The following is a 144,179-nucleotide window of genomic DNA, read 5'->3' as shown; positions in this document are numbered from 1 at the left end:
GGAAAGCTATTATTTTAACAAAGGAACTTTCTTATCTCTTTATTCCCTTTTCTGGCAATACTAAATACACAATAGTGGTGAATATCTATAGCTCGGCTGTAGGATTGAAGGTGGAGTTTCGTTCTGGGTTAGTCCAGTGGTGGGATTCAACATGTTTATACTACTGGTTCTGTGGGCGGGGCTTGGTGGGCGAGGCTTGGTGGGTGTGGCAGGGGAAGGATACTGTAAAATCTCCATTCCCTTTCCACTCCAGGTGAAGGTTACTGCAAAATCCCCTTTTCCTCCCGATCAGCTGGGACTCGGGAGGCAGAGAATAGATGGGGGCGGGGCTAGTCAGAGGTGGTATTCACCGGTTCTCTAAACTACTCAAAATACCGGTTTTCCAGAACTGGTCAGAATCTGCTGAATACCACCTCTCGGTTAGTCATGTAATTAATTGTCACGAATGGTTTGTACTGTAAGAATATGGATGCTGTTTGTGCATTCATATTTCCTAACGTAGCCTTTAGAAATCCTTAACTCGAATTTCATCTTACCAACATTCAGAAGAGGTCCTTTTATATTAGCGCAAGCAAAGCACCTCTTCTTGAAGTGTTAAGTTGTTGCATCCATTGGAAGGCTTCATGATGTTTTGAAAGCTGTCCTTAGCTACAGTATCTGTGCATGGTATGTGAGTTTCACAAACCACAGATAGCTAAGGACAGCTTTCAAACCCCCCATATGAGGGGAGTTGTGCGCGCATGCATGGGGGTTGCGCACGCTTGTGCAGGTGGGCGGAGCGCATTGAATTGTGGGTGTGGGCATGCGCACACGTGCAATAGCATGCACACACACACAATTTTGGCACGCCTTTACAAAAAGGTTCGCCATTACTGGCCTAGTACTTCATTATATGTGAAAAATACAGTTAGTCCTCAACTTACAACAGTTTGTTTAGTGACCGTTCAAAGTTACAGTGGCACTGAAAAAATGTGATTTAGGACCATTTTTCACAGTTACGACCTTTGCAGCATCTCCATGATCATGTGATCAAAATTCAGATACTTGGCAACAGGTTCATATTTATGACTATTGCTGTGTCCCCGAGTCATGGGATCCCCTTTTGCAACCTTCTGACAAGCAAAGTCAATGGGGAAGCCAGATTCATTTAACAACTGGATTACTAACTAACCAACTGCAGTGATTAACTTAACTGTGGCAAAAAAGGTCATAAAATAGGGCAAAACTCACTTAACAAATGTCTCACTTAACAACATAAATTTGGGACTTAATTGTGGTTGTAAGTCGATGTAGTTGATTCTAGTGCAGGAATAATTTGTCTTGAATAAGGGAAGATAAAGTCAAACCCTCCAAGTAATCATGAGAAAATCTAATTAACATTGTCACTTTTCTCCTAATTTACTGCTAGAATTACTTTCTTGCGGAAAGTACTCTAGCATACTGAGATCTACAAATGTCCGGTTAACCTACTTTGGCATGAGCTAAAATACTCAATGGGTATTCAGAGGGGCAGCCAGTTTTTAATGTCAGAGTAAGGGAGAAATTAATTGATTGAACTGCACTTAATGACTTCTGTATTCAAAGAACTGAAGTATTATTCTTCAAATAATGGACAGAAATGAAATACAGCAGAAACTTTACCCATGCTTCACTTTTTAGCATTGCATGATGCAGATGAAAAACGGCAAAAGAGAAAAAGTTAACAGGTCCCCTGAGCTAGTATTTAATTTTCAGCTGTGGTGCAGGGGGAAAAGGCTATATATAAATACAATTCACCCACAAAAGAAAAAAAGATAACTGTAGGAGTCAGTCTTTTAAGTTAAATGATAGCTCTAATTTTATGTATTCCCTTCAGATCATGCATTTAAGTCTAATCTCATGAAGCATCAGGTTTGCATCTTTGCAGAGAGAAGTAAATGAAGCTGAGGAACAGCAATTTCTGTTTGTCCCTGACTATAGAGAAGGATCTACAGTATAAGCCAATCGATTTTGTGGCAATGTGCATTTGGAAGAGAGGATTTTTTAAATCTCAAAGTAGTAGTTTACAGTTGCATTTCAAAACATTGTTTTATCGAGTTGGGGAAAAATATTGTTCTGCATATAGAAGAAACCCAGATTTGTTGATGTTTTTGACCAACTGTAGAATTTCCTGTACACCTTCCTTCCTTTTGGTCCAATCACAAAAGTGAAAACAGAATATGGCACCTGCCTTTTTCCAATGCATGCTTTATTTTTATTTAAATCCTGTGAAACAGCACAATAGTTTAGTTTAACTTAGTTTAGTTTTAGTTTTAGCTTTATTTATATGCCGCCCTTTTCCCTGAGGGGACTCAGGGCGGCTCACAATCCAGGGGGAGGGAAGTACAAGACAAAGTACACACATAAAAACAATACATCGTTAAAAAACGCAACAGTCATACTATTCGGGTGGGGTTGAAGTCTTTAACCCGAGGCTTGTCGGGACAGCCAGGTTTTAAGGGCTATGCGGAAGGTCTGGAGGGTGGTGAGGGTACGAATCTCCACGGGGAGTTCGTTCCACAGGGTCGGAGCAGCCACCGAGAAGGCTCTCCTCCGGGTAGTTGCCAGTCGACATTGACCGGCTGATGGAATTCGGAGGAGGCTTAATCTATGGGATATTATTGGCCTAGTGGAGGTAATTGGCAGTAGGCGGTCTCTCACAATAGGCGCGTCTTTCTCCTTTCCGAGAGGTGGGACACGAGAATAGAATAGAATATCAGTCATGTGTGGCTGCCGCAACATAATTCACCTTTATCACAACACTACAAAAAGTTGCCTTTTTAGCCCTTGCAGTAAAAAGCCAAAAATAAGTAGTTGGGATTTCCTCTGAAAGCAGCAAAACGATTGGCAGAACGAAGTATCTTCCCCACAAAGAACATAATTAACCAATGAAATGCCTAATTGCAAAATTAGCTGACATATAATGGTTGTTTCTGTACTATTGGCAGAGTTAAAGCAGCATGTTCTGGGTATCATGTGTTCCGATGCTAGCCTTCCCAGAGACGTTTAGTTAGTCATTGTGGGAAATCGGAAGCTAGATTATGTGTGGCCAACAATCTTATGGCGGGTCACTTGAGGTGAAGGGAAAGCAATGATCTAATGGTGATGGGAGGCAGCAATCTAGAGCTGGATTCACTTGCAGGGGGGGGGGAGTAGTGGGACTTTCTCCTGGCAACCCTGTTCAAAATCTCTGCTCCTCTGCTGCTAATGGGAATACGGGCAATGTAATAATTTTGAACAGAGGCGGTGGGGTGGAGGACTTTTCTGATGTGATGGAGCTAAGTGGAAACATCTGTACTTTGAACTTCTATCGCGCTATGATTTTTGCTAGAACTGTGCTGTAAAGACTACAGCCTTATCATTTTGAATGGAGTGAGGATGAGGGGAGTTTACATAGGAAATGTTTGTAAAAAAAAATCATGGATGGAATTTCTGGTTACATGGGGACATGAATTTCTTTTTATGGAAGTTACTGGAAAACTATTTTTTTAAAGACATCAGCTTAGAAGAGACGTAAGACTCTTAACATAGTATTGCAGGAGAAAATGTCTCTTCTTATTTCTTTTTTGTTCCTAAGGATTTGTGTTTTTCAGGTTAGGCATAGAATTTGGATCACATAATCCACAGCAGTTTAGGTAGCTGTGTTAGAAAATTTATATGTTCCCTGACTCATTTTCTCTACTACTTTTGGAAACGTTGGTTTTCATTTCCTTAATACTATTCCTGATGTTCTGTCTCACTTTGCCTAATGGCCTTGGTTCTACTGCAGGCAAATGTGGGGTTGTGAAAAATAATTGGAAACAGAGTGTATAAAAAGAAAGTTACTGGTAGTTCTCAAGAAAGGACCATTTGGACAGCCACTGTTCCAAGTTACGATTGCATTGAATAAATAGTGGATACAACCTGTCCTCCACCTTCCAGCCATCCCAGCACCCCCTAAGGTTGCGGGATCACAGTCTGGTTGCTTGGCAACCCATTCATTCTTACACCGGCTTGCAATCACATAATCACCTTTTGCAACTCATTCTGCCGGCTTCATCAGAAAGTCAATGAGGAGCCAGCAGGGAAGGTCGCAAATCACTGGGCTTAGTTTCCTTATCCCATGCCTATATCTCCAACCCCTTTGTGCTCTCACCAACAACTTGTGCATGCTCCATGATCTCACATATCCTCCCTAACCCTCTCTGACTCATACTGGGTCTTTCATGTACACCCCTCATGCACTGTGCACCTATGGTCACATCTCTTGCACCCCTTTGCTCTCTTCCCAGCAGTAGCCACTTTACCTGCCTGAAAACCTGGGACTTGCAACTTCCTGCTGGCTTTCTACAGACTTTGTTGTAGGAAGTCAACAGGAACTTGCCTTGCCTAATGTTCATGGACCTTAAGAAAGGCTGAGCAAAGAATTGAGGCCTTTGAACTATGGTGCTGGAGAAGACGCCTGTGAATCCCTTGGACTGCAAGGCGATCAAACCAGTCAGTCCTAGAGGAGATCAACCCTGACTGCTGTTTAGGAGGCCAGATCCTGAAGATGAAACTCAAATACTTTGGCCATCTATGAGAAGGAAGGACTCACTGGAGAAGAGCCTAATGCTGGGAAAGATGGAGGGCAAAAGAAGAAGGGGACGACTGGGTGGAGTCACTGCAGCAGTAGGCGTGAGCTTAAATGGACTCCACAGGATGGTAGAGGACAGGAAGGCCTGGAGAAACTTTGTTCATGGGGTCGCGATGGGTCAGACATGACTTCTCAACTAACAACAACAACCATGTTCATGGGATTCAATTAATGGCAGCAACTGGGCCAGCAGGAATTGCTGTCCCTTATTATTCGGGTGTGCTTTATGACTGCATCACTTAGTGGTGAAAATTCCAGTCCTAATTTTTGTTGTAAAGGCAAAAGCTATCTGTATTGTGGCATGAGGTGCTACTAGTTCCTATTTTATTACTAATATAAGAGAATTTGTGAGCTATCAACAGCTGCTTTTTTCTTTGCTGTTACCCCTAAATGTGGTGGATACATTCCTTAACTACTCCCTGTGTTTCTGCTTTCTCCAGGTTCCTGGTTCAGTTCAGGCAGGACAAAGTGTGTGTAAAATTTGTACGAAGCAACCAGAAAAATGGCAACATCCCCACTTGCAAGCGAAAAAACAACAGACTTCTTGAAGTTGCAGTACCATAGTCGTACACATCCATATCTTTACATGGACTCAGTTCCTGCAGTGGTGCAATTTTATCCATGGGAGGGAATTTTGTGGAATGGCGAAGAGCATTCTGGCAGTGGCAAAGAGCTTTTTGGAAAACTGTCACTAAAAGATGCAAGTAATCTTTTCAAGGCACACATTTTTAATTTTCATATGATAACTTTTTGGTTGATATATACACTTTTTGGCTTCCGACAGTATAATATGAACAGCCTTTTTTTTTCCTAATTCCTTTGTTGTTGTTTTAATTTCTTAATGCTACATGTTACAAACCCTCAGGCTTTTATGGCCATTCTTGATCTTAAATTAGGACCCTGCCCTACCAGCTGCTTAGGTTGTTGGAATAGCTGGATGGTGATCCCTGTGTTGTCTTTCTTCTTCTTGGGAGAGTCGAGGTGGCGCAGTGGTTAGGGTGCAGTACTGCAGACCACTTCAGCTGACTGTTATCTGCAGTTCAGCGGTTCTAATCTCACCGGCTCAAGGTTGACTCAGCCTTCCATCCTTCCGAGGTGGGTGAAATGAGGACCCAGACTGTGGGGGCGATATGCTGACTCTGTAAACCGCTTAGAGAGGGCTGAAAGCCCTATGAAGCGGTATATAAGTCTAACTGCTATTGCTATTGCTATTTCTTCCATGGTAAAACTGAGTCCAAAGCATTAATCAAAAAGAAACATAGGAGCAGCTGACAGATTCTGAGACTGAAAGCTATATTGTTAATTGCAAACAGCATTAAGCCATATGTAAAATGACCTTTAAATGGAACATAGGCCAGGAAACACTAATTCTGCAAAGCAGAACATACGTGTGATCATATATGCAATACGTCTGCATATATACTTTTTTTTTTTTTGCAGTGGAAAAAAGTCAATGGTACTGCATTTTCTAATTGAGAACTTTTAATGACTTCACAAGAGGAAGCAGTAACAATAACCATGTAGTTCAAGACATGGTTTTTATTTTGTGTGCTTCCTCCTATTCCCACTTTTAATATAACTTTTAACTATAATTCCAAAACATGCCATTGTCTGCATGGGAAAACAGAGGGTAAGTAATTTAAACTTGTTGAATGAAGGGTGCGAATACATGTTGTACCATGTGCAATAAAACATTCATACAACTTGTCAAAATTATTTATAATAATATCTGTCGGTAATAAAAATGGTTGGGACAGGCTGGGTGTTTATTGTTATAAGGGCTGACATTAGCTTCACAGTATGCTAAGTTTGTTCTCTGGATCTACACTACAGTTATCACTTTGAAGAAAATAATCATTTGGGCGGGACAAATATACATGTTGATGTTAATGATAAACAATTGTAATATTTGTGCTATTTGGTACTCTTGTCATAACCATATTTTTTATATTTCAACTGGTTTTATATACGTTGGTGTGCCTGATATGTAAAGTGTGCACAGAAGCATTTTACAATCGAACTGCCTTCTAAACTTTCCAAGGAACCAGTTGCATCGTAAAGAATTGTATGAGCCAGGAGACTTAGCCAAAAATATTGATTTTTGGGATGTTTCAGTAGACATTAGCTAAAGGGGATGACTGAATGTGTTTTGTATCGTTCGTGTAAGAATGATTTTAGATCTGTTGTATTCTCAGTCTGGTTAAGAATTTGCCTTCAAGGAGAGATTGCTACCAAGAAGTGTGATGCTAAACAGCCCAAGTTTAAATAAAAAGAAGCTTTGAAGCAATTATTATTTGTGATTTTTCACTTATAATATTTATCAAATATCAGATATATAGGTAAGAATGCAGGATTAAGTTTCTCCTTATGTGAAAATGGCTTTTACTGATGGAATGAAATTGGACAAGACTCTGAGAGGCATCTTGGAGTCCTAGTGGACAATCACTTAAATATGAGCCAGCCGTGTGCTGCAGCTGCCAAAAAAGCCAACACAGACCAAGGCTGCATTAACAGAGGGATAGAATCAAGATCATGTGAAGTGTTAGTGCTAGCCTTGGTAAAACCACACTTGGAATACTTCATCCAGCTTTGGTCCCCCCCAATATAAAAAGGCTGTTGAGACTCTAGAAAGAGTGCAGAGAAGAGCAACCAAGAAGTTTAGGAGACTGGAGGCTAAAACAGATAAATAATAGTTGCTGGAATTGGGTATGTCTAGTTTAATGAAAAGAAGGATTAGGAGTGACATGATAGAAGTGTTCAAATATCTCAGGAGTTGCCACAAAGAAGAGGATGTCAACCCATTCTCCAAAGCAACTGAAGGTAGGACAAGAAGCAATGGATGGAAACTAATCAAGGAGACAAGCACTCTAGACATAAGGAGATATTTCCCGACAGTTAGAACAATCAATGGAATGACATCCTTCCAGAAGTTGTGAACCCTCCAAACCTGGGTATTTTAAAGAGGAAATTGGACAACTATCTGCCTGAAATAGTATAGCATTTTCTGCCTGAGCAGGAGGTTTGGACTAGGAGACATCCAAGGTCCAACTCTTATTCTGTTACTCTATTAAAACATTTGCTTACAATATTGGTTGAAATTAGTGCCTTTCAGATGTTCTTAACTATCATCTGGCTTCCCTAGATTGAACTGTGACAAAATTGATAGGTGTTACAACTCACCATCTGAAAAATAAAAATCTTCCATATTCTGAATTAGGATTAGAGCTGAATTTAGACATTTACAGATGCAACGTACATAATTTTACTCAAAGGCACATGGAAATTATCTTTGAAGCAAAAATGATTCGTTTCATTGCTATTGTGATAATTATCCAGACTTTCTCTCTGAGATCTGTTTGTTCACCTACTCACCTATACAATACTGTTCCATTTCTCTCTCTCTCTGAATGTGTGTGCATGCGCGCGGGCACACGCACATAAAGGGAGAGAGACTTATGTAAAGGAAGCATTTATCTTTCCACGTCAGTCATTTAGCTGTATTCAGAGCATATCATCCACTGGTCAAATTCCATGCACTATGTAGGTAGTTCAAAAACCCTGAAAATTTTAGCTTTTGTCATACAATTATGCGATAAAAGAGGCAGTAGGTTTCTGCTGTGGTGGGGAGAATAGTGCCTGCATCTCTTGAAATGTGTTGCCTTTTCCCCATGTGTCCCATCTACTTACAGTATATTGATGGTTTTGAAAAAGATAAATGAAGACATTTATAGGCCAGCAGAGAGAGATGCGAGAGAGGTATGAGAATTTTCCCCCCCACTAGACTCTAGATCAATGCTTGCTGCAGTGAGAAAGTAAAATAAATGTTCTTCGCGACGGGAGCTGGAAAAGCTTTGTTCCTTTAACCCCACAGCATTGGAAGCTAATCAGCTGAAAAGCCAAAGGGGGGAAAAGAGCAATTAGCTTAATGTGCCTGAAGCTGTAGCAGCTGAGACTGTATGTAAGGCCTGGTGAGAAAGCAAGTCCAGTTGTGGTGAGCAGCACATTGGCTGGGGTCTGCTCGTAGCTGGCGCAGAGAATAGCAATAGGAATAGCAGTTAGACTTATATACCGCTTCATAGGGCTTTCAGCCCTCTCTAAGCGCTTTACAGAGTCAGCATATCGCCCCCACAGTCTGGGTCCTCATTTCACCCACCTCGGAAGGATGGAAGGCTGAGTCAACCTTGAGCTGGTGAGATTAGAACCGCCGAACTGCAGATAACAGTCAGCTGCAGTGGCCTGCAATACTGCACCCTAACCACTGCGCCACCTCGGCTCTTCAAAGAGAAGGTGTAGGGTACCAAGAGCTATGATGCCAGGCAGCAGTACCAGCTCCTAGGTAGGCTGATGTGGGTTCCCAGGAGCAGCGCAGGGTGAGATGATGGTCAGAAGTCCCAGACTTGCCATAGGTCCTCCAGATCTTGTTAATCATAGTAAGGCTCATAGAAGAGCTACAGGGGCCTCCATAGATGATCAGGAGAGGAGGAGAAGGCAGCAAAGGCCTGGGCTCCATAGAAGGCAGGTTGGGAAAGGGTTGGGAAAGGCCAGCATACCTGCGAGACCGCCTACTGCCACATTCCTCCCAACGGCCGGTGAGATCCCACAGGGTGGGCCTCCAGATACCGTCAGCCAGACAATGTCGGCTGGCGGCTCCCCGGAGGAGAGCCTTCTCTGTGGCTGTTCCGAGCCTTTGGAATGAGCTACCCCCAGAAATCCGGACCTTACCCACTCTCATGGCCTTCAGAAAAGCTGTTAAAACCTGGCTATTCTGGCAGGCCTGGGGCTGTTGACCTCATTGTTGAGGTCCAGCCCCGATCATAACGAATGTATGTGTGTTGTTTTTAACCTGTTTTTATTTTCATTTTTTATTATTTCTTTTTTTCTTTCGTTGTAAGCCACCCGGAGTCCTCCGGGATTGGGCGGCCTATAAATTGTATAAATTAAATAAATAAATAAATAAATAATTTAGATCACCATCTTGTAAGCATATGGTTAGTGAAATGCCAGATTCATGGGATTTACCACCCTATGGCCGTGATGGCAAACCTATGGACACGCGTGCCAGAGGTGGCACATAGAGTCTTCTGTGAGCATACGTGCCGTTGTCAGCTGCTCTTCCAGTTTTGCCAGCCAGCTGATCTTTGTGTGTGCTGAAACGCCGGGAACCCAAAACCAGATGGGCGGCGTGCACATGCACACTTGCCAGCTGGTCTTTGGGCTTCTGACACTCCGGCGCATGTGCAAGTTCCAACTTGGTCACTCAGTGCTGACTCCGGTTTGCCATCGCTGCCCTATGGCAAATGACTATGCTACTTCCTAAGTCAAACTTGTAACAGCCAGGACAGAAATTAATATGAAGTGAATTAATTACCACAGCTTAAATAAACTGCTAGATTTGAAAAAGAGCCAGCGTACCTGCGAGACCGCCTACTGCCACATACCTCCCAGCGGCCGGTAAGATCCCACAGATTGGTCCTCCTTCAGATGCCGTCAGCCAGACAATGTCGGCTGGCGGCTCCCCGGAGGAGAGCCTTCTCTGTGGCTGCTCCGACCCTTTGGAATGAGCTACCCCCAGAGATCCGGACCTTACCCACTCTCATGGCCTTCAGGAAAGCTGTTAAAACCTGGCTATTCCAGCAGGCCTGGGGCTGTTGACCTCACTGTTGAGGTCCAGCCTCAATCAGAACGAATAGCAGTAATAGCAGTAGACTTATATACCGCTTCATAGGCCTTTCAGGCCTCTCTAAGCGGTTTACAGAGAGTCAGCATATTGCCCCCAACAACAATCTGGGTCCTCATTTTACCCACCTCGGAAGGATGGAAGGCTGAGTCAACCCTGAGCCGGTGAGATTTGAACCGCTGACCTGCTGATCTAGCAGTAGCCTGCAGTGCTGCATTTAACCACTGCGCCACCTTGGCTCTGCGTGTTGTGAATTCTAAACTATTTTTTTCTTTTTCTTTTCTTTTTTCTCCCTTCTTTGTAAGGCGCCCAGAGTCCTTCGGGATTGGGCGGCCTATAAATTTAATAAATAATAATAATAATAAAATAATAATAATAAATACTTCCTAAGTCAAACTTGTAACAGCCAGGACAAAAATCAGTATGAAGTGAATTAATTACCACAGCTTAAATAAACTGCTAGGTTTATTTCGCCTGGTTGGACTATACAAAGACTATTTTTTTCAAGGCTTGGAAGACAAAATATGAGTGGGCGAAAGGACTTTAAAAAAAAAAAAAAAGCACCATGCAAGGCACACTGACATCCATATCCTAGTTCCTGAACGACATTTCCAATCAAGTTTTCAAACTACACATGAACATATCTCAGTGTTACTGTGGGAATTGATAAAGGTACACATAGCAATAATTTCTGAACAGATGTGGGTGGGTGTGTAGGAAAGGTTGAAGGGTTTACATTGTACCGTACTCGCGAATCAAACCCGCTCACAATATACGCAGAGGCTCTTTGGCTTGTGGGATGAAGAGTAATAATAGAACAGCCTTTCATCTCAGTCCTTCTTACTCAGCAGCACCATTTGCCATAAAGAAACTACTGAAGTAGGGAAAGGAAAGATAGTGTTCTTCCTTCACTTTCCACCCACTTGACCAACTCCTAAACAATCTGGCTGCCCTTAGTGGAATTCCTGTGAATGCCAAAAGGATTGGCCCGTGTAATTAGTAGATTTACTTAAGTAACATTCCACTAGGTCTCTCTACAACAGTGTTTCTCAACCTTGGCGACTTTAAGTCCTGTGGACTTCAACTCCCAGAATCCCCCAGCCAGCTATGCTGGCTGGGGGATTCTGGGAGTTGAAGTCCACAGGACTTAAAGTCGCCAAGGTTGAGAAACAGCTCTGCTGGCTGGGGGATTCTGGGAGTTGAAGTCCACAGGACTTAAGAGTCACCAAGGTTGAGAAACACTGCTCTACAAGATTCATGGAGAGAAGCTGATAATCCACGGTGGCTCAGACTTTCTGCTTGTTGTCCCATCCATGGAATGCTTAAAGACTGGGAAAAAGAATGGATCTCGGGGATCCATGGGAACCCACTCACATCCTCTCCTTCATAGTTAATGTGCCGCAAGAGACCAGTGCCTCCATGCTCTCTTTTTTTTTGCTGACCTCAGCTAGCCTCTGCGGCTCTTGAGGGAGAAGTGAGTAAGCTTGTTTCTGGCAGCTGCCAAGGCAAATGCTGTAAATCGGCTGCAATTTGCTCAATCCGTTTCAGTGGGTGGCTTGGGGTAGCCCAGTGAGCTTTTGTGAGATTTGGCCAGAAGAAAAAGAGGCCTCCTAATGGGAAGGGAGATTTTGCACATTCCTGCAGGAAGGACTGGCAATCTCTCTTTTCCCACAGCTCCTCATCAATTGTGGTGGGAAGTCCAGTGTGTTTTCTATGGATTAGAAATCCTGCAATAAATTCTGACATGTAATTCTAAAATGCTGCTTTATGCTTTAGCCATCTGACTTTCATTATAGGGGACATGCCACTTGGCTCACTGTTTTTAATTTTCCATTTCCGTTTTTAAGAGCTGGCCTGATGGGTATATTGGGGATGGAGATCCTATCAAAACGCCTACTGCTTCTGTTGAGGCACTCAAATAATGCAGTTTTGAGGTGCTGTAATTCCCATTTATGGGGGAAGGAATGCAACACAACCACAGGTCATGGCTATCCAGCATGTTTTGCCAGATTGCTTCTGCTCTGGCTGAAAAAAAAAATACATGAAGGCAAAGAAGCCTGCAACCTTGATACAATACAAAACAAAAATGACATAGTTCTACACATTTAGATGCAGACTTAAGATTTACTGTCTGTGCAGTGAATTTGGCAGACAACAAAAGTTTGGATGTTTTCTGTAACACCAGCTTTGGCAGAAACGACAGCTGCCAAACGTTTCCTGTAGCACCTAAAAGTCTGTCTATTTTTGTTTTGGGGAATTGTGCTGACTTACAACTTTTGGCAGATGAAGGATTAGTAAAGTATGCTGGGTGGTACAGCTCAGCAGCTCCATCCGTGGCTCAGATTCTGAATATATCCACATGGCAGTCTAAATTGGTGAGCTCAGAAAATAGGCTGGGGCTCCCCAAAAGTTATAATTATCCTGAGCAGACAATTTTTAAAGAGAATATCCCCTTGGAAGAATGAACTAAGTCAGAAATAACATTAGTCACTCTTCTAAGAAAACTGGGTGAGGGGGAAGATAATTGCCCTGTTAACATTCAAGCAGAATTTCTCAAACTGAAAAGGAAGACTGGGACATTGCTGATATTGTTCCCTTAAGCAGAGGGTCAAAAGGGCAGTCTCTATTGTAGTTACAGACTTTGGAAGGAAATCCTCCAAGAATTACATTCATAGATTTCTCCCTTTAGATTGTTGAAAGAAATGTCCTTCTGGGTTCAGCTCCAAGTGGGGAAGAAGACACTGGAGACATGGAGGCTGCTTGGAAAGATGGTTTATTGTTGGACATGGCTTGAGCCCTGTACAGAAAATGTGATCACATGTTTCAATGTTGGTGAAGAAGAGAGAAGGGCTGAGGAAGGGGCTTGCTAGGCTTTTTATACCCTGTTTAGTTCCACCTCTCTGTTTCCTGTTCCTGTGTAAGAAATGTATTCTGATTGGTTGTCAGACTCCCATGGTGCCATGCAGAGGGCTACTCTCTAGGCTGTGATGAGTTCTCAGATGCCTTGTGGTCAGTTGAGTATATTATCATGCCTTTCTGTAGCTGCTGGTGAAGTCTTTATTATGTAAAGTGGGCTAGCCTGGCCATCTCAATGGCCCATTAACTGGGGATGGGCAGAAAGCTACAGGCAACTATTCTGTCTTTTAAAACATGTTTCTTTCTTTTCACATCCAGAGAAACATTCTGCCTTTTCAATATTTCCTAGGATATTTCATTTTTCTGGGAGAGGGCTGGATGATAACTTCCCACAAGATGTTACCTGTCTCTCTCCTCAATCCCGACTCATTCCCAAGTGTCATAGCCACAACTTGGAGACTTGAAGTTGGATTGTGACAGTTCTGAAGCTTTCATGATATCCCATGAACTTTTCGTATTTAAAAGGCTACAAGCCCATAAACAGGAGGAGAGAAGACTATGCCATCGCTCTTCTTTAGCCGGTATTGCTCTTATTTCCTCTTTATCGCTCCAATGACCCCAAGTGCAAAATAAATCAATGTTTGTATTCCCCAAGCAGCCACTACCCGTACCCCACCACCATTTGGAGACTAATAACCTTGAATAAAATGATTACACCAAGCACAAAAGGGACAGACAAAGAGGTGACAATAACAATATATTATGGAATGATTTCAAGTTCTTATTCTTGCTCTCTTATATTTCCCAAAAGACAATTTTCTCTCCAAGTGGAATGAGAGACCGTTCGAAGAATCACAGAGCTATTCTTTTTTTTTTTTAATCAGTTTTAATGAGAATGTGATTATTGAAAGTCGGTTTCTGAAGCTTTTTGAGAGCTCAACCACTTTGAGAGGGACAGATTTAGGTCGGTGATAAAATGTATTTTTCCCATACAAGTCAGTGTTCATCAAGTCCTGAATGGGCTACAATTCAATAGTGGGATAGGTTAAATAATGCTTTCTGTTGGGGACATTATTAACAAATGGTTGGGAATCCTACAACATAATAGAATGGAACAAAACCTCCATTTTTCATGGATTAGAGGAAAGCTGCTTTCTTATCAAAGCCGAGTGTTACCACCACAGCCTGTTCAATTGTCCAGTGTGACAAATATGAAGCAAATGTGAATCAACTATGAGGTCAGAACCAAAGAATGAACTGCTGCTCTCTGTTCCTTAACATCCCTGGAAAATATATCCCTTTGCTCCAGATGTTCAGCATCTCCAGTGGAGAAATGTGCGGGGTTGAATTTTTGTTTGAAATAGATTGTTGATAGTCTCCTGAGACAGTTTGTGACAAACTGTGTCATAAAAATGTTAAAAATAGCAGGACTATTCATTGCTAAAGCAAAAGTTCCCACAATTCAGCTGTCTGGGAAAATTGCTGAACTTTCTTTTGACACAGTGTGCTGGTTCTCTGCTCTCGCAGGCCCTACCCATCCTCCGTTGCTTGTTTATGTACACATTTTTAAGCCTCTTCAAATCCTGGCCTGTTTGACTACTCCAGGGATATTAACAATCCTATATTTTCAGTATAACTAAAGGTAAAGGTAAAAGTTCCCTTCGCACATATGTGCTAGTGGTTCCCGACTCTAGGGGGCAGTGTTCATCTCCATTTCAAAACCAAAGAGCCAGCGATGTCCGAAGACGTCTCTGTGGTCATGTGGCCGGCATGACTAAATGCCGAAGGCACACAGAACGCTGTTAACCTTCCCACCAAAGGTGGTTCCTATTTTTTCTACTTGCATTTTTACATGCTTTCGAACTGCTAGGTTGGAAGAAGCTGGGACAAGTAAGGGGAGCTCACTCCATTATGCAGCACTAGGGACTCGAACCACCGAATTGCTGACCTTTTGGATCAACAAGCTCAGCGTCTTAGCCAATGAACCACTGCGTCCCTCTCAGTATAGCTATATATGCACAAATGAACAGTGCTTAATTGAGGACTCTATTTAAAATCAGATAATTACCATTAGCCAATATTTTCTGAAATCCTTTTGCAAGGTACTCTGAAAGAATTGCTCCACATTTTTATCCTCCCGCTTTCGATTTTAGAATAGCAGACAAACTTTTGGCATGAAAAAGGCTGAAATCCAGTTCACATTCCAGATCTCCCATCTCTGTGAGAAGAGGATGCAAGGAACTGTATTGTTGAGGTGATTTGGCCAAGAGAATACGAAGTGATATATTCAGAGGTGGGTTCCTGCCAGTTCGCACCTATTCGGTAGAACCGGGTCAAATCTACCGAACCGGTTAGAAGAGGTTCCACCAGTGGACCCGGAAAGCAGGCCACACCTACAGAAGAGGTTCCAAACTTTTTTGAAACCCACCACTGGTCCTTGGATATGATTATTCTACACTATCATGCTCATATTTATAAAACTCAGTGCCTCTGTGAAAGGTAAGGATGACTACTGCATTTGTGGTGCAATCAGAACATTGTGTGTGTTGAAGTTGTTTTAATGCAAACCAAAGATCCCTTTTAAAAAACAAGTTTACATCATATTCTTATGCATGCCAGTGCTGTGTGTGAGGTAATTTAAGGTGGTTCTGACAAGTGTCATCGGCATCTTCATATCCGGTCACATGGGCAGCAAGCCACTCCCATCCGGTCACATGGGTGGCAAGCCACTCCCACAAAGGAGGCCACACCCACAGAGTAGGTTCGAACGATTTTTGAAACCCACCACTGGATATATTAGTGAAAAATTGCACCAAAGTCTCTTTTATTTCAAGAAAGGAGATGAGAGAATGGGTCAAAAAGGAAATTGGTGGAAAAGGCAGAAGATTCAGGCCTATCCAAAATATTTGAAAATATGTAACTTGATCCCAATAGGAGATCTAAAAATCTAGCACCGAATCTAAGAAGTCATCTGCATGTTAACGAACAATATCAGAGACTATATCCGTGAAAGGTTTCTTCAGAAAAAGAAAAAAATGGTCTAAATGAGAGCACGAGCATCCAGATAAAATAATCCCACATATTAATACTAAATTAATAAGTATATTTAAAGTAGGAAAACAATTATGGATTGTTTAGACTGTTGGAGCAGTTAAAAGACAACTACAAATAAATCAGATGAATTCCTGTTTATATTTTAGGAAGGAAGTCTGAGGAGATAGATGGAAAATGATAAGATATTAAATCTGAGGCAAAACTGAAACACTGAAAAGTATTTGAGTCTATGTTGCATCCAATCCAACTGAATGCTTTAAACGAAATCAAATGCAAAATTGCCAATCTTTTGATCAGTAGTTATAGACAAATATACAGGACTCTAAGAAAAACTGGTAACAAGGTACAGTATGTAGGAAATTACAAGTAGCTGAATTCAATGTATTTTTGTGAAATGGATAGAAAACATAAAATTATCAGGCAGCCGAAGGAAAGTCTTGAAGAAAAATCAGCATGGGAAAAAAAGTCCCGTCCTATTAAGCCTTTAAAATTTGTTGAGAACATGAAGAAATCTGGAGGTGGAAGAACCACAATAAGATAAAGGTAAAGGTTCCCCTCGCACATATGTGCTAGTCGTTCGCGACTCTCGGGGGCGGTGCTCATCTCTGTTTAAAAGCCAAAGAGCCGGTGCATGGAACGCTGTTACCTTCCCACCAAAGGTGGTTCCTATTTTTCTACTTGCATTTTTACATGCTTTTGAACTGCTAGGTTGGCAGAAGGTGGGACAAGTAATGGGAGCTCACTCCGTTACACGGCATTACACAGCACTAGGGATTTGAACCACCGAGCTGCCAACCTTTCTTTTTCTTTTTGCATTTTTAAAAATTTTCTCTGTGTGTGTGTGTGTGTATACAAACTGCCAACCTTTCTGATAAACAAACTCGGGTCTTAGCCACTGAGCTACCGGATCCCTATTTGCTACATGAGTTGGATCTGAACTCCCAGGGTTTTGCTAGGTTAGGTGAAATGTCCTGGAAGCAAGTGAACTTTATCCCCTGTCCCCCAAATTAAAAGAAAATGTCCTTTGGACCTTGGATAAATGAAAGGATATGTTATTGCATCTGTTTTGTGTTCTCTACACAATCTGTTTCTCTGAGCAAAAACAGGCATTCAGGCTGAAGAAGCCAGTTTTGTAGTTGTAGGGGGATTTAAATCACTATTGCTGACCCTCTATTTATAATGTAGCTTGTAGTTCCAGGCACATTATTTACGACTTATTATCTTGCAGATTCTTGTTAGTCTCCCGCACTCCTCTGGAAGTACATTTGTGGCATGATTTTATACATTTTAACCTTCAGCTGACATTAGCTGCAGTTACTGCAGTTTTTGCTCTCAATGTGCTGAAACATTGATAACATAAAAGCATCATTAATCCAAGAGCAAAGCAATAAAATACACTCTATTAAATCAAAGCCCACTTACAGAAACGCTGACCTCTCCATACCTTATGCAAATTAAGCAAACGTTTCTATATTTGCTGAGCACCAATGCATTCCTCTGATATTTTGGACACATAATCATTTATCTTTTCATTTCATTAAGATAATATACAACCTTTTGTACAGGTTATCACATAGCGTGCATCTTACCTCCTATTCTTCACTACAGCAACCTTGTGAGATGGCTTTATTGAGAAAGGCTGGCCCAAAATTACCCAGGGATTTCAGATCAAGAATAGAATAGAACGTGACCCGACAAAAGGGCGAACAACAAAACCGTGCCCGACTATACCGCGTCGCTAAAACCGCGACGTCAGCGCGGCGACAACAGCACGGAGATAACAGCGCGGTGACAGAAGGGCGATTTAAGGGCGATTTAAGTTAAGGTTAGGGTTAGGGTTAGGGTAAGGGTTTGGTTTAGGGTTAGGTTTAGCGTTAGCGTTAGCGTTAGCGTTAGCGTTATGTTTAGGGTTAGGTTTAGTGTTACGTATAGCGTTAAGTTTAGGGTTAGGTTTAGGTTTAGAGTTAGGTTTAGTTTTACAGTGCGCTTCTGTTGCTGCGCTGTTGTCGGCGTGATTCACCGCTCATTCGTCGGAGCGCTTTAGAACATGTGGTTTTGTCACCGCGGTTTAGTCGGGCGCGGTTTTGTCGTTCGTCCTTTTGTCGGTGAACCGAATAGAATAGAATAGAATAGAATAACAGAGTTGGAAGGGACTTTTTTTCTACCTCAAGCACAAAGTTCAGAAGCAGTCTCCATGTAAAAACAAAAGTACTTGTATTCTTTTCTTTCACCAAAATACTAAATTTAATCATTTCCTAATATGATTTGATTGCTTATTTGTATCCTATGACTATCAGTAAGTAGATTCGGGTTAATATACCCCAACTCAGAGTGACAATTCATAATCCAGATGGATGCCAGTGATGTAGCGGTAGCGGCAGTGCTACTGCAAAAGAATAAAGAAGGGCACCTCTTGCCGTGCTCTTACGTCTCCAAAAAGCTCACCGCTACTGAAAGGAGGTGGGCCATTTGGGAGAAAAAAGCGTATGCGGTCAGGTGGACCCTACTCACTTGGAGACATTTCCTGGAAGGGGGGGGGATGTACCGTTCGAGGTCTGGATCAGCCATAAAAACCTCAAACCTCTCAAAAGCCTATCGAAGACTGTCCCCAAAGCAAGTTCGCTGGGTATAATACTTTCAAAGGTTCAAATTCGAACCAAAGCACATCCCTGCAGGGAAGAACTTGTTGGCAGATGCCTTGTCAAGAAAACCGCAGTACGACAGTAAGAAGGAAGAAGTGGTTCACCCCATCCTTTCTTCTTCCCACCAAAAGGCGGCCCAGGTTGTCACCCAAAGCCAGGATAAGTTGATGGCAGTGATGAAATCGGTGCTGCCAGCAGACCCGCGGCTCAATAATAACAAGGACATCCTGACGCTGAAAGATGGCTTAGCCTGGAAGGGATCCAAGCTGTACGTTCCCGCAAGCTTGAGGCTGGAAGTTCTACAGCGAAGCCATGATGCGAAACTAGGTGGCCACTTTGGATTCCTAAAAACACTCCACCTCGCCAGGTGCCAATTTTGGTGGCCAAAAATGAAATAGGAAGTGAAAGATTACGTAAAGAGCTGTGCCACTTGCGCAACCATGAAAATTCGGCCAGGGAAGTCCCCTGGACTACTACAATGGGTGGCCAGCCCTAGCCGACCATGGGAAGAGATCGCAATGGACTTCATCATCGAACTCCCAGACAGCAGAGGGAATAAAGTAATCTGGACAGTTATTGATTTGTTTTCCAAGCAAGCCCATTTCATTGCTTGCTCAGGATTACCATCTGCAAAGAAGTCAGTGAAAATGTTTGTCAAACACATTTACCGCCTGCGCGGAGTGCCCAGGAGGATCATTTTGCACCGCGGAGTTCAGTTCACCACCAAGGTCTGGAGAGAGTACCTGAAGTCTATTGGGTCCACACAAGGACTGAGCTCAGCATTTCATCCGAGCATGAATGGAGCAGCGGAAATGCGATAGTGGAACAATACATCCGGTGTTATGTGGACTATCAACAAGACAACTGGTCGGACTTGCTACTTGCTACAACGCGGTCCACAGCAGCACTGGATTAACTCCTTTCCAAATTACCAGTGGCATGGAATTTGTTCCCATGCCTGAGCTGCCTAGGGAACCTTCCTCTTCTATGTCTCTGACTGAATGGATGGACACTCTAAAGAAAGGGTGGGAAAATACAAAAAAAGCTCTAGCAGAAGCAGCAGAAGCACACCTGAAGCAAGCTGATGAACACAGCTCGCTCCAACCCCCCCCTTTTGTGTTGTGGACAAAGTTTTCTTATCTACCAAATATGTAAGATTAAGAATGCCTAGCAAGAAATTTGGCCCAACATTTCTAGGTCCATTCCCAATAGTGAAGATAATTAACCCAGTTACAGTTCAACTCAGTCTACTCAGAATTCTAGAGAAAATTTACCCAGTATTTCATTGTAGCTTGTTGAAGCCAGTAATTGGGTCCAGCATAAGACCGTCCACCCAGCCTCCCACTTCTCCTCTAGTGACAAAAGGGGAAACACATTATGAGATGAAAAAAAATCTTAGGCTCTAGGCTGTATAGGGGTCGCTTACAATATTTAGTGCATTGGAAGCGGTACCCTTTGTCCGAAGCTACTTGGGTGAAAAGATGGAACCTAAAAGCTGATAAGTTAGTAAAACAATTCCATGATATGTTTTCCGATAAGCCAAAGGGTCCCCCTGTTGGGGGGGGGGTCAATTCTGTTATGTTAACCCCTGCATTATTCTTTTTCCAGGAAGTAGTTTTCTTCTGAGGAGAGGCCGCCTGTCAGGCCTGCAGCCATGTTCCTTTTGGATCCTTGGCCTGCCACACTTCTATTCTACTATTCTGTTTCTATAGTGAGGAAATGGGAGGGGGGATAGTACAGAGTAGAATGTTATGTAGTCAAAATAAAATTCCTTTCTAGAGTGCCAAGGTCATCCTTTGTCTTGATACCTCTGCACCTGACCGGAACTGGGTGGGTGGAACTGCCAGCAATGGCAGTGGAAGATTGGGCCATGTGATGGACTTGTGGGTGTGTGGGCAAGATCATGAACTTTAACTTTGGGGGGAGGGATATGGCAGAAGTTTCAGATTTGGGGTCCCCCCAGATGTGCCAGCATGGCTCTCTTAATAAATTGGAACTTTGAGCAGGAAGTTGCCTTGGACTCTGATTTAATTTTGGATGTTATCTGGAACACTGACAGTTGTACCTTATGATTCTTGACCAATGTATCTTGTCTTTTATGTACACTGAGAGAGACATGCACCAAAGACAAATTCCTTGCGTGTCCAGTCACATTTGGCCAATAAAGAATTATATTCTATTCTGTTCTATTCTAGTGGGAATTGAAGTGTCCTTCCATTTTTGTGTACACAATAGTGTTGCTGCTTTCAACATACAGTATATAGGGTCAAAGTTCTAAATTTTTTCTCCAAGTCTTTTTCCATTAGACCCAAAAATGAAAGGAAGGGAAGTTTGGCAAATAATTTGAAAGCATTCTTTATCTCAGAGCTTTTAAATCCGATCACTTTTATATTACCCCTGTCCCTGTTTCCTTCCTTTTTTTGAAGGCTACTGTGAAAGGGCATCGCAGATTTAAAAGAAATCCAGCAAGCAACATTTTGGGTACTGCTAAGCATCCCTTGACCGTATCATATCTTCTACCTGGGAAAACCAAAGACAATCTAAATTCCCCTGAAAGGAGGAATGCAGGGCGTATTTAGAAAACCTTCAAGTAGGTAGAAGAAGCAGGGAGCAAAGGCAGATGGGCCATTTTATATGAACTGATTCCCCTAAGAAAATGGGCCTTGTATATTTAAAAAAGCTCAAAGAGAGCTTTAACATGGATTTTCAAAAGCTGCTTGTTTACAGGGAAGAGTGTGTTTTATTTGTTTTCTGCTTGTTCGGCTCACCCACTCCAACGATCTCATCGCATCAGCCAGCAAGATTTCAAGATTACTATTTCTGTGGGAAGGAAAAGGCAGTGGGTTATCAAGCCTTGTGTGTCCCCTTGTCCGTTTAACCCCAGCTGCTTTCCCAAGCTCTTGGAGGGGAACATTAATCACATCCCCCATCTTCCCTTCTCTTTGTTGAAAGAAATGTCCTTCTGGGTTCAGCTCCAAGTGGGGGAAAAGACACTGGAGACATGGAGGCTGCTTGGAAAGATGGTTTATTGTTGGACTGGACCACATGGCTTGAGCCCTGACCAGAAAAGGTGATCACATGCTTCAATGTTGGTGGAGAAGAAGAGAAGGGCTGAGGGAGGGGCTTGCTAGGCTTTTTATAACCTGTTTAGTCCCACCTCTCTGTTTCCCGTTCCTGTGTAAGAAATGTATTCTGATTGGTTGTCAGACTCCCATGGTGCCATGCAGGGGGCTACTCTCTAGGCTGATGAGTCCAGGTATAGATGAGTTCTCAGATGCCATGTAGAGAGTTGAGTAATATCCCTTCCCCCTACAGCTGCAGCAGAGAAGTCTTTATTATGTAAAGTGCGCTAGCCTGGCCTTCTTAATGGCCCATTAACTGGGATGGGCCGAAAGCTACAGGCAATTATTCTGTCTTTTTAACCTGTTTCTTTCTTTTCACTTCCAGAGAAATATTCTGCCTTTTCAATATTTCCTAGGATATTTCATTTTTCTGGGAGAGGGCTGGATGATAACTTCCCACATCTTCCCAACAGATGGACATTGATGGGGTCAAGCAGCTTAACAGCTCTTCTCTGCTCACGAACTTCTCGTTTCCTTTCCAAGGTTAAAACGAAGGATGGGCAAATGTACAACTCCAAATAAACATTTTTCAATTAGTTGCGTTACTGTTAACAAAAAGAAAGTCATAAATGCAGCTCTAAGCAAAAGTGGCTTTGCTCAATTAACCTTGTATCAATGATTATGTACATTCTTTAATCTTTCCAATTAGCAAATGCGAATATATTCTGAATTCTCTTGGTCGTCCATCTGGTAACAGCAGTAGGGGCTGTTTTAACAGTGTAACAGGCTGTTTGAGATGCAGGAGGAAATGCTTCCTTTTTTCCAGTGCCCGGGCTGACCGTTTCCTTCACATTCTGTACATATGTTAAAGTGATTCTACTGTGTAAAAGCATATTCAAAAGTGGAGGACTTTGCTGCTGTGAAAGGAACTAATTTTTCTTAATTGCTAAAAGGACTGCAACTACAGCATTTTTCCAGGATCAACCATAAACAGGGTATGCCATTTAATGGGGTGAAAATTAATTTTTTTTCAGTGAGGGGGTTCTAAAAATATGTGGTTTTACACCAAGAATTCGAATTTATTTTTGCAATTGCACAGTGTTTGGCTTGGTATGGTAAATCCACATCTGATCATACCTGTATATGCCACAAATACTGTTAATTTTATCTTCTCAAAATTAGACCTTGTGCTACAAAAAGTTTTTTTCCCCCTGCATGAATCTTATCTAGCTAAGCAAAAAATAATCCATGCAATCATAAACTATCACCAGAAAGCAAAGATCTGAGTTACAAAAATGTTTAAGCGAGTTTTATCAAGTCTTGCTCTGATTCATTCTTCGACATCAGCCACCGACTTGCTTCTTGGCCTCTGATATATCACATTTCTCATGTGTCTAAGCTCTGCTTGTTGCCTCTGTGACCTGTTTCGCACATCTCTCTATTGACTGGGCATGAGAGGGTCACGGTGATACTTGCATTGATTCATCAATGAACTTCTTTATTTCCACTGTAGTCAGTTTGCACATCAAAGATGGCTGATATATACCTTCAGACCAGTCAATCAGCTCCAGTAGAGTGGGTGCTCTGGCTTAACTTCTTCTCAGTGTATGGCATGGCACCACCTTCACAGCCAGTATTAACATTTGTAGAATCTACTCTGGCCTTCAAGCTTTTGTCAATGCCTTTCTTCTTCATGAAATACACCAGATTATCTGCCATCACTTGAGCAGGTTCTTCTGTTTTTGAGCTTGGAGTGAAGTGATAAAGATATCTTTCACCCGGCTCACTGCGCACAGAATAATGTTCTTTGATGCTACTCGGGAATTGCTGGTCTGAATTGTCTGCTGGGGAATTGCTGGTCTGAAAAGTTATGATATTTATGTAGTTATTTACCAAGCATATCTAAATGGTATTAAAGTAATCAAAACATCTTTACAATTCCCAAGTCATATCACAACATTTGAGCACCCCTAACGTTTGGACATGGTGGCTCAGTGGTTGAGATGCTGAGCTTGTCGATCAGAAGGTTGGCAGTTCAGCGGTTCGAATCCCTAGCACTGCGTAATGGAGTGAGCCAGGGGCAGGTTCCGGAAGGCACTACTCCTGGCTTGCTCATGTGTGTGCTGTGTGCACATGCTTGATGCACGCTGTGCATGTGCAATGCAATTAAAATTGTTCTGCGCATGCACAGAAGTGAAAAAAAAAGATAGAACTGGTTCAGGGGCATGGCAGGTTGCTGCTGGTTCCAGCGACCCAGGCCGCCATACTACTACCGGTTCGGCCAAACCGGTCCAAACCGGTAGGAACCCACCACTGGAGTGAGCGCCCGTTACTTGGGGAGGGGCTTGGACTAGAAGACCTCTAAGCTCCCTTCCTGGTCTATGATTCTAAACATGGCTTTTGGATTATTTTTAATATTTGTAAGCCACCTGTAAAGCTTCAGAATGGTTAAAAAAAATATTAAAGGAAATAAGGACATTGTATTTATACCATTATCTTTCCCATTTAGGATTTAGTGCATTCCTATGAGACCACAACTGAGAATCAGGAGGAGTTACAAATAGTCACCTGATCATAGATTTCTTCTCAGCTCTGCATTTGTCACCTCCAATGAGAAATAATGGTGGCAGAACCATTGTCTCTGCTTATTTGCAATTCAATTAGTCTTGAGAGCAATGACTTCTAGAAAAGACATTTTGATTGGATGCCTTTTAATTGTCATGGTAACAGCCAATTAGAAGGACTTACTGTTGAGGTAGGAAGCATCTCTTGAGCAAATGTCTATGATGATTCTCCCTCATTCAGGTCATAGTTGTATCAAAAGTGGTTTAAATTTTGAAAAGGCAACTGGACTGATTTTTTTGAGGAAAAACAAGACTTTTTGCTTCCTATCATAGAAGCTTCATCCGTTGTATTGGATGCTGTGGGAGATGGAAGGACAGTTATTGACAGTTGAGATTAGTTGGTGGGAGGGGGTTCTGACAGGATGGTGGGGGAGGATGGAAAGATTGTTTTCTTTGCAGTCAACTGGTCTTAACACTATCTGAGAGTCGTTGTGGTTACTTGGGGTTTTATCTGAGACTTCAGTGTCACCTGAATCAGAGGTGTGAAATATTCTTGGAATAGTCAAAAGGACTGCATTGTAAATTGGGGATAGGTGATGTTTTATCCTTCCTCCTCTGTGAGAGAGGGCTGCTTAATGTTAACATAAATGGCCTCTTTTACCCCTCTTTCAAACCATTGGCTCCTCTCTATCCAAAATATGAACTTTGCTGTCTTCAAGAGAGAGACCCTTATCATTCAAAGGCAGATTGACTGCTGGATCTTGATGGGTTAGATCTCCTATGTTGTCTCATGCACTTGTAAAGTGGTTGCTTTATTTCACCAATGTACAGATTTGGACACTTCTCGTTGTGCAAATGATGAGCCGAGGTGGCGCAGTGGTTAGAGTGCAGCACTGCAGGCTACTTCAGCTGACTGCAGTTCTGCAGTTCGGCTGTTCAAATCTCACCGGCTCAAGGTTGACTCAGCCTTCCATCTTTCCGAGGTGGGTAAAATGAGGACCCGGATTGTTGGGGGCAATATGCTGACTCTGTAAACCACTTAGAGAGGGCTGAAAGCCCTATGAAGCGGTATATAAGTCTAACTGCTATTGCTATTGCTATTGCTATGTTGTATTGCATATACCACATTGCTCAGTTTGTGTTTAGGTGTTTTAACTTTGGGGTGGACAAGTTTCTGCCTTAATGTATTCTTGGGCTTAAAATGTACAAGTGTGTGATGCTGGTTGAAAAATCCTCCTGAGCTTTTCAGATATTCCAGCAACATCTGGAATGAGTAACGTGAGTAACTATGGAAGGGAAGAAGTTAGGCCATACTAGGATTAAGAGTTTAGAGGAAAATGTTGATCCTCCTGCTTTATTTACACCTTTCTTTGGAGAATGGATAGCTGAAGAACATCAGCCCAGAAGAAGTAGCCTTACTCTAAGACAATTTGGATGTATTGAGATGTGAAGTGGTCCCATTATTAACTTTGTCATGCTCACTTGCTCTCTGAAATAGAGTGAAATACAATGAAACTATTTTCTTGTCTATCAGGAACAAATACACTGGACAATTTATAAATAAAGAAAAATAAAGGCATCTCTGCAATGCAAAGCTTGTGATAGGAAGCAGAGGGGGGATGTTACTCAATGTAGAATCACTCTGCAATATGTTCTTTTGTGGAATTCCAATTGCACAATCCCTTTGGACTCCGGAGCTTTGATATGGATTGGAAATGCAAATTTGGAAAACACTAAAACTAAAGAGGGATATTTTAAGGATACATCTAGGACAGGGGTGTCAAACTGGTGGCTCACAGGTCACATGCCTCACACACAGGCCACGTTGACCCCAGCTCTGCACAGGAGAAAAACATCATATGTCATGTGACGGCAACATGACGCCGCGAGTTTGAAATCCGTGATCCAGGAGAAAAAAAGTGGAATTTAGAGAATTCACAAAAGTTGGTTTCCAACAGCACCACATCAGAGGTGGGTTCCTAACGGTTCGGCCCAGTTCGGCCGAACCGGTAGTGTTATGTGGTCTGTGTCGCTGGAACCAGCAGCGACCCAGGTCTGCCATCCCGCCAAACCGGTTCCCTGGTCGCCTCCGTCGCCATCTTGTATTTGGGTTCTGCGCATGCGTAGAACAATTTTAATTGAACTGCGCATGCGCGCGCATGAGCAAAGCGCGCACAAGAGCGAACCAGCAGTAAAGCCAGACAGAACTCACCCCTGCACCCCATGTTATGTTTTGCTTTTCTGCCAACACCATCTAGCAATTTCTCTCTCGCCAATCAACAGAGTGAGCCCTATAGCTACCTGTAAGCTTGGGACTACAATTTTGGTAAGCCAACATTTAGAGTCTTGAACCATAGTTCATTAAAAATATGAGAAAAGAAACATTAAGGGCTTGAGGAAACAGAAAGATTCCTTTGTAGGGTTTCCCCACCTAGAAAATTCTAGCATTTGTCTGAATCACCGGCAGTGTTCCTGGGGCTGTGGAATTACACCAAGTTGTAAGCCATAGACAAGAAACTAAGCCCTGCTAAATATTCATACTCTTTATTTCTGCGTAAATATTGATTGCAAAACGGTTCGAATGATTTTTTCCTTTACAAGGCCTGAATGAATATTTGATTATCTAATCAATTTTCTAAAGATTCAATTCATATGGAGAAACAATTGCAGTAGTCACTTAAAAGGTATTGTTATGAGCAGGCAGCATAAAGTGTAACTCTTCTCTTCAAAAATGATTTGCTGCAGTGATGAAGCCCTGCGCACAGCTCCTCCCTAGCCAATGGAGAAAGCCTGGTTATAAAACTAAGCTTTGTCAATCATCTGGCATAGATGCCTGTGGGATGCTAAACACTTCCTGGGAAAAGGACACAAGACCATTATGTTTCTTATATTATGACTTTTGATCAGCTAGTGGGATTGCCTTTTGCCAAAAACTCTAGTAGGGAGACTTAATTAGGATTGTGAGTGCATGTTGTGGAAGCAGAGCCATAATTAAGTTATGGGTAAAAAAATTGCTTTACAATAGGAGCATAAAAGACTATAGGAAGGGCTTCATAGATAACAAAAAGGAGAAAGCTCCAGCACAAACTTGCCAGCAGTGGTGGGATTCAATTTTTTTTTTTTACTACTGGTTCTCTGGGCATGGCTTGGTGGGAGTGACTTGGTGGGTATGGCAGAGAAAGGATACTGTAAAATCCCCATTTCCTCCTGATCAGCTGGGACTCGGGAGGCAGAGAATAGATGGGGGCGGGGCCAGCCAGAGGTGGTATTTACCGTTTCTCTGAACTATTCAAAATCACTACTGATTCTCCAGAATTGATCAGGACCTATTGAATACCACTGCTGGGTGCCAGCACAGAAAAAGGTCCACATAGCAAGATGAAACTTCAGCAGTGCCCCAGGCACCAAACATCCTTGGATGGCCTGACCCTCTGAGTTTGTGATCAACATTTCAGACTAAAGATCTAGACTGGGTAGACCAGTGTTTCTCAACCTTGGCAACTTGAAGATGTCTGGACCTCAACTTCCAGAATTCCCCAGCCAGCATTCGCTGGCTGGGGAATTCTGGGAGTTGAAGTCCAGACATCTTCAAATTGCCAAGGTTGAGAAACACTGGGGTAGACTATAGAAGAAAAAGCTTAAAGCTCCCTACAGTATTCGCACAAAAGAATCTGGCTTTTGGGACTAGTGGAGATACGTGGTTTGAGAGGACTGATATCCAGTGCTCAGGCCCAGTCATCTTGAAACTCTTGTCCTTCTCCCTTATTATTTTTGCTCTTCAATACTTTTTCACACCTTATAAAATACCACATCAAAGTTTCGACGTGAAGCATGCCCACAGCAAAAACGAGAACTCCTCCTAATTTTAGGAGGGGTGCACTTTATGATTTGCTTGCTTGGAAACACAGGTTTGATAAAGTCAAAATGTATATTTTGAGCTGTAGGTTTAAAAATGCCTTACAAGTGGATCAAAACTCGCAAGTCGGGCCTGCAATCATTAAGCCTCTGCTTCATTGCTACAATGATCAGTGGAACATTTTGCTCACCCGGCTGGCAAATGCTCATATAATTATGATTGTTTACTCATTTATATAATCCTGAGGTGGTTTTACTCTCCCCACTGCTAGCAGCCGAAGGGGATGAGTGTTGGTGAAGGGATTCCAGAACTTTGGCAGGATAAGAAGAGGGATTCTTCCCTTAGGTCAGTGTTTCTCAACCTTGGTGACTTTAAGTCCCGTGGACTTCAACTCCCAGAATTCCCCCTCTGGGAGTTGAAGTCCACGGGATTTAAAGTCGCCAAGGTTGAGAAACAGCTCTGCTGGCTGGGGGATTCTGGGAGTTGAAGTCCACAGGACTTAAAAGTCACCAAGGTTGAGAAACAGCTCTGCTGACTGGGGGATTCTGTGAGTTGAAGTCCACAGGACTTAAAGTCGCCAAGGTTGAGAAACAGCTCTGCTGGCTGGGGGATTCTGAGAGTTGAAGTCCACAGGACTTAAAGTCGCCAAGGTTGAGAAACAGCTCTGCTGGCTGGGGGATTCTGGGAGTTGAAGTCCACAGGACTTAAAGTCGCCAAGGTTGAGAAACAGCTCTGCTGGCTGGGGGATTCTGTGAGTTGAAGTCCACAGGACTTAAAGTCGCCAAGGTTGAGAAACAGCTCTGCTGGCTGGGGGATTCTGGGAGTTGAAGTCCACAGGACTTAAAGTCGCCAAGGTTGAGAAACAGCTCTGCTGGCTGGGGGATTCTGGGAGTTGAAGTCCACAGGACTTAAAGTCGCCAAGGTTGAGAAACACTGCCTTAGGTACTGGAAGAAAATAGGTATTAAGCAATAGCTACAAGAAAAAAGAATTGTAGAGGTGGAGACCTATTTTGTGGGTGGTCTGTGGAACCTTTTCTCTCCATAGTTCACTTTAAGAGGGGCTGCCAACGTGAGGCATTCTCCCTCTGCCAAGAGGCAAGTGTTACATTGAACAAAAATATCTTATTGGCTGCAACCAGTTCTGACCAATATATTTCCAGTTCTTTGAAACAGGTTGTTGAGTGTCTTATTTGAAAAACCTCTTCACTGCATTAAATTATTCTAGGAGGAAAAACGCCAACGTATATTAAAACAAATTTTCAAAAGGGGTCTTAAACAGAGGTGTCAAACTCAAGGCCTGCGGGCTGGATCCAGCCTGCGAGGTACTTAGATCTGGACCACGGAGCTGCCCTGCAAGAAAGTGAAGAACTGGCCCGCAGTGTCTTTGCCAGCAAAAATGGAGCCGGGGGGGGGGGGGACATGTGGCCTTCACAGGCCCTGTTTTTGGCCTGGATGGCCTCCTGCAGCCCTCTGCCAGCAAAAACCATGCCCCCAGCGCGAGTGATGTTGAGCTGACCACGCCCACCTCGCCTCCAAGGTCAAACACAACCTGGCTCTCAATGAAATCGAGTTTGACACCCCTGGTCTAAAATAACCATCAGTGTTGGAGTCTAATATATTGCAGGAAGTAGATAACTCTAAAAATAAGGTTCCATAATGGAGAAGAGAGCCAGTTTGGTATAGTGGCTAAAGATCAGGCTAAAAAACAGGAGAGTTCTAATCGTAGCTTGGATTACCCAGATGGGTAACTTTGGGCCAATTTGCCAACTCTATGAAGGAGGAAAGAGAAAACTACTTCTGAAAAACCTTGTCAAGAAAAGTGCAAGGAAGCTTCCCATAGTCAACAGCGATCTGAAGGCATCCAGTTAAATAAAATTATTGGTGGGGGGAGGGATATCTTCTTTTTTGTTGTCAAAATTAGAACCCCTATCTGAAAACTTAAAGGGGTAGATGAGTGTGAGGGGGTGGTGGGGAAGGCTGGATGTAAATGACAGTGATTCAAAGGTGAAATTCTTGTAAGGTGCCTGGAATCGCTGAGAATGAGCATAGGCAGCCATATAAATTTTATCAAATAAATAAAGAATAAATTGCTGTTGGCTATAAGATAATAGAATATTAAAATTATATTTCTCATTAAAAGATATTGTCAGAAAGAAATACAATCAAACTGCATTCAAATGAGCCCAAGCAATTGTTTTAGCTGCCTCTCTATTAGGGAGGCCATGAAGAAGATAGATAGATGGATGGATGGATGGATGGATGGATGGATGGATGGATGGATAGAAAGATAGCAAGCAAACCCTTGCAAATTAAAAAAAATACAATTACTTAAAATTAATGCATGCTGTACCAGGTTTAAACTACTCTGTGATTGCTTCAGTAGAGGCTGGTTAGTCACCAAAGATGAGGAGGAGGCCCATGTGCATTTCAACATCGCTAAATATACCTCTGGTTGTACCTCAGCTGTTTACTTGACCTTACCTCCAACAAGGAGGTGAGTAAGTGTTACCAGCTCTATGTATCTTGAAACATTGGTGACAGCTTATGGGGGAAATTCTGTGTTGATACTAATATAGTTTATGGCAAATTCAGATTTATAGTAGTACCTCGGTACTCATCGTTAATTGGTTCCAGATGGTGTGATGAGGACCAAAAATGATGAATATCAAACAAATTTCCCCCCACAAGGAATAATGTAATGAGTCACAAGGCAGCCGACACTGACAAGTTCTAGCTTGTGTGTTGAGTACAAACAAATGATGAGTATCAGGATAAAATGTTTGCATCAAAATGCGTTGAGTACCAGACTCGATGAGTTTCAAAGCAATTGAGTACTAAGGTACCACTGTATTTTCTCATGGACCAGGGGCAAGATGAAGGCAATAACATGGGGAAAATTTGGGGAGCAATTTGGGGTTGGAATATGATTTCCCCATACTAAGGGGGATAGGACCACAAGTTTAATAAAGTGAAACATTCTGCACTCTTAGCCACTTGTTTTAATATAGAAGTGCAAATATAGACTTCTTGGCTAAGTCTTGGCTGTCTTGTTCTAAGTTTTGTTTTTGGGTTATTTTTTTTTATACAAAGCTTAGGTTTATAGTCTACATTTATATATTCTTTAAGTCCCATAGAATTTACCAGAAATAATGATAGAGATATATAGCTATGAGCATAGACTTGTCACTTTGGCTCATTAAAAAATACCAGTGCAATCTTAATCTCACAATAATTACTTTAAGTTAGTTGATCTTAAGAGAGTTTTAACAGTACCAAAGTTATTGAAAACTACAAGCCTGTACTTGATAGGAATATCCTATTTTAACCAGGTGACACCCATGTGGAGTTCTTCCCTCCTCCAATACACTCATACATGTTACAGTAGATGCTTAAATGATCTCTTTTAAGAATCTGATTATAATATGGGAGGGTTAATTTATTTGACTTCTGAGAGACGTTAACGGGCAGCAAGCAAGCTTTGAAGAGCCGAGGTGGCACAGTGGTTAGAGTTCAGTACTGCAGTCCACTTCAGCTGACTGTTATCTGCAGTTCAGCGGTTCAAATATCAGCGGCTCAAGGTTGACTCAGCCTTCCATCCTTCCGAGGTGGGTGAAATGAGGACCCAGACTGTGGGGGCAATATGCTGACTCTGTAAACCGCTTAGAGAGGGCTGAAAGCCCTATGAAGCGGTATATAAGTCTAACTGCTATTGCTATTGCTATTGAAACTAAACTGAGATCCGAAAAAGAGATCCAACAAGACCCATCATTTCAGCATCTTGTGAATCTCTTAGAAGGATCTCCCTAAAAATAAGAGAATTTAAGGATGTCTATGCTCAATAAGCCAACATTCTTATTTATGTCTAATTAAAGGGGAAGAAACCCAGGGGGCAAAGGACTAAAAGCACATAGAAGTCAACAGATGGAAGCTTCAGGGTTTATTTGTGAATTAGACTTCAAACAACATCATGTTGTGGTAAGTCTCATTGCCTCACCTACGCATTGGCAAGTGTAGATTCTGTGATGATGTCCAAATCTTTTGGCAAGGATCATAGTTTTTTTCTTTTGGTCTGCCACAGGTTGCACTGATGCCCATTTGGGGTGTTCCAAACACTACTTCACTGCCCCTTCTACTATCATGGAAGTCCTTGAATTCAGCCTCCTTCAACTTCATATTGTCGTGTCAAAGCCTTTCTCCCGCAATCCCGAATGGTTATCTGAATGTTGGAGGAGGGTCCTTCCCTCTTTTTGTAACCCCAGCTGGGCTCTGGAGCTCCACCCTTGTCAACAGTGTTTTAGCATTGGTTCAACAACAGCTGAAGGAGACCAAAGCTTCAGTAGCGTTCAGTAAGTCCTAGGTCAGAGTTATTTGGAAGAGGGTTCTTTGTTTAAGGTTCCTCCTTTCAGCCAGGTGTTTTTGGCCACCTGCCCTACTCCAGGTCGGGAAGCTGGACTAAACTGAAGCAATTGGGCAATGAGGGATTTGCAGGGTTCCGGTAAGGGAGGGAGACCCTCGGGATAGAACACCCCCTTCTTTTGGCGTCGGGGCATACTGTGGATGTGGCTGTCATCAAAGGGCATGCATCCAGTAACCATCACATACAGTACTACTCCCAGACTCCACACATCATACTTCTTGGGATCATAGGGAATGCCCAGCAGCACTTCCGGGGAGGCGTAGGCAGCAGAGCCGCAGTATGTGGTGCTCAGGTCTGGATACCCACGTGACTCCCTGCCAAAGCCGAAGTCAGTCAGCTTTGCTCGACGCCCATCTGCCGTGAGGAGTACATTTTCACATTTAAGGTCCCGATGCACCAAATTTCGGTCATGCAAGTAACGTACCGCGCTCACGACTTGGAGGAAGATGTCTCGAGCTTCCGGAATGCAGGGTAGCTTCCCCAGTTGTTGCACCAGTTGTAATAAGTCAGTGGAAGCGGCTTCCATCACAATGTAAAGTTTCCCGTTGCAAACCTCAATGAATTCAAAAACACGTACAATGTTGGGATGACGAATTGCCCGTAGGATGGACAGCTCTCGTGGGAGAAACTTGTGTACAAAGTCAGGGGGCGCCCGGCGTCGATCTACTACTTTGATGGCTAGAGGGCCTTTGTATTTGGCTGAGGTGGCTACCCTTACTTTTGAATAGCTGCCCTCCCCCAGCGTTTGGCCCAGCTTGTAGCCAAGCTCATTTAGCCATCTGTCCCCTCCAGAACTCTTCGACATGGTGCAGGATGCCTTGGAGAGCTCTGCTGGGTGTGCCGGGGACTTAGATATTAAAGCAAGGATTGAAGGCTTTAACCCATTGTGTGTGCTTGATGTTGCTCTTCGCCCCCTCCCATGTTCACTCTGAGGGCTTAAGGCAGGAGTGTTGTACTGCTTGCCCATGTATTGTGATGTGCTGCAGGTGTCATGGCCTCATTCCTTATTGAGGTTGCCAAGGCTGGTATATCTGTTTCTTCATTTCTTTTCCCCCATAGGAACGTGCATAAAAGTAAGGGATTATTACAATTAGAATAGGTTTTATTATTATTATTTTTAAAAACACCACCCACAGAAAATAGAACCTGGGCTAGAGTGCTCACAGAGAATAGCACGGCATGGATGAATGCATGGATATTTATTTAAACACAGACTAGTGGGGAAATCTCTGCCCCAAAGAGCTGCTAACGGAAGGAGTAGGTCCTCCTAGCTTAGCATAAAGACACCCCTCTAGCTATTTGTTGAAGCCATGAGTACACCACCACATTCTACCATGGCCCTCCTCTCCTCTTTTCTTGTTCTGCTTCAAAGTGGTGTTTTTCAGCATCTGCCAACTTAAAGTGTGTTCAGCTATCAGACTGTACTGAATCATTCCAAGGTAAGTTAGAGTGGCTGGCCCAGCGCCAGAGGTGGTATTCAGCCGTTCTCTCTGGTTCAGGTGAACGGTAGTGGCGGCTGTGGGAGACTCCGCCCACCAGCCCTGACGTAATGTGTGAGCACTGCACATGCACAGGTGCGAAATAAACGAGAGTGCTCTCTCTCACACACACAGTTGCGAACCGGTAGGGAAGGTAAGTGAATCCCACCACTGCCCAGTGCTATATTCCTTTATTTCCGATGCTCAAAGTCCTGATTTTTCCTGTTGAAAAATCCTCCTGAGCTTTTCAGATATTCCAGCAACATCTGGAATGAGTAACTTGAGTAACTATGGAAGGGAAGAAGTTAGTTGTGAACCGGTAGGGAAGGTAAGTGAATCCCACCACTGCCCAGTGCTATTGGTCCCTTGAGGCTACTGCAGGCACACCCCTGGTCATTGATTCTCAGGGCCATTTGTCTTTTGGCAGCAGGAGATCAGAGCTCTCTCCCTATGCTCAAGACCCTTTCCTCTCCTCTTGCCATTCAGTGTGTGGCAGCAGAAGTGGGGAGAAAAAGGGGGGGGGGGAAGCCAATCTTTTGTGTACCAGCTCTTCTGCCTGCAGAATTTGCTAATCCTTTATACTCTTTGTGGTTTTTTTTCCCCCCAGGACTTCCTTCTTGGAAACAAACTTAGGAAAACTACTTAATTGCAACAGCTCAAGGAAGTGTGAAACGTATAGCGAGAAAGATATGACAAGTTGTGTAGCGAGAAGGATATGACAAGTTATGCAAGAAGATGTTAAGGAGCACATAATAAGGTTATTCACACCCTAGATGTTAAGGTTACCATAATAACCTTTACCTTGATGAGTATTTCGCATGATTAATTTGAATCGTATCATTTGATACAACTGCTAACTTCTTCCATGGAAATAATTTAAAGAACTGGATTTTCTTTTTTAACTGGATTCTACTGAGCTTCTGGAAATTGTGAGCTAACCGTCAAATGATTTTGCTGCAGCCAGATGACTGCTTTCTCTCTGGGTTCTTTCTTACGTCCTCAGAATTTCCCTAAATCCAATGCTGTAGATCAGGAGTGCCAAGCTCATGTTGTCCCGGCAGCGTCACGTGACGTATCATGATTCCCCCTCCTTTGCTAGACTGGACGTGGGCGTGGCCAGTGCGTGACACATCCGGCTTGCAGGCCGCGAGTTTGACAGCCCTGTTGTAGATTGTTTTGCTACTTTGCTGGATTTCCTAAATTCTTTTGCATGTTTGGAGTTGTGCTTTTTAAATGACTGTCTTCCAGGTGCCAGGTCTGTAATTCCTTAGAACCTTTTTCCCCTTCTCTGTGAAGCATCTAGAGGAAGAAAGATGTCTTTATATTCTTATTCTTTATTCCTCCGGATTATCCTTACTTTTTATTCCCTATCTCTGCTGGATAATGACCGTGTGAATGCCTGAGATCCTCCAGCTATCCTTTTTAAGTCTGAAGACTTAATGTCCCATTTACTGGCAGATTTAATTATGTTAACAATGTCCTAATTCTACTCCAATACATAGGCGTCTCTTTAGCTCTCCCTCTCCATACTTTCTACAAATATCAGCAGCACTTCTGTAGTCTATTGAAATGATCTGTTTCCCGTAGGGAGTTTCCACAACTGATCCTTCTTCCCAACTTCTTTATTTAGCTTCGAAATTTAACACCATGAGGACAACAGTGATTGATCATCTTAAACGTTTAGTTTATAGCAATGCAATATAGACATGTCTGTTGTAACTCAGCAGATGTCTTCTGTGAGTCTTTTCAGGATGCAAGGTCAACGATGCAGCTGGGGCTCGTTAGTGGGGTTCTGGTGATAAAAGAATGGATAGTGCCACGCCCTGGTTGCAGAAGTCAACGTTCGTTCCTTGGTTCGTTCAACATTGATTGATCATCAGTCGTGGTTTATGTAGGATACACTTAGATAAGTGCTTTGTTTTTCTGTAACCTTGATTCGTAGAGACTTTGGAAGAAGTGCTTTGCTTTCATTTTGTTCAACTTCTGTTGCCGTAAGAAAGATTTGTTTTTCATGCCGTTATCTTCAGGCAGAGACTGTAATTAGGTTTATTTTGGGCTCGCAGCCAGTCTGAGCCGAGAACTGATAATGAGAGTTCCTTTTAAGTTTGTCTGCTTGCCGTTTGTTATCGAGCTGAGAAGGGGGGACAGAACACATGTCTATGTTTGGAATGCTATGAATATTAGAATAGTTCTGGGGGTGGGGGTGGGGAAATAAAAATATTTTGACCTTATTTACATGTATGTAGTAAGGACTAGACTGTAGGTCTATCAAACTGGCAGCCTGTGGGCTGGATGCTTCACGCACAGACCATGTCCACCCCGGTTCCACAAAGGCAAAAAATGTCACAATACATCACGATCCGGCCTGTGACACAATTGACTTTGACAACCATGGACTAGAGAAATAGATGGGCTGGTGGCCCGGAGAACTTTGTATAATTATTTGTTTTATGTAAGGTCAGCTAAAGGTTTTGGACACTGCAGCATGAACAGAAGTTTTCAATAACAACACAGGAGTAATACTGTTGTACTGCATTAGTGGAGAAACAGAATGAGATTTCTGCTATTGGAGATGTCCTATAAAAATTGTTCTGCACGCCGATATGTTGCACATTTGGGACTTTCTTTGAATGGGAGATGGAGTTGTGGTGGATTCTTATATTTCCAGAGTTAGGCTGTGTGCCTTGGCCAAGAGCCAAGGTGGCGCAGTGGTTAAAATGCAGCACTGCAGGCTACTGCTAGATCAGCAGGTCAGCGGTTCAAATCTCACCGGCTCAGGGTTGACTCAGCCTTCCATCCTTCCGAGGTGGGTAAAATGAGGACCCAGATTGTTGGGGGCAATATGCTGACTCTCTGTAAACCGCTTAGAGAGGCCTGAAAGGCCTATGAAGCGGTATATAAGTCTACTGCTACTGCTATCTGCAGGAGGTGAAGCCTTGGAAAGATTACTTTCATTTTTATTACATGGTTTTGTTGCAAAATCCAGCCCCTCACACATCAAAATCAGGTGAACATGCCAATGGGTTGCATTGATGCTGGAATTCAATAATGGTTTGGATTAAAGTTGACAAGTTCTGTCCAGAAAAGTTAAATGCTGCTGCTAAGGGATGTTTTGCTTATCACGAATGGTGTTGTGTGCCCCCGTTAAGAAAAAAAATAATCTTTGGTTGGAAATTTTGCTAGAGTGGCTCTTCACCCCTTGGAGTGTAATGAAGTTATTATCAGCTCTATCAGCAGTGAGTCACTAGAACTGACATTCAAAATATCTTCCAGAACAGTGAAATAATCATTGGCTTGTGAACAACCCACCCTGACCACCAAGGCTGAGTGGTAAATAGGAAATGCTATATAACAAAGCTTTCTAGAGCCGAGGTGGGGCAGTGGTTAGGGTGCAGTGCTGAAGGCCACTACAGCTGACTGTTATCTGCAGTTCAGCGGTTCTAATCTCACTGGCTCAAGGTTAACTCAGCCTTCCATCCTTCCGAGGTAGGTGAAATGAGGACCCAGACTGTGGGGGCGATATGCTGACTCTGTAAACCGCTCAGAGAGGGCTGAGAGCCCGATGAAGCGGTATATAAGTCTAACTGCTATTGCTATTGCTAGTGAGGTAGGTCTTTGCTTTAGCAATAGCATTCATGCTTTTTCAGGTACTTGGTATGATTACATCTTAGAAAATGCAGTAACCCACAAATATTTTGTGGATTCTTCTCAAGAATATTATTATCATTGTTGTTGTTGTTATTGTTATTTGGTTAATCTTTTGTGAGATTCACAGCCTTTGGAGCTGGTTGGTAGCTTAACAGCTCAAGTCCTATTACTACTACTACTACTACTACTACTACTACTACTACTACTACTACTACTACTGCAGGGGTGAAATCCAGCAGGTTCTGACAGATTCTGGAGAACTGGTAGCGGAAACTTTGAGTAGGTCGAAGAACCAGCAAATGCCACCTCTGGCTGGCCCTAGAGTGGGATAAGATAAGATAAGATAAGATACTTTATTTGTATGCCGCCCTTTTCCCTGGGGGGACTCAGGGCGTCTCACAGTTCAGGGGGAGGGGAGGACAAACCAAGTTACATATAAGACAATATATCATTAAAAGCACAACATTCATACTCATACGGGCAGGGTTAAGGTCTTTAGCCCCAGGCCTGTCGGGACAGCCAGGTTTTAAGGGCTATGCGGAAGGTCTGGAGGGTGGTGAGGGTACGAATCTCCACGGGGAGTTCATTCCATAGGGTCGGAGCTGCCACAGAGAAGGCCCTCCTCCGCGTGGTTGCCAGTCAACATTGACTGGCTGATGGAACTCGGAGGAGGCCTAATCTGTGGGATCTAATTGGGATGGGAATGGAGATTTTGGAGTATCCTTCCCCTGCCATGCCCACCAAACCACACCCACTAAGCCATGCCCACAGTAGTAAAAAAATTGAATTTCACCACTGCGTTGATTGCAATCATTTTTCCAACATTCAATCTGGCCATTTGGCTAACAAGGACTTTCTTGGTCTACTAGGGCTCTAACCTATCTAGCCAGGATTGGACAAAACTATTCCTGCCAAATTGTTAGACTGACCTTCCCTGATCTCTCAGACCCACCAAATTGATCCCCTCATTCTGATACAGCATACTTAACTTAGGGATTGCTGCTGAACCAGAAGGGTTGATTAGAACTTTCTTCCTAACGGCGAAGGAAGAAAATGGAGAAGATTAGCAGATTAACAGAGTTGGAAGAGACCTTGTAGGTGTTCTGGTCCAATCCCCCCACCCACCCAAGCAGGAGACCCTACACCATTTCTGACAAATGGCAGTCCAGTCTCTTCTTGAAAGCTTCCCGTAATGAAGCTCCCACAAATCCTGAAGGCAAGCTATTCCATTGGTTAATTGTTCTCCCTGTCAGAAAATTTTCCCTTATTTCCGATGCTGAAAGTCCTGCCTAGCCTCCAGCCCTCTGCAGGCCAGACCCACAGAGACTTTCCGTTCAACAGACTCCTAGAGTTTCTATTGAAGTGGTTTAGTCATAAATGCTTTCTGCAGGGGCAGTCATCCAGTTTCCTGGCTTCAGTAAATGATGGGATCTGAGGGGGATGGTTTGGTAGGGAAAGACTGAAACGTGGAAGGAACAGTAAGCTAAATTCACTAAAGCTGATAATTAAAACCAAAAGCGAAGAAAAGGAGGAAAAAAAGAAGAATTCATATGCCAAGGTAGAAGACTTGAGCTAAAAACTGCAGAGGAGAAAATCTATTATTAGCAATAGCAATAGCAATAGCAGTTAGACTTATATACCGCTTCATAGGGCTTTCAGCCCTCTCTAAGCGGTTTACAGAGTCAGCATATCGCCCCCACAGTCTGGGTCCTCATTTCATCCACCTCGGAAGGATGGAAGGCTGAGTCAACCTTGAGCCGGTGAGATTAGAACCGCTGAACTGCAGATAACAGTCAGCTGAAGTGGCCTGCAGTACTGCACCCTAATCACTGCGCCACCTCGGCTCTATTATTATTAAGCACCACAGAAAACTTATCAATGAGACAGGTATTGAAAGCCATTTACATCTGTAGGCAAATTATCAATGTGAGTTTCTTGTCATGAATCATAGTTACCAATGGAAACTTCAAAGGAGCTTGAATGTGCATGTTTCAGTTTGATCACACTACTGAGAAGGCAGAATTTGCCCAATTGAGGAATTTCCCCTTGTTTTCACGAAGGTCAGAATTCCTGTTCCTTAGTCTTATTTTTTTTTTCATTTAAGAAATGTAGAAAATGCTTTTCTTCCACATCAGGGAGGCATATGTGTTGTGGTCCGGCAGGAGCCGTTGGAGCTGCCACCAGACTCCGACAGCGAGGGGTCTTATGAACGGGCCCTAGAGGATGCGGAGGACCCTGGACAGGGTTCCGAATCTGAGCAGGGCGCAGAGAGACTAGTTGGTTACCAGGTGACGCCTGAGCCTTGGATCAGTGTGGAGGAGACAAGAGAGAATGATCAAGAAACCCCCTGTGAGTTGTTCCGGGATGCACGCCGGCGAAGGGCTACTCGGCATCAAGAACAACTATGTAATTACAGGAGGTGATTACGTTCAGCTGATGCTCATTAGCAATAGCAGTTAGACTTATATACCGCTTCATAGGGCTTTCAGCCCTCTCTAAGCGATTTACAGAGTCAGCATATGGCTCCCACAGTCTGGGTCCTCATTTCACCCACCTTGGAAGGATGGAAGGCTGAGTCAACCTTCAGCCGGTGAGATTAGAACCGCTGAACTGCAGCTAACAGTCAGCTGAAGTGCCCTGCAGTACTGCACCCTAACCACTGCGCCACCTCGGCTCTATAGGATTAAGATCCTGTCCTGATTATAAAAGAGACTGCTTGTGCCACGCCCTTCTGCAGAAGTCAATGTTAAGGACTAACAAGAAACAAACTTGGCGGGCTGGATTGCTGCCAGAGTTTGTTTGCATTGCTGCCAAGTTTTGTAGGACTTGCTGCCAGAGTGCTTATCTCTTTGTTTATGTGGCTTCCCGCCAACAAGAGTCTGGACTGATTAAAAAACATTCTCATTTATGTTGGTTTCGGCATTCGTTCCTGGATGGAGAAGGGGGGGTTAGAACACATATGTATGTGGAGTATAGATCGAGAAGTATATAGTCTGTATGTCCTGAGACATAGAATGTAAAACAAACAGAATAGGCAAGTCATAGCAATAGTACTTAGACTTATATACCGCTTCATAGTGCTTTTACAGCCCTCTCTAAGCGGTTTACAGAGTCAGCATATTCTCCCCAACAATCTGGGTCCTCATTTTACTGACCTCGGAAAGATGGAAAGTTGAGTCAACCTTGAGCCTGGTGAGATTCGTTCTGTCAAACTGCAGCTAGCAGTCAGCTGAAGTAGCCTGCAGTACTGCACTCTAACCACTCGGCTCACAATAAAATATTGTGATATACAAAGATAGCAATTAAAGTCTATGGATTTTATTAGGGAAAAAAAATGATACAAATTTGCAGCTTCAGCAGAAAATAATACAATATTGAGTGACTCAGTCCTAATCTTACCATCGCTTTGCAGCTGCCTCTTAAACCAAAGGCTTATTAAATGATCGTTCATCATATTATTTTTACCTTTCAGTTTGCAATAACCATGGATTAGTTTCACCAGTGACAGTTTTAAACCACCTTGATTCTTTTCTCTCTTTAGCTATGTAAAATCTGCATCCGTGTGTGTGCGTAAATATTTAAAAGCTTAAACTAAAATGACTCCAACTTATCCCAAGGCTGTTATTTAACCTAAGTCCTAACCCTCTATAGCTCATCTCAACCTGAAAAAGTCATCATCTGGGGTTCATTTCATTTCATTTCATTTCATTTTATTATATTTATATGCCGCCCTTTTCTCCCGAGGGGACTCAGGGCGGCTAACAAATCAAATCAGGGAAGGGGGGGTACAGACAAAAAATAAAAAACGAAACATAACAATACATAATTTAAAACGCACAACAGTCATACCATTCGAAACGGGGGCAGCAGCTCTTTAGCCCCAGGCCTGTTGGAACAGCCAGGTTTTAACGGCTTTGCGGAAGGCCTGGAGGGTGGTGAGGGTTCGAATCTCCACGGGGAGTTCGTTCCAAAGGGTCAGAGCAGCCACAGAGAAGGCTCTCCTCCGGGTAGTCGCCAGTCGACACTGGCCGGCGGATGGAATTCGGAGGAGGCCTAATCTGTGGGATCTAATCGGTCTAGTGGAGGTGATTGGCAGCAGGCAGTCTCTCAAGTACCCAGGTCCAATACCATGAAGGGCTTTATAAGTGACGACTAGCGCCTTGAAGCGTATCCGGAGACCAATAGGCAGCCAGTGCAGCTCGCGGAGGATAGGTGTAACGTGGGTGTACCGAGGCGCACCCACAATCGCTCGTGCGGCTGCATTCTGGACAAGCTGAAGTCTCCGAATGCTCTTCAAGGGCTGCCCCATGTAGAGCATGTTGAAGCATTGCAGATTTAATATAACCGATGCCACCCTTTCCTTATGCATTTTGGTGGAAATCCAGCAATTTGACATGCTCCATGTTAGAAAAGATTGGATTGGAGCGACCATGCATTGACCTTGCTCAGCCTTTGAACGTGGCGTTCTACTGACTAAGCTGCTTTCCTGTTTTCACCACAGTGGTGCTAATACCACCCATGAATCACTGAATGAGAACCGTCTCATCCAAGCTGTGCTGGGAAAGAATCTTTAGGGCCGTGATTATATGCTGACACACATTTCTGCCGCTGCTTTGGGATGCACAAAAACCCTAATCCTGTGGGATTTCCCCTATCAGGCAAATATGAGAAAACATCCCCTGTATTGGGCTGAAGGTAGGGGAGAAATGCCATGTTCTTCCAAGACTTTGAAATGGTACGAGATCCTTCCTGAGGTGAAAGCAACTAGTGGGAAAATGAGGGAATATGAGAGAGTATGGAAAGAGTTAAACTTTAACTTTATCTGTGCTCTCTTTTAATATGTTGTATTGTTTCCATATTGGAATACTGTTTGTCTTTCCCCCCCTCCCTTTTTGAATTGTGAGCCGCCCTGAGTCCCCCCAGGGAAAAGGGCGGCATACAAATAAAGGAAATTCAAAATTCAATTCAAATCTTCTACAGCTGCCATATTTACCACTGCATTTTGAGAGTAGAGTAGAGTGGCATGGCGTCGCGTGGCATGGCGTGGTGTGGCGTGGCGTAGCATAGCATAGCATAGCATAGCATAGCATAGCATAGCATAGCATAGCATAGAACAGAATAGCATAGAATGGAAAAACTTTATTGTCACTTTAAATGTATACTAATCAGCGCAGTGGCACAGTGGTTAGAGTGCAGCACTGCAGGCTACTTCAGCTGACTGCAGTTTTGCAGTTCGGCTGTTCAAATCTCACCGGCTCAAGGTTGACTCAGCCTTCCATCCTTCCGAGGTGGGTAAAATGGGGACCCGGATTGTTGTTGGGGGCAACATGCTGACTCTGTAAACAGCTTAGAGAGGGCTGAAAGCCCTATGAAGCGGTATATAAGTCTAACTGCTATTGCTATTGCTATTGCTATTAAAATGAAATTTCATTGCACACAGCTCTCAAAGGCCACTGCCTCCAATATACACTACATAAACATGACAGAACAAACAAACAAACCAACAAACACAAAATTATGGATATACCCACATATATTATATGACACAGAGAAACAGCACAGCATAATTCGGATGTATACAGTACATGCACAGGGCGAGAAAAACAAATCTTGTGAGTTTACCAGATGGATGCCATAGGGAACAAAGCTGTTACAGAATGTTAGTCCTGCTAGAAATACTTTGAGACGACAGAAACAGACCAGAATGTGGGTGTGTAAAAAAATCATAAATTATTCTGCCAAATTAATTTGTCAACAGTCTCATGCCATGTTGTAAAACCAAGCTCTTAGTACTTGCCTGTGTTCTTGAATGTTGTTCAGTGGTTCCGTTCTTTGCCACTTTTGAAATATGTCGGTTGTATGATGAACAGGGGGATAGGGGATAGGGGTGAAAATATATTTTCTTAATTATCGATGATTTCTTTCCAAAGTAAGAGGACCAAGAGGAATACCAAGAAGAGTATAAAGAAAATAGGGTGGACTTGACTTTTTTGTTGTGTGTCTTTTGTTGTGCTGTATCCTGGCAGCTCAAAATTAGGAGGTCTTTGCTTTGCTTTGCTTTCTTATCAAGTGTTCTTAATTCTCTTAGCATAACAATGAACCAATGCATCTGTTTGGGAATTTTAGAGGGGAGCAGGAATTGGCTTGTTTGGACTCAGAAGCTAAGCAGGACTGGGCATGGGGAATATTTGGATGGGAGGATATCTGGGAAACCAGGGGTAATTAGCTAGGTAGGAAAGTAGAAGTTGTTGGCAACCTGCTTCCATATTTGTACCAAAAATCTACATATCCGTGGAATCACCAAGAGTCAAGGTCAACCAAAGGAGATTTGACTTCTGCCCTGCTTCCATTTTTTGGTACGCACAGTCAGAATAAATATCTTGCCACATTCTAACAATTGTGAAAGATTAGTTGCTGATCCAGCAAAGGCAATAAGCAGTGAATAACTTAGTTATTTGTCAAAGAATGTTATCTGTTTACTTTTAGTTCTCTGAAACCAGGTGATATTCATCCCCAAGGATCATGATCTCAATAGCATTTTAAAAAAAAATCTCACTGATTTGGGATTATAGCCATAATCAAGTTAAACAGACATTTTAGTTAGCAATAGCAATAGCAGTTAGACTTATATACCGCTTCATAGGGCTTTCAGCCCTCTCTAAGCGATTTACAGAGTCAGCATATCGCCCCCACAGTCTGGGTCTTCATTTCACCCACCTCGGAAGGATGGAAGGCTGAGTCAACCTTGAGCCGGTGAGATTTGAACCACTGAACTGCAGATAGCAGTCAGCTGAAGTGGCCTGCAGTACTGCACTCTACCCACTGCACCACCTTGGCTAGTTGAGATCCATGGAACCTAAAGAGGTGTTGTGGGCCTGAATCATACACTTAAAACTTCTTAGCTTGTTTAGGCAAGTTTATGGCCGGCTATTCCCACGTTCCACAGCAGAAAAAAATATTTGCAACAATAGTGGGTTAGGAGGAAGATGAGAAGGTAAATGATGAAATGTATATTGCAATGTTTCGCAGCCCCTTTATTTGGATATTGTGTCCAAATGTCATAACCACGTATATAAGGTTGGTGCTTGTATCACAAAGTCACAATACACATCGTGTCATTTTGACAAAATCTCATTGTAGGAGATGACCAGGCTGAGCCCGAGGGAGGCGTCAAATGCGTCATCAGTCATGAGTCTCTTGGCATCCCCAAGAAATCTTAAGTCCAGTCCATCTTGAATTCCTTTCTATTCTTAACTCCCGCTAATTTCCCTTGACTCTTAGCAGTTCAAACCCTTGTAAAGAATAGCTGATGCTTACTATAAATCTTTATGCTCATTTGAAACACCTGGATCGCCTGATTTCCCTGGTGCTGACACTCATGTTGCTATAGACAAGCTGGATCAGGATCAGGCCTGCCAACAAACTATTGTTCCATTTCTAGTAGATAACAAATGCACATGGACATTGTTGCAAATAACGCAAAATTAATTAGTTTTCAATCTCAATCTAATCCACACAGATAAAGGGTTGCATTTGACCCCTCTAGGCTACATGGATACATCAATGCACTTTTTTGCCTTTCTTGTGCCCATATATTTTTTAACTTTACGGTTTAGCCTACATTTCTGGAATCGCCTCTGTTCTCCTTTCTAAAGCCTAATCAGTCCTGCCAAGGTAGGGTAGCTAGCTGCTGATACCTGCAAAATTGGCATTCGATCAAAATGGCAAGTTTTTATACAATGACCTATGCGACTTCGTTATTCTTCCCTTGCAGAAAATAACTGTGGTATCATTAAAAAAAGATAACATTAAGCATCAGCCTGCATATAGGTTGCCTGTTCACATCTGGCTGGCCACTATTAGGATCTAAATAGACACTGTCCAGAGGTGTTCCTCTTGTGTTCTTAGGTTGATATGTAAATTAGCAGACTATATCTCTAAGGCAGGGCTGTCAAACTCTCAGCCCATAGGCCAGATGCGTCACATGCTGACCACACCCGCGCCTGGTTTAGGGGGGGGGAGTTGTGATTTGTCACGTGATGCCACCGTGACGGCGGGCGTTTGATACCCCTGCTCAGGGGTGGGTTTCAACCGGTTCGCGGCGGTCCCTGCGAACCGGTTGGTCGGCGAACCCGGAAGTAAGTAACGTCCAGGAACGGCGAAGGGCGCGCCCGCCCGCCCGCACTCCTTACCCGGTTTTGATGAGTTCTGCGCTTCCATGCATGCGCAGGACGCATACAGCGCCTGCGCGATCCTCCAGGAGCAGCTGGAGCATCACACAGACGCTAGTACGCATGCGTGCACCGTGCGCGTGCACGAGGACGCCGCTGGCCCCTGCTCTAAGGTCTTGATTACCCAGGCTGACAGAGGGAGCCAAAGGTCTTTAAAGAAGAAAATGAATGGAATGAGTACAGTGGTGGGATTCACTTACCGTTGCTACCAGTTCATAAATATGAGTGCGCTCGCACCCATGCTCGTTACATTCTCACACGCCACCTTCTGCATATGTGCACTGTCTTCTGCGCATGCACAGAAGGTTGCACATTGTCGGGGTGAGGGGGCGGAGCCCCCAGCAGCCGGCACTACAGGTTCGCCCAAACCAGTAAGAACCGGCAGTTATACCACCACTGAATGAGTGGAATTATTTTGCAGTTCAGTAAAGTTTTCCTACCTGATTGCCTTGGGGAGTTCACATTTGCCATAAGTAATACATCTCATGATGACTCTGTGATCTCATTGTAGATCTTCATCAGCAGGGAAGCATTTCCCTTTTTTCCCCTACAGCACTATAGGAGGGGAGGTCAAAAGGCTTTTAAGTGTCTGCAGAAGCCCTTTGGCATAGCAGCAGGGATTTGCTGATTTATATGACTAGATTGAAACTGGGAGGTAAGGAAAATTCCCTTACGTGTGTAGCAGATGAAAGAAAATTGCCCTTAATTCCAACAAGGCTAATATAATCCAAAGCTCGTCACCCTTTAACTGCACGTGACTCAGAAATAGGCCCTGCAAATGAGAGTTTTAAAAAAAGTGGGCATATATTGATTGGTCATTGTGTGGCAGAACAAGATGCTGAAACTGAAGATGTTCAGAAGAAGAGGCTGGGAAGCATTTTGGTTTTGGAACAGAGTCGGTATAATTCCACTCCATGATGAGAATGTCCCACTGGATGAAGCGAACAGTGAGAATTCCATTCTTTAAATTCACTGTTCAGATTAATCAAATGTTTCCCAGGAGTTTGTCTTGCATTGGCTTCTGTTTCACTGACAGGCAGAGCAATGTTATTTTGTAAGGAATCTCAGAAGACACTCAATGTGCCTTTCAGCACAATGACTTGGGCTGAAAAAGATGCTAGAAGAGTTTTGCATTTTATAACTTAGCTGCAACTCTGAATTTTATTTTTTTAGGCTTGCTGCTTAGAATTCCGAGTTCCTCTTTTTTAAAAGGCATTTTCTTTACAAAAATGCAAAGTTGAAGACATGTAGCAATAACCTCTTTATTAGTATAACTTTCTCCAGTGGATTTCAAAAACCATCAAGTGTAATAATAAATTAACAAGTCTTCCCCAATATGGTCCCTACCCAGCGGTAAAATATTTGTTTTGCTACTGGTTCTGTGGGCATGGCTTGGCGGTGGGGGTGTCATGTGACCGGGTGGGCATGGCCAACTTTTCCCCACTTTTTAAAGCATTTTTTTTCTTGCTGGTTTGGGTGAATTTTTATGGTTCCACCACAAAACCGTGGTCGACTAAAGCGCGCTCGACAAAACCGCGTACCTGACGTCATCACAGCGCAACGAAAAAAGCATGCTGTGAGCTGTAAAGCTAAAATTAACGCGTAAACCTAAACCTAACCCCCCCAAACCTAACCTTAAACCTAACCCTAAACCTAACCCTTAACCTAACGCTAAACCTAACGCTAACGCTAACCCTTAACCTAACCCTAACCCTAACCCTAACGCTTAACGTAACCCTAAACCTAACCCTAACCCTAAACCTAACCCTTACCTTTATGTGAATCGGCTTGCTTTAAAAGCGCTTTTTAAAGCGCCCTTTTTTCTCCGTGGTTGTTGTTGTCACGCTGCTGCTGATGTCAGTGATGCGCTTTAATCGGGCGCGCTTTAGTGGACCGCGGTTTTGTCGTGCCATGAATTTTTACTACTAGTTACGGCGAATATGTAGTAAAAAAAGCTTTAAAAAATGGGGGAAAAGATTCCATGACAATCAGCTATTCTGCATGCTTGCCGGAACCTTCCCACTCTCCCTACCCCGTTTTAAAGCATTTTAACTACCTATTCAACGGAACTGGTAGTAAAAATGCTTTAAAAGTGGGGGGGGGGGGGGAAAGGTTCTGATCGCGCAGCACAGCTGAATATCACGGAACCTTTTTTTAAAAAAAACTTTTTAAAGTTTATTTTTGCTACCGGTTCAGGCGAACCTTAGCATTTTTTGCTACTGGTTCTAGCAAACTGGTCAGAACTGGTAGCATTTCACCCCTGCCCCTGACTGAGTTGGACTTCATTTTCCATCATCCTCAACCTATGTGACAGTCAGTCCATTCCTTTGGAAATCACTGTTCCTAATTTCCAAAAGCTCAGTATATTTTTTAAAAAGAGCATAAACTATGTACATTGAACCAGCAGTACATTGAACACGTACCTGGTTTTGGTACATATACCAAATATAGGCTCATGTAGTTAAAAAAATAAAATAAACACCAAACTCTTTTCAGTTCTTCTTAATCCCCTTTTTCCTTACTCTGTCTTCTAGAAATCATTGCCAGTTTTACTGGAAACAATTTTGTACGGTGTTCTTCAATGGCTTAAAGAGAGATTAATATTGTTGTTGTTACTTGCAAGCATCTGGAACTTCCATTAAAAATAAATGGAATTATTTCTGGATAAACAAGGTAAAACTTATGCTGTAACTCTGCAGTACTCCTGCTTGGTAGCATCCAAGGCCATTAGGCAAGCAGCATCTGGGGCCCTTTTTATGTTAGCTACATATTACAGCAGGATTCAGTGTTATGAGCTGAACCCAAAGAGCTATATTTCCACATACTATAAATGGAAATTTAGGTGTCAAGAAATTGAACATTGTATTGAGTTTTAAGAATGAAGCTCTAGCAAATATTAATGGTCAAAATGTGGTACTGTAGCCCACAGGATACCCACTGTGACAAAAGCCTCAAAACCTGGCATTAAGTGAGATCATGTGAAGACAATGTTACTGATTTTGGAAACTGACATGGCTTATTTTTGGTGGTTTTCTAGGTTTTCTAGGCATACCATATGTTTCATTTTTTTATGTGAAGTTCATGGACATCTAATTAACCTGTTGTGGTAGGCTGGCATTTAAACTTGGATACTGCAGTACTTACAGGATCTGAATACTGAAATATTTTTTTGAATTTATCAAATTTGTATTAAAAGAATCTTTAGCCATTCATTTGCTGCCATCTGGTGTTCAAATGTAAGAATTTCATACTTACATCGTACTACTACCCGTGTATGGAGTGAAATCTACAGTAATTGCTAATAATGAATGCAATTTGAACACAAGGTGATAAATTGTGGATTTCTTAGAAAAGTTGCACTGGAAATACCACAAGCAGCACATTTCTGAGGTTCATAGTTTTTCCTGCCCTTAAAGAATCGACTCAAATTTCCTTACTGTACCATTTTTAAAAGCAAAATAATTCTATCAATATCTGACGAAACATGGAAGAGTTGGAGGTAGAAAATAGCCTTTGCTTATTACTACGTCACATTTCATATTGATATATTTCAAATTTACCAACTTCATCACTGACAAACAAAAACATTTTTAGGAGAAGAAATGCTTTTTCTTTCCCCCCTCAAATTTCAAAGCTTTCTGCTTGCCCCTTCCCCCCGCCCAAAAAAATATTATTTTTTCTGCACTGGTTTCATATTTTTATTTTTAAAAAGCTGCAGCAGCAAAATGCCTAGTGTTTTTTGCACGGTTTTATATACAGAAATACATAGAATAATAGACCTGAGGTAGGATCTAGATAATTCAGAAGAGAAATGTTCTGTATTATTGGATATGTTTTTTTGTTGTTGGATGCTTCCATTGGGACAACTCTAACCACTAACATGCAAAAGACACCAAGATCAATTCTCCCTTTAATGCATTTTCAATGCTTAGGGGGTGATGAAAGAAATGTCCTTCTTGGTTCGGCTCCAAGTGGGGAAAAAAACACTGGAGACACGGAGGCTGCTCGGAAAGATGGTTTATTGTTGGACAGGGCCACATGGCTTGAGCCCTGAACAGAAAAGGTGATCACATGCTTCAATGTTGGTGGAGAAGAAGAGAAGGGCTGAGGGAGGGGCTTGCTAGGCTTTTTATACCCTGTTTAGTCCCACCTCTCTGTTTCCTGTTCCTGTGTAAGAAGTGTATTCTGATTGGTTGTCAGACTCCCATAAGGCCATGCAGGGGCAACTCTCTGGGCTGTGTTTTGAATCCAGGTATGGATGAGTTCTCAGATGCCATGTGGTCAGTTGAGTAAAGGGCCAATATTATCATGCTTTCCTGTAGCTGCTGGTGAAGTCTTTATTATGTAAAGTGGACTAGCTTGGCCGTCTTAATGGCCCATTAACAGTGGGGATGGGCAGGAAGCTACAGGCAACTATTCTGTCTTTTAAAACATGTTTCTTTTCACATCCAGAGAAATATTCTGCCTTTTCAATATTTCCTAGGATATTTCATTTTTCTGGGAGTGGGGTGGATGATAACTTCCCACAGGGGGAAAAAGAAATGGGAAATAAAAATATGGTGAGAAAATGTAAACCTGCAGCCTTCCTATAAACATCTCTAAACAATACAGGACAATTAAAACAAAACTTCTTTGACCTTATATTTTAGTAGTTGTATTCTCTCTCTGTGGTGTCTAAAAAAGAATGTGGTGGCTGAGAACTAAGTTTGGCTGTCTTGTGGTTTCTGCAATGCAATAGGAATATTTTTATGGAAGCCCTTATCAGCTACCTCTTTCTGATGAGTTGTAGCTGTCCTAAATTGACCTCTGCATTTCAGAGACATAGAGGAAACAAATACATACATAAATAATTATTGGTGGCCCCAGTCCTGAAATGACATAGTTCTTTGTGGCTGTTGTTAATGCAATTATGTGCTTAAAATTATGCTTTAATATTTTATCATAGGTCATTTTGAAAGCTTTGTCCGAAATGGTTATAGATTATTGGTAGTCCTCGACTTACAGCAGTTCATTTAGAGACTCTTACAGCGGCGCTGAAAAACGTGGCTTATGACCAATTTTCACACTTATGACTGTTGAAACATTTCCATGATCACAGGATTTACAGTCAGATGTTTGACAGCTGACTCACATTTATCATATTCCCGGGGTCACGAGATCCCCTTTTTGTGACCTTCTGACAAGCAAAGTTAATGGGGGAGTCAGATTCATTTAACAACCGTGTTACTATTTTAAGAACTGCAGTGATTCACTTAACTGTGAAGAGAAACGTCGTAAAATGGGGCAAAATTCAATTAACAAATTTCTCACTTAGCAACATAACTGTTGGGCTCAAATGGACATTTATTGTCAGCAAGGTCAGAAGCCAATTCAGAATGTATCTCTTCTCTTCAGGCATCAGGAAGAGCCGAGGTGGCGCAGTGGTTAGGGTGCAGTACTGCAGGCCACTTCAGCTGACTGTTATCTGCAGTTCAGCGGTTCAAATCTCACCGGCTCAAGGTTGACTCAGCCTTCCATCCTTCCGAGGTGGGTGAAATGAGGACCCAGACTGTGGGGGCGATATGCTGACTCTGTAAACTGCTTGGAGAGGGCTGAAAGCCCTATGAAGCGGTATATAAGTCTAACTGCTATTGCTATTGCTATGAACTAATAATACTTTCAAAGAGATCCAAAAGAAAAATTTGTAGACCGAAGGACCAAAATTTCTAAAGGCCCCAAGAGCTCCATCAAATGACTGACAGGTTCTTATTAACCGCTGGAAAAAACTCAGAAGGAGGCAAGTAAAAATCTTAATATCTCTGGCTTATCGGCAAGAAAACTTTGACAACTAAATTGAAATTAATAAAAAGGGAGCTTTGATCAAATCAAGCTGGGTATTTGCTGGAGCGTTATTATCTTCTACTGGTTTGTAAGTATGATTTCATTAAAAGAGAACTTGTTGCCTTTTTGATTAAACATTTCCCACCGTCATTTGTTTCCTTGCAATATTTGTGATGAAAATTCAGAATGCACCGCCATCGTCTCTGAGACAGTATTTGCATGTGGAATATTATGTAAGCAAAACAGCACCCTCGTGTAAAAGAAGGAAATATCGGCAAACGTGAGTGAACTCTACAGGCAGTCCTTGACTTACGATCACAAATGAGCCCAAAATTTCTGTCGCTAAGTAAGATCAGTGAGTTTTGCCCCATTTTACGACCATTCTTGCCACAGTTGTTAAGTGGATCACTGCTGTTGTTAATAACCCAGTTGTTAAATGAATCCGGCTTCCCCATTGACTTGTCAGAAGATTGCAAAAGGGGATCCCATGACTCTGGGACACTGCAACCGTCATAAGTATGAGCCAGTTGGTAAGCATCCAAAATTCAATCAGGTCACTATAGGGATTCTGCAATGGTTGTAGGGATGATTTTCCCCCCAATTCTGTTTTAACTTCAAATGGTCACTAAATAGTTGATTGTAAGTCAAGGATTACCTGTACATAGATTATTCATGTACTTGAGAGACCGCCTGCTGCCAATTACCTCCCACAGACCCATTAGATCTCACAGGGTTGGCCTCCTCCGGGTGCCATCTACCAGCCAATGCCATCTGGCTATTACCCGGGGAAGGGCCTTCTCTGTGGCAGCTCCGGCCCTCTGGAATGAACTCCCCGCAGGGATTCGGACCCTCACCTCTCTCCAGGCCTTCCGAAAAGCCGTCAAAACCTGGCTTTGCCGGTAGGCCTGGGGGTGATGAGTTCCCTCCCCTCTCGACTTGTATGGTTGTGCGACTGTTGCCTATTTTTATTATTTGTATTTCGTTTTTATGTTCCCCCTTTCCCCCTTTTGAATTGTTCGCCGCCCTGAGTCCTCCCGGAGAAGGGCGGCATACAAATAATAAAATTCTATTCTATTCTATTCAAGTACAAAAATTCCGCAGAAAAGGCAAAATTAAACCCCAAATAGGCTGGGTCTCTTACTACACATGGAATTCTAGACGTCTGTTGGGCAAGGAGAGAAAATCAGGAAAGAGGAGAGTGAATGGAACAGAATATTGTTAAAGGGATATGATCTGGTTGCCTTGAAGCCTCAAGAGGAGAATTCCAAATTTTGTTCCTGCTTGTGAAATTCCTGACGTGTAGCATGTACTGTCCTCGGATTCACAGCTCCCTTCCAAAGGATACTGAGAGGCTGCTTGTGACTCCTAGACTGCTATTTTTGTATTTTTGTTTATCGTATCTTCAGATTAACAAAACACAGTTCCTATTGTCATATAATTGAACCAAAATAAACCATATTCCGTCTTGACACAATGGCTTACTTCATGCAATATGCTAATAACAGTGATCGGGTTACCACATTCAGCTCACTCTTAGAGAAGAAAATGGAGGGCCTTATCTGGGAGCTAGCAATAGCAATAGCAATAGCAGTTAGACTTATATACCGCTTCATAGGGCTTTCAGCCCTCTCTAAGCGGTTTACAGAGTCAGCATATTGCCCCCAACAACAATCCGGGTCCTCATTTTACCCACCTCGGAAGGATGGAAGGCTGAGTCAACCCTGAGCCGGTGGGATTTGAACAGCCGAACTGCAGAACTGCAGTCAGCTGAAGTAGCCTGCAGTGCTGCATTTAACCACTGCGCCACCTCGGAGCTGAACAGGATTTCTCCTACCCAAATCAAGAATTGTGTCACTACCTAGAAATTGTGCCCAGTCAAAATATAGGGAAAGAGCAACTTTTTGTACTACAAAAGCAAACCTTATACTATTTACTTTAACAGTGTAGTGGTAGTCCTTGACTTACAACAGTTCCTTCTGTGACTGTTCAAAGTTACAACGGCACTGGAAAAAGTCACTTATGACCATTTATCACACTAACGACTATTGTAGCTTCCCCAGGGTCCCATGATCAACATTTGGATGCTTGGCAAGTGATTCATATTTATGATGGTTGCAGTGCCCCAGGGTAACATATGATCTCCTTTTGCAACCTTCTGAGGAGCAAAATCAATGGAGAAGCCAAATTCACTTAGCAACCATGTTATTAACTTAACAACTGCAGTGATTCACTTCATAACTGTGGCAAGAAAGGTCATAAAACGGGACAAAATTCACTTAACAAATGTTTCACTTAGCCACATAAATTTTGGGTTCAATTGTGGTCATAGCAATAGCAATAGCAGTTAGACTTATATACCGCTTCATAGGGCTTTCAGCCCTCTCTAAGCGGTTTACAGAGTCAGCATATCGCCCCCACAGTCTGAGTCCTCATTTCACCCACCTCGGAAGGATGGAAGGCTGAGTCAACCTTGAGCCGGTGAGATTTGAACTGCCGAACTGCAGCTAACAGTCAGCTGAAGTGGCTGCAGTACTGCACTCTAACCACTGCGCCACCTCGGCTCCTAGGTCAAGGATTACCTGTGGTATGCTTTGGGAGAGAAACCAGACAAAATAAAGATTTTAGGGGAAAAAATCATAGCAGTTCATATTCAGATTTTTTTTTTGTCCTCCAAATACACCACCTGTGGGCTACAATTCCTTAAAGGCCTTGCTAAGATAGAGGCACTGAGTTCCACTCTCTTCACTACTCTGGGCTCAGGGCATCGTACCCAAAGCTGGCCAGATCGTGACCCATCAAAACTGCGCTCGACTAAGCCACGCCCGATTAAACCGCGTCGCTGACGTCATCAACAGGGCAACAACAACCAGCGCGGAGAAAGAAGGGCGCTGTAAATAGCTCTTTGAAAGCAAGCCGATTCAACTTAAGGTAAGGATTAGGTTTAGGATTAGGATTAGGGTTAGGGTTAGGGTTAGGTTAAGGGTTAGGGTTAGGTTTAGGGTTGGGTTAAGGGTTAGGATTAGGTTTAGGTTTAGGTTAAGGGTTAGGGTTAGGTTTAGGGTTAGGTTAAGGGTTAGGTTTAGGGTTAGGTTTAGGGTTAGGTTTAGGGTTAGGTTAAGGGTTAGGTTTAGGGTTAGGTTTAGGATTAGGTTTAGGGGGGTTAGGTTTAGGTTTAGGGGTTAATTTTAGGTTTAGTGTTTACAGCGTGCTTGTGTCTCCACGCTGTTGTCGCCCTGTTGATGACATCAGCTACGCGGTTTAGTCGAGCGCGGTTTAGTCAAACGTGGTTTTGTGGTGAAACCGGCCAGATGACCTCAGCCTATGAGACAGGGGCAAAAGCAACAGTAACCCCATCATTCTCCTTTTCTCATGCCCAGCAATAAACCACGATTTCAAATTATGACTCTGTTTGGAAAGCCAAAAACTGCAGCCTGAAATGACCGCTTCACATATAGGTTACCTCACATAGATAAACAAGAGTTGAAGACTTTATGAAAATAGGTATCTTGGCCTACAATTTATCTTAAGATGATTATATAGTGGTACAGTTGGGTGTTCTCATTTCTCCAGCCAAGCTGCGTGACTTCTTGCACACCAAGGTCTGTCATCATTTATCTTTATGTCCCTTTTGTTTGAGTTAATGTGCATATTTGTATGGCATTTACATGCAGAATTTCATTTTAAAAAAAGGACGTCTGAAATATTTGCAGGAGCCGAATGACACAGCTGATCAGTGTGGGGATTTTAAAAAAAAAACACCCGATAAACTTTGCATAGGGAAAGATAACTAAATCTCCATTTGTGCTAAGTATAAATTTGCTTACAGATGTAAATATTTGAAAAACTTAACAAAGCTTTACACAAAAGGCTGGTCGGCATTAATGCAGAACTTAGAATAGCTGCTGGTCAGTTGCCAAGGGTACAGTCTGTAAATAACCGAAACATTCCTTCCCATCATTCTTATTCAAGGTCAAATCAAAGATCACAAGTAATCTGCAATACTACGGAGCAAAGGTCATAGGAAGGAATTTAAAAAGCAAGCTAAAGTGATCTACTTACTTTGGAAAATGTAAGTGGAAACAGTTTTATCTTCGTATCTAAACTTCACGGTTTTTACCCGGAGAAGAACTTATAAAGCCAAATAAGGAAAATGTGTTTTCAATTCTTGTATGAATCTCTTGAATGCCAGAGACATGGGACATCTGCCGCATGTGACAGGTGGGTTTAATCAACCATTCCTCTGTTCTAGGGAAACCTGGAAATTTTGGGACAAGCAGACAGAACAGGCTGGTGTCTTACGCTGACTGCTGCTTTCCCATAAAATCTGAAATGTTCCCCTAGTCCAGAACGCGGCCACGCGAGCGATCGTGGGTGCACCTCGGTACACCCACATAACACCTATCCTCCGCGAGCTGCGCTGGCTACCTGTCGATCTCCGGGTGCGCTTCAAGGTGCTACTTACCACCCATAAAGCCCTTCATGGTAGTGGATCTGGATACTTGAGAGACCGCCTTCTGCCAATTACCTCCTCGCGACCCATTAGATCTCATAGATTAGGCCTCCTCCGAGTTCCATCTGCCAGTCAGTGTCGACTGGCAACTACGCGGAGGAGAGCCTTCTCGGTAGTAGCTCCGACCCTTTGGAACGATCTCCCCGTGGAGATTCGTACCCTCACCACCCTCCAGACCTTCCGCACAGCCCTCAAGACCTGGCTATCCCGTCAGGCCTGGGGTTAAAGAATGTAACTCACCCCCACCCGAATGGTATGAATGTTGTGCTTTATTTTTAATTATGTATTGCTTTTATGTACTATTGTTTGTATCCCCCTCCCCATGAGTTGTGAGCCGCCCTGAGTCCCCCCAGGGAAAAGGGCGGCCTATAAATAAATTTTCAAATACTCAAAATACTCAAAATAATGCTTGGTGGGATTCATTTCTTTTAGGCAGTTAGAACTTTTGCCTACTGCTCAGTGACATTACTTTTATTTTTAGGAGACTACTGGGGAAAGGGGCATGCAACATATAAGAAAATCAAGCTGGGGAATTTTGGGTAGGGATTGTGGAAGGAGGGGCTGAAATTGGGTTGTGATATTGACAGGACAGTTAGGAAAGTGTAAAGGAAAATGTGCATTGATCCTAGTTCCCCCCCCCCCATGAGGTTATCTTGCAGGAAAGGATACATTTTTTATTCAAAACGGAAAAATTACAATCTATAAAGAGTTGCAGACCAAACACTGGCCCCTCAAAACCTTTAGGCAAACAGGAGTTGCAAACTAGAGATGGACTGTTCTTTGTTGATTAAAAATATGATTTCTTCTCTAGCGCTTCTTTTTTCCCCCCGTATACTTTTTTATTTTCCATTTTCATAACATACAATCACATGTATACTATACATAGCCAGTATCTTATAGTATTAAATAGTAATTACATCAGTTCCTCTTGTCATCAACGTCCAAAAAGATAAAATCCATTATTAGCTCTTCTGCTCTCCATACACCTCTTTCTTCTACCTCTCTCCTACCTCCTTTCTTCCCTCCATCATCCTTTCCTACTCTACTTCCCCTTCCTTTCTCCTTCTCTTCTCTCTACATTCCACTCCTCCTTATCCTCCTCATCTTCCCCCCTTACCCTCTCTCCTATCCCTCTCTTCCCATCTTTCTTCTCCCTTCTGTTTCCCACTCTTCCTCTCATTGGTGTATTTCCGCTTCCATATCAATATACTTAACAGCGCTTCTTATTGCTCTGACAATTGTGAAGTGCACATTTTGTAGTCAATTTGATATGTACCTATCAAGTAACCCCTGATTTTGTTCTCGGATATCTTCAGACAAGAACTTGTGCTTCTGTTAAACTGGCATGTAATTGCCATAATGATGCAGTAATGATACCGATAGTACAGATATAAATAATAATTTTTTTTTATTTCTTTGTGGGATTTTCATGTAGAATCTTCAAGGCAGAGTAGAAATCAACGAGATATTACACCTGAAATAAAAGAGAAGTAAAAACAGAGGGCTAATAGAAGAATCAAAATGTGTAAAGCCATTGAAAAGCAAATTAAAATGCTCTGTTAAAGGTCTGAGAAAGTAGGGTGAATTCATTCATTCATTCATTCACTCATTCGTACGTTTGTTCGTTCGTTCCTTCATTCAGATTTAATGGCCAGTAGTGGTGGGATTCAACCAGTCCTCATGTACTTGGGAGAACCGGTTGTTAACTTTTCAAGCAGTTCGGAGAACCGGTTGTTGAAAGAAATCTCAATTTGTTTTTTTCCACTTTACAGGGTTAATCCTGTAAGGAAGGCAGGAAGGAAACATTCTGGAGTTGTTTCTAGCCTAATCTTTATTGTCCTGCTTACAGAAACTGCCTCTCCGGTTAACCCTTATTACATTGTAACAGCTAAGGTGAAGTGCCCATTGACGTGAATGACATTGAGCTGGCCACACCCACCCATTCACATGACCACCGAGTCATACCTACCCAGCTGGTCATTAGGGCAGAGAACCGGTTGTTAAATTATTTGCATCCCACCATTGATAGCCACCCATCTTATCCTCAGGGTAACTCTGTAATTTAGCTTACCTATCATATACCAGGACAGCCAACTTCATGCAGTGATATAAAGCATCAGACTAGAAACCAGGAGGCCATGAGTTCTAACTCCAGCTGGGTGACTTTGAACCAGTGGTGGGTTTCAAAAATTGTTCGAAACTACTCTGTGGGTGTGGCCTCCTTTGTGGGAGTGGCTTGCCACCCATGTGACCGGATGGGAGTGGCTTGCCACCTATGTGACCGGATATGAAGATGCCGAAGACACTTGTCAGAACCACCTTAAATTACCTCACACACAGCACTGGCATCCAGAAGAATAGGATGTAAACCTGTTTTTTAAAAGGCATCTTTGGTTTGCGTTAAAACAACTTCAACACACGCAATGTTCTGATTGCACCACAAATGCAGTAGTCATCCTTACCTTTCACAGAGGCACTGAGTTTTATAAATATGAGCATGATAGTGTAGAATAATCATATCCAAGGACCAGTGGTGGGTTTCAAAAAATTTGGGAACCTCTTCTGTAGGTGTGGCCTGCTTTCCGGGTCCACTGGTGGAACCTCTTCTAACCGGTTGGGTAGATTTGACGAACCGGTTCTACCGAATAGGTGTGAACTGGTAGGAACCCACCTCTGCTTTGAACCTATCAATCACTCTTAGTTCTAGGAAGAAGGCAAACAATTTCTGAAAATCTTGTCAAGAAAACTGCAGGCTGTAGGCCAGGTAATTGCCAGAGGCCAAGAATGACTAAAGAAACAAACAAATAAATAAAACACATAGGATATTTATCTGGGATCAATCCTATTCATTATTCTTTCTGATGTTCATATATTTATTGAGCAAGATTTTTAGGTCAACTTATGTACAGGGTTCTGGGCAGTTTGCAGAGATTTTTTTTTTTAAAAAAAAAGCACCACCTCATACGTTTAAAATTGCCTATGCAATATCCTTGGCAATATTACCTCAAAGGTGCCCAGTATTTGAGAGCAAAAGCAGAGAACAAAAATGTAACCTTTCTCCAAATTCTTACGATGTATTTCCTTTCCTTTCCTCAAATCCTCTCCCATTCTACAATCAGACGTTTGCGTGGCCCTGCCAGGTAATCTTTCAGGCAATCTTCCCTCATTTTAGAGGATGAAATCTGTCTTAGGACGGCAGCAAGCAGATCTTCCCTGTATTTTTTCCTGTCCAAAATGTTCACATTAGAGTGGATAAAATAAGACCTGAATTATTTTGCTAGAAGGAACACTGAAATTACCAGGGAAATGATAAATGCACAAACAGATGACGCTACCAGCTCAATAATACAACATTTGTAGGAACGTTGGCAAGTTCAGCACACTGAGAAATCAACTCTTCACTCATGTGCTACATTTCTTTTCTGTTATTGGCGATAAATGGTAAGGCACCTACAAATTCACTGCCAGTAATGTAATAAAATATGGCTTCTAACAGTGCTATACAAAGTGAATACAAGCTTTTGTCCAACTCATTAGCTTCAGAAGGTGGCAGTATCTGGCTGATCTTGCCTAAATTCAGAAGCCGAGCAGGCCTGAGCCTCTATGGGAGATCAGGAATCGCCAGACTGGAAAAATCTGTTCAGTTGAAAAACGTATATAGAAAGGGCAGGGAAAATAAACTGAATTAAATTATCTTCTGTACTGACATCCAGGATACTACAGGGATGTCACCAGTAGATTTTTTTTTACCTTTACAACTCATTTTTTTTAAAAAAAGAGATCAAATTGCAGCTTCTTACAGTCCATTATTTCCTCTTTAATAGCAATAGCACTCAGACTTATATACCGCTTCACAGTGCTTTACAGTGCTCTCTAAGTGGTTTTACAGAGTCAGCCTCTTGCCCCCAACAATCTGGGTGCCTATCTTACCAACCTTGGAAGGATGGAAGGATGAATCAACCTTGAGATGGCCAGAATCAAACTTCTGGCAGACGGCAGAATTAGCCTACCATACTGCATTCTAACCACTGCACCACCACAGCTCTTTAAACCTGCAAATTTAGCTAGCCTTTACATTTACACAGCACTATATATAGTCAGAGCTGGTAATATTTTCAGTCATTTGGATGTTGTCAGGGTATCCTATATATGTTAGTTTGCAAACCCTTTCCCCATTTTTTAATGTCCAAAACATCCTGGCAATTTTTTTAGATGTAAAGCATCAAAAAAAACCAAACCCCCCAAATTTGGGGATCTGTATATGGTATCTTACAACACTATGGTGCTCCTGGAAAGTGCATTATACTAGTTCCTGCCTTCTACTAACACTATTTATAGATTCATAATTAAAAGACAAAATGTATAAAAGATTGAAGTAAACCAGAGGTGGTATTCAGCCAGTTCTGACAGGTTCTGGAGAACCGGTAGTGGAAATTTTGAGTAGTTTGGAGAACTGGCAAATAGGCTGGCCCTGCTCCCACTGCTTCCCAGCCGCCCATCTGATCTTCTTTTGTTGCCCTGAACAGGAAAATGGAGCTGAAAGGCAGGTTAGTGGGATGCGGAGGGAATGGGGATTTTGCAGTATCCTTCCCCTGCCATGCCCACAAAGCCACGCCCACAAAGTCACATCACACCGACAAAGCCACACCCACAGAACTGGTAATAAAAAATTTGAATCCCACCACTGAAGTAAACCAACCCTAATCTGAACCAGTAGTTTTCAGTAGCAATAGCAATAGCAATAGCAGTTAGACATATACCGCTTCATAGGGCTTTCAGCCCTCTCTAAGCGGTTTACAGAGTCAGCATATCGCCCCCACAGTCTGGGTCCTCATTTCACCCACCTCGGAAGGATGGAAGGCTGAGTCAACCTTGAGCCGGTGAGATTAGAACCGCTGAACTGCAGATAACAGTCAGCTGAAGTGACCTGCAGTACTGCACCCTAACCACTGCGCCACCTCGGCTCTTTAAGTTGGATTGACCCAACTTCGCTTGGGAATTCTGGGAGTTGAAGTCCACACACGTTAATGTTGTTGAGGTTGAGAAATACTGATTTAGATGGAGGTTTATGCAATGGGGTATTACCATACATACGCTATTGGCAGCATCTGCAGAAAACATAAGCGGGTTGTACAAATCTCAGCACTGACTTATAAATAACAAATGGCCATACTGAGTAGCATGCAATTCTTCCTGCACTTTGAAATTAAAATGAGACCCTTCCAGGCTGGGCTCCTTTGTGGGGCTTATGGGGGCATGGAAGCATTGTGATGTGAGAAGGGAGGCATTGACCCTAGAAGTCATAACTTGGGCTGGCTCTAGACATTTTGACACCCTAAGCAAAGTCATATTCTGGTGTCCCCAATAGTTTGGCTCACCTTCTGGTTTTGTTAGGAATTTCGAAAAGATTCAGAGTTTCTTGTTTCTTTTGAGTTTTTGAGCTACACTTACGATTTTCAGCCGAGCCATTTTTTTTTTCCTTTTCTCAAAACATTTTTATCCTATTTACCCAGTATACAATTTCAATTCCATTGGAACTCATTATTGTCACACGGCAACAATTCTGCAAAATTATATTTAACACTTGATCGGGTGTGTTTAACACTTGACAGTGTGGTGTTACTGCTTTTCACTTTTGTAATTGTGATTTTGGAAGACTCTTCAGTTTTGGTGCCCCCTAAAATTTGGCAACCCTAAGATCTACTTGGCCTTAGTTTAGAGCTGGCCCTGGTCATAACCCTACACCAGGAAAGTTAGTAGAGGCAGATGCTAATATTCTTGGATATAGTACGGCAACCATCTTGATTTAAACATGAATATTGCATGTAACCACTTGCTGATGCTTCTTTTGCTCATAATCCTATACAAATACATCTGGGTAAAGCAATTGCAAACAAATCCTTTAGTTTATTGCACAGAAGGGCAAGATGTCATCAAAGTACTGCTTTCATTTAAATCTGTTTTAACATGGTCCAATGTATAAAGAGAGAACAAAGCTATCAAAATGCTACACTATACTGACTCCAAATGCCAAGAGCTGGCATTCAGTATTTTACATGTGAGACAAAATTGACAGGTGTAATATTTCTTGACAAGAGTGTAAAATATGCCTCTGAAAGTCAGTCCCTTTTTTGAGGTAGAACCTTTATGCCACTTTCTCCCAAGCAAGACCAGAAATGCCTTCAGAAAGCAGGAATGTGATATGATTTGAGGAGGAAGAGAAACTGCCCAGCCTACAAAATGTTTTCTTGTGTTCCAATGGCAGTAAAAGTATCCTGGACAGTAACAGCATCTTCTCATATATTGCAAAAATCAAATAGGTAGGAATATTTGTAAAAAAAAAAAAAGTCTCTCGCTCCTCCTTGAGCAACAAGACTCAAAACCTTGAGATTATTTTGGATAAAGGAACATGGGAGGGGTCTCTTTTTGTATTGTTTTGTATTAGAATCATGAAGATTTCTTCGTGACCCGTCAAAACCGTGCTCGACTAAGCCGCACCCGATTAAACCGTGTCACTGACGTCATCAACAGCGCAACAACAGCCAGCGCGGAGAAAGAAGGGCGCTTTAAATAGCGCTTTGAAAGCAAGCCGATTCAACTTAAGGTAAGGGTTAGGTTAAGGGTTAGGTTTAGCGTTAGGTTTAGTGTTAGGTTTAGGGTTAGGTTAAGGGTTAGGGTTAGGTTTAGGGTTAGGTTTAGGGTTAGGTTAAGGGTTAGGTTTAGGGTTAGGTTTAGGGTTAGGTTAAGGGTTAGGTTTAGGTTTAGGTTTAGGTTTAGGTTTAGGGTTAGGATTAGGATTAGGATTAGGATTAGGATTAGGATTAGGATTAGGTTTAGGGGGGTTAGGTTTAGGTTTAGGGGTTAATTTTAGGTTTAGGGTTTACAGTGTGCTTCTGTCTCCGCGCTGTTGTCGCCCTGCTGATGATGTCAGCTACGCGGTTTAGTCAGACGCGGTTTAGTCGAGCGCGGTTTTGTGGTGGAACCGATTTCTTTCTTCAGAAGGCATCGTCATGATGGCATTGCACTATCTGCTGCCCCTGATTGCATGCCTGTTTTTGTTGGTTGCGGTAAATATCAGTTTCCTTTTGCCCCAGCAACCAATATTTCTGGCAGCTCCCTTAGTTGCTATTTTTGAAATTTGGGGCAATTGCATTTATTTCCGTGAAGGCTTCATTTTCTTTGAACATAAATACTGACTCCTAATGCTGGGGTTTGTAGATATGGCAATAAAGGTGTCTGGATGGGGTAGAGTTCAAGGATTGTCCATGGTGCTCATCTCAAAATATCTGAATCACCCCATGTGCGTTCTTGACTACGTTTAAACATTTGCTCTGCTTTGCTATTTAGCAAAGCATCACTAAAAACAATCCCTTTTTTAGAACGGCTTTTAAAAATGCCTCTTGTTGACTGTTATCAACACAAGTCAGACAGATGCATTAAAAAAAAATCAAAGATAGGTGGGGAAAAGAACTTAGTTACTTGGCACCTATATTGCAAAACCACATTTAACATTCAAGTATGAAGTAAACAGATATGCTAGTCATGTTTTTTTTAAAGAAGACAGAAAAAATGTGTGTCAGTCACAACAGATAAAAAAGGCAAACAAATATTTTAGTGTATTTATTGACAGCTAAAACATAACAGATAGGATGAGCTTTGCTTTCATTTCTTTAAGGTAACTCAGTGAGGACTGTCATTTTTCCTTAAAAGCAGTACAAAGACAGATCAAAAAAATTAGATTTCTTTACGGTTCTCCAAAAAGTCAAATAGCTGCAAAATTGAATTTAAAGCATTTAGCAGAGACAGAGGAATAAATGTTTAGATGTTTTTTTAAAAATAGTTTTTAGCTAAAGGATGGCATTTCAAAGATGTTGGCAATTTTTTAATTATCCCAAGGTATTTTCTGTGACAGAGGAATATACCCAATCTCTTTGAAACAGCATGTGCATGTTTCCACAGATTTAATAGGCATTTGAATTAGAGCAACCACAGGATATGTGTCAATAATTAACCTGCTTGCACATTTCTTCTAAGCTGTGCTACAAATTATTTTCGGATGCTATTTTAATGAATCTTTTCCCAGTCAATTGTTTCGAAGGATGTTTTGCAACCTGCATTGAGAAGTGGAAGGTGGTTGGACTGAACTGTTTTTTAGGGGGAAAAATGGGGGAAATAGATTCAAGTTATGATAAATAGAAGGCAGGCTTATATTAGTTTGGTTCGATTGTCCAGGAGCTTCAGGAGGTTCTTACTAATTGTGGAAGCCTTTCTTGATGGCCTGCGAGTTTTTGCTGCACGGTTGAAAGTGATGCCTGAAGGAAATGGAGGAAATGAACAAAAGAGACGGAGCAGTTTCAGATGAAACCAGTTAAAATCTGAATACAGCCTTCAAGTTTGAAGTTCATTGTATGGGAAATTGCTGCAAGATTATGCTGCTTGCCGATCTGTTCTAGCAGTCTATTTGCTTTGCCTATAGCTTTTGTTATATGCAGGCTTATTTGCAAATAAAATGAATTACAAAACAGATAAGCAGATGTTTCATGCTGAATCGAATGGAATAAAATAACAGAGTTGGAAGGGACATTGGAGATCTCCTAGTCCAATCCTTTGCTCAGGCAAGAAACCCTACATAATTTCACACAAATGGTTGTCCAATCTCTTAAAAACTTCCAGTGTTGGAACATTCACAACTTCTAGAGGCAAGCTGTTCCATGGTTAATTGTTCTAACTGTTGGGAAATTTCTCCTCAGCTCTAAGTTGTTTCTCTCCTTGATTAGTTTCCACCCATTGCTTCTTGTTCTACCCTCAGGTGCCTTGGAGAATAGTTTGACTCCCTCTTCTTTGTGGCAACCCCTGAGGTATTGGAACACTGCTATCATGTCTCCCCTAGTCCTTCTTTTCATTAAACTAGACATACCCAGTTCCTGCAACCGTTCTTTATATGTTTTAGCTTCCAGTTCCCTAATCATTTTTGATGCTCTTCTCTGCATTCTTTCTAGAGTCTAACATTTTTTTTTACATTGTGGTGACCAAAACTGGATGCAATATTATGCATTAACTTTCATTGAAAGGAAACCAAATTGTTTGTCTTTGCTAGTATGCCCTCTCCAGGTAACTGACTCTTTGAAGAGGCCAGCCAGCCAGCATAGTACGAATGTTTGAGAAAACTCAAGAATTTCTTAAAAAATTGAAATTTAAGCTTTTGCAGGCAGGGTCTTTATCTTCTGCAAATCTCCAAAATGTATATATATATGGGTGAGCCAGTTCCTGTTGAATTCTTTGAAATAACTACTGAAAATTAATAGCACTGTGGAGGAATCTTTGTGGTTTCCTCAGAACCGAGTTTTTCTTTCGATTTTTGAATGTAAACTTGACAATTCTGTGAACTACCGCATAGCCACAGTTTTGTTCCAAGGGGCAGATGAAGTAGGAACTCTGCTTTCAGACTTCTGCAACCTAAAACAACTTTTGGGATTCTCTCTCTTCCCTCACCTTAAATTCTAGGAGAGAGATTTTTTTGTCTCCAGTGCATGTGGGGAAAATAATTCAACACTTTCTCCTCAGTGTAATGCTAATTGTGACTCCCTCTCCAACTCAATTACAATTTAAAAAAGAAATAAGCATATGTAAACGTTATGTTATTTGGAAAAGGGAAGGTTTAGGGGATTAGTGTGAAGTACTGGAGAATGGAAATAGTTTAAAAATCAGGAAGTAGCTAGAGAACTTTTGCAGCTGAGAACTTTTGCAGCTGTGCAACAAGGCTATTTACTAAGGCTGTACATAGCTTTCCGACAAGGCAATTTGCAAAGCAGAAAAAAAAAACATGAAATATCTGAAACAGCACAATAAATGCTATAAAGTGCTATTGTTAAAATAACCAAGTTGAGAGGACAAGCATCCCTAATCCTGGCACAGCACCATGCTCCACAAGCAGGGACAAGTAAGACGTTCATTAAATTGGCTGGCTTATAAGTGCGATAAGCAAGGTGTTTTTCTTATTTATACAGTACTATTAAGGCATGCCACCAGCAATGTCTGTCACCTTCTATCAACTGTAGGAAAATATTTTCCAATTTGTGTATATATTATTACTCTGCTCCCTAATGCTTCCTTCATGAAATGTATGTATCAAGAGACAGCCAGTTAAGACTGGGACAGCATTATTTATTTATTTATTAGACTTACATACCGCTTCATAGGGCTTTCAGCCCTCTCTAAGCGGTTTACAATTTTTTTTAGCAAATTGAGTCAGCAACTTGCCCCCACAGTCCGGGTCCTCATTTCACCCACCTCGGAAGGATGGAAGGCTGAGTCGACCTTGAGCCGGTGAGATTTGAACCGCTGAACTGCAGATCATAGTCAGCTAAAGTGGCCTGCAATACTGCACCCTAACCACTGCGCCACCTCGGCTCTTATTACACAGAGATTCATGCAATTCTGTCGAGCACCCCAATTAGAGCTCAAATCTGCCCCAAAGTAGTTCTAAAGCCAATGGGAAAACACGAAACAAGACTACATTCTTGTATTCATGCTGCAATGGTCCAATTAACATCCACTAAAATATTGTCTCCACTCTTAATCCAAGTCTAAAAAAAAGATCTCTATTGCTTTGGAATTCATTGCCTAAAGAGGACAGGATACTTCTTGAAACAATTAATTTTCAGAAATTTGGAAACAGTTTGCAGAACTTCCATTGCCCATCACTAAATGCTTCAATTTTAGCAGAGTTTTAATTAATTTGAAGACAAAATACAAGTAAACCTTCAGAAATCTGGCTAACATATTGCAGTTGATACATTTATCTATCCATCCATCCATCCAATCTATTGTTGGAAGAAATGTCCTTCTGGGTTTGCCTCCAAGTGGGGAAAAAGACGCTGGAGACACGGAGGCTGCTTGGAAAGATGGTTTTAATGGTGGACAGGACCACATGGCTTGAGTCCTGTACAGGAAAGGTGATCATATGCTTCAATGTTGGTGGAGAAGAGAAGAGAAGGGAGGAATGAGATGCTGAGTCCCTGGATTTATGCCTTCTCTGGCCTTTGATCTTGTGCTTGTATTCTGATTGGTTGTCAGACTCCCATGGGGCCATGCAGGGGCAACTCTCTAGGCTGCATTTTGAATCCAGGTTTGGTTGAGTTCTCAGATGCCATGTGGTGAGTTGGGTAAAGTGCCAATATTATCATGCCTTAATCCCATTACCCTGGAGCTGAAGGGGAGAACTCTTTATTATGTAAAGTGCACTAGCTCAGGCTTTAATGGCTCATTGACAAAGAGGGATGGGGAGGAAGTTGCAGGAAGCTATTCTGTCTTTTAAAACATGTTTCTTTCTTTTCACATTCAGAGAAATATTCTGCCTTTTCAATATTTCCTAGGATATTTCATTTTTCTGGGAGAGGGCTGGGTGATAACTTCCTACACTATCTATCATTATTTATCCTTAAAATAATGCCTAAGCAGGGGGTTGGGCTAGAAGACCTCCAGGGTCCCTTCCAACTCTCTATTCTATTCCATTCCATTCCATTCCATCTGTACGTGGCTTCTGTGACCTTCATCACTTACAAGAAATTCACCCCAAGAAAGAAGGTGGAATATTAACGCTTCACTGTAAGTTTTCATTTGCTAAGATGTATGGAATTAGGCCTGGTAGTTACAGTAAAATATATATTTCTCTCTTCTTAAGACTATTTTTTACTTTGCTCATTCATTCTGTGTTGCAATTCAGTTGTCTCATGGGTGAGCTACCTTTTCTATACAGTTTCAAGGTAACTTCTAATCTGGTAGCTTCCTAGGCCCAATTCCCTAAACTCATTTTGTAAAATCATGGGAACAAAACTGAATAAATAAACCGAGACAAAAATAAATATGTGTTAGGAGGTTGTTGGAAAAAGCTTCAAATAATCGTTCACTTTTCCATAGGGGCTTTTCAAAAACCAGAAATAAGTGTTGTTGTTTTTTACTTCTGCCATTTAAACAGGCGCAGCAATGTGCAAAGTTGCTTAACAACAAACGTTACTAATATTAAGCATCATTCCCAATGCTTCATGACAGCCAAAAATAATTAGCATTACAGGACAAACAAATGGAAAATTGCAGTTGATTAAAATTATAATTAAAGTTCAGAAATAACATTCTGATATCGTAGACATCTCCACAGACTCTTTGAAGAATGTATTAAATGAAAGCAATCATTTCCACATAATGCCGGGATTTACAAGCACTACACAATGGGAATGCAAAATATTTAACTGGAGACTGGATGGAACTTGAAGAGTGTTTTCATTTTAGAATTCAGGGAGTGTAACATTATTAAGAGCAAAAGTCCATTCCCCATCAGGCATTAGGCTAGGTAATGAGAAAGGTAACGTTAATGCATGTTTGGGAATAGTTATGCTAAACAGAGGCTCTGAAAAAGAAGATTTGCCAAGGAGAATTTAGAGCAGAACTGATCTTGATTGCATCATAATATATGATTAAAATGATTAAAATAAAAGAGCTTGATATGCAATGTGGAGCAACATACTCCCATAATCCATTGAGACGGGGGGGGGGGAAGGGAGCTAAGTTCCAATTTAGTTTTCAGCAGGAATGGATGGCTATAATACATCTGTTGTATTTGACAGTGTATACAACAATAAAAAAGATAAATACACAAAACTGTGGTGGCTTAGCAGGCACTGTTGGAGCTGCCACCAGACTCCGACAGCGAGGGGCCCTATGAGTCGGCTCTGGAGGATTTGGAGGACCCTGGACAGGGTTCCGACTCCGAGCAGGGCGGAGACGAGGGAGAGTGATCCAGAAGCCAGCAGTAAGTTGTTCCTGGATGCACGGCATCGAAGAGCTACTCGGCGTCAGGAACAATTACGCAATTACAGAAGGTAATTGTGCTCAGCTGGTGGTCATTAGGCTCCTCTCCAGACTATAAAAAAGACTGCTTGTGCACACACCCCTCTTGCAGAAGTCAACACATTGACTAAAGAGAACTGTTGTAACTAACTTGGCAGGCTGGATTGCTGCCAAGGTTTGTCTGAGTTGCTGCCAAGGTCCTTATCTATTTGTTTGCTTGGCTTTCAGCCACCGAGATTTTGGTCTTGCTATTAAAGTACATTCTAGTTAAGCTTGTCTCGGCTTTCGTTACTGGACGGAGGAGGGGGTCAGAACACAAAACTAATATGATAATGAAGAAAAATAAAAAAGGCAAAGAGTGATAAAATCCAGAAGTGAAAGTAATTCCGCAATCCAGCCTAAACTGTAGTAGTGTAATTAAAAAAAAAGTCCAATAGAAGCAATTCACAGAATGACCAGAAAGAACAAGCAATTCCTCAGTCCTGGCTTGTTTAGAGTGAGAGGTGACTCTCTGAGTCCTCCAGCTGTGCAAATTGCTTCAGGAAAGGCAGAGTTCATTTTGCTCCGGAAACTTTAGAAAATTTGTAGGTACTTTGCTTCCTGCTCTGTGGCAAGAATGGCTGTGCTGTTAAGGCAGTGGTCCCTTGCTCTTTACTTCTTCAATTTCTCCACCTTTGCATGCCAAGTGATTTACCTTTCTCATGCAATTGGGAATCTGATAGGATTTGCTCTACAATGAATTTATTACCTTATCTTAGACAGAGTTGGGGAAAAAAAGGAAACTGTTGGAGAGACTTCAGATATATCCATTGTCTTGTTACAATCTACCAGAGATGGTATTCTGCCGGTTCACACCGGTTTGCCCGAACCGGTAGTGGAAATTGCGATTGGCCCTGCCCACCCACCCCGGCTCTATGGCATCCCAATTAGGCCCCTTTTTTTAGCCAAAGCGCATGCGTGGAAGGTTGAGTGCATGCACTCACATTTGCAAACTGGTAGAGAAGGTAAGTGAATACCACTCCTGCACATGATGCCAAAGAGAAACAAAAACCTTCAAAGATCCATAAAAAACCGATAGTGGCAGCTGCGGGAGGCTCCGCCCACCCGCCCCGACATAATGAAGGTGGTGCGCATGTGCAGATGTGGTGCGTGCGAGCACTCACATTTGCAAACTGGTAGGGAAGTTAAGTGAATCCCACCGCTGCTGGACAGGTCTCATCAGAGGATCCAGTGTCTCTCCCATAAATTAATGGCGAGACGTAATTTACAGAAACCCATACATAGTCAACAAGGACTGCACTAAATGTTGGAGTTCTTTAACATCTGGTGATAAATGGACTGCAGGCCTCAGGGCCGTTGGCTGAGCAACTAAGGTCAGCAGCTGCAGGATTATTGGAAGAAAATTTGTTTACTGATCACAAAGATACAAAGATTGAAAACTAAGAAATAATAATAGGTTATTAAAAATCAAGTCCAACAAAAACAAGATATCTGAAATAACTGTAGCAAAAGAACACAAATAGTAATAAAAATAGGTGCCTTGGATGCAATCCCAAAACATCTGGAGCACCCTTTGAATGCCATCAGCATTGACCAAAATCACAATCAGTCAATTTGCAAAAGGCAGCTTTACTTGGAACAACTTATATCCTGCAACTATACCTTTATTATTATTTACTTTATGTCCCAGTTTTATTTTTTTATAAAAACTCAAGGCAATGAACATATCTCATACTTCCTCCTCCTCGTATTTTTTTCCACAACAACCCTGTGAGGTGGGTTGGACAGAAACTTTCATTGCCTAAAGCAAAATGAGAACTTTTTCTAATTTAAACTCTCCCACTTTCTAGCCTGGTGACCTAACCACTAGACCAGTGGTGGGTTTCAAAAATTGTTCGAACCTACTCTGTGAGTGTGGCCTCATTTGTGGGAGTGGCTTGCCGCCCATGTGACCGGATGGGAGTGGCTTGCCACCCATGTGACAGGATATGAAGATGCCGACGACACTTGTCAGAACCACCTTAAATTACCTCTCACACAGCACTGGCATGCATAAGAATATGATGTAAACTTGTTTTTTAAAAGGCATCTTTGGTTTGCGTTAAAACAACTTCAACACACGCAATGTTCTGATTGCACCACAAATGCAGTAGTCATCCTTACCTTTCACAGAGGCACTGAGTTTTATAAATATGAGCATGATAGTGTAGAATAATCATATCCAAGGACCAGTGGTGGGTTTCAAAAAATTTTGGAACCTCTTCTGTAGGTGTGGCCTGCTTTCCGGGTCCACTGGTGGAATCTCTTCTAACCGGTTCGGTAGATTTGACGAACCGGTTCCACCGAATAGGTGCGAACTGGTAGGAACCCATCTCTACACTAGACCAAACTGCCTCTCTTAACACCACCAAACAACTTCTGCCTATATCCCTAGGTCCTTGGGAAGGACTTGATAGGTGGCTAAAAATGCCACGCAGTCTAAATATCTGGCTGATTTTGTGATAAACAATAATAATATATTTTTTCTCTTATGAGACTATTATAGCTCTTCTAAAGGAGTTGCCTGTAGAAGTATTCAGTAGCAGCATAAATATTAAGCAAGTTTATACTGTGTATTAAATAGATGCAACACACATCTATGATATAGCATACCTGGACTCTCCTCAATTATTACCTGATCGACAGCTGTAACTTAATGCTGTTTCAACTGTTTTGATCCCTTACGTTGTGAGAAAGACTGTGCAAGCTTCCTTTCTCCTTCCTTTTTCTTTGTATGTTGCTTTTTCTTTTAAATTGCAAGCTTCAGCCAAATCTTATTGTGTTTCATTGCTGGAAGAATGTTAGTGAAAGGATAGGCAGAAATGTTATGTTATATAAATGTTATAAATAAATTAAATCCTACAAGGAGTGAACAAATCCTACAAATGGAATTTATTTGTCCAAAAGCAGACCACACACATAGAAGAGCGCTGTATCTCTCTCTCTCACTCTCTGTTTCACACATATACACAACTGTATGCACATCCCATCCTCTGGAAGCAATGATTGATGGCTAGAATCCCTCTAGACACATTTAAAGAAGCCAAGCCTACTTCCACCTTTTTCACCTTCCTAGGGAGGACAGAACAATTTAAACTCTACTGGGATGCAATGCCTAGAAAGTACACCTCATTTTGCAGAACTTCTCTAGGACTTCTTGATCACAGATGTTGGAAAGGATAGTCAGGGAAGGTGTTTGCATGAGAGAAAGTAGACGGAAGAGAACCAACTAATTCCCAATGAAGCCGAGGTCTTTGGGACACTGAAGCTAAACTCCTCAGAGTTAATCATCTGTGTCCGTTTATTCAATTTTGAAGTCCACACAGCACACGTCCCATGCGCCCCCATCCCCAGCTGACGAAATCTGATAAAGGAGTTGTCCCTTATCTATTTGTGTGGGTATTATAGGCATCTATGCTGTCGAAATCTGAAAGGGCCGCAGTGATGGAGACTCTGATTTTGGAAAGTCTTTCTAGAATGCGAAGTATTAGTTTACTTCCTCTTTACCCCCTTCAACTATATGGATGAGGCCAATTACCAGGAGGGTTTAATCGGGTTAATTGGCTCAGTTTTTGTGATACATGAAACTTTAATGCACACTGCCCTCTCCTGCATGAGCCTGTTTTCATGGAACCTGAAAATGATTTAAAAGGAAGAAGAAGGGAAGGGAAGGGTAGAGGAGAGGAAGGGGAAGGAGAGAAGGGAAAGGAGAGGAGGAAAGAAGGAAGGAGAGAAGAAAGAGAAGAAAGGGGGGAAGGAAGGAGGGAAGGAAGGAGAGAAGAAAGGAAGGAAAGGGAGGAGGAAGTGAAGGAGGGAAGGAAGGAGGGAGGGAAGCAAGGAGGGAAGGAAGGAGGGAAGGAAGGAGAGAAGGAGAGAAGAAAGGAGGGAAGGAAGGAGAGAAGGAGAGAAGGAAGGAGGGAAGGAAGGAAGGAGAGAAGGAAGGGGGGAAGGAAGGAGGGAAGGAAGGAGGGAAGGAAGGAGAGAAGGAAGGAGGGAAGGAAGGAAGGAGGGAAGGAAGGAGGGAAGAAAGGAAGGAGAGAAGGAGAGAAGAAAGGAGGGAAGGAAGGAAGGAAGGAAGGAAGGAAGAAGAAGTAGGATTGTTGTAAAATAAGATGGGTTTATGGGATGGTAAGAAAGCAACTTCAATTATATTGTCAACTGTAGGGGAGAAAAATTGTTACAAATACATATTATCAATAACAGTTATGAGATCATATAATTGTGAATGTATATATGAGAAATATTTTTTTTTTAAAAAGAAAATGATTTAAAAGAAGACAATTCATTTCCTTCCCTCTCCTGTGCAGAACTTCTACAGGCTCTTAGCTCTTAACTTATATACCATCCCATAGTGCTTTATAGGACTCTCTGAGTACTTTACAACATCAGCATACTGCCTGCAACAATCTGGGTCCTCATTTTACTGACCTCAGAAGGATGGAAGGCTGAGTCAACCTTGAGCTGGTCAGGATAAAACTCCTGACTGTGGGCAGAGTTAGCCTGCAATACTGCATTCTAACCACTATACCGCCATGGCTTTTCTTGACCATTTCTCGTAATCTCTGCGTGAAAACCTTCGCCCAGCCTTGCTTGCTGATGTGGAGCTATGCTAGGAAGAGTTTCAAAGGGAAAGGACCCCCTCCAGAAAGGACTGTTCTGTTTTTCCCATCAGCATGCCCACTAGCTAAATAAACACGACAGAAGTGAAACGGATACAGGTATTCAACCCTTTAACTGCTTAGATGGAATAATTAAGTTCAGCATTTCTGAATCAGCAGAAGGAAACACAATTGTGGATTGTCTTCCAATTGCTTCTGATGGTTCAGAGAGTGAAAGTAGTGAGCCTAAGGACTAGACATGGCAGGCCAAAAGGAGTCTGAGACCCAACTTGTCTGGGTAACAAACCACAGGTGCCTTCTTCTCCACTTAGGGAAAGAGAAAGGAGACACACAGACAGGAGAAAAAAGGTTTAAGAGTTGAACACTGACTGATATACAGTAGATGCTGTGATAAACCTTATTTATCAAGAGTTGCATTCTTGAATCACTGCTTATGAGACTTTCAGTTCCAGTATGGACTGATGATGATTATATTAAAGAAGCCCAAGCCTCCAATGATCAGACTTTAAAGGGAATTAGGCACAGGTAAACTTTATGTCCATGAAACTTCTTATTGTCTGCAGAAATATGGAGAAGTATTTAGCAACATGCTAGGTTTATTTCAGTACAGTAAATAAGAACGTATTCTAAATGGGTTGAGCACAATAACCAGCACAACTGAAATAACAAAGAAGCATTTCTTCTCTGAGGAAGTCTGTACAAATGAAGAAAACCCCCTCTGGTTCTACTCAGAATTTTCTTGATCAGCCACAACCTTCTAAACCAATTAGTGTTCTGACAGTGTAGTTAATTTTTACATGCCATGTAAATATTAAGGATGTGAGAAGTGCTTAATCTATGTACTAAGATTAGTCATTATTAATACTGAATTTCCAAATTTCAAAGGTATCTACTGTTTGACTTGAAAACTAAACAAGATTCGAAGTGTCACTGAGTCTTCCAATTCTGGTACTCTAAAGGCCATAATTTGGGTTTCAATGTAATTCAGGATTGTAACAGATATGGGTTGCTTCCCTAACCCCATAATCTCTACATGAGTGTAGGGAGTCAGCACCCACCCCTCTCCTAGACAAATTAAATATTTTAGGAAATGTTAAAAGGAACAGAATACTTCCCCTAAAATGGAGGCAGAAACTCAGGGCCCCCACCTGTGTCAATGGGCCATTAAGGCCTGAGCCAGTCTATTCTACATAACAAAGATCCACCTCCTTCAGGAACAGCCATAATAGAAATCTCAAAGCCCTTTCATTACATCATCACCCAGCAAGGCTCAACCAAGCCTGGGAGTCAGGACAGCCTACAGAGTTGCCCCTGCATGGCCCCATGGGATTCTGACAACCAATCAGAATACAAGCTCAAATTCAAAAGCCCAGATTGGGCGTAAAACTAGGGCACTCTCAGCATTTCTTCCCTTTTTGGCCTGGACTTCAAACCATGTGATCCTGTCCACCATCAAACCATCTTTCCAAGCAGTCTCCATGTTTCCAGTGTCTTTTCCCCCTCTTGGACATTTCTGTCCCAGACGGACATTTCTTCCAACATGAGGAAATGTTATGTGGAGAAAATACAGCTGATACCCCCTAGGGCTTCTCTGTAAATAAACAAAAAAGCACATCTCCAGGTTCAAATGTTACAACATCTGGTTATTTCTAACCTGAAAATGGCTGTGTTTGAAAAAACGTTGTCAATATAACAGGAAACAGGAATTTTTTAAAAAAGAGTTGGAGATCGTATATTCCTGCTGGAATTGGGTTGTTGTTGTTAAGGATTTCAGTCAGTCATACATTCAGGAGAGTTTTGAAAAGATCAGACAAGTAAACGGGAAAGATTTCTGATGACTGGTCTGTGTGGAATTACATATAAAGCAGGCACATGGTTTCGTTTTCCTGTCAATGCCCTGGCCAATAGCGTCCTCAGTTAAATTAGAATGATTAATGGTTGCTAGATTAGATAATACTGTAAGCAGATATTTTCTTTGATTTGATTCTGCAAGAATGTGATTAGTCAGGTGGCGGGGCTAAAATAGATTGAAAGATTTTTTTTAACTTGAATATTTACATACATTTATCCAATTCAACTTTCTGAATGTATGCATAAATCGCAATGGAACTCTATGTTGACATACAGATTTTCCGAAATCTTGCAATGTAGTTTAAAAATGAGTAAACTACTGTGTTATGTTAGAGACGAATTGTTTGCAAATTATGCAGACACAGCATAGAACATACAGTGGACCCTAAGCTTAACAGATCTTGTTGCAATGGACTTGAAATGAATCAACTCTTTGAGGTGATTTATACCACTTGGATAATTACAGCATGACACAAATGATGTGATTTCATCATGCACGATGATGCCCTTATTCAAAGGATGCAGGTGGATGCAAATGAAGTAACTGACAAAAATGAGCATTAGTTCAAATTCATGTCGGGAGTAAATTTGTAGATGCCAGAACAGGTCTTCAACTGGAAAAATGAGAAATGGGATGGTAAGGTTGCGTTGGGCACTTTCCTTCAATAAAGGCTGAAGCAATATTATCTTTCGAAGCTGCTTGGCAGAGCAACCTAGTCTCTCTCTCTCTCTCTCTTTTTAAAAGTACACCAAAATTGCTGCACAGCTTCACTTTTCAAAACTCCAAGGAATCTTCTGCAAGCTCTTCTAGTACTTGCAAAGCTGGAAGAGGTGAAGCAATAGCAACAGCAGTTAGACTTATATACCGCTTCATAGGGCTTTCAGCCCTCTCTAAGCGGTTTACAGAGTCAGCATATCGCCCCCAACAATAAATGAAGCAACAGTAAATGAATCTCATTTGCATAACTCTCAGTGCTGCTAACTGAACCAAATCAAAGCAGGTCCATTTTGTAGGCTGTACCCTCATCCAGAGATGCTTTTGAACCTATTGACATAAAAAACACGTACTAGCTTCATTTCCCTTTTTGAAAATATAATATTCATCCATTATTTAGAATTTTTTTAACTAGATTATCCTAAATTTGTTTTAGGGAATATGCTATAATTTTATTTTAGCCAATAGAAGCCAAACGGGGCAATCTTTTGCAACAAGACAAATAAATATTCTATCACCCTTTCTTTAAATGGTATAAAATCTTTCTCCAAGTTGGATTCTTTTCTTGGGGAGCTGCGTCTGTTGATTCAGAAGAAGAATTCAACAATGAAGGCGAAAGCTATGATTATCCCTAAAATTAGTTCCCTGATTCTAAAATCTTCTTGGTTTTCTTTCCCTGCTTCTCTGTTTTGCTAACATCTTGCCTGATGAAAAAAGACAAAACATTTTGCATAATGAAAATGAGAACTCAAAACATTTGACCACTATTTTATGGCATCTTGGTTGGCCTAATAAAGATATGGCACTACTATTAGTTTATTATGTTCATCAGTATGGTCTCGTATGAAGAGTTTCACAAAACAGAGATGTAAGCCAAAATAGGAGGATGAAGGAATATTACTAGGCATGCTCGCCGTCTTGAGTTGTTTATAAAAATAATAAAGATGAAATTAAACAAACAAACAAACAAATACAGTCTAATTACTGCCTGTAGGTGGCATTGCTCATCAGTGTACACCATACTGAATTGGAATACTTTTGCACTTGTTTTATGCTGCATAGCATAACCCTATGCTGCATATTTGTTTGGGAATGCTTTTATCTTGCCTTAGTCTTTTTATACTGTAATCTAAACTAAACTAGTTATAAATGCATGACTTTCAATTCAGTAGCATTTACTCCTAAATAATTGAGGATTAGTTCACAGTCTATGAATTCCTGAATTTCTGGGAAAATGTATTTTGACATACTGTACAATAATTGTGTATTGTCACTGGCAGTTCCAAAACATTCTATGGTTTTGTTTAAATACATTATCACCTTTATTTGTAAATAGAGCTATAAATATGATATGAGAGCCAATTTGGTGTAGGAATTAAAGCATGAGGCTAGAAACTGGGAGACTGAGTTCTAGTCCTGCCTTAGGCACAAAGCCTAACATTGGGCCAGTCACTTTATCTCAGCCCTGGGAAGCAGGCAAAGGCAAACAACTTTTTAAAAACCTTGCCCCCCCCAAAAATTCAGGGACTTGTCTAGGCAGTTGCCAGGAGTCAACACTGACTCAAAGGCATAAATTTAAATACATCCCAATTAAACTTGTATCCAAGAATTAATCCCATTTCCTGTGGATTAAAAGTTCTGCAATGATCTCAAATTAACATTTTTGTTGTCTGACTGGGGCATTCTTGGAGTTGAAATCCAGGCATCTTAAAGTTGCCATGGTTGAGGTAAGGTGTACAGATTTGAATTTCTGGAAGAAAATCCAAAGATAAATAATTAAAGAGAAATAAATCAAAATCCTACAAAGTACAAAGTATTATGGAGAAATAAAATGGAATCATGATGATGGGTTCCAGACCCTTCATTATGTTCCACGTGCTTCCAGAATGGTTGCAATAAATGTTGAAAAGCTGTGTAGGTGCTTCCATGTTTTTTAAAATGTTGGAAATGAGAGCACCAACATGATTCCACGTTGCAAGAAGTGCTCAAGTTCCTCAAAGCAATGATTTCCATCAAAGAATATTGAGAGCATGTATTCTGAGGAAAGGGTTGTGTTGGCTGTAAAGAATTTGATTACTTAAAACATCCAGTTGGTTCTTAACACTGATTTAAGCTTCTTTTTGTTTCATATTAGTGGGATTTACCTTAATGTAAGTTAAATGTGCATTTTACTAAGTTGTTGCATTTGGAGACAAAGTTTTTAAAAGCAGATTTCAAACAAAGTGCAATGGGAACTAATATTCATTTGACCTTGCTTTAAATCAAGAAAATTGGAAGATTCTAGAATATACAGCTGGCTCATGCAACTTGCTGAGCCATTCCTGATCCCCATTCTCATTCCATTTCTTTGTGTAAATAGAGACTGCACACTAAATTGTACTCAACATTTTCCTGTAGCTATATATTGGTAGGAAGAAGAATTATGGTAGCCACAACAATTAATTGTCATCTATAATACTGAAAAGAACACTAAGGGCTCATTCCTGTTATGCCAAGCCATAATTTGATGTAATGTCTGCCAGACCTATTATCTGTGGCCTAACAGCTTTTTTCAAGCTTTCATAATTCTTCTAAATATGGAAAATGTTTGCCATATAGCTGACAGTAAGACAAAAGAAATGTGTACAATGTGTACTGTAGGCAAACAACTCTATTATACTATTTCTTTCTTTAGAAAAACCAGTTAGACTAGCTGATCTCGAGATCCCTTTAGTCTTGATGTTTTACATGTGAAACTATGATTTGAAAGTTAATAAATCCTGTTTGGAATTGGCTATGAATTTGAGGATGCTGACAATATAATCACATGATTCAGGTGAGATCAGCAAATAAAATAAATAAATAAAAAGGATTGTTTTTAATCAATAAACTAAACTTTTTTCTCTTTCAAAGCTAATGTGTATCAAATTCAAAGGTGCTACTAAATCATACAGTAAATTGTCAGTAGAAACTTGAAGTGTATGAGATTCAAAATGTGGGGATCTTCACCATACCAAATGTTCTCCTCAGAGGTCTGCATAGCAATTAAATCTCTCGTTTAGTAAGCTTTCACCAAGTGAATCTTTGTTCATTTTGAACACACTAGATTTGGTCCTTCTGAGCACATATATTCCAGTGGTGGGTTTCAAAAAATTTTGGAACCTCTTCTGTACGTGTCACCTGCTTTCCAGGTCCACTGGTGGAACCTCTTCTAACTGGTTCAGTAGATTTGACGAACCGGTTCTACCGAATAGGTGCGAACTGGTAGGAACCCACCTCTGATATATTCCATATGTTAGCAATATAGTTCTGATAACAACAGGACTTTAAGTAGGATCTTTGCTGACCACAATAACACTTGTATGAGCAGAATTTTTTTTACATTTTAGTCTAAGATGTTTCGGCAAGATGTCCTCAATGAATTCAGCCTCTCTTTGTTGCTGCTATTTATGTCCAAGTTTCCTCTCCCTTTTGGATCAACTGTTTATAAGCAAAGGAGAAGATGAACAGTGCTGGTCCTTCAATCTGCTTTTATAATAGCTCACTCAGAGAAGACAAAGGGGTACATCGAGCAAGGAGGGGAAACAACAGGTCACCCGAGATTGGTTTGTTAATGTAATGGCCATGCCAAACAGTGCCAACTACAGTCCTGCAACCTTGAGATATTTTTCTGTTGCTCAGAAGGTTGTGTACTTCCATCTCCTTCAGCTAGATTGCAAAATGAATTTTTGGCAACGTGAAGAGTAAAAACCAGCTCTCTAAAGGCCTTAGTAAAGTTACAACTGCAGCTGCAAAATTAGATCTTGCCCCCCATGGCAGTGAGAATCACTTAAAGACACTAAGTTTATTTATTGTTAGGTGTTTTTTGTATGGATTAGTGTTGTGGCCCAGCAGGAGCCGTTGGAGCTGCCAGCAGACTCCGACAGTGAGGGGCCCTATGAGTCGGCTCTGGAGGATGTGGAGGACCCTGGACAGGGTTCCGACTCCGAGCAGGGTGCAGAGAGACTGGTTGGCCACCAGGTGGGGCTTGAGCCTTAGACCAGTGGGGAGGAGACAAGGGAGAGTGATCCAGAAGCCAACAGTGAGTTGTTCCTGGATGCACACCATCAAAGAGCTACTCGCCGTCAGGAACAATTATGCAATTACAGGAGGTAATTGCGCTCAGCTGGTGGTCATTAGGCTCCTCTCCAGACTATAAAAAAGACTGCTTGTGACATGCCCCTCTTGCAGAAGTCAACGCATTGACTAAAGAGAACGTAACTAACTTGGCAGGCTGGATTGCTGCCAAGGTTTGTCTGACTTGCTGCCAAGGTCCTTATCAGTTTGTTTGCTTGGCTTTCGGCCACCGAAATTTTGGCTTCTTGCTATTAAAAGTACATTCTAGTTAAGCTTGTCTCAGCTTTCATTACTGGACGGAGGAGGGGGTCAGAACAGATTAGTATGTATTTGTGAATGTTTGGCAAATTTACAGTTCACAGTATATTATATGAACCTAGCAAATGTTAAGTAAGTTGTGTGACAGCAATCAATATGACTAATGCCAACAGAAAGCAAAGAGAATAGTGTTAAACATAGTAATATGTGTGAGTTGGATAGATCTCTGGGCTGGTCCCCTTAGAAGTTAGAAGTGCTGAAAGCATAAGTAAGGTGTTGAACAGAATAATCCTGCTCCTTGTCTCACAAACGTGCTTCCCAAGGACAAGACATTTTTAAAAGGAACTTAGATGGCATCTGTTTGACTTTTCTATGTGGAATATGGAGTGAGAGTAAGGGAGCAATGTCTTGTCCTTTGCCTCAAGTTATCCCAGGGACTAATTCGATTTTAGTCATATGCACTTGTCTCATTGGGAAAATTATTATTGTTTTTCTACAAATAAGATTCCATTATGTACTAGTGGAGATAAGCAAAGTGCTCATTCACAGTATTGGCTACGATAAAATAACATGTTGCTGTGCTCAAATGAGATAGTGCCGTTTTTTCAAAGAATGAATTATTGTGATTTCTAAAAGATTGCATCATCTGTAAATATTTTTTTATCTCAGGTACTCTGCCATGCATCTAGCACATTTAACACAATCACCCAGCAGAAAATGAAATCTTTTTGAAAAAGATTTCTCCCTTCTTGTAACTCAAAGTTTGTATGACATTTACATTCATGTCTTAATTTGAAGTGAAATAAAATTACCAGATGTTAATTGCAAGGTTGTGGTTTCTTTCATAATTTGTTTTAAAAAAAAGGTTTTCTAATATAAATTTGAGAATGAAAAAATTCAATTGTAATTTTCAATTTTGTTATAGGAAAGGAGGGAAAAAAGAGGGGAAAAAATCACACCATGTCAAATAGCCACTTAAGTTACCAGAAAAGGAGTGAGAATGGTGACTTGTGATTCCATTGGAACAGCAAGAAGATTTAAAACATACACCTCATTATCTTGGTGTTTTTACGTATAAAATGCCTTCCTTTTTGTATTGTTGGGCATAGCATGGCTGGGCAAGGCCTAGGATTTCTAAATCCAAATCTCCGAGCTTCCTCCTCCTTTTCTCTCTATTCTTTAAAAAATGCGGCTTAACATGGGGCATCATCACTCCTTTTACCTCCAAGGCAGTGGTGGGTTTCAAAAATTGTTCGAACCTACTCTGTGGGTGTGGCCTCCTTTGTGGGAGTGGCTTGCCGCCCATGTGACCGGATGGGAGTGGCTTGCTGCCCATGTGACCGGATATGAAGATGCCGACGACACTTGTCAGAACCACCTTAAATTACCTCACACACAGCACTGGCATGCATAAGAATATGATGTAAACTTGTTTTTTAAAAGGCATCTTTGGTTTGCATTAAAACAACTTTGACACACACAATGTTCTGATTGCACCACAAACGCAGTAGTCATCCTTACCTTTCACAGAGGCACTGAGTTTTATAAATATGAGCATGATAGTGTAGAATAATCATATCCAAGGACCAGCGGTGGGTTTCAAAAAATTTGGAACCTCTTCTGTAGGTGTGGCCTGCTTTCCGGGTCCACTGGTGGAACCTTTTCTAACCGGTTTGGTAGATTTGACGAACCGGTTCTACCGAATAGGTGCGAACTGGTAGGAACCCACCTCTGATATGGAGGTTCTATGAGATCTTAGCCCTGTTATTCTCCACAACCTTCTGTGGAATCTCCCATGTGAACTTGGGAAGGTCTAGATTCTAGCACATATACCGTGAAGACATTCCATACACAATGCCAACAACTTGGTTATGCCATACAACGTATGATGTCCTGTCTGCATCTTAAATCCTGCCACTATATATTAGACTGTCTTGAATCTTGCCTAGCATGGTAGAACCCTGCTTCTATGGATCTTGTTTTTGGTACCCGTTCTTGTGTAGCTATGATCAGTGACTCATTGCTGTCTTTTAGTCTAGTCCAGTGTTTCTCAATCTTGGACTGTGGACTTCAAGTTTCCAAGGTTGAGAAACACTGGTCTAGTCCTTTCTATACACTGTAGGATATCCCAATGTCTGCCACTCCACGGCACTTCCTCTGTTTGATCTACTTCCCATGTCTGTGGCTGCCTTAGGCATTCTCCCAGCAGCTCATCTTTGGATGCCATCTTACTGTTGTCCTCCTGTAGGATCTAGGCTTCATCCAGGACAATGGTTTTGACGTTCCGAGACCTATCCACTTTCTGGCTGATGTGCAGTGTCAGGATTTTGGATTTGGGATGCAGACCTCCCTACATTGTGACGAGCATCTGGGTTTTCACATCAGCAGCATTCATTTCCTTTCTGCCTAGCTCATTATATCAGCATGTCATCAGATATGTGGCAGGGCCCAAGGCCTGTAGGGTTGTAGTGGGGCGGGATGGAGGGAGGCATGTTTGTAAGAGCAAATCCACCATATTTTGTCCACGTGATTGCAAGGTTGCTGCAACTGCTGTAATTTTGAAAACAGGTCATAAGTAGTTTTTGTGGGATCTGACCAGTGGTGGGATTCAGCCAGTTCGTACCTATTCAGGAGAACTGGTTGATAACTTTCTAAGTACTTCAGAGAACCGGTTGTTGGAAGAAATCTCCTTTTGTTTTTTCCCACTTTGCAGGGCTAATCCTGTAAGGAAGGCAGGAAGGAAACATTCTGGAGTTGTTTCTAGCCTCATCTTTATTGCCCTGCTTACAGAAACTGCCTCTCCATTTAACCCTTATTACATTGTAACAGCTAAGGTGAAGCGCCCATCGACCTGAGTGACCTTGAGTTGGCCACACCCACCCAGTCACATGACCACTGAGCCCCACCTACCAAGATGGTCATTAGGGCAGAGAACCGGTTGTTAAATTATTTGAATCCCACCACTGGATCTGACGTAACTTTGAATGATCATTTGACTGGTTATAACTTGAGGACTACCTGTAGCAGCAAAAGCTATTCGCATAGTAGGAAATGTAGTTGTAAAGTGCATATACTTTATACAATAGCAGAGGTATTCAGGAGTTTTCTGCTTTAAAACCACTAATGTCTTACATCTCTGTTCTGTCCCCCCTTCACGGCAAGACAGGCAAACTTAAAAGGAACTTTTCTTTATCAGTTCACAGTTCAAACTGGCTTCGAGCCCAAAAATAACATAAATACAAGTCTTTGACCAGATAACATAATGAAAACAAATCTTTCTTACGGCAACTCAATTTGAACAAAACGAAAGCAAAACACTTCTTCCCAGTCTCTATGAATCAGGGTTACAGACATACAGACCACTTATCCAAGTGAATCTTACATTAAGCAATGCACTTCTCCAGTGTAGCCTTGAATCAGGGTTACAAGAAACAGAAAGCACTTATCCAAGTGTAACAAGCAATGTTGTACGAACCAAGAAACCCACGAAGGAACGTTGACTCCAGTGACTAGGGCGTGGCAGCATCCATCCTTTTATCTCCAAACTTGCTTCTAACCAGCCCCAGCTGCATAATGAATCTTGTATCCCGAAAAGACTCTCAGCAGACATCTGCTGAGTCACAACACATCTCTGTTTGTATCATCAGTCAGAATTGTAATTGGGAAATAAAGGAAGAGGACTCACTGTTCTTTGGGTTAATAGCAGTAAGGTTTAGATAAGTATAGGGACTGTCATAATTTCAAATACCATCAATAACCAACCGCAGCAGCTAATTACCTTGAAGGAACTCATTTCCTCTAGAAACCTTTTTCATATTTTTTGTGTAGTGACTGTACTAGTTAGTCTTGACTTACGACCACAATTGAACCCAACATTTCTGTTGTTAAGTGAGGCATATGTTCAGTGAGCCTTGCCCCATTTTATGACCTTTCTTGCCACAGTTGTTAAGTGAATCTGGCTTCTCCCATTGATTTTGCTTGTCTAAAGTTTGCAAATGGTCTAGGGACACTGCAACTGTCATAAATATGAATCAGTTGTCAAGCATCTGAATGTTGATCACATTAACAGGGGATGCTATAAAGGTCGTAAGTGTGAAAAATGGCCTTAAGTCAGCTTTTCAGTGCTGTTTTAATTTTGAACAGTCACCAAATGAACTGTTGTAAATTAAGCAGTACCTACATTCCTACTTCACTTAGTACACAGGTATGAGCACATACTGTACCAAGGAAAGAAAAGGTTAGCATTGTATAAAGTGGGTGAGAGTATCAATTGCACAGAATGTGCCGTAAATGTTTCTTTCGCTCCACATTGCCTGCTTAGCAAAGGGGAGAAGGAGTTTAGGCTGTTTTGTGTTGCTGTGTTTTGATTTTCCTACTTTGAGAGATTCAGGATTATAGTCCTATGTAAATTAGAAGCAACGAAGTAGTTTTCATTGTGATGCTTCTTTATAACCCATAATTAGTTGTCTAAAATGGGCTCACATTTCTGTTTTGCCTGCTACTAGCATTAGAATGTCATATCTGAAAAGCCTTTTATTTGCTATGGATACAGTTGATGGATGTGATATACAGTATTGGTTGTGATTAGGACACAGTTGCTGAAATTGCCAGAAGGAACTGTTCACCATTAATCATTAATCCTAAACCAGTCTCTGTGTGTGTTTGTGTCTATGGGGTGGGGAGAAATGTGGAATAGCCAAAAGTAGTAGGCATAATCTGTTGATGCACATAGTTCACCAGCAGACAAGGCAAGACCATTTTCATGGGCAAAAAAAAGGAATATGAGACCATGTAAAAGTTCTGGGATGGTAATGTTTTATTTATGTCAAATACAGTATGTTTCTAATTATCCTCACAAATGATTTTACAATCCATTGTTTCTTTGAAGTGCACTGAAATTACTTGAATTTATATGCTTTCGTTTGTTTCTTAGCACAAAATACTTCTCTCTTGTTAATAAATATGATAATAATAGGACTTGTTTATGGTATTTGGATGATGAGACTCATACTGAATAAGATAACTTTGGAGGGGGGGGAAAATTACACTCAGATGCCAGGTGAGCAAAAGAACAAATATGTGAATCATCCTTTTTTCTCATCCCTCTCTCTCATCATTCTCTAAATGATGGGATTTAGGTTGGCTTGCAGGTAAACATTAACCTGAAATTACAGGCACTAGATAATTCTCATGTCACATCTGTCTTCTGGACAATACAAATCCAATATGGATGACTCATTACTTAATAGAAAACTGTAAACAATATCTGAAATTTGTCCTGAATTCTTCTATGGCTTTGCATTGTGGCAGATTGGCATGATCTGGTAAAATGAAATAAACTTTCCAAGGAATGAGAAGTTTCTCAAAAAAGCAAAAGTTTGAAGGACAGTAATATCTGTGCTTTGGAGAGATGCTCTGGATTAAAAGGAATACAGAAATAAGATAAAAGTCATTTTGACATTGAAACCACATAGTCATTTAAGTGACATGCTTTCTCTGGAGAATTATATGATTTAAAATTTGGCTAGCACAGAAGATCATATGGTTAAGTTCACTTGTTATTACCTAGACCTAAATTTTTCAGAGTTCCCTTGGAAAGGGGAATGACTATTAAGATAATGACGTAATGACTATTAAGTCAAGCTCAGTGTTATTGTCCTGGCAATATTATAAGTAGTTTGCCACTGTCTTTGTGTGTGTGTTTGTGTATGTGTATTTATTTTCCCAAACTACAGTTTATATATATACCTGGTATTTCCTAGTGATTTCGCAGCCAATTGCTATGAACCTTTGGTACAAAATAGTTTTGAAATAGTTTTACAATTCATCATTTCTCTAAATATTCTGAAATTACTGGATTTCTATGTTTTAATTAGCTTCTTGCACAAATATTTCTCTCATGCTTACAAAGATGAATACAGTAATCAGGAGTTATTGTTGTGGTATTTGCATGATGAGAGTCATATTGAACAGAAAGCTTGAAGGGAGGTAAGTAAGTGGGGAAAATTAAAATGGCCAGGGAGCTGAATGCCAGATGAGCAAGAGAAAAAAAATATGTGAATATTGGAAATATGAAAAACATAATCATTGAACATAATGGACACAATGATCCTTTCAAGGTGGAATAACGGAGGCAGGATCAGTTACTTTGGATGATGACCACTAAATCTAAAAGTCTTAAAAAACTAAACATGCAAAGTACATTGTGTTTTATACATGTAGAGATGTTTCTTGGAGCAGAAGAGGGTCATAGCAGATGGCTGTACCTTTGCTGACCAAGGCTGATCTTGAAAAAATATAAACAGAGTTTGCCTGCTAAATACTTGAACACGTGGAATATCAGGTAGTCCCAAGCAGTAGACTAAATTGGGAATTTGAGGCAATTTCAAATTCCTTAAATGTTATTACCAAAAAAATAATTGTTGCATTGATACATTCATCAGCAGCAGCACCTGTGCCTCTAGGCAGGCGAGGTATGAAAAGGTATGAGTGGGAAGGGCAAGAGCCAGTCAGTGGTGCATTTTACCGGTTCTCCGAACTGCCCATAATTTGTCCTACTGTTCAGGAGAACCGGTCAGAATCGGCTGAATTTCACCCCTGCCGGAAGTGCTCACCTGACTGGCGGCCAACAGAGCCCCAGACAGAATTGCGCCCTGCGAGGGGGCCACCTCCAGCACTCGTCTGCCACCTCCCTTGCCTCTTAGCGCCCCCCTGACACCCTCTTGCCTTTTAGCGCACCCCTAAGTCAGTGGTTCCCAAACTTGGCAACTTTAAGACTTGTGGACTTCAACTCCTAGAATTCTCCAGCCAGCTCTGCTGGCTGGAGAATTCTGGGAGTTGAAGTCCACAAGTCTTAAAGTTGCCAAGTTTGGGAACCACTGCCCTAAGTCATCCCAGCGCCCCCCCCCCCAGGGGTTGGTAACACCCACTTTGGGAACCACATGGTCTAGAGCCATGATGGTGAACCTGTGCCACGCATAGCCATGTTTGCTGGCACATGAGCCGTCAGCTCTGGTGCTGCTTTTTGGGCTTGCGGAGGGCTGGGGGAGGCCGTTTTCGCCCTCCCTAAGCTTCAGGAAAGCCTTCAGAGCCTGCGGAGGGCAAATACCAGAACTTCTGGTTGGCTAGTTGGGCCTGTTTTTCACCCTCCCCATGCTCCGGAGGCTTTCCTGAAGCATGGGGAGGGTGAAAACAGCCTCCCACAGAGGCCCTCTGGAAGCCAGATCCATTTCCAGCTTCTGGATGGCCTCCAGGGGGCCCCAGGGAGGCCATTTTCAGCCTCCCTGGGCTTCAGGAAAGCCTCCGGAGCTTTGGGAGAATGAAAACTCCCTCTCGTGCAGGGTGGGGGCCGCATGCACATGCACAGGTGGGCGGGGCACATTGAATTGTGGGTGTGGACACACATGCACGCACAATAGCACAATTTTGGCACGTCTTTACAAAAAGGTTCGCCATCAGTGGTCTAGAGCATAAGATTCCAGTTGGGTCTGGACCACAATTTGTACAATGTGCAGTTCCTGTTCTGTCCCCCCTTCTCCGCTCGTTAAACAGACGACAGGCAAACAACTTAAAAGGAACTCTCTTTATCAGTTCTCGGCTCAAACTGGCTGCGAGCCCAAAAATAACATAAATACATTCTCTGACGAGATAACAGAATACAAAACAAATCTCTCTTACGGCAATGCACTTCTCCAAATGTATCCTTGAATCAGGGTTACAGAAAACCAAGCACTTTTCCAAGTGTATCTTACATAAACCACAACTGATGATCAATCAATGTTGAACGAACCAAGGAACGTTGACTCCTGCAACCAGGGCATGGCACCATCCGTCCTTTTATCACCAGAATATGCCCCTAACGAGTCCCAGCTGCATCCTGAAAAGACTCATAGAAGACTGCTGCTGAGTCACAAGTTCCTATCCTTCAGGATAAATAGATTAGCCATTGTTGTGAGCTTCAAGAATCTTTCATTATTTCAATTTCCATGGTGAAATAATTCTAACCACTGCACCAAGTGGTGGTGTACTAGTTAAAATGCAGTATTGTAGGCTGATGCGACCCACTCCAGGAGTTTGATCCTGACTGGCTCAAGGTTGACTCAGCCTTTCATCCTTCCGAGGTTGGTAAAATGAGGACTCAGATTGTTCGGGCAATCTATTGACTCTGTGTAAACCCCTTAGAGAGTGCTGTAAATTACTATGAAGCTGAATATAAGTCTAAGTGCTATCGCTACTCCTATATATTCTAGTGAGATTTTTCACATACCGGTGCACTGTGACTGGTGGATCAATTCATCAAATTACCAATCAGCAGGCTGGCTGAGAATTCTGAGAATTGCAATCCTAACATGTCTGGATTGCAGTCCGTTCCAGAAGGCAGGCCAAGATCTTTACTCTTTTTCTTTAGCAACTACTGGAGAAATGAGAACGCTCTTGGAATCATACCACATTTAAAAGTGGTCTTTAAAAATGACTGTCACTTTTTTTTAAAGGCTCCTCCAAATACATACAGTACCTCCTCTGCAATTTTCCCTGCTCCTTTTGACTTTAGTTTCATTCTTCCTTCAACTTGTATTTCTGAAGCTATTTTTGTTTTGTGCAAAAATACAAACCAAGCTAAATAGAAGGTTAAGAGGAATGTTTATTCTATTCTTGTCTTAGTTTTCTGGGGTTCCCAGAGGAATGGAAAAGAATAAAGTGTAGTGTTTTGCCTCCTAAATTAAACTGCATTTGGAATTAGAATTACTCTGCATTTGACAGAACAGCCACTTCTGTTATAAGTAGAGCCGTGATCAATTGTAAACATTAAAAAGGTATTCTGGCCCTAAAATAGTCTTTCAGCTCTCTCTGGCAGATGCTAATTGCCATGATTGTCTGCTAAAATATTTTGTTTCACAAAGATGGCTTAGCAATCCCTGCCTAGAATTGTGCAATCTGACTCAAATGGGAAATGGCTTGCTGAGACTAATAAGCACTTAGGTGTAGGGTGCTGTCATGGCAACCCTTCATATAATACAGAAGAAGGTAAGCCTGTTAAGTCACTCTGTTTGCCTTCCTTTTATCACTGTGAACAGCCCTGGCTTAATTACCATTCCTGGAAATCATCAGACTACCTGCTTAGATGAATATCCAAAGAAATTAATTTGGAACTGGCCATGTTTGAGGTCCACTTGTTTTTATAAACTTTCCATGGTTTTATTGGCTCAGAATAGGCCCAATGTATGTCCATTTCACAGGAAGATGTAAATATTTATGCTAAAAATACTTAAATGTGTTTTTTTAGCACACCTTCTGTTGTGGCTGCTGCTTCTTCTTCTTCTTCTTCTTCTTCTTCTTCTTCTTCTTCTTCTTCTTCTTCTTCTTCTTCTTCTTCTTCTTCCTCCTCCTCCTCCTCCTCCTCCTCCTCTTCCTCCTCCTCTTTTTCTTCCTCCTCCTCCTCCCCTCCTCCTCCTCCTCCTCCTCCTCCTTCTTCTTTTTCTTCTCCTTCTCCTTCTCCTTCTCCTTCTCCTCCTCCTCCTCCTCCTTCTTCTTCTATATCGTTAAGAGTAGCATGATACGTTGTCTTTTCCCATAATGGAACCACAGTTGCCTCAGGTAAACAGTACTGGGGAGATGCAAAAATCCTGGAAGAGAATGGCACGAAGATCTTATCCAATCACAAGTGCTGAAATAGCATTCAGCATTGATAGAAGACAGGCTTAAGATACAGAAAGACCTTAACAAACTTGAACATTGGGCACTATCTAATAAAACGATCTAATAAAACTATCTAACTAAATGAAATTCAATAGTGAAAAGAGTAAGGTTCTACATTTAGGCAAGAAAAATGAAATGCACAGGTACAGTATAGGTGGTACCTTCCTCAATAGTAGTAACTGTGAGAGGGATCTTGGAGTCCTAGTGGACAACCATTTAAATATGAGCCAGCCGTGTGCAGCAGCTGCCAAAAAAGCCAACACAGTTCTAGGCTACATAAACAGAAGGAATAGAATCAAGATCATGTGAAGTGTTAATACCACTTTATAATGCCTTGATAAGGCCACACTTGGAATACTGCATTCAGTTTTGGTTGCCACGATGTAGAAAAGATGTGGAGACTCTAGAAAGAGTGCAGAGAAGAGCAACAAAGATGATTAGGGAACTGGAGACTAAAACATATGAAGAAATGTTGCAGGAACTGGGTATATCTAGTTTAATAGAAAGGACTAGGGGAGACATGATAGCAGTGTTCCAATATCTCAGGGGTTGCCACAAAGAAGAGGGAGTCAAACTATTTTCCAAGGCACCTGAGTGTACAACAAGAAGCAATGGGTGGAAACTAATCAAGGAGAGAAGCAACTTACAACTGAGGAGAGATTTCCTGACAGTTAGAACAATTAATCAGTGGAACAGAAGTTGCCTCCAGAAGTTGTGAATGCCCCAACACTGGAAATTTTTAAGAAGATGTTGTAAAGCCATTTGTCTGGAACGGTATAGGGTTTCCTGCCTAGAAAGGGGGTTGGACTAGAAGACTCCAAGGTCCCCTCCAACTCGGGTATTGTATTGTATTGTATTGTATTGTATTGTATTGTATTGTATTGTATTGTATTGTATTGTATTGTATTGTATTGTATTGTATTGTATTGTATTGTATTGTATTGTATTGTATTGATCTAGGCTTTCATAATTGAAAGAGGGACGGCAACATGTCAATTTCTAAATGTAACAAAATGTCTTGGGCTGATCTTGTTGGTCATGTATTCCACTTGATTCTTGCTAGATGCTTCTAAAGCACGGAATATAATTTGTTTTGGCAACAGTGAGAAGTTTATTGTGACCCATTTAAAAGAATTCACTCGATGTGGGAGATTTTGCAGTGAAAATAAAATGGAAACAAAATGTGTCATCATCCTTAAATGCTTTACAAATCTGTTTTTCTAGAATGGCAGCAGCATGAGAGTTTTTTTAGTATGGCTCTTTCCTGTTCAATTCTGACAAAATGATATGGAAAAGCCAGCTTATATCTACACCATCATTAAACAAGGACCGTGTGGGTTGTTAAGAAAGGAGATCACATGATTGTGACTTTCGATTTCCCTCCAGCTTCTCCAGTGACTTTTCTTGTTAAACTGCATCAGTGATTATGGAATGCCAATCAGAAATCTGAGCCAGTTGCCAAGCACCTTGATTGTGATCATGTGGCCAAGGGGGCACTGCAACAGCTGGAACTTCAAGGACCAATCAGAAGAACCACTTGTTTAATGCTGTAAATTCGAGCAAGTTTTGAATGAGTGGCCAATAAGTGAGGACTTCTTGTAATGGTTTAACTGGGTATTTTTCTAATTGGAAACGTGTTTTATAAAACAAGCTTAAATTAAGAAACCCTTGAATTAACTTTGTGGGTTATATTGTCTTGGGTCTTTTATTTTACATAATTGGAATGTTAAAATGAAAATGTTCATAATGAAAGTCATAGAATTAAAACCAACCACGTGGTCTGATTTTTATCATTTAACAGAACGGAACAATATAGAAGATTACTACTGATTGAACTGCTAGTTAACAATTGTATTCTTTCATTTATATTTGCAACTACACCCTTCTGAAGGGTCATGTGTAATGTTTTCTCATGTGTAAATTGTCAGTCTTACTAATACATTATGGCACAATCCTCAAACTGTTAATCAGTTTGTTAATCATGAACCAAAAACTTCTGGAGTAACTTGTCTGATGAAATCCTCAATAACTTTATTAAAATGACCAACACATAATTAGTAACACCAGGTATTAAATTGAACTAGGGCATGTGACTTTAAAACAGGATGTGGTATGATGAAGTAAGACTTAGTGTTCTCTCTCCTTAAGCAAGAAGTTATATGGAAGTTATAAAAATTGTTGCACATTTGTATATACAATGACATATATATTTCAAGATCTCCATTACAATTTTAGGCAAAAAGAACCAATGAGACTGCATGAACCAACTCCTGTTGCTTCTTTTATTATTTTTAGCAAAGAAAATAATGTCACACATTAACTTAGAATTATGAATATAAAGGAGTGCCAATTTGGCACAGTGCTTAAGGTCCTAAACAAGAAACTGGAAAAAAACATGAGTTCTAGTCCTTTCATAGGCATAATGCCAGCTGGGTGACTTTGGGCCAGTCACTTTCTCACAGCCCTAAGAAGCAGGCAATGGCAGACTACTCCTGAAATCTTGTCAAGAACATTTTAGGGAGTTGTTCAGACATGTGCATTACAGGCAGTAAATAAAATAGGCAACTTTAAAAGAATGGGAGAAGTGTATTGCCAGTATTCCCTGCGGCCTTATTTGTCTAGTTACTATTCAGATTGTGCAACCGTGAGAATGTAGATAAATTGCTTGAAGACTGAGGCACATGGAAATCTACCACATGATTCTCAACTGACGCATACTTCTTGATGGGAGATAGTGCTCCTGCTGCCCTAAAAAAGCTAGTAATAAAATTTTCATGGGGTGGGGGATACAAACGTTGGTTCACTGACAAAACCGTGAAGCCCTTTTCCGTGCCGACATAACCGCGGAGGGCAAATCCGCGCCGTCCGAAGCGCTAAGCAAAATGTGACCCTAGCGTGCCGACATAACCGCGGAAGGCAAATCCGCACCTTCTGAAGCGCTCAGCAAAATGCTCTTACTAGCATTCAAAAGCTAACCCTAACCCTAACCCTACCCTAACCTTAACCCTAACCCTAACCCTAACCCTAACCCTAACCTTAACTTAAATCGGCTTTCTGTCGCCGCGCTGTTGTAAAGTGCCCTTCTGTCACCGGACTGTTGTCGCCGCGCTGTTGTTGGTGCAGTGATGACATCGCGGTTTTAGCGACGCGGTTCTGTCGGTGCGCTTTTGTCGTGCGGGCTTTTGTCGGGTCACGACAAACGTTTAGATCTTGAAAATTACTCCCTAGTATCTAATGTCCCATTCCCATAATTCTGGAGGCAATGCATTATCTAGTTTTTGACCTCAGTCTGATTTATGAATGCTTAATTTTGGAAATGGATGGCGGGAATACAATCCCATTGATTCTTGAGCATAGCGTTGATCTGAAGCATCTTGGGTTAATGGATGGCACTAGGATTCATTTTATAACTTCTGTTTGCATGAAATCTTTGCAGTTTCCCAGATTTAATCGGGATGATTTTATTATACAATTAGACATCCACAATTGGTTATAATGAGTACCTTTTATTAGCACAGCATTAACTGTGACTCTCATCCGTATGTGGTAGAACTTGCTATAGAAACTCATCTCCACCTAGCCCATATCCAGGCTAGACTTCTTTGACATATTCCACATATGAGGTGGAGACTAGTGCACAAATAATGCAGCAGATCAACTGATTTTATTAAACCAATTTCTCCCGTCGGCTCTAAGTCCAATTCAAAACATTGATACTGATCTTTTAAGCTGTTTGAGAATAACTTCGTGAAAAAGCACCAACAGGGCAGAAGCTCTCTCTCTGCCCCAGAAACTAAGGTGATACTTGCATGCACAAAAAGCAGCAGCAACAACATAGTCCTTTCATTGGGGTTCCAACAGGGGTGAAATGCTACCGGTTTGGACCGGTTTGCCTGAACCGGTAGTAAAAAAATGCTACTGGTTCGAGCAAACCGGTATTTTTGACGATCAGCTGTGACACGTGATTTATGTTAGCTAGTGTAGGAAGCTAAAACCCACCCCTCTCCTAGAAAAATAGAATATTCTAGGAAATATTGAAAAAGCAGAATATTATATTTCCCTGGATGTGAAAAGGGAGAAACATGTTTTAAAGACCAAGTAGCTCCCTGCAGCTTCCTGCTCATTCCCCTTTGTCAATGGGCCATTAAGATGCCCAAGCCAGTCCCTTTACATAATAAAGAGTTCTCCCCTTCAGCTCCAGGGTGATGGGATTAAGGCATGATTAGCCTTTACCCTCTCACCACATGGCATCTGAGAACTCAACCAAACCTGGATTCAAAACACAGCCAAGAGAGTTGCTCCTGCATGGCCCCATGGGAGTATGACAACCAATCAGAATACATTGCTTACACAGGAACAGGAAACAGATAGGTGGGGCCAAACAGATTATAAAAAACCCCGCAAGCTCCTTCTTCACGCTCTCTTCTTCTCCACCCAACATTGAAGCATGTGATCACCTTTTCTGTTCAGGACTCAAGGCATGTGGTCCTGTCCACCATTAAAACCATCTTTCCAAGCAGCCTCCATGTCTCCAGTGTCTTTTTGCCCACTTGGAGCCGAACCCAGAAGGACATTTCTTCCAACACTAGAAAGCAGGATTTCCTTTCTAGAGAATCTAAGCCATGTGGCACAGCGGTTTCCTCCCCCTCGCTGTTCTACTTACCTTTCAGGCATGCTCAGTAGCAGGCTCTGCCCACCCGCCCGGACGTTATCATGTCTGTTTTTGGCGCTCTGCGCTCACATTTGTGAACCGGTAGCGAAGGTAAATAGATTTCATCCCTGGGTTCCACATTCATTACCGCTGTCCTTGGGTCATCCAGCTTAATCCTTCTGCTTTGTTTCATTTAAATTAAGACCTTAAAAAGATTTTTTTATTTCAGACAACATTCATTGAAAGAATAGTTGCATATATATTTCCTTTTAGCTGTCTTCTGTTTAGAATACGGTGGTAGACATAATACGATTGGTTTTACGATTTCTCCACTCGTCTTTGCATCGTTAATTTTTAATACTCTTGTGTTAATTGGGAAATATGCTGGGTCACCTTCAGAAATTTAAGCACTCTGAAATGTAGCGAACAAGCACAGTCAGTCTTCGACTTACGACCATAACTGAGCCCAAATGTTAACCAAGACAGTTGTGAAGTGAGTTTTTGCCCCATTTTACAACATTTTTTGCAACGGTTGTTAAGTGGATCATTGCAGTTGTTAAATTAGTAACACGGTCAGTGAATCTGGCTTCCCCCTTGACTTGGCTTGTCAGAAGTTCTCAATAGGGGATTGTATGACCCTGAAACCCTGCAACCATCACAGAGGTCAGTTGCCAAGCATTCACATTATGATCATGGGACCACAAAGATGGTGCAATAGTTGTAAGTGTGACAAATGGTCATAAGTCCCTTTTTCAGTCCCATTGTAACTTCGAACTTTCACTAAATGAATGGTTGTAAGTTAAAGACAATCTGTACCTTAAATAAATGAAGCGGGAGGTTGGGAAGTCAGATCTCTTTGGCTTGTTATGGAGAATTCTCTTAGCATCAGCTGCCTTCTTCTATATAGCATGTAAAACGGAAGTCGATACTAAAACTGACCTCGGGCCTTTTCTGTTTAGCCTTCATTTCATACTTTTAATGATTAGAAGACAGACGGATGATATAACACAGTTCTTTTTTGCTTTTTAAGCAACATATAATGCACAAGTAATATGTTAAATAAATATGCTTGATTTTAGAATGTTTAGTTCCATAAACTTTAACGTGACCCGACAAAAGGGTGAACATCAAAACCGCACCCGACTAAACCGTGTCGCTGACATCATCAACGCGGCGACAACAGCCAGCGCGGAGAAAGAAGGGCGCTTTACAATAGCGCGTCGAAAGAAAGCCGATTTAACTTAAGGTAAGGGTTAGGTTTAGGGTTAGGTTAAGGGTTAGGTTTAGGGTTAGGTTAAGGGTTAGGTTTAGGGTTAGTTTAGGGTTAGGGTTAGGTTAAGGGTTAGGTTTAGGATTAGGATTAGGTTTAGGGTTAGTTTAGGGTTAGGGGTTAAGTTTAGGTTTAGGTTTAGGGTTACTTTTACAGCGCGCTTCTGTCTCCGCGCTGTTGTCGCCCTGTTGATGACGTCAGCAACACGGTTTAGTGTGCAACATATAATGCACAAGTAATATGTTAAATAAATATGCTTGATTTTAGAATGTTTAGTTCCATTTATGTGAGCCGCCCTTAGAATGTTTAGTTCCATTTATGTGAGCCGCCCTGAGTCCCCTCAGGGAAAAGGGGCTGCCCTTGAAGAGCATCCGGCGTCTTCAGCTGGTACAGAACGCGGCCGCGCGAGCGATTGTGGGTGCACCGCGGTTCACCCACATTACACCTATCCTCCGCGAGCTGCGCTGGCTACCTGTCGATTTCCGGATGCGCTTCAAGGTGCTATTAGTCACCCATAAAGCCCTGCATGGTAGTGGATCTGGATACTTGAGAGACCGCCTTCTGCCAATTACCTCCCTGAGACCAATTAGATCACACAGATTGGGCCTCCTCCGTATTCCATCGGCCAGCCAGTGTCGGCTGGCAACCACAAGGAGGAGGGCCTTCTCAGTAGTAGCCCCGACCCTTTGGAACGAACTCCCCGTGGAGATTCGTACCCTCACCACCGTCCAGGCCTTCCGCACAGCCTTGAAGAACTGGCTAGCCCGTCAGGCCTGGGGATAAAGATAGTTGCCCCTCCCGAATGATGAATGCATGTTGCCTATTGTTTTTATTATATGTGTCTATGTTACTGTTTGCATTTCCCCTTCCCTGATTTTATGTGAGCCGCCCTGAGTCCCCTCAGGGAAAAGGGCGGCCTACAAATTTCAATAAAATCACTAAAAATCACTAAAATCACTAGTCGGGCGTGGTTTTGTCGTTCGCCCTTTTGTCGGTGAACCAAACTTTAACATCATAGAAAGAGTTTGATTTCAATCCAATGTTATATTTCTGGGACGATCAGATCAGAGATTTGTACTTGTAAACATTCTGATTCCATAGGGGGAAATATCAGGTAATGGAAGTACACTAAATTGCTGCCTAGCATAACACAAATCAGAAAATCAGAGATAATGTGCAACTCTAAATTTGTTTAGTTTTACTCTGTAAATTGAAGAGTTGGATTCTTCAAATAATTTTGCTGTTATATATCTGATCATCCCCCAATTACACTGATTACAATTTAAAAATATTAAGCTACTCTATGTCTAGGGTGCCATTTTGACACTTTTTTGTTAGTTTTACTGTGTGGCATCCTGCATAATCCAAGGTAGAAAATCATAATTCTGTGAAATAGTTGGGGTATGTTAATGTTTAGACTAGAATAGAATAACAGAGTTGGAAGGGACCTGGGATATCTTCTAGCCCGAACCCCTGCATAGGCAGAAAACCTTACACCGCTTCAGACAAATGGTTATCCAACCTCTTCTTAAAAACTTGCAGTGTCGGAGGCAAGTTGTTCCACTGATTAATTGTTCTGTCAGGAAATTGGTCCTCAGCTCTAAGTTGCTTCTCTCCTTGATTAGTTTCCACCCATTGCTTCTTGTTCTACCCTCAGGTGCCTTGGAGAATAGTTTGACTCCCTCTTCTTTGTGGCAACCCCTGAGATATTGGAAGACTGCTATCATGTCTCCCCTAGTCCTTCTTTTCATTAAACTACACATACCCAGTTCCTGCAACTGTTCTTCATATGTTTTAGTCTCCAGTCCCCTAATCATCTTTGTTGCTCTTCTCTGCACTCTTTCTAGTCGTGATGGTGAACGTATGGCACGTGTGCCCAAAGTGGCACATGAAGCCATGTCGGCCGGCATGCGCAGCCTTGCCTGTTTGTCTTCAGGGTTTCTGATGTGCATGCGCACCCGACGGTCAGATGTCCTTTGCACACAGTGTGCGCATGCGCTTAGGCCAGCTGACTGTTGGGTGTGTGTGCACGGCAGAACCCGGAAGTTTGGCTTTTCCAGAATGTGGTACATTTGCATGCGCGGCAGTGCCAAAAACTGGCCTGTGCATGGACGGCAGTCAGCTGATCGTGCACATGCATGCTAGAACCTGGAAGTTCGGCTTTTCTGGAGTGTGGCCCTGTTGAGTGCGTGCGCGCAACATTTCCGCACAACCTTTTTGGCACTCGGTGTTCTAGAGTCTCCACATCTTTTTTACATTGTACAAACCTGGATGCAGTATTCAAAGAGTGGCCTTATAAAGTGGTGGTAACACTTCAGTGGTGGGTTTCAAAAATTGTTTGAACCTACTCTGTGGGTGTGGCCTCTTTTGTGGGAGTGGCTTGCCTCCCATGTGACCAGATGGGAGTGGCTTGCCACCCATGTGACCGGATATGAAGATGCCGACGCTTGTCAGAACCACCTTAAATTACCTCACACACAGCACTGGCATGCATAAGAATATGATGTAAACTTGTTTTTTAAAAGGCATCTTTGGTTTGCGTTAAAACAACTTCAACACACGCAATGTTCTGATTGCACCACAAATGCATTAGTCATCCTTACCTTTCACAAAGACACTGAGTTTTATAAATATGAGCATGATAGTGTAGAATAATCATATTCAAGGACCAGTGGTGGGTTTCAAAAATTTTTGGAACCTCTTCTGTAGGTGTGGCCTGCTTTCTGGGTCCACTGGTGGAACCTCTTCTAACCGGTTCGGTAGATTTGATGAACCGGTTCTACCGAATAGGTGCGAACTGGTAGGAACCCACCTCTGTAACCCTTCATGCGATCTTGATTCTATCACTCTGTTTATGCAGCCTATAACTGTGTTGGCTTTCTGGCAGCTGCTGCACACTGCTGGCTCATATTTAAATGGCTGTCCACTAGGACTCCAAGATCCCTCTCACAGTTACTACTACAATAGTACAATTACTACTACCACCGTTACTATGTATGGGTAGAATAATTTGCCTGGGCAACACTTTTCCTTTTATCCCACAAAACACATTCCCCAAACTTGAGTTAGGCATAGGAAACTTGCTCTCCATTTCAGAAACCATGAAAGAAATACAGACAAATACAGAATGAGAGCTAATGTATAAAAGAGAGTTTAAAAGAACTCACTGCATCCAATCAGGAATACATTAGTTAGGAAGTAAGTCCCTTTAATTTCAGAGGAACCTATATTTGAATTGGTTTTTTTCCCCCCTCTAAAGCAATTTGCCCTCTTACTTCCCCTAGTCAATATCCCAGAAATCTTTTTCCACAGTGACGTAGTTTCCATTTTTTTTTCCTCCCCATGATTCCTCTTGAAACAGTTGCCTGCAGTAGATAAAACTGGCTGCATCACGCAATTGGCAAGGTAGGGAAGGACTCCCAATTTAAGCTTCCCCTTTCAGCCAGCTGTTCTTGGATACGAGTCCCACGCCGGGTCGGGATTCCGGAGTGAATTGGAGCAGCTGCCTAATAAGAGCCTTGCAGGGCTCAGACAGACAAGGCAGATCTTCAGGGAACATGACTCCTTTCTTCTGGCGGCAGGGCATGCTGTGAATGTGCGTGTCATCAAATGGCATGCAGCCAGTAATCATCACATAGAGCATTACGCCCAAGCTCCATATATCGTACTTCTTTGGATCGTAGGGGATACCCATCAGCACTTCTGGGGACGCGTACGCAGCTGATCCACAGTAGGTAGTACTCAGCTCAGGGTATCCACGCGATTCCTTGCCAAAACCAAAGTCGGTCAATTTTGCTCGCCGGCCGTCTGAAGTAAGCAACACATTCTCACACTTCAGATCCCGGTGCACCAAATGCCTGTCGTGGAGGTAGCGCACGGCACCCACAACTTGGGCAAAGATGTCTCGCGCTTCAGGGGCGCAGGGTAATTTCCCTGCTTGTTGTACCATTTGTAGCAAGTCTGTGGACGCAGCTTCCATCACGATGTAGAGAGTCCCGTTGCAAACTTCAATGAATTCATACACTCTTACAATGTGTGGGTGCCGGATCCCTCGCAGAATGGAGAGTTCCCGCGGTAGAAACTTTTCCACGAAATCCCGGGGCGCTCGACGTCGGTCCACCATTTTGATTGCTAGCGGCCCTTTGTATTTGGCCGAGGTGGCCACTCTTACCTTGGAATAGCTTCCTTCTCCCAAGGTTTGGCCCAGCTTGTAACCCAGGTCACTCAAAAGTTTGTCTCCTTTGGAAGCCCTTGACATGATGACCTGGCTAGGCTGTAAGTCTTTAATTTTCTTTGTGGGGACTCAGTGCTTTAACCCATTGTGATTGGGATCTCTAGACTTTTACTCCCCATATGCCCTTTGAGGCTTGGGCCTTCGAAGTCATCACTACTCAAAACATGTATTATGAAGTGCAAGGGGTGTCATGGGTTATGTCTGCAAAGCATAATCAGAGGTGTCAATTGGTCCCTTTAGTCCAGAGAAGTTCATTTGAGATAAGACTCAGGAAATCCCAGAAGAGGATTCGGTTATTACCACTCTAGTTCTTTTCTGTAATATATTTGTTTTCTGTGTGGAGTTATCATGTCTTGTTTTTAAGAATAGCACTTTCTCTACTAAAATATTACAGCTCACAGTTTGATTATCTGTGCTGGATTTTTGTAGTCTTTGAAGTTTTGTTACTCTTTTCTCATCTCTTATGAGTTTACCATTTTTTTAAGAAATTAATTCTACAGTAAACTTTCTTTTTTTTAAAAAAAAATCCCCAATGGTTTAAATCAGGGGTAGTCAACCTTTTTATACCTACTGCCCACTTTTGTATCTCTGTTAGTAGTAAAATTTTCTAACCGCCCACCGGTAATGGTGATTTATAAAGTAGGGAAGTAACTTTACTTTATAAAATTTATAAAGCAGAGTTACAGCAAACCTCTACCGCCCACTATGGAAGCTGGAACGCCCGCTAGTGGGCGGTATGGACCAGGTTGACTACCACTGGTTTAAATGATCAAAATGTGCCAAGTAATCAAGATGAGAATTTCAAACTTCTTGATGTGGAACCCAATTGTTCTATTCTATTAAAAAAAAATGTCCCAGAACCCCTGATCAAGAGGCAAAGCTTTAGTGGTAGAAGATTGGTGATGTCTGGGGGGGGGGGGGATCCTTTATTATGGAATCCAATCAAATCCTTGCAGATCACTGTGGAATAGAGTTTGAAAAGTTGACCAAAACAGTTTTAAATGTCTGAGTTTTAGAAATGTATCAACTTCTCTGTGGGAGCGCCTTCCCTGTGGAATGAGCTGCCCCCGGAGCTTTGTATAATCCCCGACCTCCGGTCCTTCCGACGCGCCCTAAAAAGTTGGCTTTTGCAGCAAGCCAGCCTGGCCTGAACAAAACAAAATAAATTATTAATTTTAATCGAATTTCTTTTAAAAATGTTATTGTTAACCTTAATTGGGTTTGTTTTTTTGGATATTCTATTTAATTTTTTTTTAACTTTTGTAATATGTTTTTTTAATGTTGTACACCGCCCTGAGTCCTTGGGAGAAGGACGGCATATAAATCCAATAAACCGAAACCGAAACTTGAAAGGAAGAAAAATGACCTGAAAAATCCTTCATGCTTAATATATATTAGCACCAATATTCTAATATAGATGATAAAAAACAGGTGAGTTAAAAAAATGTCAGTTAAAATAATAGCCTTGATTAAGAAAGCTTACAATATCTCTTCAAGGAGTTTCAAGGTCAAACTAGTTAAATAAAAGTAGAAGTCTCATTTGGGTAGAATAGAACCTTTATTCAGTCTTTTGACCATATCAAAATATAAAACTAATACAAACATACAAGTGGATACAAAGAAAACAATAGGACATGTACATTGTGAGTCATCACCCTACATTACATCCAATCTGACCCTGACCTTTATACATAATTTCAATTTATGTCACTTATAAAAAAAATATATACAGCTAAAGAGAGGCAACTATTTACAACTTTTATAGACTTCAGTGTAGCATTTGATTCAATAAACGGAATTTATCTGGAAGAAACTTATGGACCTAATCACAAATCTCATATTCCTCTCTTCAATCAAGACAATGTACTCAAAAACTCATGCCTAAAGGTATACAGTTAGAAATGTCATTTAAATGGAAAAGTGCCAGTCCAGGTGTAGATGTTGCACACACCTTAGAAAGAAGCAACCTAGAACTGAGGAGAAATTTCCTGACAGTTAGAACAATTAATCAGTGGCACAGCTTCCCTCCAGAGGTTGGAGGTTTTTAAGAAGAGATTGGACAATCATTTGTCTGAAATGGTTTAGAGTCTCATGCTTGACCAAGGGATTGGACTAGATGATCTCCAAGGTTCCTTCCAACTCTGTTACTCTGTTAGTAAATGGAGGATTCTTTTAATTGAATACTTCAATTAGTTCTTTAGTGTGGAACAAGGATATGGCCATATAACTCTGTCTCAAAATACGAATCAGTTGGAAATCAAATAAGCATTAAACACATTACAGCTGATGTTTGTTTCACATAAAATTATGAATTATAATTAAAACAGATAGAAAAATCCTGTTTTTTCCAAGAAGAAAATAATTGTTCCTCTAAACAATGTTTTTTCTAGGAATATTCCTATAACTATTATGAGTTGAATTTTGGCTGCATTCATACACAATATCCATTGTTAATTTATATGATTTTAGCCTAGCAGTTTGAGCAAACTGCTAGGCTAAAGGTGTGGTTTACTCATCAAAACAAGATTAAACAAACCATGATCTGGAATTATATATGAAGATTTTTAAAAATTGAAAACGTATGTATTCAGACATCACTGAATTAGTGAATCATACCCATGTAATTAAGATAAAATAAAAAATAGGACTGCATTGTCACTTTTATCCTTATACATAAATTAAATGGATGTCAATCAATCATTCTTTCATTCAATCATTCATTTCGATATAGGCTCAATCTCATAACTCATGTTTTAAAAACATAGTTTTGATGCCAACTTGTATCATGTGGCATTGTACAGGTAGTCCTTGACTTACAACGGTTCATTTAGTCACTGGTCAAAGTTACAACGGCACTGAAGAAAGTGACTTATGACCATTTTTCACACTTACAACCACTTGGCAACAATTTACAACGGTTGCCGTGTCCTGTAATCATGTGATAATTTTATGCGACCTTCTGACAAGCAAAGTCAATGGGGAAGCCAGATTCACTTAACAACTGGGTTACTAACTTAAGAGCTGCAGTGATTCATTTAACAATTGTGGCAAGAAAGGTTGCAAATTGGGGAAACATTGCTGTCTTGCTTAGTAACAGAAATTTTGGACTCAATTGAGGTCATAAGATGACCACTAACTGTAATCTAATCCTGGCCAGTCTCTAAACCAGTGTTTCTCAACCTTGGCAACTTGAAGATGTCCGGACTTCAACTCCCAGAATTCCCCAGCCAGCGAATGCAAATGCTGGCTGGGGAATTCTGGGAGTTGAAGTCCAGACATCTTCAAGTTGCCAAGGTTGAGAAACACTGCTCTAAACTGACCTCAGACCGAACAAAGGAATTTCTGCCTTTTGGCCTTGATCTTATAGCAAATACCTACTGAAGGAATATCTGTTTTTTTATCACTTCCAAGCTGTCGGTTTTGGATGTGACAATCCTAGAATTAGGTAGTGATATTTTTTTTTACAGTATTCCTGGATGCAATTCATCCTGCTGGGGCAAAATAAATCATACAAAATAAAGAGGTCACCGTATTTCCATCAATTCAAGCTTCATTCGTGTTGTACTTCTTGAAATCTAAATCATTTTGTTTTAAAGAAATGGGAAACCTACCCAAATTGTATGAACCATACAGAAGATTAGCAAGATAGGTGTTTGTTCTGTCAGGATTAACTATGGAATTCTCTATTCAGTTCTGTAGAAAAAAAAATGGCATTCAGTCCAATTCGGCTTTATCAGGGAAGTGGTATCTATATACAACAATGCCTTCTTGGTAAACTAGGTAAGGTTTTTCTGGACTGGTTTTCTGGACTGGTTTTTCTGATATCCAAGCATTATATACATGCTCAAGATTGCATGCAGGTAATGAGAAGCGATGGAGGGATAGGGAATCACAGGAAATGCAAGCACTGTTTGGTTTTGGATAAATTCTATGAAATTATAGGAGATACTTCACTTTAACCATCCTTAAGTCTTTTATAAGTTACACATTCAATAAACTCTGGTACCCTCAACTGTAATTTAACTAGGTATTAAGCCTGGAGAAATGTTATTTTATGAGGCACTTAATAAATGGAATAATTATATGCTTGACTGTACACCACATACGCATTTTTCCCCCCAAGTAGGGATCCGCTGACCTAAATTGTAGACTATTTAGCTACAGCTACCGAGAAACAAGCCCATCCATCAGGTCGGGAATCATTGATCTGGAATATAACGCCTGGGTTGGCTTTCAAATATTCTTTTTTCCACCTGAAAAAAGTGCAGTTTTCAAGCCTTAAGCCAATTACAGCCCCCTTTTAAGACTGTCGGTTATTATCTCCAGCGTTCAAGGTTTCCCAGACACGGAACGCATGGATTTGGCTGCTTTCAAACGTTATCTAAGCCAGTGTTTCTCAACCTTGGCAACTTGAAGATGTCCGGACTTCAACTCCCAGAATTCCCCAGCCAGCAAATGCTGGCTGGGGAATTCTGGGAGTTGAAGTCCGGACATCTTCAAGTTGCCAAGGTTGAAAAACACTGCTCTACACGGCAAACGCGGGGTAATCCTAGCGCGGACAGATTGGCCGGCACCCTCCTTTCCAAAAGGGGGAAGTCAATGAAGGAATCGGCGGGCACGTGAAAAGCCAGAGACCGCCATTCCAGGAAGCTCCCGATGAGAGCGGAGCATTGTCCTCGGGTGAAGCAAAGCTCCCGCTCTCCCCGTGAAAGGAGCCGAAGGAAAAGAAGGCGCGGACGGCGGCGAGCCGGAGTAAATATTCTAGGTCAGAGGACAAAAGAATCTCCTCCGACCAATCGGCTCCTTTCACGAGGCACTTTGTCACATTCAGTTCCATTCCGCGTCCCCCCGGACGGTACCATTTCGCTTGGGTGGGCCCCGTCCTGGTTTTTTTTTTAATTTATATCTCCAGCGCCGGTTGGTTACAAAGCGGATAACATACGACGCGAGGTTGATAAGACTCCTCAGCCGTCCGTTCGCCCGGCAGTCGGTGTCTTCCTTCTCTGTTTCCCTCGTACCGCCCTTCGCACTCTTTTCTCCCTTCCCCTCGCGAAGAGCAAATGGATCGGTCCGCTCGACTATAAAAGCGCGATGCGGCACATGCTTGCCTTCCATAGAGGGGGAGCGTTTGCGAAAGGAGCTGGGGTGCTGGGAGTGAAGTTACTGCACTTACTTTCCCTGGGCTTGGTGTGCTCACTAGGAGGGGTGGGTGGGTGAACAAGGCGCAGCAAAGCACCTTTAAGTGGTTGTAAAATAACAAGGAACAAGAGAAAGCGGCCCCCGCTTTCTTTTCTCCCTCGTTTTCCGGGGGAGCGAAGAGCGCTGTAAGAAGCAGGGTGGAGAGGAGAAGGCTGGACTGGTTTTTCCCTTCCACCGGCAGGGGCGGAAATCGCAGTTGAAGCCGGCCAAACTCTCTGCCTGTTATAATCACAGAGCTCGGGCTTCTAAACCCAACCCGGCTTTAGATTTGTCTGCGATCAGGGGTTCCCTCTCTCCCCCCCCACCCCGATTAGGAGTTCAACCAGTTTGAGCGACAGGAAGGGGTTGCTGTGTGTGCGTGTGCCTTGTCTCTTCTTTTTAAAAAAAGCGCCTTCTCCCCTTGCCACCTCCAGCTGTACATATAATTGCTTTTTTTATATATTTTTTGAAAAGCTGGTCAAAATACCCATCCCGATCCCCGGCTGCCCTTTGCTACCCTGTGCTCCGCTGTTAAGGGATGGTTTGTCCTGCTCATTCTGTCCCCGCAACGCCCGTATCTTCCTCCTGAGCAAGTAGCCTGAGCATGGCAAACGAGACACACTTCTTCATAAAAGATATAAAGGCCGGACTGAAAAATCTAAATGTCGTCTTTATTGTACTGGAGATAGGTAAGTGGGTGTCCCTTGGAACCATCTCATTCATTGTTTCCTTCCCTCCATCTCTCCTCCCCGCCTCTCCTTCCTATCTTTCCTTCTTCCTCTTTCTAGCTCAGAAGCTGTGTGTGTGTGTGTGTGTGTGAGTTTGGGACACGTGGTCACTTTTCAGGGAAAAGGTTGGCAGTCCCATTGGTGGTGTGCTCCACCCTTTAAATATAGATTTTTTAAAAGATAAGACTTTTAGTTATCTTCTAATTTTTTTATTTTATTTCTGCCATCACTTCCTAAGCTTTTAAACTCCGTAATAACTTCCTAATCCTATTTAGGCAAAGTTAAAAAAAGTTCCCCTCGCACATAGGTGCTGGTCGTTCTCGATTCTAGGGGACGGTGCTCATCTCCATTTCAAAAAGCCGAAGATCATATTTACAGGAGAATAAATCATGGTGACAGCTTGTATTTATTGGGTCATTGTTCCTGTGTATGTCTCATTGGCTGCTTTCTCTCTCTCTCTCTCTCTCTCTCTCTCTCTCTCTGTCTCTCTCTGTCTCTCTCTGTCTCTCTGTCTCTGTCTCTGTCTCTTTTCTTTTTTTTGCTGTTTCCTGGCAGGACGTGTTACCAAAACCAAAGACGGGCACGAAGTCAGGGCGTGCAAAGTAGCTGACAAGACAGGAAGCATCACCATCTCTGTGTGGGATGAGCTTGGCAGCCTCATCCAGCCAGGTGATATTATTCGGTTGACCAAAGGGTACGTAATGCAAAATAAGGATGATGTCAGGCTGAGCTCAGTCTGGCTTGTTTGCTCTTGAAGCAGCTTGTCTGCTACTCGGAAGGCGGTGTTCCCTGAACATGGACTAGGTAAAACTGGCACGGAAGCAGCTGTGGCTGCCATCTCTTTTGGAAAAAGAGGGCAATGGGAAACGGGAATTCTTTTCTTGCAAGGCTGCTAGCAGTTAAAAGTTTGGGAACAGCTAACTGGTGGTGCTGTGTCTAAACCGAGTCTGCTACAATCAATATACTGTACACAGGAAGAACTGTTGGGCTGGTTCATCCCTTTGCCACCTCTAACCCACAAAATGCCTGTTGACTGACAATACTTCTTCAAGGTTGTTCCAATCCCCTAATGCTTGATCCTTTTAACAGGAGGACAGGCCTAGATTGACAAGCGGAAAGGGGGTCCCCATGCCACTTTGTTTCTTGGAAAAACACCTGTCCTCTCAGTGCTTATACTCCCCATGAACTAGACTGAGAGGTCGGCTCCCTTGGGATAAGCGGCAGGCACAGGAAGGGGATTCACTGTTTCCGCTAGTCTGCCATCCCTCTCTGTCACACATAGTGCTTTGTATATGATTGAAAGTGGCCCAGATATAAACAAAAGGGTTGGTGTATAGCAATGGAGCCTTTTTAAACCACACGTTGACTTCGGCTGACCTCTTAAAGCGCCCTTCGCCAACCTTATGACTTCCCAATTTTCCAACCAACGTGGCCACTGATTGAGTTGACTGCAGGTGGCGGCACTTTGATGGAATCGGTTGAGAAGGCGGGCTTAAGAAAACAGGTGACCTGCCCAGTTTTCTTGATTGTCTCTGAGCCCCTTTTTTTGTAGAAGTGAGTTGACTTAAGGGATTTCCTATAATGGAGAAACAAAAGCTATTCACTCCCCTTCTGTCCTTCCTCTTCAAGAGCCAAGTTGAACATTGCAGTGGTAGAACTTGGGAAATGCTCAAGACTTGTGAAATAAAGAGATATCCAGATAGCAGAACTTAACTTTATCTAAACTGGGGGAAAAAAAACAAAAAACAACCCACAGTCAAATCAGATTAGCATTTGCATGGGAGGCAGCTAGGAAATCATCGAGCCAGAAGCCCAAGGAATCATATTTATATTTATTTATCTTATGGGAAGAAAGCAAGTTTGGTATTGAAACAACTTTGGTATTGTTGCCAAGGAAACAAAGAGTCAAGCTTGATGTAAGGGAGATTTCACTTCTTTAAAAGACTTTCATAACTATGACCAGGAGGAGGGATCAGAACTGCTCTCTGCATTCATATCCTCTCTGGAGATAAGAGTAGTTTAGGTCAGGGGTCTCCAACCTTGGCAAGCCTTGCGGACTTCAAGTCCCAGAATTCCACAGCCAGCTATTTTTGACTTCCCTCATAACTGAAAACAGTTTTCTGCAGAGGCAGGGAGATAAGAAGGCATTTTGGTGGTGCTCAGCTTCATAGCTAACACTCTGAACACCTTTTACAACTTCCTGAGCTTTTTTTTTTTTTTAAAGACCATGACAATTCATTTTATTTGCATGACTTCCCAGTAAAGACCAACCCCTAGAAGCAACCTTTGGACAAAACACCCTACCCTGCTTGAGGGTAGTTCTCTGACACCCCCCACCCCACCCAAACACACACACTTGTAAATGGTGAATCTCACTGCTGTTTTTAAATTTACACCTCCTTTTTCAGTATCTGAGCTGGCCTAGAGTTTCTTACGGAGTTGGAAATTCAAGGCCTCCTCCCTCCACAATGTCTTCAGCAAAACGGGCCCTGTAAGGTGAAATTTCTCAGACTGATTTTTTATAAACAAGGGCAATTCTTTGGTGTCTTTACACGAAGGGTAAATGGCTCTGAATGCTTAGATATAGTACCCTCTTTTGAAGTAAGATAGAATAATGGATTGAGATCTGGTGTAATGTGATTTATAACATCTTTCCTGTTGCAGCTGGCTATTTCTGCCTCTTCGGTCAGAGAGTCTCTGTTATCAAGTATTACTGAGAAAGCGGGCTATTTTAAAATGGAGAGAGAGATAATTAATAATTAGTAATAAAGCATCTTAATTTATTATAGGTATTCTGCATTTTTTGCATCAGATTCAGTTCAAAAGAAGCTAATGTGTGTCAGGGATGGCCTTGTTGAATTATTTGCCAGTTAGTATGAAAAAAAAAGGATTTAAGCTATATTTCATCCCATTCCAGTTAGCTTGACCTTCAGTTACTTTTTTATAACTAATTGCTTGAACTTTCTTTACTTTTTTATGTTAGAAATTTAAAAAGCACACAACAACATACACTATATTGCCAAAAGTATTCGCTCACCCATCCAAATAATCAGAATCAGGTGTTCCAATCACTTCCATGGCCACAGATGTATAAAATCAAGTACCTAGGCATGCAGACTGTTTTTACAAACATTTGTGAAAGAATGGGTCACTCTCAGGAGCTCAGTAAATTCCAGCGTGGAATTGTGATAGGATGCCACCTGTGCAACAAATCCAGTTGTGAAATTTCCTCGCTCCTAAATATTCCACAGTCAACTGTCAGCTGTATTATAAGATCGTGGAAGTGTTTGGGAACGACAGCAACTCAGCCACGAAGTGGTAGGCCGTGTAAACCTGTCCAACAAGTGTGTGACCTCACAAATGCGCTTCTGGAAGAATGGACAAAAATTCCCATAAACGCACTCCCGAACCTTGTGGATAGCCTTCCCAGAAGAGTTGAAGCTGTTATAGCTGCAAAGGGAGGACCGACGTCATATTGAACCCTATGGATTAGGAATGGGATGTCACTTACAGTAAGTTCATATGCGAGGAAAGGCAGGTGAGCGAATACTTTTGGCAATATAGTGTATATCCTGGTCAAATTGCATCAGCTATGAATTTCCTGAGAAGAATTTATGGACACAATAGGACGATGATTCTTACATAATACTTGCAATGATGACATGTTTTGAGTAGAAGAAATGCTTTTAAAAAGTAGAAAATCAGTGATGTGTCAGTGAATAAATAACATCTGGTTGCTGGTAGCACCACTGTTCTGCAAAAGCATTTGGTCAGTTTTGCATGGTGGTTCTTGTGTAATTGGAGGAAAGGAAGTGGTTTTAAGGAATTGCTGATTGGTATTGTGTTGGCACCCTCCCATGCTCTGGATCCCCCCCCCCCAATCCAATTCAGCGCTCAGCTCTGTTATTAAGACTTGCCCTGGCTGCTCATTCCATTAGAATGGTCTTAATACATTTAAACTGATTTGTCTTCAGATCTTTTTGTCTATCAAGTTTATAATGTCCTGCTCAAGAGATAAGACAATCCTTTCCAGTACAACTGGCCTTATAATCCTGCAACTGCAATGAAATGGAATAACCTTACATCCACATTTAGCATACCTTGGACAGAAGCATGCAATATATCCCAAATGAGGCTGGAACATATTCTTTGGCTTAAAAGACAGTCATGGCTGCTTACTTGGGAACAATAATGACTTGCTTCTGTATCAATGGGCAACCAGATGGCTAACCTTTTGTCCTGTGCCGAAGGCACGCACATGCACCCATAATACAATGCTTATGTGACCTCCCCGTGTATGCCCCACCCTTGTGCATGCATGCACAACCCTGTGTGCCCTACCCTCTGCGCATTTGCGCACAACCCCTGCATACGTCCTGCATGCACTCCTCCCCGTACATCCATGCGCAAACCCGTGCATGCTCATGCAACCCCCCTACATCATACCCTACATATCTGCACATGACTCCTGCATGTGCACTCCATGCATGCATGCACATCTGCATGTACCCCTGCCACATGCATGGCCGAGACCTAAAAAACAGCTGGTGGGCAGATTGATTGATTGATTGATTGATTGATTTGGCTTGTATGCCGCCCTATTCCCGGAAGACTCAGGGTGGCTAACAATCAAAAGGGGAGGGGGTATAAAAAAATAGAAAACAGGAATTTAAAATACAACAACAGTCATAACCTCGGAGGGAGCTGGATAGTTCAACAGCCCCAGGCCTGCCGGAACAACCAGGTCTTTATTGCTTTGCGGAAGGGTGGTAAGGGTCCGGATCTCAACGGGGAGATCGTTCCAGAGGGCCGGAGCAGCCACAGAGAAGGCCCTCCCTCGGGGAGTCGCCAGCCGACATTGGCTGGCAGATGGAATTCGGAGGAGGCCTAGTCTGTGGGATCTAATAGGTCTTTGGGAGGTGACTGGCAGGAGGCGGTCTCTCAAGTACCCAGGTCATGCACGGTGGGGTTGAGCTGGGCCAACGGCTCGCGTGCCCACAGAGAGGGCTCTGCATGCCACAGGTTCACCATCATGGCTTTAGACTAACTTCTAAGTCCTTCATAGGGCAACGTGGCACAATACCATATCAGAGATGCTTTTTTACTTGCATTTTAGCAGAACTCATGCGTGACTCACAAAGAGATGGATAGCTTCTTTGAAAACTCAACACTTTGGCCATCTGTGGAAAAGTTTTAGAAGCAATATTAATTGTTTTTAAGGAGACCGTATCTTTTTCCTCTTTCTATCAGCCTCAGTGAAATCTTGCTAAAGAGTTATTTTGTTGAATTATGAGTCTCAAGGGCCATCCGGAGGCATAAAGTGGAATGCAAATTTCAGTTATTTAATTCTTCAACTTGATGAAATAAAGTTATCCAATGGGTTCTTAATTACAACCAAAGTATAGAAGTCAGCAATTAATGTAAGGCAAAGCCAAGTTTAATGTTTCAGTGCTTTAAGTGTATTTTTTTATTGTATTGACAATAAATGTGATGGCATTTGATGAATGATGACTTATGTTTTATCCTGATAAAACTTGTACTGTCACCACATTCTCTTCTAGCGTGTTTAATGGTTCAATCTGACTGGAGCTGGAAGGGACCTTGGAGGTGTTCTTGTCCAGCCCCCTGGTCAAGCAGAAGACCTTATACCATTTCAGACAGGTGGCTGTCCAAGCTTTTCTTAAAAAAAACTCCAGTGATGAAGAACCCACAACTTCAATGGCAAACTGTTCCACTGATTAATTGTCCTCATTGTTAGGAAGTTTCTACTTAATTTCAGGTTGCTTCTCTCCTTGTTTAATTTCCATCCACTCCATAATGTTGCTTGTGTTTCCTTGCTTAGGTATGCCTCTTTGTGGAAAGGATGCCTTACGCTTTATACTGGAAGAGGAGGTGACCTGCAAAAAATTGGGGAGTGAGTATCTCATTTTGCACATAATCTGTTCATTGTTTGAAACCTGATAGGCAAAATCCAGGCCTTAAAGGGAAAAAGTCTCTCTACCATTTACTACACTCTGTGGTGTTGATTCAACATTATTTGGTTTTATTCTGGCTGAAAGTGGGATGGGGGGGATTATAGTGCTTGGTAACTTCAATAGCTAAGAAATGGCATCTTGATCAGTCTTTTCCATCCTGCATAATTTATGTCTTTTGAATATTAGTTGTAAGCAGGTAAGTTTAGCCATTTGTTAGGTTAAGACATTGTCACTTTCAAGGACTTGCAGCACGAAAATCTGAAGTCCTCTATTTATTCACAGGCCAGGTACGGTAGAGGCAGCCGCAATGCGAGCTTCCACATCCTACTCTGGTATTGCGCTCCAATCTGTCCTGGAGGAGCCAGCCTCTCTAGGGGTGTAAAGGTAAATTTCCCCCTCTATGTAGCAGAATCTTTTAGGTTCTAATTAAGGTCTCTGAGATCAACTGTGTCCTGAATCAGATAGTTGCCGTGTCTAGCATTTTTCAACTTTGTGTAGGCTATTCATTGAGACCGGTAATAAAACTTTAAAAGCAAAAAACTGGACCTGTTCAGATTTATTAATTTTTTTTACTTTAGGGGCTGGTTCATCTTGACATGAATGATGGTGGGAGCATTAGATGATCACCAAACGTTTAACCCTGTATTGAAGATGTACTGAAAATGTTTGTCTCTCCTTGCATTGTGTTAGATGCAATGGAAGAATTCTTGGCATTCAGCTCTCTGTTTTCTGTGAATTGGGCGAGCCTTGTATATTCAGTAAACGGCGATTAATGTGCTAGTGACCCCATTCAAACTTTTCAATAATTGGTCCATAATTCGTCTTCCAGTCATTCTGTCATAATCATGCATTGTGAACCAGGCCAGACTAGATAGGAATATTTAGGGGATAGTTCGAACAGTTGGAATGTTAAGTGGCCTCTTGTGTGATTATACTAAGTCTAATTTATGCAATGTGACCTCTGATTATTCACAGTACATTACCTTCCATTATATCTGCTTCCATTTTTTTTTTATTAAAGCAAAAAATCCACAGGGTGTCTGGATTTAGAGAAGATTAGTGTACATTTCTAAAAGAGATGATGGCTATCAGATTTTAGTTTGGGGAGGCTAAGTGAGATATAGTGCTTCACAGTGCTTTACAGCACTCTCTAAGCCAGTGTTTCTCAACCTTGGCAACTTGAAGATGTCCGGACTTCAACTCCCAGAATTCCGCAGCCAGCATTTGCTGGCTGGGGAATTCTGGGAGTTGAAGTCCAGACGTCTTCAAGTTGCCAAGGTTGAGAAACACTGCTCTAAGCAGTTTACAGAGTCAGAATATTGCCCTCAACAGTCTGGGTCCTCATTTTATCCATCTCGGAAGGATGGAAGGCTGAGTTAACCTTGAGCCGTTCAGAATTGAACTGCTGGCAGCCGGCAGCCAACAGAAGTAGCTTGCAGTACTGCATTCTAACCACTGCACCACCACGGATGTTGTCATAAAGGGGGAAAAGTGAACATGAATAGTTTTGTTAGAAGATAAGTGTTGAAATGGAAATGGCGGAGGGGTGGGTATTTTAGCAAAAACAAGGCTGATCGCCTGATGATCTGGATTTAGAGAAGATTATACATTTCTAAAAGAGATGGCTATCTGATTTTTAGTTTTGGGATGCTAAGTGATGCCAGAGATTGAAATGCATTTGTTTTGGATTTGCCAGTGTGAAAGAACATTCTGCTGAGCACAATGTCACTTAATAGGTTCTGCCCCACAGGAGACCCCGACGCCAAATACAATTGTTTGGTAGAAGAGGTTTTAAAGAGCAATTTAAGATGCAGAATTTTGGGGTTGCCACATTTGGAATGTTAACTGATCTTGAAACACTTCTCTTTGGAACTTGTTGCACACTAGCCTTACTGTGTCTTCTCTGCATGGCTCAAATCTAGGCATGTTTTCATACAAGCAAGGCATTCATGATTCAGTGGATCTGAAGGGAAAACGTACAAAGGGTTGCAGCCCTGGTGTGTATCCTTCTGCAGAAATGATTAGAATGTTAAATACGGGCATCTTAGCAGCAGAAGGAAAATGGGGGCTTAGAATTGCAACCTTGGAGGCCGGTCCTGTGGTTTGCACAGGATTTAGTTTTCTCTGGTCCTGAACTTTGGATAAGCTAAAAGACATCGAATTTGTGTTTCTCATTGGGGAGTCTTGTAGCCCTTTCTGGTTACCTCTGGGGTTTATTGCTGGAAACTGGACAGAGGTTGCAGAAATAGTTGCAGCAAGAAACTTCATTCTCTCATGAGCTTGTTTTTCTGTACAGGTTCTGCATGGTGTATTCAGAAGTGCCCAATTTCAGTGAACCCAGTTCAGATCACCCAGGGCAGCCGAATAAAGTGGTAGGTTTTGTCACACGCAGCACCATTCTGGGGTCTGCCATCAGCAGCTTTTAAGATAGGTTTTTCTTGGGTCTTATCTAATACGAGCTTTCGCTGCAGTGGATTTCCCCCCCCCCCCATCTTTATGGGAACAATGGGCGTTTAAATGAGTGGGGTGGGGGGATAACTTTTTCAAGGAGAAAATGGTTTGTTTTCTTAATGCTTTTCTCCCCCCCCCCCTCTCCCCTTTTGCATTTCTTTTTTCAAGGCACAGGGTGAGCAGGCTAATTCTGGTACTTGTACTTTTGGGCCAACTGGTAAGTAAGTGTACAGGAAGTAGGAGAAAGCATGGAAATGGCTACTTGGGAAGATGCCTCCGTTTAAATTGGTGGTTGGTTTTTAATAGGCAAAGCTAAGAAACTACAGTTAACTTTTGGCTTGCTCCTAGATTAACCATAATAATTAAAGCCAAATTTGACACAGAACTTAAACAGCAAGTCAACTTTACATTCCTAGCCCTGGACTCATCATTAATGACTCCAAAGTCATTGACTAAGATGAGCGGCTATAGAAATTAAATTTAAATTTAAATAATAAATCCAAAACTTTGCTAGACAAATCTCGGAGGAGTATTCACTGCTTCTTGTCCAGTCAGGTTTTGATATTATGTCTCAGTTTACATCTCCCATTCCACAATTTCATTTCACAAATAAATAAACCATGGGCAGGCTAGGCGTCTGATTCCTTCGGCATAACCCCATACACATCAACCATTTTATCAACATAACTTACTGGGGAGGGTTCCACCACAAAACCGCGGTAGACTAAAGCGCGCTCGACGAAAGCGCGTACCTGACGTCATCACAGCGCGACGAAAACATCACGCTGTGAGCGGTAAAGTTAAAATTAACGCGAAAACCTTACCCTAACCCCCCCAAACCTAACCCTTAACCTAACCCTAAACCTAACTCTAAACCTAACCCTTAACCTAACGCTAAACCTAACGCTAACCCTTAACCTAACCCTTACCTTTACGTGAATCGGCTTGCTTTAAAAGCGCTTTTTAAAGCGCCCTTTTTTCTCCGCGGTCGTATTTGTCGCGCTGCTGATGACATCAGGTACGCGCTTTAATTGGGCGCGCTTTAGTGGACCGCGGTTTTGTCGTGCCATGACTGGGGAGAACATATGGGGAACTGGTTTTGAAGAACCTCAAATTCCTGATCAAAGGACGCAACCCAATTTATTTAACCCAAAGTTGGACACAATAAAAAAAATATGTTTGCTATATAATCTTCTTTGTAAGATAATTATTCCCGGTAAGTTAACACCCAGTAAAGATTTTGCACCATCATGTTAACAACTTTTAAGATGCGTGAACGTCAACTCCCAGAATTTCCCAGCCATCATCTTCAAGTCCCCGCATCTTAAAAGTTGATGTGATACGTTAACTTCTTTTAATTAGCTTTGGTGCCTGTTTATAGATTAGCAGGAATTACCTGCATTATACAAGATCCTGCTACGTCATTAAGACTGCCATCACTTGTTTTTTTGTTGCATTGATTACCATTGTGTGACAAGCTACCTCTTGGGATTTTGTGGTCTCCACTGGTGATTTCACCAGCTCTCGGCAACTTCATGCTAAATGCTCCCTAGTTAAGAACAGGCTCTTTTGAGCATTGACCGTCTCCATTGCTAAAGAAACGTGACGTGAGAAAATAGAAAAGTTTGATGACAGTTTTTAAAAAATTGTTTCCTCTTTTGTTTGTTTTTTTAGGAAATGGTTTGCCAACTGGACCAGAGTTGAGTGGATTGTCCACTGCTTATAATCATGCCCCCACCTATTCAGGTTCTGGGAGGTCTGGCGGACGGGCCCCCACTCCTCTCGCGCCTCTACTGTCTAACAATGCTCGTCCCTTTCAAAGCACAATTAGTAACGGGAGGGACCCCCGCAGGGCCTCCAAAAGATGACCAAACCAATCACCACCCTCTCCACATAGCCTCGTTAGCCTACTTGAACACTTGCTGCACTTTTATTTATGGTTTACTGTGAAAACGTTTATATTCTTTCTGATTCTCGGCCTTCCATTGTCTGGAGGGAGAGACTTTCTCACTTCTCTGCCCCTCCCCTTCTCCGCGCCCCGATTCAAACTTCAGTGAAGCTACTGATCATGCGTCGTCACCCCGGAAAGAAAATGTGTGGAAATATAGAAGCCTATTTGAAAATAGATTTCCTTGTTAAATATTAGTTGCCGTTTTCCAAAAGGTGGCCCACTTTGGGCTGGATAAGTATTTTTATTTTGGGTTTAGTTTGTGTGATGCAGCCTTAAGATGCTTATTTCCTTTCTGCTCCTGGGACTGACACACATCCCAGTTGGTGGGAGCTTGTGATAATTGGGGTGGGGGTGGGGGGTGGGGAGGGGAGGGGTAGGAAGAAGTTCCATCTAACAAGCCAGTTTTTAATTAAAAAATTCTTAACAATAAGTGCAGATGAACTGTCCAAGCTGGTTGACTTGTTATTTGGTTGGGATTGATCTCACGGCAAGAGTCACATGTGTCTTGTCAAAAAAATGTACGATGATAAGAATCCAACTTATATAAAACAAACCCCAGATTTTTACCAGATATCCCGCCTTTCAAAAATGCCGACAGAACTTTAAATCTCTCAAACATACATCTCTGTTTCTTTTAATCACCATTCTTGGCAATTGAAGTTTTTTCATACTTGAAGTATCTTATTTTTCAGATTATAAGACACACTTGACGAAGAAGCATCTAAATTTAGAAGAGGAAAACAAACAAAGGTTTTTTGCCTCCGTGGGCCCCATTTTTGGCCCTTTTGGGGGGCCTTTTCCCGGCCCTTTTCCAGACTTTTTTTCTACTCATTTTCAAGGTCTTTTTGGTCCTTTTTTGAGGCTTTTTTGACCCATTTGGGGAGCTTATTTCAGCCCGTTCTCAATTTTTTTCCAGCCCATTTTTTCACCTTTTTTCAGCCTGCTTTTTCAAGGCTTTTTCCAGCCCATTTTCGAGTCTTTTTTCAGCCCATTTTTGAGGTTTTTTTCAGCCCGCTTTAAAAAAAAAAAAACAGGTTGCAAAATGCCTCAAAAATGGGCCGAAAAAAGCCTTGAAAACGGCCTGAAAAAAAGCCCGCAAAAATGGGCTGGAAAAAGGCCTAAAAAAGGGAAGAAAAAAACACCCCAAAACAGGGTGTACGGAGGCCAAAAAATGGCTGGTGGGTGGGGCTTCAGCAGTATTTGGTCTATAAGACGCACAGAACTTTTCACCCCCTTTTGGGAGACAAAAAAAGTGCGTCTTATAGTCCATAAAATATGGTAGGTTATTTTGTCCTTTTGATCTTTTCTTGGTGTCCAAATTCCCAGCTGGTGTGGAATCTGGAAAAACCTTTGCCGGTCGATTCTGCAGATTGCTGCTGTAGAGGAGCCCTGCTGATTTCCAGTGGCAAGTAGGGATTTCAAGATGGTTTATGTGTAGGAAAGAGAAGAAAGATTTCCTGTACGCAGCCAAAGAACATCCTAGACATGGAAATTTTTCTTTTGCACTGTTTCCTCCTCCCCCTCGGAACATGAGAATATTGAATCTCAGACTTGCAAATTATGCAGGAGTGTTCTCAAGGGGTAAATAAAATAGTAGTGGCGCTCCACCCTTTTTATAGGAGAATAGTGAGGGATGCAGCATATAATGAAAGGGAGAGAGGGCTGGTGTCACAGTAGCGTGATGCTTTCATCCTTTTCACAAAAGGGGATTCTTTGGAGACCTCGAGCCTTCCCAAGTAAGCAGCATAAATCTTTCCCTGGCAACTGCTACAAAGAGAAGGTGGTTGTGATCAATGATAATTGCTTTTTGTGAGAACCCTCAATTCTTAAGTGCCTGTGAAACCAGGGGTCTCCAACCTTGGCAGCTTTAAGCCTGGCGGACTTCAACTCCCAGAATTCCCCAGCCAGCTTTGCTTAAAAGTTGCCGAGATTGGAGGCCCCTGTGTTAAACCACTGCTTTTGCAGTTCTTAACTTTGGTGGGTGTGGGGTTTCTTTTAGAAAAAGAATCTTTGCTCTGACCCAATTCAAAATTTCAGATTGCTGAGTTTGAGAAAGCAGAATTACACTGGCGTTAATACTAAGTTTTACTGTTAAAAAAACCCATTTTGTAATTATTCCTTGGTAGTGATAAAACTATCCAGTCTTAAGATTATGATTTGGAATATATCAAAATGCTATAAGATGACTGGATTCTCAACCCCCCTCCTTACCTTTTGGATGAAGTGTTCATAATTAGATTTGCACTATTTTAAGGAAAAAAAAACCTTGGTGGGGTTTTTTTACTTGTTTAAAAAACAGTTTAAAGCAATGACTTCTGTTGGTCCAGATTTACATGGACATCAATATAATTTCTAAATATAGAGGATGTAGATATATACTAACCTTTATAAAACAAATTTTGGAATCCTTTTTAAGCACTTCCCACTGTCCTTTTTCTAAAATGGTAAACGTCCTGTTAAATAACAGTGGGTGCTTATTGAAAGCTTCAGTAGTATATGGACTGATGGGGAATATGATAGGCCTGCTTGAAACGCCCCAGCATACATACTATTTTATGTAATTTTGGATCTTGCATCTTGAAATGGGGATGGAAGGCCCACGATACAATGTCTTAAGCGTCTGCTTTCTTTCCTGAATAAAATCTAGTACCTGCAGATTTTCAATCTCTTCACATCTTGTACAGTCATGTCTTAATATTTTGATAAGTGAAGGTATTGTGGAAAAGAGTTCTTCCAATAGCTGCAAAAAAAGAAATTGGATAGGGTTGTTGTTTATAAGTTTAGGTGTTAATTGGAAAGTAGCTTCCTGCTCCTATAAAACCATGGCATTCACCCTTTGAAAAACTAAGCTTTGACCACTAGGGTTGGCCCCTGTGAGTGGAAAAGTAAACTCTTTCTGCTGGCTGGGTGTGACCTGACAAATGCGCGCTCGACAAAAGCGCACCAATGAAACTGCGTTGTGAAAACTGCGACATCAATGCACCCACAACAGCGCACCGACAGAAGCGCGATTTAAGTTAAGGTAAGGGTTAGGTTCAGGGTTAGGTTTAGGTTTAGGTTCAGGGTTAGGTTTAGGTTTAGAGCACGCTTCTGTCGGCGCACTTCTGCGCTCATTAATCGGCACGATTTAGAACTCGCGGTTTTGTCGCCGCGGTTTCATCGGGCGCGCTTTTGTTGAGTGCGCATTTGTTGGGGAACCTGGCTGGGTTCTCAAATCTTAGTGTATTTGGCTCACAGCTATTTTGTTTTGCATAACCTAACCAAGATTGGCTAATACAGTGCATGTTAAATAAAGTAAATCGAACATTTGGCTTATGCAGTTTATGGCCTAACTGCATTCCAGTATGGTGAGAAATTAGAGAATCAAGTATAATTTATTAGTTACTTAAAAGAGCTCTTAATTCTAAAGTAATAGCAATAGCACTGAAGACATATACTTTAGACTTAGACTTTACAGCCCTCTCTAAGCAGTTTAGAGAGTCAGCATATTTCGCCCAACAATCTGGGTCCTCATTTTACTGACCTCAGAAGGATGGAAGGCTGAGTCAACCTTGAGCCTGGTGAGAATCAAAACTGCTGGCAGCCAGTGATCAGCAGAAGAAACCTGCAGTACTGCGCACTAAACCACTGTGCCACTGCAGCTCATTTAATCCTATCTTAAAGTAGTTAAACATCACCATCTGTATCCTGGCAACTACTAGTCAAACAAAAATAGCCTCTGCTAACGATGTTGGAGAAACGTGAATGTTAAGAGATGCTTTTGTGTGACTTGAGTGGTTCCACCACAAATCCGCGAAGCCCTTATCTGCGGAGACATAAGCGCGGAGACTAATTCGCGCCGTTCGAAGCGCTAAGGAAAAACTCGACCCTACCGCGATGACATAATCGCGGAGGGCAAATCCGCGCATTCCCAAGCACTCAGTACCCTAAACCTAACCCTAAAACAAACCCCTAAACCTAATCCTAACCCTTACGTTAAATGAAATCGGCTTTCTGCCGCGGCGCCGTTTTAAAGCGCCCTTCTGTTGCCGCGCTGTTGTCGCAGCTTTAGCGACGCGATTTTATCACCGCTATTTTGACGGGCGCGGTTTTGTCGTGCCACAGACTTGAGTATTGGGTGGTCATTCTAGAAATATGAACGTTCTTCGATATCACAGGGATAGGACTTCACTTGCAGGTTTTAATCCTGTTTTAGAGATAACTCTTTCCCCCCCCCCCCCACACCCGGGTGTTGTCTATTTCAAAATAGTTGAAGATCATCAGTTTTTAACAATCGGAAGGTTTTAGAAAGTGGATGAAGGGTTACTGTACATGAAGGCCAATGTCTTTTTCGGTCAGTCCCACTAACTACTGCTGTAAAAAAAAAATAGTATTACCTGTGAGCTGTTTGTTTTCTCTGTGTCCATCCTATGTCCATTTTCCCCTACTCGTCATCACAGCAATGATTATCCACTTTTGTTAGCAAAATAACATCAATTATTAATTTACATTTTCTTGCCTCAAACTCTTCACACTGACTGCTGCAAAAAACGGGATGGGCAAAGCGATATATACGTAAATAGTAATATTCAAGCAGCCTTGCAAATGCTATAAGATGACTGGATCCCTTAGCGCAGTGTTTCTCAACCTTGGCGACTTTTAAGTCCTGTGAACTTCAACTCCCAGAATCCCCCAGCCAGCATAGCTTTTAAGTCCTGTGAACTTCAACTCCCAGAATCCCCCAGCCAGCATAGCTGGCTGGGGAATTCTGGGAGTTGAAGTCCACAGGACTTAAAGTCGCCACGGTTGAGAAACACTGCCTTAGCGCTTAGGCCAGTGATGGCAAACCTTTTAGGCACTGAGTGTCCAAAGTGCGTGTGTGTGCCCAAACTGGAAGGCGTGGGCGCATGCACGCCCTGCACATACACCTGCGCCCCACGCATGTACGGCAGAGGCCGGAAGACTGGCCAGCGGGAGGCATGCATGCATGCACATGCCCAGCAAAGACCTGAAACAGCTGGGGTGATGGTACAGGTGCCATAGAATAGGATTCTCACAAATCTAGAAAGTCTTGGAACTGTAGAATAAATAATACAGAGGTGGGTTTCAGCTGGCGTTACTGCCAGTTCGCTTGTGCGCATGCTGGATGCGTGTGCATGCACAGTTCAGTGGAAATTATTCTGTGCATGCACAGAACTAAAAAAGGTGGAAACAGCAACGACCGGGAAACCAGTTGGGGGGTGTGGCCAGCCTAGGTCACTGTCGGTTCTGCAACCCAGGCTGCCATTCCGCTATCAGTTTGGCTAAACCGGTAGGAACCCACCTCTGATTCCATACTGATAAAAGTTCTAGAACAAAGCTTGATTAAATTATGTGCCTATGTGTGACGTACCCGTGGTTCGCCCATGAGGCCAATGTTGAGAAAAGACACGGACACGAGCTTTCTCGGGATGGGACGACCCAAATTGGGGGTCTGGGAGCCCCTTTTATTAAGATAGGACAAAGGCAGGAGGAGCAATCAGCATGTGATTTAAGACAGCCTGTAAAAGTACAATTGCTAATCTACTGCTCAGGGAAGTTCTGCCTATATATGGTCAAATCCTGGGCGTCGTTGGGTAAGGCACATCTAGAGCGAACTATCAGGATGTTATGTTATGAACTATCAGGATGTTTATGGAGTTTGTTTTTTCCTGTGTGGTTCAGCGTGGCTGCGCATGCCCTGTTATGCACTGGGCCATGGGTGACCGCCACACCTACACAAGGAGTTATATGACAACACCTATGAAAGTTTGGAAGTAAAAATGGATCTTGTTTTTTTGTTTGTTACTTAAGCATTAAGCTGTTTTGTTACTTAAGTATTTAAACTGGTTCTAGTATGAATGTGTCATAGTAGGTGGCCATAGTACCTAGCTGATCTTAAAAGGTGAATGCCATTTTGTTCTTTGGGGCCCTCAGAAATATCTAGGATAGTAGACTAGTTTGAGCAGCTAAAAACCTGGAAGAAGGCATTGATGCAGAATAAGTATTAGGACAAAAAAAAAAAAACCACATTAATTTAGTCCATTTGCTTTGGGGGTGAGTGAAGCTTTGCACAGCAATCGTCACCTTTTCCTATGAAGATCAGATTTAGTTGTGAAGGGCTGGTGCTCCCCCAGTGCAGCAGTGAGAACAGGGTTTAATTTGCACAGCTGAAACCAACACGAGGTTATCGGGATCTCTTTATTAAGGGCCGTGTTGCATGAGATCTTCAGGAAGCCACTGGCAGGCCCATTATGTAGGTGTTTCTCAATGATCTTCACTCTGACCCAATTCAAAATTTCAGATTGCTGAGTTTGAGAAAGAGAATTACACTGGTATTAATACTAAGGTTTACTGTTAAAATACCTGTTTTGTAATTATTCCTTGGTAGTGATAAAACTATCCAGTCTTCCTTAAGATTATGATTTGGAATATAGCAAAATGCTATAAGATGACTGGATTCTCAACTCTCCCCCTCTACCTTTTGGATGAAGTGTTCATAATTAGATTTGCACTATTTTAAGAAGAAGAAAAAACCTTGGTGGTTTTTTTTTTACCTGTTTAAAAAACAGTTTAAAACAATGACTTCTGTTGGTCCAGATTTACATGGACATAAATATAATTTCTAAATATAGAGGATGTAGATATGTACCTTTATAAAACAAATTTTGGAATCCCTTTTTAAGCACTTCCCACTGTCCTCAACACGAGGTTATCAGGATCTCTTTATTAAGGGCCATGTTGCATGAGATCTTCAGGAAGCCACTAGCAGGCCCATTATCTTTAACTTTTAATAAATTTATATGCCGCCCAATCCCGTAGGACTCCGGGCGGCTTACAGAAAAAGTTAATATAAGGAGTTAAAATAAGGAAACAATTTAAAAAGAAACAATTTAAAAACAACGCACCATACACTCAATCTGGGTGGGGCTGGACCTCATTCCTGGAGTCAACAGCCCCAGGCCTGCCGGAATAGCCAGGTTGTAGTGGCTTTTCGGAAGGCCGAGAGAGTGGGGAGGGTCCGGATCTCTACAGGTAGGTCATTCCACAGGGTCGGAGCAGCTACAGAGAAGGCCCTCCTCCGAGGAGCCGCCAGCCGGCATTGTCCAGTCGACGGCACCCCGAGAAGGCCCAGTCTGTGAGTTCTTGGGAGGTATGTAGGTGTTTCTCAATGATACTTGGAATTAAGTCAATACAATATCAATATTACGGTCATACAGCAGCAGCAGTATATAAGTTTTGGAAATGTAGATCCAAGAATATGAAACCTTATTCAAGTTTAATTCACATGAAAAAGGATTCCTGGCTTTTAAAACAGAAAGGAGTCAGGGATTCTGAATATTAGGCAAAAACAATTCAAATTCAAAGACATTTTAGACAAAAACAATGCCAAGGTAAATGTGGACATTATTGGTGATCTAAATGCTCCCTCTAGTGATGGTAACTTGCATGTAGCTGCTATACTATTAAAAGACTTGTTCCACCATTGCAGGTCGAATGAATTGCAATTCAGCTGGTAGAGTTTCCCATCATTCCGTGTTCCCTCTGGGAAAAAACTGTCTTAATTTTCCTTGCTAGATTTTTTTTCATCCGTTACTACTCAACTGGAAATGAGATTGGAACAGGAGAGAATGAACTGTTTTTAAAGGTTGAGTGGTAGAGAAGAATCGAAAGTCATAATTTCTTCTCACTTTTTGAAATTTGTCATTCCTTTTGTCCTTGATTTGCAGAATAATATAATTTGAGTGAGTTAGGCTGAATGAGGAAAAGGAAGGTCTAGATTTTTCTTGATTGAGGAATGGAAATGGGGTGACACAATCTGCAGTAACCGAATTATATTTTTATGCATACGGCTGGGGAGAATGAATTGAGTCAAAAAAGAAATCGTCTTTCCATATTTCAAAAAGTCTGACCCTCTTGATGAAACATTTCATTTCAGTCTCTGATAAACAACAACCAAATCTGTATCGTTTTGACACACATTCTTGAGAATCACACAAGCACAAAAAAGATTTGATGAGTGAAAAATAACTTTGCTGCTTTTGAACATGTACCAAAGACAATAGAAAATATTCCCATGATCGAATTCTTTAGGAAGAGCATAATTTTGACAAATTTTGGAAACAGGTGGCAGAAGATTTCAAATTTAGCTTATTACTTAGCCATAGCAACTTATGACTTATATACTGCTTCATAGTGCTTTATAACACGCTCTGAGCGATTTACAGAGTCACTGTATTGGCCCCCACCCCCAAAAAATCTGGGTCCTCATTTTACCAGTCTCAGAATGGTGAAAACCTGAGTCAACCGTGAGCTGGCCAGGGTTGAACTCCAAGCTGTGTGGTAAGAGTTAGCCTGCAATACTGCATTCTAACCACTGCACCACCAGTCTTTCTAGCTTTTATTTTTAATATTCTTTATGGTCCAATGTGCTGGATTTCAATAACAGGAAAGGAGGATAGCAGAAGAAACCTTCTGAATTTTTATTTTTTATTTTCACCATTTCTACTTTGTTTTAAAGTGTTCTAAAAACATTTTAAAGTGACCTTTTCTGCAATCTACTTTCCATCAAATAATCAGCTATTGAAAACTGATATTTATTTTCGAGATGAACGTTTCTCTTTGGACATTTTGAATTCATGTGTACATTTCATTTGAGACGAAGACAAAACAAAGCTTGAAAGATTACGATTAGTTCTTTTGTTACAAGGCCAAATGGCCTCTTATAATTTAGGGAGTAAATATTTGAGGATTTTGAGTTGCTATACAATTACCTTGTAAAACGTGATACCGTAAAGCTTTGGGACCGTGAATGTTTGCAGCCAGCTACTTTTGTCAAATGATCAAAACAATATGTCAGCACTCCTCCATTGAATAATTAGGAAAGAAAACCACGAGACTCCATTGATAGAAATCAAGTGTACTTTTACTAATTATAAATGATCAGAAGCGTAGCAAAGCGAAGACTGATTATTTAGGCGCGAAAGCAAATGATATATAGAATACCCCATTCCCCACCCCTTGGCATCCCAGTCACAGTCCAATCATAATTCTCCCAAGTGTCAGGTGCGAGATAACTTCGAAAGGCATCACCAAGATGGAATGTCGGTGCCATTGGCCTTGGCGGGAAACCTCCTCCGCATGCGCAGTAAGACAGGCAGCAGAACTCCAGAATCTTCCTCCAGCACAATTAGTAATCCCCTCCCAAATACCATGCCCCCCCCTCCCCGTTTCAATGGCAGCCGAAGCAGCAGCAAAGCAGAGGCTGACACAATGTCCTGCTCTCATGACACAAGCTCTGTCCCTTTTGGAGTTGTGTGCCATGATGCATGTTTAGAAAGGTGTGGAACTTGCATTTCAATGGTGATAGTGGGCTTCAAGTTAGTCCTGACTGCTGGCAACTGTCTGGATTAGTCTCTGCAGTTTTCTAGCAGGGTTTTTCACAAGCAGTTTGCCTTTGTCTTCTTCCTAGGGCTGAGAAAGTGTGACTGGCCCAAGGTCATCCAGTTGGCTTTGTTTCTAAGGCGGGACTAGAACTCACATCTCTTGGGTTTTACCTTGGTGCCTTAACCATTAGACCAATGGTGGTTTCAAATAAGTTTAACAACTGGTTCTCTGTCCTAATGACCAGGTGGGTAGGTGGGGCTTAGTGGTGATGTGACCGTGTGGGCGTGGCCAACTCAACATTACTCAGGGTGATGGGCACTTTGCCTTAGCTATTACAATGTAATAAGGGTTAACCGGAGAGGCAGTTTCTGTAAGCAGGGCAATAAAAATTAAGCTAGAAACAACACCAGATTGTTTCCTTCCTGTCTTCCTTACAGGATTAGCCCTGTGAAGTGGAAAAAATACCAAAAGAAGGTTTCTTCCCACAACTGGTTCTCTGAACCTCTTAGAAAGTTAAGAACTGGTTCTCCCGAATAGGTACGAACTGGCTGAATCCCACCACTGCATTAGATCAACCTGCTTTAATCAGTCTGCATGGTCTCACTCTCCCAGCCAGTGCCATTGTTTGGGACAAAATACTCTCTCTTTGCAGTACATGAGTTAGCAGTATTCCATGTGCATAGAAGGGTTTTCAATGCCATTTCATTTTTATAGGCAAATCCTCATGTTACCACTTTTGGTTTCCTTTTTTCCATTTATAGGAAATGAGAGAAGATTTAATGGACCATAAAATATAAGCTACAAGGCAGAGATGATGATAAATGGTTGCAAAACCTTAGTATATTAGCTGCACCAAAGGCACAAATAAATGTAAAAGATTAAAAAGTTATTAATTTAAAAATATTAACTATAAACACAAATGCTTTTCGGGAACTTCACAGATACATGGGAAATGTATTAACCAATTTGAAAGTTGTAAAATATTCCAAGATTAACTGTGAATATGAAATTGAAAAGAAACATTGCGCTGGATTAAGACGTAGTCAGGCTTGAAGGAGCCCACTGAAATCAGCTATGATTAAATTAATTTCATTTGATCTACTCTTTAAGCATCACAGAATCTTGATCTAATCTGTAATAAAGAGGGTGATGCTAGGCCGATGATTAAGATGAAAGTTCTTAAAAATGCTGAGTGTTTACATTATAAAATTTGGCTCATTTAATTTAGCGAAACTGTAAGAACTGTTAGCCAATTACAAAATATACCAGAGGGGGGGGGGGAAGGTAAAGATATCAAGTGATGGTCAAATCTTCCTACTGATTGTTCACATCAGAGGTGGTATTCAGCAGGTTCTGACCAGTTCTGGAGAACCAGTAGCAGAAATTTTGAGTAGTTTGGAGAACCCGCAAATACCACCTCTGACTGGCCCCGCTCCCATCTATTCTCTGTCTCCCAAGTCCCAGCTGATCGGGAGGAAATGGGGATTTTGCTGTAACCACCTTGTGGAGTGGGGAGGGAATGGAGATTTTCTAGTATCCTTCCCCTGTCACACCCACCAAGCCACACCCACAGAACCAGTAGTAAAAAAAATTGAACCCCACCACTAGTTCACGTACCCATGCAGAAAACCAAGTGAAGGCCTCGTGAAAGTTTTGCTTGTAAGGAGAAGCTAAGACGGCAGTAGTGTTAAGTTTCATGTAGAAAAAGTTCCGTTAGAAGAGCAGGAAGGCTGTTGCGTTACTATTCTAGGCAGAGACTTATTTTTCCCAGCGAAACTTTGGGAAGAGGTAATAGCTGGCAACTATTACCGAGGTGGCGCAGTGGTTAGGGTGCAGTACTGCAGGCCACTTCAGCTGACTGTTATCTGCAGTTCAGCGGTTCAAATCTCACTGGCTCAAGGTTGACTCAGCCTTCCATCCTTCCGAGGTGGGTGAAATGAGGACCCAGACTGTGGGGGCAATTTGCTGATTCAATTTGCTAAAAATCTGTAAACCGCTTAGAGGGCTGAAAGCCCTATGAAGCGGCATATAAGTCTAATTAATAAAATAAATAAATAAATAAATAAATAAATAAATAAATAAACTAAGATGGACATAAATAGGCTGACTGTTGCAATCCTAGAATTTTAACACAGAACGATATATAGGCTGGCAAAATTGTGTTGGGTAGTTCAGTGTTCACACCTCTGAAGGCTTGTTAGTTTGTAGAGTCCAGAGAAGATTGCTGAAGAGTCTGTTGGGTATAATTTTTAAGCGACTCTAGGTGGCTTACAATTATACAATGGAGAGGTGGATGCTGAAAATGTAAAGAGCAGACACATTGCTGGAAACAGTCTCCCTAATCACCTAATCATTTTATTTCTCTCCTTATTTCTAATCTAGGCATGACATTCATTCATTCTCTCTCTCTCTCTCTCTCTCTCTCTCTCTCTCTCTCTCTCTCTTCTCTTTCTCTCTCTCTCTCTCTCTCTCTCTCTCTCTCTCTCTCTTTCACACTCCTCCCTCCCTCTCTGGAGAAATTTCCTGACAGTTAGAACAATTAATCAATGGAACAACTTGCCTCCAGCGGTTGTGAATGCTCCAACACTGGAAGTTTTAAGATGTAGGATAACCATTTGTCTGGAGTGGTGTAGGGTTTCCTGCCTTAGCAGGGGGTTGCACCAGAAGACCTCTAAGGTCCCTTCCAACTCTGTTATTCTATTCTATTCTATTCTCTCTCCCCAATATTATAGAATGCATCCATATCCTATTAAAAATACTTGTGGTACACAATATTTAGTAGAGAGAAGTGTTTAATTGCTTTGCGTTTTACATTCCCTTAACAGTTGCTCTTATTTTGAAAAAGAATGAAGTTAGGCACTTGGCCTATCTAGCCATAAATAGCCTTGTTAACTCCTACTAAGGAATGTGGCTGGGAAATCTAAACTAGATGTCTTATTTAATATATGCAGGAAAGATTGATATTTTGCACTGAATTCCTCTCAAAATTATTTATTTGAAACATTTATTTAGCCACCAATGTTCCAACCAACTCTGGGTGGCTCCCAATCAAAAGTTGAAACAACATCTGAAACCATATTAAAATTATAAAACTAAACTCATCAAAACATTACAAACAATAAAAACCTGGCATCTGTTTATTTGAAGGCCAAAGAAACCACAGGAAGCATCAGTCAGATAGTCTCAACTCAAGCTCAATGTGGCTGCTCAGCTTTCTTGAGCATATTTCAAAAATGGTTTGCATTCGCTTTTTCTTCTAAGGATGGTTTGACTTTCCTGTGCCCAGTCCTGAAATTTCTTAGAATTTTTTCATCCCGAGTACTACTTAGTAAAGACCCCGCTTATCTTATCTTATCCCTGCTGAGATTAGTCAAGATCTCTGGGTGAAATCACCTGCCAAAGCAAGCTTGTTTTTAAAAATGGATGTAGAACATTGTTGTCATATCAAGTGGTGAACCCCATGACAATAGACTGTGTGGCATCTAAACTATCATGTATTGCAGTTATGGAATTCAGATTTTTTTACTACCAGTTCTGTGGGCGTGGCATGGCTTGGTGGGCATGACAGGGGAAGGATACTGTAAAATCAGTGGTGGGTTTCAAAAATTGTTCGAACCTACTCTGTGGGTGTGGCCTCCTTTGTGGAAGTGGCTTGCCGCCCATGTGACTGGATGGGAGTGGCTTGCCGCCCATGTGACCAGATATGAAGATGCCGACGACACTTGTCAGAACCACCTTAAATTACCTCACACACAGCACTGGCATGCATAAGAATATGATGTAAACCTGTTTTTTAAAAGGCATCTTTGGTTTGCATTAAAACAACTTCAACACACGCAATGGTCTGATTGCACCACAAACACAGTAGTCATCCATACCTTTCACAGAGGCACAGAGTTTTATAAATATGAGCATGATAGTGTAGAATAATCATATCTATGGACCAGTGGTGGGTTTCAAAAAAATTTTGGAACCTCTTCTGTAGGTGTGGCCTGCTTTCTGGGTCCACTGGTGGAACCTCTTCTAACCGGTTCGGTAGATTTGACGAACCGGTTCTACCGAATAGGTGCGAACTGGTAGGAACCCACCTCTGTAAAATCTCCATTCCCTCCCCACTCCAGGGGAAGGTTACTGCAAAATTGCCATTTCCTACAATCAGCTGGGACTCGGGTGGCAGAGAATAGATGGGGGTAGAGTCAATCAGAAGTGGTAATTACCGGTTCTCCAAACTACTCAAAATTTCTGCTACTGGTTCGCCAGAACTGATCAGAACCTGCTGAACATCACCTACGAAGTATTGGCGAGAAAGGAAGAAGTGATGAAATTGAGATCAGGAAGTTGAAATAAGGCACTGTCAACAAAAGCTCCATCTCCAGGTTTTCCTGCTCAGTTCAGGCAGATGATAGATTTAGAGGATCGAGGCAGGAACGACGTGAGAGCCAGGACTTCACAACAAGAACAAGGTTTATTTTATGAATCCTCAACAATAGACAGGAGTAGAGACCCCAAATTTGCTTTCTGGAAAGAAAGGAGGGGTGTAACGGAACAAAATCCAATTCCGACATAATTTAGGCAAGTATCCATATAGCTGTAGCTATAGATACCAGCAAGGCTGTTGTAAAGGCATGTCTTTCTCATTCGATACAGTGTGCTTCTATATTTTTTGCATCTGTCTTCAGAAAGCCGACTTTCATCATTATGAAAGCTGAGAGTGTGACAGAAATGCTAGCTGCAGTAATTTGGGTGATCTAGCTGACACCTCGGTACCAATAGGTTCAGGGTTATTTTTACAATGCAGTTGTGAAATTGGTAGCACAGATGGGCCTTTGGAAAACCTTGTGAGATTTAAATCTCGGCGTCATCAAGAACATTGGTTAGTGCCAAGATCAAGGAGTGCAAATGAACATATGAGAATTTTTGTTCCAGTATTGAATATAGATACAATATCTATATCTTGTCTAATTGCAGAAATGCTTCTCTGCAGGGTTTAACAGCTGCCTTGGCGAATGTAATGAAAAGCAAGACTAGGGAAATTCTAATGTGTAAAAATCAAATTCTCACCGCAGAGGAGTTTAGCTTTAGGAGTTGGGCTATTTGGGGAATCCCAAGCATATTTTTGCATCCTGTCCCCAATATATAAATAAAATTTACTTCCCAGTTTCAAGAAAAAAAAATGCTATTTAATGCAGAGGCTTGCAACAAATTGTCCCTATCAAGCCCTAGGACAGTGATGGCAAACCTTTTGTGGCTCGTGTGCCAAAAGCGGTGGGAGTGCGGGGGGGGGGTCATGCGCAGGCGTGCCACACCCATAATGCTATGCGCATGACCAGCACTCCCCCCCCATTTTTGGTGTGCTTTTTTCATCCTCCCCAGGCTCCAGAGGCTTTATAGGAGCCTGGGGAGGGTGAAAACACCTTCCCCTGCCTCCCGGAGGCCCTCTGGAAACTTCAGGAGCTTTCCTGAAGCCTCCGGAGCATGAAAAACCGGTCCTATGGGCAAACCTGAAGTTCGGGAACGGACTTCTGGTTTGCTCGTAGGGCCAGTTTTAGCCCTCCAGAGCCTTCAGTGGCCTTCAAGAGGCTTCCCTGAAGGCTCCGGAGGGCAAAAAATGACCCTACGATCAAACCGGAAGTGACTTTTGGTTTGTCCTTAGGGCCGTTTCTCCTCCTTCAGAGCCTTCAGGGGCCTTCTGGAGGCTTCCCTGAAGGCTCCGGAGGGCTCGTAGGGTCATTTTTTGTCCTCCGGAGCCTTCAGGGAAGCCGCCTGAAGGCTCCTGAATGCTCCAGAGGGCTAAAACCGCCCCTAAGAGGAAGCCAGAAGTCACTTGCGGTTTGCTTGTAGTGTCGTTTTTTTCCCCCCTCTGGAGCCTTCAGGGAAGTCTCCTGAAGCCTCCAGAGGGCTAAAACCGGCCCTACGAGCAAACCGGAAGTACATTCCTGAACTTCCAGTTTGTCCATAGGGCCAGTTTTTCACACTCCGGAGGCTTCAGGGAAGCTCACATGCCACTCGTGCCATATGTTCTCCATTACGGTCATAGAGGGCGTAAAATAAATACTCCTTTTACAGATTTTCAAAATTCTCTGTGGACATCACTTTCAACTTCATGGTGCTGGATGTGAAGGACGATGGAGGGAATGCTTATGAGATGCCTTTAGCCATTATTTTGAGTTAATATCCATGTTTGTGTAAATATTGTTTTGGGAAGACTCATATGATTTAAAGATGGGATTATGATTTATTTTGAATGGTGGGTGGTTTGGTGACCTGGAGCTGGAGCTCTTACCTTATGATCAGGAGGCTGTGAGTTCGAGCCTAGGTAGCCTAGTTCGAGCCTCTGGGTGCAAAGAGAAAATATCTGCTAGGAGCTCCACATAGGCATCAGGAAGGGCATCTATCCAGTAAATGCTCAGCTCCATTCAGTTGTTCCGAATTCCATCACGATGCAAGGGATTACAGAGTTGTTAAAAGAAAAAAAAAGATTTATTTTGAATTAGATGAAGAACCATGGATTTACCAAGCACTATTCTTTTACAATGGAAACATGGAGCCATCCCAGGGTGTAACTAGGTCATTGGTGGAATTCTTTGGGAATCAGTTTCTACAAATTTCAATACAGTCCAGAGCATAATCTGGTATAAGCCAATCAATGATATATTTAGCTGACTCAAGAAGGTCAAAAGAAAATGCCTTGGTTCTGAGCTCCTTCACCCCACACCAAGTCCTGGAATAAAAAATAAAAATGTTATGCACAATAGAAATAGAATATAGTAAGAGTGGCTACTCCAGAGGCAGTAATCTGCTGGTTTGCCCCGGTTTGAGTGAACCAGTAGTGGCGGCAGCGGGAGGCTCCATCCAACCACCCAAACGTCATCACAGACATTCTGCGCATATGCGGGAGCAAAGCGAGCATGCGCACATGCACCCTTCCAGTTCCGAACCAGTAGCAAAAGTAAGAGGATTTCATGCCTGGGCTACTCCATATTGGTATATTGGTATGAGAGAAAACACTGAATGAAAGTTGTACGGTATGCTGGTTTGACAGCTGCGGACAAAAAGGTATTACAGCGGGCGATGAGCACAGCACAAAAAAAATCATGCGCTGCCCCCTGACCCCACTGGATGAAATTGCCAGGACCCGCTGCCTTAGCAGCATGAAGAAAATCCTCAGGGATGATTCACTTCCTGGTCAGGTCTTCTTTAGTCTCCTACCATCGGACAGGAGATATAGAAGCATAGCTAGCCCGATGAGCAGGCTGAAAAATAGCTTTTATCTGTGCGTCGTCAGACTTCTGAACGCAACCTAACACCACAATCAGGTTTAATATGATAGGCTTGCAGGGCCAGCACAATGTGTAACGTTGTTTATACCGGTGTAATATAATGTTATATACATATATGTTCTGAGCCCCCTCATCCCACACCAACACACACTCCGAGCCAAAGATAAGTTACGGCATTTAATTAACAGACAGACAGGTCCTTGGCAGCAAACCGGCACAGACAAGCTTGGGCAGCAATCCAGCAAGCTCACAATAATGTTCTCCAACATTAGTTCCTGTGTTGATTTCTGCAAAAGGGGCGTGTGCATAAGCAGTCCTTTTATAGTCTGGAGAGGAGCCTAATTACCACCAGCTGAGTGCAATTACCTCCTGTACTTGCACAACTGTTCCTGATGCCTATTAGCTCTTCGGTGCCGGGCATCCAGGAACAACTCACTGCTGACATCAGAATTACACTCCCTTTTCTCCTCCCTACTGGTCCAAGGCTCAGGTGCCTCCTGGTGGCCAACAAGCCTCTCTGTGCCCTGCTCGGAGTCGGAATCCTGTCCAGGGTCCTCCACATCCTCCAGAGCCAACTCATAGGGCCCCTCACTGTCGGAGTCTGGTGGCAGCTCCAACGGCTCCTGCTGGGCCACAACACACATATAAGGGAATGTATATGGGAATGTGTGCTAGTTATTACTTATTTCGATTTAGGGATTTCTTTTTCTTTTATATTGAGATGTATTCTGTGTTTTCGGGGGGGGGGGGCTGCACCAAGGGAGTCTCATTCAATTTCATTGTACACATGTTGTGCATTGACAATAAAGGTTTGATTTGATTTGTATACCTCCAAACTACCCACTACCCTATTGCATTTAAAAGCCGGTAGACATGAACTGCTGGCATTTTAGTAAGGGAGAAAGAATCCAGCTCGGTGGAAGTCTTGAGTCAGTTGTTCCCTTCAGCGGGGAAAAAAGATCACCCATAAACTTTACAGAGTCGCAGTTTTGCAAAGAAAACACTAGATTTGCTTCAGTTTCAGATCAATTGCACATGGTTTACAGAGCATATTGTCCCCACAAATCGGGGTCCTCATTTTACCTACCTTGGAAAGATGGAAGGCTGAGTCAACTTTAAGCCAGTCAGGATCAAACTCCTGGCAATGAGCAGAATCAGCCCGTAATACTTCATTCTAAACACTGCACTACCACGGCTCATCTTATGCCTATCTTGCTTCTTTAGGGAGACCCCTCCCCCAATAATTTAGCTTGTGGTTGAAACAAATTCCAGATCAAGGTAGAACTCACAAGAGGTTTTTTTTTCTGAGGGTGGGGAGGGAAAAGTATACTTTTCATAGTAGGCACTATGTTGGGAAGATCCCAAGGGAATAATTGGAGTTTAGACTTCCACATGATTAAAGATTGTGGCAGGCTTCCCTTCCTCTCAAAAATCCTCAATCCACCAATTTCTTTCTGAACTGCCTTTAATACATTATTCCCTGGGTGCTATTACATCTTGATATAACGGAAAACTAATGGGACCTAGAGAATATTACATTTTTACCGTGCAGTGGAGAGGGATAGGTTTTGACAAATTGATCCAGCTAAAATAGTTTTCCACCTGGTGTGTAAGCTCCATTTAGGTAGCATGTGCTTTACCATCTTCAATGAGACACAGGCGTTCCAGGTGGATGGCACCCAGTATTAGTCAGAACGCATTCCATGCGCTGGCCATCTTTCTATCTTTCACAGTTTTTATGTGGCAAGAAAAAAATAGATTGAAAAAAAAACAAAACATTTTTTTTTACTTTAAGAGGGAGGGAGGTCACAAATGGAAAATGTCTTTATCTGAATCTCCCCATCAAATTTGTTGAAAGAAGCAGGATGACTGCACGAGAAATAAGGTTGTCTTACGTTTTAGAGGGGTGTGGATGCTGTTTGTCCTTTATTCAGAAGTCACTGGAAATCCAAAACACACTTATTTATTTATTCATTCATATGTAAATAGACATGCATGCACACATACATACATACCAGAGGTGGTTTTCAGCTGGTGCTGACCAGTTCTGGAGAACCGGTAGTGGAAATTTGGAGTAGTTCGGAGAACTGGTAAATACCACCTCTGACTGACTCCGTCCCCATCCATTCTCTGCCTCCTGAGTCCCAGATGATTGGGAGGAAATGGGGATTTTGCAGTAACCTTTCCCTGCCATGCCCACCAATCACGCCATGCCCATAGAACTGGTAGTAATTTTTTTTTAATCCCGGTCAACCGGAAGTTCTCCAGCTGAACAGACGGGGTGGGGTGGGGGGGGGGTGAGCTCTGAAGAACCTCACATGAACCTTGTCTGACAAACCAATTATAAGATCCTTTTTTTGGATCAGAACCAGAGGTGGGTTCCTACCAGTTCGCACCTATTCGGTAGAACCGGTTCGTCAAATCTACCGGACCGGTTAGAAGAGGTTCCACCAGTGGACCCGGAAAGCAGGCCACACATACAGAAGAGGTTCCAAAAATTTTTGAAACCCACCACTGGTTCTTGGATATGATTATTCTACACTATCATGCTCATATTTATAAAACTCAGTGCCTCTGTGAAAGGTAAGGATGACTACTGTGTTTGTGGTGCAATCAGAACATTGTGTGTGTTGAAATTGTTTTAACGCAAACCAAAGATGCCTTTAAAAAAAACAAGTTTACATCATATTCTTATGCATGCCAGTGCTGTGTGTGAGGTAATTTAAGGTCATTCTGACAAGTGTCGTCGGTATCTTCATATCCGGTCACATGGGCGGCAAGCCACTCCCATCCGGTCACATGGGTGGCAAGCCACTCCCACAAAGGAGGCCACACCCACAGAGTAGGTTCGAACAATTTTTGAAACCCACCACTGATCAGAACCTCCCTGTGGGGGATGGGTGAAGAAGGGGCATCATCTCATCAGACCCAGAGGGAGTGCAACAGGTCCCTCATAGATCAGAGATTTGCTCTCTGAATCGGAGTCGGGGCGGCAGCATGGCAACATGGCTGTACAAGAAGCTGGCTTCAGGCCAAAGCAGCTGAGCAGGAGCTTTCAGAGGCAAGATGAAAGCCTGGTAAGAAGATCTATTAACCCACAGTTATAAATCAGAATTTGGAAAAGGCAAAAAACCTTGAGCGCATAAATAATATTGATGGACAGATTGGGATTTTGGCAAAAAGAAAGAAAGAAAAGGGGAAAAATGGAGGGTTGAATCACTAGCCCAAAAGAGAGCCATTTGCTTGAAACAATTTGGGCAGAAAGGAGAAAGTAGAGAAGTGACAAACCCACTCAAACACAAACTCTAAATTTGAAAAGATTGTGTTTTTAAAAGAGTCTAGGAGCGTGAAGATCTGCTTCGTCTGAGTTTCTTCTAACTAACATATTTTAAACAACTCCAATTAATCAGAGGTGGAATATAACAAGGGGGAAAATCAAGAAAAAAAGCACTATTTTCTCACTGATAATCTAATCTTGCCTGCAGTGAATGGAATGTGAAACCCTGAGCAGGAAGATTAATTAACCAATTGCCATAAATTAGAAGTTGGAAAAGCAGGAGGCGAAGAGTAACATACCGGAGTTTGGCTGTATGCAAGTTTGTCCCAATTAATATATTTTGAGCAACTATAACCAACGAGAGGTGGAAGGTAACAAGGGAAAAAATAATAAAATCAAAAACTGGGAAAATACGAAGGTTTTTTTTTTTTCTTTTTGCAAAAGATCAAAATGGCTCCCGCTTCTCTTCCCCTTTACATTAGTTGTATTAGCTAAATTTAAGGTGGACCAGAGCTTTGAAATAAGAACTGTATAACTAACTGTAATTTTGGAACTGGACATTATGGAAAGGTGGAAAGTTGAAGAACTACGTGAGGGAGAAGAAAGTAATGGATAAGGTACAAATATGGTGTATGGAGATCAGAAGAGCCAATAATTGTTTTTGGGAGTTGATGGTAAGACGAATTGATGTAAACATTTAATAATATAATATGATGTTAGTTATGTAATAATATACATTTGATTATATGTTATGAAAATGAAAAATAAAAATTTTAAATCCCACCACAGATACATACATCATCTGGATGCTGCCTACTCAATAGATTTTGGAATATAGCGATTAAAGCTGCAAAAATGAGAAATACAGCCCTAATTTCTAATATTTGTGCATTCAATGATGTCTTTAGGACTGGGCAAATATGATAATTGCCTGGATCAATTTCTTACTTATTCAATAAATTAAAAAAGAAATCTACAATGAAGATTACTCATTGTGTCTCCTTAGCCAGCTGTTCTGGCCCCCCTCCGTTCGGTAATGAACGCAGACACAGGCTTAGCTGTTTGCCACTCTTTATTCACAGCAATTATAATCCTGTTGGCTGGAAGCCCAGATACGGCTGACTGGCAAGATCTTGGCAGCAACCCAGACTCCAACAGACACGGGAACACCAGGCAGACCAGAAAGAAGTTCTCCAGATTACTAGGAATAGTTGTGTCCTGCAAAAGGACTCCTCCCAAAGTCTCCTCTTATACACTCTCTTGGGAGGGGCCAAGCCACAACCACCTGGGCTTGATTATCTCTTATGAGTCTGTCTCCATAACTGCTGCCTCCGTTTCTCCGCCCTTCATTGCCTGGCGTCAGGGACAAACTCCCTTTGATCTTCCCCACTGCTCCATGCCTCAGACGCCTCCTGGTGGCCAACCAGTCTCTCTGGTCCCTGCTCTGAGCCAGGGTCCTTCACATCTTCCATAGTAGACTCATAGTAGTAGTCCTCGCTATCGGAGTCCATCGGCAGCTCCAACGGCTGCTGCTGGGCCACAACAGCCAGCCAACCTGCTGCACCAATATTTTTGCAAAATGATGTTTGAGATCGCTGATTTTCAACAGGTAGACTTTAATTTTTGTGTTCCGATGACATTGTGTCATTATTAGTCTGGACAAACAAAGAAAGTTAAGACTAACAGGAAAATATGAGAGACAATCTACACAATGACTTTGACAAATTTATTGATACCATTGTGCTCAAAAGGGGGGAAAAAGCTCTGATGCTTTTTCCAAAGTTGATTGCCTTGCAGGGGCAACCATGATAGCTTTGGTGAAGGCTCCAAAAACCCTAAGATCATCATAATGCCCCACACTTGGAGACTGTCAGCCCTATAGAGTAGACTGGGGTACGAAACAAATGCCCTATAGCAATGGTCTCCAACCTTGGCAACTTTAAGACCTGTGGACTTCAACTCCTAGAGTTCCTAGGAGTAAAAGCTCCTAGAGCAAAGCTGGCTGAGGAACTCTGGGAGTTGAAGTCCACAAGTCTTAAAGTTGCCAAGGTTGGAGACCACTGCCCTATAGGTCTAAAACTCTTGTCTGATCCTGGCCTTGGTAACAAATCATTCTGCTTTAAGGCCATTCCCTCTCCTACAGGAACTGGTGGGAACTCTGATAAGATAGAGTTCATTCCACTCCAGGCTTCAAATGTTATATTTTATACGATTTCTTAATGCCTTTCCATCTGTTCTTATTAATGTATAAGTTGCACTGTATTCAGTGGGCATTATTCATGGCAAAGTGTACAAGAGCCAAGGTGGCGCAGTGGTTAAATGCAGCACTGCAGGCTACTGCTAGATCAGCAGTTCAGCGGTTCAAATCTCACTGGCTCAGGGTTGACTCAGCCTTCCATCCTTCCGAGGTGGGTAAAATGAGGACCCAGATTGTTGGGGGCAATATGCTGACTCTCTGTAAACCGCTTAGAGAGGGCTGAAAGCCCTATGAAGCGGTATATAAGTCTACTGCTATTGCTATTGCTACACAGAACTGCCTGCACACATGACATCTATGTGATTTCCTGCCAGCCCACTCAACCCCAACAATTTACCAGAGGCCTGTTTCTTAATTCTATTTTAGAAAGGAGCTGTCACCTGCCTGACAACCTGATTATTTTTCTGGGATACTAAACTGTTCTCTGCACTCCAATTTGTAGAAGTGTAGCTGGAGAGGTCACTATTTACGTCGACAAGTTAGCATGAATATTAGGAAAGCAAAAGCCACTAATCAATGCAGGCTTTCAGAATTCACCTTGTCAATGAGTGTTTTTCTGTCCTAATAATTAATGGGACATTTTTTTCTAGGCTTAGTTTCAGCAAAATAATAGCACTTAGCAATAGCACCTAGAGTTATAGACCGCTTCATAGTGCTTACAGCCCTCTCTAGGATCCTGACTCTTTCTGCTGGGTTCTCAAATCTTAGGGTATTTGGCTCACAGCTATTTTTAAATATTGTTTTGCATAACTTACCCCGTGACCCGACAAAAGCGCGCACGACAAAAGCTCGCCGACAAAAACTCGTCGTTAAAACCGCGACATCATCAACGCGCCAACAACAGCGCGGTGACAATAGCGTGGAGACAGAAAGGCGCTTTACAACAGTGAGTCGACAGAAAGACGATTTAACTTAACGTAAGGGTTAGGGTTAGGTTTAGGTTTAAGGTTAGGTTTAGGGTTAGGTTTAGGGTTAGGTTTAAGGTTAGGGTTAGCGTTACGTTTAGGGTTAGGGTTAGCGTTACATTTAGGGTTAGGTTTAGGGTTAGGTTTAGGGTTAGGTTTAGGTTTAGTTTTACAGCACGCTTCTGTCACTGCGCTGTTGTCGGCGCGATTCAGCGCTCATTCGTCGGAGCGCTTTAGAACACACGGTTTTGTCACCGCGGTTTAGTCGGGCACGGTTTTGTCGTTTGCCCTTTTGTCGGTGAACCAACTTAACCAAGATTGGATAATGCAATGAATGTTAAATAAAGTAAATTGAACATTTGGCTTATGCAGTTTACGGGCCCTATATGATGGCTAACTTAACTGCATTCCAGTATGGTGAGAAATTAGAGAATCAAGCATAATTTATTGGCTTCCATAGGCCCTATAATAGCAATAGCACTGAAGACATATACTTTAGAATTATTATTGCCTCCAACAATCTGGGTCCTCATTTTACTGACCTCAGAAGGACGGAAGGCTGAGTCAACCTTGAGCCTGGTGAGAATCAAACTGCTGGCAGACAGTGATCAGCAGAAGTAACTTGCAGTATTGCACTCTAACCACTGTGCAACTGAGGCTCATAATAACATTTTAAGAAGTCACATGGTAATGTGTCCTGCAAAATTAATTGCATCTGTATTTATTTATTGTATTTAATACATTTGCATATTATTACTTATTCCGTTGGCCTTCAAAAAAGTATACAAAGCCAAGAAATTATTCAATTAAAACTCAGAGATAAAAAGCACGATATGCTTAATCTGGTCAGGAAAGGGTCTAGTAGTTGCATACACATTATGTGCTAAAGTTGATTAGCTTTGGAGCAACTTCGTATATGGGGTAAACCGAAGCTATTTGATTGGATAAATAGAACCCATCTAATGGATTAGTTTAGTTTCAAGCATATTTCTGTGAACGTAGCCAAAGTATAACAAATACAACTTCAACATAGACTAATCACATACATTTAATGCTGACATAAGCAAAGCTATTTGGACATTGTTCTCTCAGTAGTAAAACATGAAACAGTAGTAAGACATGAAAAAACAAAGGCTCAGGTAAGTTCCTGTACATATTCACTAGATGAATATCTGGATATTCTCTGCTATAGAAGGAAGCTTCCTGCATGGGAGGAGGCACCATAATGAAAAGATCTCACCTTGAATGACGTAGTCATTTAAGCTTTGTCAAGTATGGACCTATGGAGTTGGGAGGACAAGCATTTTTAAACTCTTGGGTCTCAAGCAGTGGTGGGTTCCGGATCTGTGGCCGCATCCACATGGAAGCGTGCAGTTTGCGTGCACGCATCTTAGCGCCTCTGCAAGCCTCCATGATGCTCCAGCTGCTCAGCGGAGAATCGCGCTGGCGCTGTACACGCCGTGCGCAGAAGTGCCAAAGACTTGAAAGACCGGTAAGGAGTTCGGGCGGGCGGGCGGGCCCTCTGGAGCACTGTACCGAAACGGTATCTGGTGCTCCGGGCAGGCTCCGGTACACCCTTACTGGGGCGTACCGCCTGCAACCCACCACTGGTCTCAAGCCATTTGGGGCTTTAAATAGGAGTCTCAATACCTTGGCTTAGAAGTGGGGAAAGGGCGAAAAACAGGTTCAATGGGCCACCCAGAAGTTCAGAAATGATCTGTTTCCACCTTCCGAGAGTCTCTGGGGGGGGCAGGGGAGGCCGTTTTCACCCTCTCCCCCGGCATCAGGAAAGCCTCCTGGGGAAGGTGTGGGGTGGGGGTGGTGTCACATGCTCATGCATGTGGTGGTCACATGCACATGTGTAGGTGGGTGGGGCACGCACTCATGCAATAGCAGGCACACACAATTTTGACATGCCTTTAGAAAAAGGGTAGCCATCACTGGTATATATATTTGATATAGATTAGCACTAGGCTTCAAGTATGCGAACCCATGATCAGAAACAATCTGACTGATAACTAGCAGATGTGGGCTTCAAAAATATCAGCAACGATTTCTCTGCCTGATTGCTGGGTGGGTGTGGCCATGGTGGGTGTGGCCTACTTGGCCTCCTGCACCACGGCAGGGGGGAGGCTTTTCTCTATCCCCAGATTCTGCTGCCCTGGGCTCTGGAGGCCCTCTGGAGGCTGGAAAAGGCCATTTCCAGCCTTCCGGAACTTCTGGGAGGTCTGTTTTTCCCCCTCCCCAAACCTCCCTGTGCTTACCTCACATCCAAAATGGGCTGTGTGAAGACTCCTTGGAGCGTGTGGCAGAGTGGGAGGGGAGGGGAGGGGAGTGCAGGCCTAGCCAGGGGTAGGATTTGGAGGTTTTCGGAACTGGCCATAATGTTAACTACATGTTCTGGCCCCCACTTAGCCTGTTCCAAAACTACAGTCACACGAAGCTTACAAAAGAAAGTCTTTATCAGTCCCGGCTCACGCTGGCTGCGAGCCCAAAATTATATGTAGATAAAGTCTCTGGCAAAAAGTTATAATGCAAAAACAAAAAGCTCTTACAGCAAACCAGGTTTACAGAAAGCAAATCACTTATCCGAGTGCCTCTTTGAATCAGGTTTACAGAAAGCAAATCAGTGCCTCTTTGAATCAGGTTTATAGAAAGCAAATCACTTATCCAAGTGCCTCTTTGAATCTCGAAACGATGAACCACACACGACGAACGACGAACGACGAACGACGAACGTTGACTTCTGCAACTAAGGTGTGGCACCATCCGTCTTTTATCTGCAGATGACCCTAATGAGCAACAGCTGCTCATTATTCCTGCATCCCGACGCAACTCACAGCAAGCTGCTGCTGAGTCACAACACTACGGGTTCTCCCGAACCTGGGTGAACCCATAGCAGCCCACCCCTGGGTATGGGCAGCGTTTTGAGGGAGAAATCTCCCTTTCCCTTGTTTTACTGTGAGCTCCCTGCTGCCACTGCTCCTCAGCTGCTGCTGAGGTGGGTCCAGGTGTCGGAGCCAAGCTCTGGTTAGGGGCTTGGTTGGGATAAGGAGAGAGGTGGATTAGGATGAACCTTGCTCCCTGCTGCAGAATAGACCTGGAAGATGAGACCCAAGTCCTATGAAAAAAGAGATTTCTAGAGATTAGGAGACTGTAACATCAAATGGCTGCCAAAGCATGTTGGATTGCATTCAGTTCAACTGATTATACTAATCAGCTCTTGTCTTCTTGTGCCTCCAATATCTCATAAGAAACTTAGTGATTCCTAATGCATTCCCAAGAGACAAGATAAATGAGGACATGCAACTCCTTTGGAAGAGGTGCTTCGCAGTCCACAGGTACACATACGAAGCTCTTTCTTAAGCCAGCTCCATCTTTTTTCTTGCCTGCTTCCTGGCACTTTCTGCAAGTTTATGCACACTCTCCCCCCCTCCTATCAGAACTGCTTTATGCTTCCGAAGATAACTATTTCATGCGGTTCCACCACAAATCCGCGGTAGACTAAAGCGCGCCCGATCAAAGCGCGTACGTGACGTCATCACAGCGCGACGAAAACGGCACGCTGTGAGCGGTAAATTTAAAATTAACGCGAAAACCTTACCCTAACCCCCCCAAACCTAACCCTAAACCTAACCCTAAGCCTAACCCTTAACCTAACCCTAAACCTAACCCTAACCCTAACCCTAACCCTTAACCTAACCCTAAACCTAACCCTAACGCTTAACGTAACCCTAAACCTAACCCTAACCCTTAACCTAACCCTAACCCTAAACCTAAACCTAACCCTTACCTTTATGTGAATCGGCTTGCTTTAATTTAATTTTAATTTTAATTTAATTTATTTTTAATTTTATTTGTCGCGCTGCTGATGATGTCACGTACGCGCTTTGATCGGGCGCGCTTTAGTGGACCGCGGTTTTGACGGGTCACGATTTCATGCACACTTCTGCTCAGCCAAAAGAAACATTTCTAACAAGATTTGTTAGAAAGAAACTCTTTTGCCTTGCCCTCCCAACTCTATCTTACAGAAATGGAAACTAGAATGCTCCATCCACTGTCTTGTGCAAC

General features: G+C 42.1%; 4 protein-coding genes and 2 long non-coding RNA genes across 12 annotated transcripts in view; 4 read left to right on the top strand and 2 right to left on the bottom strand.

Annotated features, from left to right (window-relative positions):
• The window catches only part of MYO1B (myosin IB), a 125,907-nt gene extending 118,987 nt beyond the window's left edge, over window positions 1-6,920 (top strand). For all 3 annotated transcript variants that reach the window (XM_087707759.1, XM_087707752.1, XM_087707764.1), the window contains one exon: window positions 5,074-6,920. In XM_087707759.1, the coding sequence (XP_087563885.1) occupies window positions 5,074-5,197 (124 nt within the window). In that variant the 3' untranslated portion in view covers window positions 5,198-6,920. The remainder of the gene's footprint in view (window positions 1-5,073) is intronic.
• A 25,346-nt stretch (window positions 6,921-32,266) lies between these two features.
• LOC106551948 (testis-specific serine/threonine-protein kinase 6-like) lies at window positions 32,267-33,686 on the bottom strand. The gene has a single exon (XM_014070112.2). The coding sequence runs from the start codon at window positions 33,564-33,566 to the stop codon at window positions 32,709-32,711; it is 858 nt and encodes a 285-aa protein (XP_013925587.2). The 5' UTR covers window positions 33,567-33,686; the 3' UTR covers window positions 32,267-32,708.
• Window positions 33,687-33,900: 214 nt separating this feature from the next.
• On the top strand, window positions 33,901-56,235 carry LOC148049344 (uncharacterized). The gene is made up of 3 exons (XR_015695993.1): window positions 33,901-34,200; window positions 55,908-56,007; window positions 56,188-56,235. It is a non-coding gene; the product is annotated as an uncharacterized LOC148049344 (long non-coding RNA).
• Window positions 56,236-99,671: 43,436 nt separating this feature from the next.
• LOC106551295 (testis-specific serine/threonine-protein kinase 6-like) lies at window positions 99,672-100,767 on the bottom strand. The gene has a single exon (XM_014069374.2). It carries the CDS (start codon window positions 100,744-100,746, stop codon window positions 99,913-99,915), a length of 834 nt encoding a protein of 277 aa, XP_013924849.1. The 5' UTR covers window positions 100,747-100,767; the 3' UTR covers window positions 99,672-99,912.
• A 5,085-nt stretch (window positions 100,768-105,852) lies between these two features.
• On the top strand, window positions 105,853-137,929 carry NABP1 (nucleic acid binding protein 1). Of its 5 annotated transcripts, none has more exons than XR_015695759.1 (6): window positions 105,854-106,589; window positions 107,184-107,322; window positions 112,471-112,542; window positions 112,886-112,987; window positions 114,900-114,975; window positions 115,223-115,271. XR_015695759.1 is itself a non-coding variant. In XM_014069405.2 (6 exons), exons 1-6 carry the CDS (start codon window positions 106,505-106,507, stop codon window positions 116,756-116,758), a joined length of 426 nt encoding a protein of 141 aa, XP_013924880.2. In that variant the 5' UTR covers window positions 105,854-106,504; the 3' UTR covers window positions 116,759-116,898. The 5 variants fall into 5 exon arrangements, 4 of the variants coding, with proteins under 4 accessions (XP_087563866.1, XP_013924880.2, XP_087563860.1 ...); XM_014069405.2 differs by lacking the exon at window positions 112,886-112,987 and adding an exon at window positions 116,729-116,898 and having other exon boundaries at window positions 107,184-107,297; XM_014069402.2 differs by lacking the exon at window positions 112,886-112,987 and adding an exon at window positions 116,729-118,030 and having other exon boundaries at window positions 105,856-106,589.
• LOC148049343 (uncharacterized) lies at window positions 118,120-119,662 on the top strand. The gene is made up of 2 exons (XR_015695976.1): window positions 118,120-118,835; window positions 118,942-119,662. It is a non-coding gene; the product is annotated as an uncharacterized LOC148049343 (long non-coding RNA).
• Window positions 137,930-144,179: the final 6,250 nt, after the last annotated feature.

Source organism: Thamnophis sirtalis, unplaced genomic scaffold (assembly GCF_051295495.1).
Source record: "Thamnophis sirtalis isolate CommonGarterSnake01/CBP01778 unplaced genomic scaffold, rThaSir2_p1.2 scaffold_1, whole genome shotgun sequence".
Lineage (NCBI taxonomy): Eukaryota > Metazoa > Chordata > Lepidosauria > Squamata > Natricidae > Thamnophis > Thamnophis sirtalis.
Note: the sequence above shows the minus strand (reverse complement) of the source record. Positions and strands in the feature narration are given on the sequence as shown.

Bases quoted from the DNA above. Each gene is read 5' to 3' on its own strand.
- LOC106551295 (XM_014069374.2), bottom strand. From the start codon at position 100,746: ATGTCAAGGGCTTCCAAAGGAGACAAACTTTTGAGTGACCTGGGTTAC.
- LOC106551948 (XM_014070112.2), bottom strand. From the start codon at position 33,566: ATGTCGAAGAGTTCTGGAGGGGACAGATGGCTAAATGAGCTTGGCTAC.
- NABP1 (XM_014069402.2), top strand. From the start codon at position 106,505: ATGGCAAACGAGACACACTTCTTCATAAAAGATATAAAGGCCGGACTG. The intron at 112,543-114,899 runs GTGAGTATCTCA...TTTTCTGTACAG, and splicing joins GACCTGCAAAAAATTGGGGA to GTTCTGCATGGTGTATTCAG. The intron at 115,272-116,728 runs GTAAGTAAGTGT...TTGTTTTTTTAG, and splicing joins TTGTACTTTTGGGCCAACTG to GAAATGGTTTGCCAACTGGA.